This window comes from Ylistrum balloti, unplaced genomic scaffold (assembly GCF_031769215.1).
Source record: "Ylistrum balloti isolate Yb309-2 unplaced genomic scaffold, AGI_CSIRO_Ybal_v1 Utg370214, whole genome shotgun sequence".
NCBI classification, from domain to species: Eukaryota; Metazoa; Mollusca; class Bivalvia; order Pectinida; family Pectinidae; genus Ylistrum; species Ylistrum balloti.
In genome coordinates, this window is record NW_026782182.1 from 973042 (window position 1) to 1117220 (window position 144179).

At 33.9% G+C, this 144179-nt stretch overlaps 4 protein-coding genes across 6 annotated transcripts; 2 read left to right on the forward strand and 2 right to left on the reverse strand.

Annotated features, from left to right (window-relative positions):
* The first annotated feature begins 1165 nt into the window (after positions 1–1165).
* LOC132551765 (FAST kinase domain-containing protein 4-like) lies at positions 1166–15752 on the forward strand. 2 transcript variants are annotated; one of them, XM_060215902.1, is made up of 7 exons: positions 1166–1182; positions 3931–5330; positions 6812–6933; positions 7794–7896; positions 9138–9207; positions 10593–10707; positions 13633–15752. In XM_060215902.1, exons 2-7 carry the CDS (start codon positions 3953–3955, stop codon positions 13729–13731), a joined length of 1887 nt encoding a protein of 628 aa, XP_060071885.1. In that variant the 5' UTR covers positions 1166–1182; positions 3931–3952; the 3' UTR covers positions 13732–15752. The 2 variants fall into 2 exon arrangements, with proteins under 2 accessions (XP_060071885.1, XP_060071884.1); XM_060215901.1 differs by lacking the exon at positions 1166–1182 and adding an exon at positions 2675–2697.
* Positions 15753–40898: 25146 nt separating this feature from the next.
* Positions 40899–94499, forward strand: LOC132551782 (uncharacterized). The gene is made up of 53 exons (XM_060215926.1): positions 40899–40971; positions 42125–42280; positions 43901–44020; positions 44859–44978; positions 46081–46182; positions 46377–46499; positions 47023–47296; positions 48577–48682; positions 48938–49139; positions 49287–49446; positions 51074–51200; positions 51322–51619; positions 52310–52414; positions 53260–53348; positions 53969–54107; positions 55851–55995; positions 56414–56523; positions 57284–57454; positions 57971–58065; positions 58529–58640; positions 59866–60117; positions 60788–60933; positions 61502–61703; positions 65683–65835; positions 66085–66248; positions 70427–70564; positions 70921–71083; positions 71416–71559; positions 72007–72132; positions 73066–73238; positions 73650–73798; positions 74157–74323; positions 74485–74631; positions 77338–77466; positions 77944–78063; positions 78523–78752; positions 81381–81488; positions 82416–82580; positions 82897–83070; positions 83432–83615; positions 84384–84601; positions 85576–85750; positions 86112–86231; positions 87216–87338; positions 87847–87942; positions 88190–88251; positions 88912–89026; positions 89852–89968; positions 90660–90782; positions 91178–91342; positions 91902–92123; positions 92450–92643; positions 94329–94499. The coding sequence occupies exons 1-53, from the start codon at positions 40899–40901 to the stop codon at positions 94377–94379; spliced, it is 7842 nt and encodes a 2613-aa protein (XP_060071909.1). The 3' UTR covers positions 94380–94499.
* Positions 94500–98779: 4280 nt separating this feature from the next.
* On the reverse strand, positions 98780–102060 carry LOC132551774 (uncharacterized). Of its 2 annotated transcripts, XM_060215917.1 has the most exons (4): positions 101912–102060; positions 100965–101102; positions 100628–100728; positions 98780–99956 (listed from the first exon to the last, which is right to left on the reverse strand). In XM_060215917.1, coding segments are annotated over exons 2-4 (873 nt in total). In that variant the 5' UTR covers positions 100967–101102; positions 101912–102060; the 3' UTR covers positions 98780–99186. The 2 variants fall into 2 exon arrangements, with proteins under 2 accessions (XP_060071900.1, XP_060071899.1); XM_060215916.1 differs by lacking the exon at positions 100965–101102.
* Positions 102061–124346: 22286 nt separating this feature from the next.
* On the reverse strand, positions 124347–142406 carry LOC132551794 (low-density lipoprotein receptor-related protein 4-like). Its single transcript, XM_060215938.1, has 20 exons — positions 142373–142406; positions 140789–141218; positions 139561–139816; positions 134304–134457; positions 133890–134000; positions 133198–133452; positions 132804–132954; positions 132384–132527; positions 131995–132103; positions 130769–130919; positions 130463–130585; positions 130092–130325; positions 129244–129424; positions 128952–129091; positions 128687–128837; positions 127513–127625; positions 126807–126941; positions 126457–126633; positions 125583–125709; positions 124347–124683 (listed from the first exon to the last, which is right to left on the reverse strand). Exons 1-20 carry the CDS (start codon positions 142404–142406, stop codon positions 124347–124349), a joined length of 3513 nt encoding a protein of 1170 aa, XP_060071921.1.
* Positions 142407–144179: the final 1773 nt, after the last annotated feature.

Below are 144179 nucleotides of genomic sequence, written 5' to 3' on the forward strand. Positions count from 1 at the left end.
TGGTTCCCCCAGTTACGATTCTAGCCGCTTCTAGTTGAATACTTTCTATTACATTTGACTGGGTTGTCGTTATATTATCCCACACGATATTGGCGTATTCTAGAACTGGCCTTATGAAAGAAAAGTACATAGTCTAGTTTACTAGTCTGCGGACGAACTGTAACATGAGGCTAGTATTTTATTAGAGTTACTTCCCCTCGAAGGTTTCTCTAGCCCATCGGTAACGCTAAGAATTATTCCTATGTAATAATGTTGAGGTCAACATCCTCAAACAACTTGGTTCATGAATGTTTATTCCAAATGAGTGATCCATATAACAACACCTATATATAGTACAGAGATTCAGGGTTCCCTTAAATTACATTTTCTGGAGAAAGTCCCTGTCTCCTATATTTTCTCTTTATCAGTCATTTAATTATTTGTCTAAAATATGTTACTTCCCTCCAACATATTCCATTTCGCACGCTATCATTACTCTGCTGATATAGAGTCTAGCCCCTACACTGAAAACGTGCTTCATTTCCCCTCCATATGAAATCCAACTAATCAAAAACATACATGTCAGGTCTACTGGGCATGTCTGGTGTCCAAGTACAGTTCACTTATTGTTCTCCGTTGCCTGGCTTCGTGTTGTATGATTGTATGTGCATGACTTTTTTTTTACATATAGAAAGTTTATTATTTCAACTTATTAAAATCACATTTGTTGTATGTGACGTGTCTGATCGTGGGAGGAAACCCATATCCCTTCAAGGAATCGAACCTCAGAGGCTAGGTTAAAGACAAGTGTGTTACAACTGTGTCACCAAACCACCGCCAGATCATGATGATGCATTGGGTTTTTTTTTTGTTAAAGAAGAATATGATGATGATGATACATCGGTACATATTACGGTATGTGCCAATATTTTGTGAATTTTTTTTCGAAATATAAAGCAAATTTTAAACACACGTTTCAGTGCAGGCATGGAGCAGGCAGTTCAACATTTGAATTTTGTTGACCAACTTGCCCACGTTTCAAGGCAGTGCCTATTTCATATTACTTCACCTGAAGAAATACGAAACAAATAAATAAAATAAAGTTGACTAATGTATAAGTTTGCAGAATCGTTGAGCATGAGAACGACCGAGGTGTTCCGATTTGTCTGATTCATTCAAGCGCTTGATACTGATTGCAGTGTGGTAAGGTGAAGACTAACTATTAAGGTTTTGTCGATATCCACCAACGTGCCATTTAAATATCGCCATTTTCATATTTGTATTCATAAATATGCATTGTTTAAGAGTCTGGGTCAATATCTTTAAAATGAAATATGCTATGATTTGCTTTGGATGGATAAACGATCTCGTATTGAAAACAAAATGGCGGACACCGGTGAAAGGCCAGTCCAAACCACTGGGAACAACAGATCTTATTACCTATCATTAACATTCGATTCGACACCTTTGCTGAGTTTCTTATTCTATCGTCTTACTAAACGCCTGTGAAAAGAAAGTGTTTCATTACTGTGGCAATTAATTACACAACAAAAAACGGAACAAAGCAACCAAGGTTACAAACATAGGAACTAGTTAAGGATCATGTCAGTTTGTTTTTTGACATGAAAAAGGCAAATCCATATGACGAACTATGCCAAAACAATGTAGAACGAACATATAATAAGGTTATCTTGTAGACCTAGTATCAGTCGGGCAGCGCTTTGAAATAGCGAAGCTAATAACATGCCATAATGTCTTTCTAGTTTAAAAGTATCAAGAACACAAACCACCAATAACTGGTTAGTGTTTTAAGAAACGAAGAAAATTTTGTGCACTATAGTGCATAATCAATCATGCTTTGTCTGGCGACGTGCATTGTACATCCAACAACTTTAAGATTTTTGTACTTTTCTCAAAAACCCCTCCACCGATTTCAGTAAAGTTTTGCAGAAAACTTTCCTGGCCCAAGAAGAATAAAAAAAAATAATGAATTACACAGTCTCCAACCCATAGGGGCCTTGGAGTGGATTCAGAAGTGTTTCTCAAAACCCACTCCACTGATTTCAGTGAAGTTTTGCAGAAACCTTCTCTGGCCTAAGATAACCAAAAGTTATGAACTTTACAGTCTCCATCCCATAGGGAGCGGGTCCAAAAGTGTCAAATGGACTAAAATTTAAAATATCTACTCATAAACACCCATATAAGATATAATCAAACGCTCTACATAAATGGAAGCATCTAATGGTGCTTTAACAAAATTGTGAATTTCATGACACCACTGTCTCGCATTTCCCCATGAGGAGGGGGTAAAATTTGCTACATTTACAGGAAAAATAGAGTTTTGGAGCAATTGTTTGTTTAATTTCCATTGGAAATACATGTACATCATGTACAAACTTGGTTAGGATTATCGGCAAAAGATGACAGCTTGATGGTATACACATATAGATCCTGGCTGACCCCAGGGGCTGATGGGCAAGGCCAAACAGGGGGTCAAATTGACTCGGATTTCAAAACTCTGAGTCAGTTTGAAAAAACATGAGTCAATTTCTTGTAATGGCTATATGAATTGACATTTTAGCTAAAGTTAGTGTGTATATATTTACAGTGTCACCTTGGCTATGGGGCAATGTAAAAATTATGATGCCCTGATTTGTTGAAATACAATGTGCGTAAAAGAGCTCCTACACTACTAGTCACTGGATCTTCATACTTGAGGTATAAGTTCACCTTGGTGATGCAGTGTGTCTGTATTAAAAGTAGGTCACTCTGTCCTGCATTTTGATCTTTGTCATACATCAAAGTGAAGTTGTTTGCATTCAGTTTCACATTCAGTGGGGGACTGTACACTTTAGTTTGACAAACTGTGTTCTTTTTAAAATGCTTAAAGATTTTATTAGAACACCTTAGACAAATCAAATTAGATGGGATCGCCTTTTGTTTTGCATTGTGCATTTTAAACTTTGAACATAACTTTGAATATGGTTCCCTACCCCAGGGGGCCTTAGTGACAGGTCCAAAAAGGGTAAAATTGATTGAAAATTCAAAAGTCTTCGTCTCAATACCAAACTATGGTAGATTACAAGTACTCTTCATGGATGGAAATTTCATGACCCCAGGGTCTCGCATTTTCCCTTGTGGAGGAGGTAGAGTTTACCATACTTCATAAAGGAAAATAACATTTTTTAGTGTAATTTGTTTATTTTCTATTGGAAGTAGTTTAAACTTGGTAAGAATTGTTACTATAAGATGACAAATATACCCTGGCTGATTGATGGGGCTTATAAACCAATAAAGGTTATTATTGACTGAAATTTAAATTTTTCAATACCCTGATAAGGTAGAACAAAATATACTTCCTGGATGAAAGTGCCTTAAAATGCTTTACCAAAATTGAAAATTTCATGAGCCCAGGGTCTAGTATTTCCTGCTGGAGAGGGGGTAATGTTTACTTTAATAGGAAAATTACAATTTTGAGCATAATTTGTTTATTTTCTTTTGAAATAGCTCAAACTTGTGGTTAAAACAATTAGTATGACAGTTTGATTATATGCACATATTGATCCTGACTTGTCCAAGGGGGCTGATTGATGGGTTAAAAAGGGTAAAATTGTCTGAAATTTCAAAGATCGGCTCAATACTTGGATGTGATAGAACTATTCATGAATGGAAAGTTTAAATAGGAAAATAACATTTTTTGAGTGCAATTATAGATGGTTGGAAGCGTTAGCATAGGATAGCAGTTATGCACAGTTTACATGTGTATTACATGAACAATGTAGTTACAGTTATTTACTTTATTAAAAAGATCATTTCTATGACATGTTACAAGAAGAATCCTAGCATTGTAAGTGAGGTGACTGTAAATGCCATTGGGCCTCTTTACCTTGTTTGATTGATTAAGATCCTGATTTATTTTGTTTCATTTTTTTTTTTTTTTTTTTGCTGCAGATGTCTGAAGACTGAAGATTGCATGAAGATGCCTACTTTTCGGATTTTAAATAGTTCTTTCTGGACCCTGCGGCAAATTAACAATCTGTCTTTACATCGATGGAAAAGAATATACCCTTGTGTGCCAAATTTATATTACTGTCATTCTGCAGCTTCTGCACAGGTCAACTTGCAGGATAGGCAGGCTGTTATTGTTCATACACGACAGCGGTTGGAAGATAAACGTTTCACGATTAAAGATTCTGATCCAAACAGCAACAAGAAGAGAAACTTACGAGCAGTATTCTTATGTGAACAGTTCAATAAATTGCATTTGTCGTACACTGATGATAAATCTTCAACTAATAGTATTGATTTTGAACAAGTTTTTGAGATGTTCAAATGTATAGGTTCAGATCCTTCTCAACTGTCGTCGAAGGTTGTTGTGGATTGTGTTGCAGCATATGTTAGGCTTTCACTGACTGTTTGTACAAATGAAGCAGAGCAGAATAAATGCCTCACTATGGAGGAGTACTGTAAGTTTGAGACACATTTAAGCAGCATTCTGAATGACTTGTCTTTGGAAAAATTAGTGCAGCTTTATAACACTTTCTTTGAATGCCGCCAGCGGAAAGAGCAAGCTGTTATATTCCAAGCTTGTGAGAAATTACTTCAAGACAGGATGTCTAGTGTTCAAGATCCATCTGATGTTGTCACATTATGTAAAGTTGCTGATGACAATGAATACAGAGTGCTGTGGGACTCCGTTGAAAATTGTATACTTCTGTATGTTGACAAGATGTCTTTAACTGAAATCATGTCTTGTCTGCGATCTATAGTCAACAGAGCTTCTCTCAATGTTAACAATATCAATATGAAGCAACTCCTGTTGAAGCTTTGTTCCAAAACCCTTGAATTTGAAGTTCCGCCACTCTCTTTATACCACCTAACAGTGGTTACCTCAGTTATGAGGAAATTCTCTGTTGTGAATGAAATGTTGCTAAAACAACTTTGTGATAGAATTCTACAGATGAGACCAGGAAAAAATATTGAGGTATCTAAACCTCACACAAAGAAAGTCTGTAACATACTGAATCACATAAGCAGATTTCAATATATTGATGGAAAAGTATTTGACATGATCGTTAATCAGATATTAGATTGGAAAGATTTGACACCAGAAGATGTTCAAGTCAGTGCAAAAGTTTTAATTAATGCTGGTAATCTTAATATGTCTCTCCAAGGAGGTAAAAAACTTCTTCATAAACTTATGGATGCAGAGAAGAATATGCCAACATTGAATTTATATGATCAGGTCCAGTTATTATGGGCCTGCTGTGTTATGGGCCAGGAAAAAAATGAGGTTGTGGCTGAGAAAATTAAGACCTTGTTCCAATCTGAACTGCAGTCATCTTTTGGAGGTAATTATAAAAATAATATCGCATCTTGCTTTGTTGGTCAGATATTATTTAAAGTTTATTAGCTACCATCATCTGATGATGGGCTATTCAAATCACCCTATGTCTGTGGTCAGTCCAAAAAAAACTTCATTATTGCTAATAAAAATTACTGGATGGGTCTTTCTCAAATTTCATTTGTAGGTTTCCCTTGGTCCCTAGTTGTGCCTGTTTCATTTTGGATTGATCAGAAAAACAAAATGGCTGTCAGGTGGCCATGTTGGATTTTTACAATGAAGTTTGTTATTACCATTTCTTGAGAAGCACTTGGGAAAAGGCCTGTAAAGACCTGAGTTTGGGACGTAAAATAAGGGACTTGACAGAGTTACCTCCTTTCTGTAATGTGTTCGCTTGATTTTCCGAAGACTGGAAACAGTACTCCAGTGGAGTAATTATCTTGTGCAACCCAATCCTTGAAAGTGCCCGTAAATAACAGGCTATATTATGGTATACCCTGCGCTGTACATTAACCTTTCCTTGTTAGTGCTCTTTTCCGTTTATTTATAGACTGATTTTGATGAAACTTTATACAAACATTCATATTAAAGTAGTGTGTGCATGAACAACTCTCAGTTACTGAATTTAACAATTATTTTGGCTGAGTTATGCCCCTTGCATGTAATGCAAATATGAACATTGTGTTGAAAAGACAGGAAATTTTTAATTCTGGGGTCAATTTCTTTCAAACTTGATATTGTTGTTCAAGAAGAGAATGAATTTGACAAATATGATGTGCTTTACATGTGACCCTGTCAGAGTTATTTTCCTTTTATTTTTTTCATATTGTTAATCTTGTCCACAGATCTGATCTCTTGTTGCGTATATTTACTGAGTTAAATGTTAATCTTGTCCACAGATCTGATCTCTTGGTGCTTATATTTACTGAGTTAAATGTTAATCTTGTCCACAGATCTGATCTTTTGTTGGGTATATTTACCGAGTTAAATGGTAAACTTGATAAGCATAATTGCCCTGATTTCCTCCAGTGGTGCTCTGTCAATTTATTTTAAGCTTGATACACTGAGTTGCCAAAACATGAAGTTGTGTTTTCCTGAATAGCAGTTTGATTCAACTGAATTTGGAAGAGTTTGTTGTTTTCAAGATGTTTATCTTGTCCCAAGATCTTCTCTCTCGGGTTTCAAGTGATTTCTTTGTAAACTACCATTATATGAAATATTTCGTATAATTATCCTGAATGTCATTGTGATTTTATAATTGTAGGAAAAGTTGTTGTCCTTTGTTAACCTTTGCTATCTTGTCCAGATATTTACCGTCTCAGTTTTTAACCAATTTCTTTGAAACTGGTAGGCTTTAAAACCACAAGATGTGATAGTGTTTTTATAAATAGCATTTTGATTGGGCATATTTCATAAAGTTGCTGCCCTGTGTTATTTTCAGCAATTTGATCTTGTTCAGTGTACATTATACTGTATGTCATGTTGTAGATGATAAGCGTGCGGAAGACCTGATGTTGATGAGGAAACTTCGTGACATCGCCATGACCACTGATATTCCGTTGAACTCGCTTCCTTTTTTACCAAAGTTACAGAAAATGGAACAGCAAAGGGTATGTGCATTACAACAGGTGGCATCACATTGGAATTGTGACAACAAATGAAAATAACACCATACCCAGATTTTCTTTGAAACATCCTGCCTTTTTGACCTTCTTTCAATGGAACATTGTTACATGTGTTATTAAAACTTATTAAATTTACTGGCCTTATCATCTGTCTTACAGGTGTTTGTCATATTAACAATGTATCTTACATATGTAATGACACTTTTTTGACGTAAATAAATAACAATGTCTCAATAGTGAAATTAAGAAAGTTCTGATGTTTTTTGACATTCTTAGTTCACCCAAGTAGTACTAGTAGCTACACTTTATAGTAAATGATAATAGAATCTCAACATTATTCTGTCTATGAAATACATTAAGTTTAGATGATGAACTCAGAAGAAAATTTTAACATCTAGTTTGCCAGAGTCTTACGGAAATTAAAAAGCTCTCAGATTTGTTTAAAAAATTTTGTACATGCATTAAATGGCAATTTGCCAAAAATGATTAGAAAGGATAGATACAGGGCTGCAGTGGCAGAATGGTTAAGGTGTCTGTCCATGACCGTCTTTATCACTAGTTCTCAACCTCAGGGTTGCAGGTCAGTGGACAACAACATACATGGGCAGTCATATCAGGTACTGGCCACAAGTTGGTGGTGTTCTTCAGGAACTTTGGCTTTCCCTCCACCACCCAGAAAGCAATAATAAACATGTATAGATGGTAATGTACCTTGTAGGTACAATGTTGTTGTGTCTGCTTTGTTTTATACATGTTTGTATATATCGGAGACATCTTTACGAGTTTTATTATAACAGCATATAGATTCCTTGTGTAATTGTACCTGTATTTCTTTTTTTTTCTAGAAAATGAGCCAATTTGAGAATGCCATCTCTGACAGTATAGAAATAGGTTTACCCAAAGGTTCTTATAGCAAAGATGTTGTCTCACCAGCAGGGCACAAGATAGGTATGTCCAGTTTTTGATACATGTACTTTCCTTCTATGTTGTGTGTATTACCGCTCTTCCGCCATATGTATCAGCAACATGGCCTTTGCATGTTTGAAATTATTTAACTTTCTATATACCTGTCCTGACAGGACACTATGGTGTGGAGTAGTCTGTCTATTGTCAACTCTAATTTGTCCAGAGATCCTCTTCCACATTTTTAGATTGATCATTTTCAAACTTTATAGTCTTAATCACAATGATATGAAGTTTTCCTGAAAGGTAGTTTGACTTGACTTTTGGAAGAATTACTGCCCCTTGTTGTTTCTGTAATGTTAATCTTGTCAGAAGCTCTATCAATTTCCATCGCTGTCTTTTTAAATTTTGCAGACTTTATAACTATGTCATGACATTGTGTTTTCTTCAATAGCAGTTTGATGCCGTAATTTGTTAAGAGTAATTGCCCTTTCCCTCATCATTTTAATGTTTTAAGCCATTTCTCTTGATAGGCTTTATAGCCATTAATGAAATGGTGTTTTCCTATTTTCCCAATTATTTCAATCTTGTCTGAAAAATTCTTCCCTCTGGTTTGAACAAATGTCTTTGTAGGCTTTAATACTTTAGCAAGAGGTTGTGTTTTCTTAAACAGCATTTTGATTCAACATTACAAAGAGTTACATTCCTTTTTTTTTGTTCAGCATTTTTATTTATTGTTGAATTTTTTCATCTTAAAATTTGCTTTAAGTTATCACCAAAATATATTATGCACAGTATTCTCTCTCTGCATTTTGACTTGATATTATAGTTTCCATATTTGCATTCAATAGTCAGTAGTGAATATTTATGTGGCATGGCAACGGGGTTTGTTTCTCCGCTCTGAAGTATTGTTGCTTAATAAAGAAACATAGGAAGGAACTGATATTGAAAGGAAATCATATTTACTTAAAAAATCTTAATCCAAAATAATGATTTTTTTTTTCGTTATTTCTGAAATGCTTTTATGCACTTAAACTTTAGTTTGATCCTAAACAATTTGTGTTTTGGCCACAAAATAATTGTATGTGACTGCTTACATATTGGTTATAAACACAGCTGATCTTACCCGCACTAGTTCAGTATTACATAGCCCAAACATCTCTTGCAACCTTTGAATATTATTTTTGTCAAAGGAGAAAAAAAATTGAGACATGGAATAAATACATGCACTTCAATATGAACCTATTTTGGGTTGCACTAATTATGTAACTTTTGAACTCTTTCAGAAATTGAACTCTATGTGGATGACAGCGGCAAAGCAGTAGCTAAAGATGAAAAGAGAGAAGACCTACACCGGTAGAGTAACAATATTATGATGCTCTGTTAATTAATTTTTTGAAAGGGCTTATGCTGCGTAAGCCATGGCTCGTCTACAGAATTAATAAGATTTAGCCTCTGGTATTGATAGAAGAAGAGGCCCAAGGGAATTTTATGGTCATCAGAGCTATTCAAATCACCCTACGTCCATGGTTGTCGGTCAATAAACACTTTTTTGTGATCGCTATTTCTTCAGAGGTAATGGATGAATCTCTCTCAATTTTATATAAGGTTCCTCAATGTCCTTAGTTGTGCCTGTTTGATTTTGGAATTGATCAAAAAACCAAAATGGCCAACAACAGACGACGATATTGTATTTGGCAGTTAAAGATTATTATAGCTACTTCTTCAGAGGAATGTTCAAATTTCGTATAATTACTGGTAAAAACAGAGGAGAGAAGAGAAAAAAGAGAAAAGACACTAGTTTTAAAAAAATAATAAAAATCAAACAATGAAAGGCACCAATAATCCCTCTTTAGTTGTTAAATTTGTGTCATAGGAAGTCTCTAAGAACATAACTGCATTGAACATCTAATCTAATGCAATTGTAGCATTGGAATTGCCATCCAATCTTAATCATTCATTGAGAATCCAGATTTGAATAATTATTATAAGGAAATTGAGCAAATATGCCCCATCTTTGTTTTCTGGGGGCAAATGTGAAACCTTGGGGTCATAAAATTTTCAGTTTAGTTAAGCACCTTGAACCCTTCAATCCATGAAGCATTTGATTCTATTGTATATGGGTCTCCAAAATCCCTGAACCAATGTTGATGAAATTTTGCAGAAACCTTCCATGGTGAAAGGTGCACCAAACTGAATAAGAGAGTTCTGGTCCCCTGGGGGCCTGAGGGGTGGTGCCAAAAGTTGTAGAATAAACTTTAATTTGAAAAAAATTATCTCAAATTTGTTTTCATTTTTTCCTTATTTGGTCTGAAGCATTCTGTGTGACAGTTAATTATTTTTTTTGTAAATCGTGGGTTTCAGCCCCCTTGGGCCAGAAGGGACTGAGCCCAATAGGGAAAGTAATGCGAATTCTTTAAAATCCTACTCCTCCTGTAGGAATGATTTGATTTTGCCTAAATTTGGTATTAAGTGACGCAGTCCCTTTGGGCATCTTATTGACCAAAGTATGTTTGATTTCAATTGGAAATATTTAAACTTGCTTTGAATTATTACTATAGAATGGCAGTGCACACATTGACCCTTGCTGACTCCAAGGCGCTGATGAGCAGGGCCAAAGGGACCAATTTTACTAACATTTGAAAAATCTTCCTCTAATGCCCAGGTATTGTGGATTCAAATACTCCTTCATTTGTTGCATCCTGAGTATTTTTTATACTCTTTCCTTTTGTTTTATACAGGGTTGCTGTGAAAGGAAGGGGATACTTCACATACTCCAAGCCAGACAATCGTCCTTTAGGCTGGGTGGTAATGGAGAATCAAAACCTTGCCAAGGAAGGCTTCAAGGTGTTAGAGGTAGAGCTCATACATAGAAGACATGTTTTGTAAATTTTTATATGATAGGGTGGGGATAAAGTGTTACCCTTTGTTCCTAAAACATACTCCAGACATCTTTTTACCCAATACATGGTCCAGGCACCTTTATTCTCAATAGACAGTCAAGACACCTTTGTCCTCATAAGATGATCTAGACACCATTATACTCAATATATAATCCAGACACTGTTGTTCTCAATAGATTATCTAGTTACCTTTGTTTCCAATAGATAATCTAGTTCCCTTTGTTTCCAATAGATAATCTAGTTATCTTTGTTCTCAATAGGTAATCCAGACACCTTTATTCCAATAGATAATCTAGTTACCTTTGTTCTCAATAGATAATCTAGTTATCTTTGATCTCAATAGATAATCTAAGGTACCATTGTTTTCAATAAATAATCTAGTTACCTTTATTCCAATAGATAATCTGGTTACCTTTGTTCTCAATCGATAATCTGGTTACCTTTGTTCTCAATCGATAATCTGGTTACCTTTGTTCTCAATCGATAATCTGGTTACCTTTGTTCTCAATAGATAATCTAGTTATCTTTGTTCTCAATAGATAATCTAGTTATCTTTGTTCTCAATAGATAATCTAGTTATCTTTGTTCTCAATAGATAATCTAGTTACCTTTGTTCTCAATAGATAATCTGGTTACCTTTGTTCTCAATCGATAATCTAGTTATCTTTGTTCTCAATAGATAATCTAGTTATCTTTGTTTTCAATAAATAATCTAGTTACCTTTATTCCAATAGATAATCTGGTTACCTTTGTTCTCAATCGATAATCTGGTTACCTTTGTTCTCAATAGATAATCTAGTTACCTTTGTTTTCAATAAATAATCTAGTTACCTTTATTCCAATAGATAATCTAGTTACCTTTGTTTCCAATATATAATCTAGTTACCGTTGTTCTCAATAGATAATCTAGTTACCTTTGTTTTCAATAAATAATCTAGTTACCTTTGTTTTCAATAAATAATCTAGTTACCTTTATTCCAATAGATAATCTAGTTACCTTTGTTCTCATTAGATAATCTAGTTACCTTTATTCCAATATATAATCTAGTTACCTTTGTTTCCAATATATAATCTAGTTACCTTTGTTCTCAATAAATAATCTAGTTACCTTTATTCCAATAGATAATCTAGTTACCTTTGTTCTCATTAGATAATCTAGTTACCTTTGTTTTCAATAGATAATCTAGTTACCTTTGTTTCCAATATATAATCTAGTTACCGTTGTTCTCAATAGATAATCTAGTTACCTTTGTTTTCAATATATAATCTAGTTACCTTTATTCCAATAGATAATCTAGTTACCTTTGTTCTCAATAAATAATCTAGTTACCTTTGTTCTCAATAGATAATCTAGTTACCTTTGTTCTCAATATATAATCTAGTTACCTTTGTTTCCAATATATAATCTAGTTACCTTTGTTTCCAATATATAATCTAGTTACCGTTGTTCTCAATAGATAATCTAGTTACCTTTGTTTTCAATAAATAATCTAGTTACCTTTATTCCAATAGATAATCTAGTTACCTTTGTTCTCAATAAATAATCTAGTTACCTTTGTTCTCAATAGATAATCTAGTTACCTTTGTTCTCAATATATAATCTAGTTACCTTTGTTTCCAATATATAATCTAGTTACCTTTGTTTCCAATATATAATCTAGTTACCATTGTTTTCAATAGATAATCTAGTTACCATTGTTTCCAATAGATAATCTAGTTACCTTTGTTTCCAATAAATAATCTAGTTTCCTTTGTTTTCAATAGATAAATATAGTAACTTTGTTTTCAATAAATAATTCAAACATATCTGTTCTAAAAAGATGATCCGGTAGCTTGAATTAAAAATAAATCTACATATTGGTAATTTTGCTACTTTTGACCCTAACTTGGCAAGGAGAGTAGCTTTTATGAGGTCTGGATTACTTGGAAATTGTGAATAGGAAAAACCATTTCATTTAAGCAGGAATTGAAAAAATAATTCATGCTTTTTGAATAAATTTGTAGATTGACAATTTATTCTATTATTCAACTTTCTATAAAACACATTGATACTTTCTTTATTTATGCCCATACCAGTGTAATTTACAGTTGTAGTGTCATCTTTTGGATTAAAAAAAGAAACTTCTATGACAGCTGATTGATAAGTTGTGAGCGTTGTATTGAAGATGTTTAGAGATATCCTTCTCAGCTGTACTATTCCCAAACTATTTAAGGCTGTGTACCTGAAGACTGATGTCATTTGGTCTCTTTATGAGGTGGCACTCTAAAGTAAACAAGGTAAATGACTTTTGCAAAATGGGCAGAATTGCTGAAAGAGCAGTAATACATGCATAAGAAACGTCTAGCATCTAAGGATATCCATACTAATGCAGAAAAAAGGTGTGTTGTTCCACCAGGACAATGCTCCTGTTCACAAGTCTGTCTTTGGCATGGCTGCCATTAACTATTGTGGCTTTGAATTGATTGAGCATCTGCCTTATTCACCTGATCTGGCTCCATCAGACTTCCATCTATATCCAAACTTGAAAAAAGGCCATCTTCTGTCTCTGGTCAAATGATAACGTCATACATGCAGAAGAGGACTTTCTGAATGGTCAAGAATGGGACTTCTTTACAAATGGCACTGAGGCCCTTCAACATCGCTGGGAAAAATGTATAAATGCTGAAGGGGATTATTTTGAAAAAAAAAATGCAATAAGTCTGCCAGAAGTCAAACCCTTAAGTATGAGGCTCACAACTTATCAATCAGTCCTTATATGTAGAGATTGCACCTAAGAATATAGGCGTACACTTTGAGAGATATTGAACAATTTATGTCCTTTTTCTGGGAAGAAATTGATATTGTAGTTCTTTATTTCATTTTTATTATTTTTTTCAGATACCACATTACGATTGGATGAAAATTGGGAAGAAAACAGACAAATTAAGCTACCTCTTAGAAAAGATTAAGGATGTTATACCTTCTACGCAGCCTTAACTGAAAATGACACTTAATTGAAAGAGAATAAATAGTTTGAAATTCAGATTTGTTAAACCAATTTAGATTCATCAGCCAAACTTTTGGAAGCTTGCTGCAGAAAAAAAGACAACTTGAAACAACTTAATTGGAGCAGATAAATCTGCAACATTATGTTCAATTTTGAATCCAAAGGACTTAAAAAAGTTCTTAAAAGTAGATTTATTGAATATATGACTGGTCAACTTGGAAGTGTATGCATTAAAGACAAAAAAGATGCCTTTGAAACCAACACTTCCCATGTGTGTATAGTCATTGTTTAATTTGGCAAAAATTGAGATGATTTTAAAATTTTCCTGTATATATGTTTAACACTTAAACATTATATAAAAAAAGTTGAATTAGATATTTGTACTTTGCACAGATGGTGAAATTTGAATTTTTTAACAGTTTATATTAATGGTAAAAGTTGAAATGCAATAGAAGTTTTCTGGTATGTGGTATAGACTGCTTGATTAGATGTTAAAGGTGAAAATATTAAATTTGTGATAAAAATTAAATACATAAAGTAAGAATTCTGATCTTGAAATCCATCACAAGATCTCCAAAAATGTAGTCAAGAATATTCTGTAAATGACCATGTACAATTAAAGGGTCATTCTTACCTGTATTTGTACATAATGTTTTCCTTGTCCAGGGAGAATGTGACAGATGTATGATATGGACTCCTGCTAGTCATCATTATTTTTGTTGGAGATCAGTGTGTTGATAATTGGTGGCAATCTGCATTGAATGTTTGTTCTCACAAGTTACTGTTAGCAAATTAAAATACACTGTACATATATATACCCGAAAATGATACTTACAGGAAAAGGACTGAAAAAAATACCAGCAAAAAACCTGAAAACTAACCAGGTCTTATCCTGCAACCTGGAAGTGATGAGCCTTGAATACATTGTTAGTGAGATTGCCACCAGCAAGGAAGCTACATCTCAAAATGACCCTGGCTGTTTAGGGGCAATAAAAGCAGCAAACAAGCTCATCATTGGTCATAATATCTATGTAAAAAAAATGTGAATAAGGCGTAATATTTATTTATTGTGTTGTCAACTTTAAATGGGACTTCAATAGCTCAATGGGTAGAGCTTTGTGCCTATGTATTCTCCGATGTGAAGATCCCGAGATTCAACACTCTATACCCGTGGCAGTTCTCAGCAAAAGGAGCAGTCTGTACTGTGATTATGTAATTGGGAAAGGCAATGTGCCCTAATTGCTCTGGATAGCATGTGACGGGCCTTGTATATAATCTTCAGTAGCTCATGGCTATGTCTCAGAATGGCCTTGGCTGTTTACAAGGAAGTGAAACCAGCAAATAAAAAATTTTCATGGGTCATAATCATTTTCAAAAGTGTATGATTTAGATGTAATACCGATTTATTTCATGGTCAGCATTAGATGTCAGCTTTTAAAATTTTATCTGAATATTGTGACCAATTGTAGAAAAAAGGCATAAAATCTATTACTGTTATTTCAGGTGATGCTGATCAAGATGGTTCAAGATCTTTATAGAAACTTGCCTTTTAGATCTTACATCTGTATATATTGTTTAATGAAATGTGTTAAGATACTGAAAGAGGTATTTTTGATAGATTCAAAGTTTTCATTATTTTTTGAATGGATTAAAACTGAAAATAATGCAGCGAAAATGAAATTTAGAGGAAAGAATAATCTGGTTTGATAAGATTTACACCATATTTTCCTTCCTGCTTTTGGTAAAAACATGACATTCTGGACCTATCATTCTTAGGAGGTGCAAATTGTAAACACCAGTTATAAATTTGTCCTGAAAAATCTTGATATAGATTTTACCTGCAATGGAGTTGTTGATAAGTGTGTGTTCTGGGGAAAATGTTCTAAGATATTTTCTGAATGTTGAAGTGCTATGTTTGTAAAATAGTGGGTAATGTAATGAAATAGGAATGAAATATTATTGGAGGCAACAACTCTTGTGATATAAATTTGAATAAATAATGTACAATCTCGCTGTATTTGATATTTGATATTGTAAAAGTATTTGTGAATAATATATATATATACATCAAGCACCACTGTTAACCCAAACCCCATTCCCCCCAAAAAAACCAAGCAAACAGAAAAACTTTCATATGCAAGTCACTTGTCCTCCCAAAATGAGCACGATTTTTGACACGCCACAACAGCTGATTAAACCATGTCAATAATTCCGCACCGGATAACATGAATTATTACTTCACTGCTTAATCCCCAGCGGTGCTCAGACATTGACTAGGGGAATGCACAACTGTTAGGAAGGAGCGCCTCGACAGACTGCTTATCCTCAATTTTTATGTAACATTTTCCTCTCGTCCCAATATTTCATCGATCTAAAATGGCGACAAAGTCAACTAAATTTTCATTAATTATCCCTTGCAATTTGAGAGTGGATGTCATCTATCTGCTATTAAGTGATAAATATAAATGTCTACGTTTAGCTCAATTCAATATCAATATCAATCTTTACAAAGTGTCATCCTGGCTCTTCATTGTTGTTACCATAGCCGTGTAATCTATCCTGGCTCTTCACGTGTTGTTACCATAGCCGTGTAATCTATCCTGGCTCTTCACGTGTTGTTACCATAGCCATGTAATCTATCCTGGCTCTTCACGTGTAGTTTCCATAGCCGTGTAATCTATCCTGGCTCTTCACGTGTAGTTTCCATAGCCGTGTAATCTATCCTGGCTCTTCACGTGTAGAGTTCCATAGCCGTGTAATCTATCCTGGCCCTCAATTCACGTGTAGAGTTTCCATAGCCATGTAATCAATCCTGGCTCTTCACGTGTAGAGTGCCATAGCCGTGTAATCAATCCTGGCCCTCAATTCACGTGTAGAGTTCCATAGCCGTGTAATCAATCCTGGCCCTCAATTCACGTGTAGTTTCCATAGCTGTGTAATCAATCCTGGCCCTCAATTCACGTGTAGATTTCCATAGCCGTGTAATCAATCCTGGCTCTTCACGTGTAGTTTCCATAGCCGTGTAATCAATCCTGGCTTTTCACGTGTAGTTTCCATAGCCGTGTAATCTATCCTGGCTCTTCACGTGTAGTTTTAATAGCCGTGTAATCAATCCTGGCCCTCAATTCACGTGTAGAGTTCCATAGCCGTGTAATCAATCCTGGCCCTCAATTCACGTGTAGTTTCCATAGCCGTGTAATCAATCCTGGCCCTCAATTCACGTGTAGATTTCCATAGCCGTGTAATCAATCCTGGCTCTTCACGTGTAGTTTCCAGAGCCGTGTAATCAATCCTGGCTCTTCACGTGTAGTTTCCATAGCCGTGTAATCTATCCTGGCCCTCAATTCACGTGTAGAGTTCCATAGCCGTGTAATCAATCCTGGCTCTTCACGTGTAGAGTTCCATAGCCGTGTAATATATCCTGGCTATTCACGTGTAGTTTCCATAGCCGTGTAATCTATCCTGGCTCTTCACGTGTAGTTTCCATAGCCGTATAATCTATCCTGGCTCTTCACGTGTAGTTTCCATAGCCGTGTAATCTATCCTGGCCCTCAATTCACGTGTAGAGTTCCATAGCCGTGTAATATATCCTGGCTATTCACGTGTAGAGTTCCATAGCCGTGTAATCAATCCTGGCTCTTCACGTGTAGATTTCCATAGCCGTGTAATCAATCCTGGCTCTTCACGTGTAGTTTCCATAGCCGTGTAATCTATCCTAGCTCTTCACGTGTAGAGTTCCATAGCCGTATAATCTATCCTGGCTCTTAACATGTAGAGTTCCATAGCCGTGTAATCTATCCTGGCCGCCACTTCACGTGTAGTTTCCATAGCCGTGTAATCAATCCTGGTTCCTCACATGTAGAGTTCCATAGCCGTGTAATCTATCCTGGCCGCCAATTCACGTGTAGTTTCCATAGCCGTGTAATTAATCCTTGCCCTCAATTCACGTGTAGAGTTCCATAGCCGTATAGTCAATCCTGGCCCTCAATTCACGTGTAGAATTTCCATAGCTATGTAATTTATCTTAATTCCTATCTTACGTGTAGTTTACATAGTGTGCAATTTATCTTGATTCCAACGAGACAAGTTGTGACACCTGACAGGTCAGTACATGTTAATGCCTTCTCGGGTTTCTCTTGTAAAAAAGCTCTCTTTTTGTCTTATTGATTAATTTAACAGGTAGAGGTTCACACATTTATAATTTCGCTATTGAAAACACTGATTTTGGTTTCCAAAACGGTCCTTGTGGTCATATATATACTATATGTGTACTTCGCTGTAACGTGAATATTGATTCACTACATAACAGGAATTGTTTGAATTCAGACAACGACGAGTTGAGAAAAAAATTTATCAAACGTGGGCATCAACAACCATGATTATTTATAAATTGATTTGCTGTTCTGATGTTTCCCTTGAATCTGTTTCCTGATTAAAAGTGTCGTTTAAATTACGAGGATTGATGGCATAGCTATGGAAACTCGTCACGTGAGGATAGGAATTAGGATATATAACATAGCTATGGAAACTCTAAACGTGAGGATAGGAATTAGGATATATAACAGAGCTATGGAAATATAACATAGCTATGGAAACTCTAAACGTGAGGATAGGAATTAGGATATATAACATAGCTATGGAAACTCTAAACGTGAGGATAGGAATTAGGATATATAACATAACATAGCTATGGAAACTCGTCACGTGAGGATAGGAATTAGGATATATAACATAGCTATGGAAACTCTAAACGTGAGGATAGGAATCATGATATATAACATAGCTATGGAAACTCGTCACGTGAGGATAGGAATCATGATATGTAACATAGCTATGGAAACTCTTCACGTGAGGATAGGAATTAGGATATATAACATAGCTATGGAAACTCTAAACGTGAGGATAGGAATTAGGATATATAACATAGCTATGGAAACTCGTCACGTGAGGATAGGAATTAGGATATATAACATAGCTATGGAAACTCTAAACGTGAGGATAGGAATTAGGATATATAACATAGCTATGGAAACTACACGTGAGGATAGAAATTAGGATATATAACATAGCTATGGAAACTGTACACGTGAAGATAGGAATTAGGATATATAACATAGCTATGGAAACTCGTCACGTGAGGATAGGAATCATGATATATAACATAGCTATGGAAACTCTAAACGTGAGGATAGGAATTAGGATATATAACATAGCTATGGAAACTCTAAACGTGAGGATAGGAATCATGATATATAACATAGCTATGGAAACTCTAAACGTGAGGATAGGAATTAGGATATATAACATAGCTATGGAAACTCTAAACGTGAGGATGGAATCATGATATATAACATAGCGTGAGGATAGGAATTAGGATATATATGGAAACTCTAAACGTGAGGATAGGAATTAGGATATATAACATAGCTATGGAAACTCTAAACGTGAGGATAGGAATCATGATATATAACATAGCTATGGAAACTCTAAACGTGAGGATAGGAATTAGGATATATAAAATATCTATCGAAACTCTAAACGGGAGGATAGGAATTATGATATATAACATAGCTATGGAAACTCTAAACGTGAGGATAGGAATCATGATATATAACATAGCTATGGAAACTCTAAACGTGAGGATAGGAATTAGGATATATAACATAGCTATGGAAACTCTAAACGTGAGGATAGGAATTAGGATATATAACATAGCTATGGAAACTCTAAACGTGAGGATAGGAATTAGGATATATAACATAGCTATGGAAACTCTAAACGTGAGGATAGGAATTAGGATATATAACATAGCTATGGAAACTCTAAACGTGAGGATAGGAATTAGGATATATAACATAGCTATGGAAACTCTAAACGTGAGGATAGGAATTAGGATATATAACATAGCTATGGAAACTCTAAACGTGAGGATAGGAATTAGGATATATAACATAGCTATGGAAACTCTACACGTGAGGATAGGAATTAGGATATATAACATAGCTATGGAAACTCGTCACGTGAGGATAGGAATCATGATATATAACATAGCTATGGAAACTCGTCACGTGAGGATAGGAATTAGGATATATAACATAGCTATGGAAACTCTAAACGTGAGGATAGGAATTAGGATATATAACATAGCTATGGAAACTCTAAACGTGATATATAACATGGATAGGAATTAGGATATATAACATAGCTATGGAAACTCTAAACGTGAGGATAGGAATTAGGATATATAACATAGCTATGGAAACTCTAAACGTGTGATAGGATAGGAATCATAGGATATATAACATAGCTATGGAAACTCGTCACGTGAGGATAGGAATTAGGATATATAACATAGCTGAAGATAGGAATTAGGATATATAACATACTATGGAAACTCTAAACGTGAAGATAGGAATCATGATATATAACATAGCTATGGAAACTTATGATATATCACGTGAGGATAGGAATTAGGATATATAACATAGCTATGGAAACTCTTCACGTGAGGATAGGAATTAGGATATATAACATAGCTATGGAAACTCTAAACGTGAAGATAGGAATCATGATATATAACATAGCTATGGAAACTCGTCACGTGAGGATAGGAATTAGGATATATAACATAGCTATGGAAACTCTTCACGTGAAGATAGGAATTAGGATATATAACATAGCTATGGAAACTCTAAACGTGAAGATAGGAATCATGATATATAACATGGCTATGGAAACTCTTCACGTGAGGATAGGAATTAGGATATATAACATAGCTATGGAAACTCTACACGTGAAGATAGGAATCAATATATATATATATATATATATATATATATATATAACATAGCTTAGTTAGGCGTTTGTATAAAATTACATAGCTATGGAAACTCTACACGCGAAGGATTAACTTTCTAATTATGGATTAGTACACCTTCACAGTTTGACCTTTTTATACTCTCAATTTGTCTCAGTTGCCTCCTAGGTTTCAAAATTTTAAAACCTTGATCATTACTCATTATTCCTAGAATGAAGCTGTATTCTTAATATTTATATTAAAAAATGCTAATCTCTTGTGTGTCATTTAGGTTCTATTTAATGAAAGGCATGATAAGTGCATACTGTCTACAGATGAGAACCCATGCACAGACTTACTCTATTGACAGAAACAACCATGACCAGGCTGTTGCTGTACCAAAGCCATACGACAATGAAACCATATATGTACTGACGTTGAAGAAGATTAAAAAAAATGAAGGATTATTACCTAGTCTTTTATCAATATTTTATTTGATATGATTTTATACGAACTCATACATGAAATATAAAAATCGAATAAAGCAGTTTTTTTTATTCTATTAGTCACGATCTTTTTAAATTAATTATATCCGCTTTGGTGTCTTTATCTCTCATCTTAAAATTCGATGCATCATATATATTACACAGTTGATATCTATTATGATTTATATGAAAAAAGGAATTGACGGCGCTTTAACAACAGAATATTTATCAATTATCAAAGCCGCATTGTGTAGACTTTATTGTCCTGTTAGTATTGACAATGTGACTAAACATCTCCTAAATTTTGTATTACGTGTCGTTAACGATTAGGACGTGTAATATTCTGACCGGCTGAGTAAATAAAAACGAGATATTGATGAAACACCACATGGAACCTGCATCATGTTTCCTGTTTATAGGCGGAATTCACGTGTATCTTAACACAATAAAGTATCTCAATTTTTTTTACCGTCTGCTTTCACCTTTTTTATCTTACATTTCAAAAGTTTCAGCTTTATAATAATTCGTATGATCGTTTCATGAACTTAACCCATGTTGTGTGATGATTGAAATAAATCTTAAGAAACAGGATGGATTAAAGAAACAGACAAGATTTTGTTCAATTGATCGATTGGTTTAGCACATTGTCAGTACATCCGCTTACATGATTGTTTAATTGATAACACATACAAATAAAATCATACGTCAGCAACGATTGTTAATTAATGGAAAAATACATTTGTTCAAAGAATTCCTTTCAATCATAATTATTGATGTATTAAGCACTTTACTGATTACCAATTATCTAATTCGTTTATTGTTTGTACATTTCGTGTTGTGAAATATTGTTACCAATAAGTAATGAGCTCAATATATTGTTTTTAAAGAAATCTTTGCTGGAGTTACTTCTTGGTTTGCTGAAGGAAAAGAATTACTTAATGACTATATATCTTGTTTGTTAAAATTCTAAACAAAGAGGATAAATGATTAAAACCTGACAGGATGTCTACTGAGTACACACATTAGTTAACGAGCATTCTGTCTTTTCGTCAATATGAGACACGATAACAACCATTTCTGTTAATGCGAAAATAACTGTAATATTCTACATGCATTGCTCATACACAATCGTTTACAGTTTAATTAAAGTTTGTCTTTTAGTTTTTAAGAAAAGAAGCCAGAAGACATACGGCTCATCATAAAATTCCCCCAGTATTTGTTTGTGAAATAACAAAATAAAAAAATATATAGCAGAAGGCAGAAAATAAACAACCGAAATTATAAGTATTCGTACTGTAACATTTTAACAAAACTATTGTCTGTTGCATCTACGTTTAGGTCGTCGTTAAATGTACTCGTCAACCGTTGTAACATTTTGCTATGTGAAGGCCTTTTATACTTAACATGGTAGTCTGTTTTACATGCGGTATGTATGCATTTTACACTTGCCTAGGCGTAATGCAATATTGCTTCATCATGTAACAGCTGATTATTTTTACAAGATACTGTATCAAACATCAAAAGTACATGCTTGAGATGAAACCCAATATGAATGTATTGTATATCAATATATATTAATCTTTCCCAGTTTTTCTGAATTATTTTGATGTTAAGTACATTGCTACAAAAATCGCTAAGATCTTTCATAAGAAAAAGCTTATCATCAATAATTCTGCTATATTTATTCATATCAAAATGAAGCAAGGGCATGAAGAGAAATCAATCGCTTAAACTCGTTGACATTCGATGTGGGTCATGATTCTCTCCTTGTAGGTATAATAATACAATTATCGGCGAAGCACGCTATCCAAATCCAGGTAATTCTAAATAATTACACGTTCTCAAAAAGAGAACCGATTATTTATAGAAATTGAACTTTTACTATCATTTACCATAACAGGACAGACACAGTATTTTTGTTTCGTGATAAATAAATGTCCTTTGCTTGATAGCAACAGGTAAGAAGCCGTCCCAAGTGTAAGGAGTTTAAGAATATATTGGTACTCTCAATCAAAGAACTACTGATGTAGACATTTGTTAATTTGAAATATCAGTCTAAACCTAACAGCATCACTGATGTACAATCCGATTTGTAATATGTTTGTCAATATTGCAAGCTCCCTTATGCACTTAATGTTTTGTCGGACTGACAACTCCATACAACACCATGCATTTAACCGTTTATGTGTCTTCTTTTGTTTCCGTTAATCGTAAACAGCGATACAGATCTTTGACCAATGACTTTTTTTTAAAGAAAAAAACTTCTTAACAGTCTTTACAAAAGTATTTGGATATTGCATAAAACTGTAATGTGTGTTGTGTTCGGTGGCAGGCGAATAAATACTAGCAGAAGAACATCTCATTTGAGATAGAACTCACTTGACAGAGTGTTTCCCTCCTAAATCATTATCCAATATGTTTTGACGTTTAACTTTTTAGAGGTAAAACAACCCATCCCATCGACTACAGACTTTTCGTTAGCGGCTAACCTGCATATTAAGGCATGACGAATAAGGCAGTTAACCACCTACGTCTATAGCTAGGATGTCGAGTTCGGTGTTTACTGTGAATTTCCCTTTTCGTAAATGTAACCTGACTGATCCCTTAACAATAAATATTTACACGTCCCTGTCAATTCACTGCTCACGAGCTTCGATGTCGACGTCTGTGCATTTCATTACAAAGTAGGTAAGTTTTCAGGTGTTGACGAAGACGGTTTCTCGATCTAATTAGATGTTCTCTGCGGTTCTGTAGCTGACGAAGACGACTTCTCGATCTAATTAGATGTTCTCTGCGGTTCTGTAGCTGACGAAGACGACTTCTCGATCTAATTAGATGTTCTCTGCGGTTCTGTAGCTGACGAAGACGATTTCTCGATCTAATTAGATGTCCTCTGCGGTTCTGTAGCTGACGAAGACGATTTCTCGATCTAATTAGATGTTCTCTGCGGTTCTGTAGCTGCTACTCGTGACGAAAGAGACACCTGAATGACTTTATTTTCTCATGTTAATCGTTGAATTAATCGTATGGTTTTTGAACATTATCTCTCGATGACTTTATGGGAGTTACAGCTGGTGTTGAAATATATACCCCTTCAGAATACATGTCTTTTTCTTCAGGTTCTTGTTTTCCTTTGTCTTAGAGCTTTAAACATTTCACTGTATCAACTTTGAACTGCGATTTTACCTTCCCTTTTTGTGGTTGTAATAATACTATTCAACATTGGTTAAGATGAGATTTTTAGTTATACTGGCAGATATAACGCGGTTCAGAATCGAAACTGTCAACAAAATACGATTCATTAATCTTCGTCACATATTACATAATACTGTTTTTATCTCTTAAAAATACGACAAAACGAAGGAATGTGTTATGTAGAGAAGTTTGTAACGTGACACTGTTCATTATTCACGAGTTCATGATCCAACCTTTGGTAATGTTAGTGACTTTGTGTTTTGTGCGAAATGTATTGTATTCAGAAAAAAAGTCTTTATCGAATAAATTGTTAACAAAAGAATATATCTCCCTTTGACAAACTTCTGCGCAGTGTGAAGAGATTAAAACATCGAGCAACCGAAAGAATCCCTTCTAGTACACCTTATGAATTTGTAAGTAGAAACTGTAAAACCTTTTTCTATAATGGTACCTGTTGTGATATAATTTGATGTTGGTTTACATTTTAATCCTTTTATGTAACTGGTGTTAAGCGTAAAGGAGCTTACGTATTGTTAAAGCAACAACAACATGAATAGAAATATGCTGATATACGTTAAATTGATTTTGAAAATCTCCAACATTTTTCTTTTGAATTGGGCTTTTTTATATTCCCTGGACACGTTTCTTTGATTTTTATATACACATTATATTCTCTTAGAAGAGAAAGGAATCACCATGTGTTATACTGGAATGTTGTCGCCATATTGTTGTACGACTGAAGGGTTTTCGTCCCTTGTTTTGCATTCATAGTTATTTACCCATGAATAGAAATATGCCGTTATGTTCGTTAAGTTAATATTCGGACAAACTGTTTTAGACGTTTGTTCTGTTTTAAGGACACCTGAAGGACAGTACAGGAATTCCTGAAGCATCCCATCTGTGATTCAAGTCTTATTAAGAAGAATAGGAGAAGATTTCGCGTGACGTAGTGCCTTTGTCAGGCTCTTTTCGACGCCAGCTGTGCTTTACTTATGCTTCAATAAATTGATTAAAATAGGCCCACAATTTTTTTCTATGAAGAAAATTGTCAATTTGCCACTACTTGTGTAGGGGTTTATCAGTAAATACTGTCATATGAGAAGTTACTGACCAAGACGATAGTCCGAGTCCTGACGATTGTACAAGTAAGTGGAACGATTCAAATTAATCTTACATAGAAACGTAATCAATCAAAATATGTATGTCGTACTATAAGTCTACTATAATCTCTCACTGGATTTATTCAGTGCCACAATGCATCATGTAATCTTAGTAGTAAGTTAAAAACAAAAATCTATAAAATATGTCAGAAGCTAGGCTGGGCTTTAAACTCCATTGTTGACCATTTTTGCAATATATAACATTGTCATGTCTTTGTTATGATTTTAACAGTCCGTGCATTTAGCTTTTTTGCAATGCATACTCAACTTTGAATAATTAATTAATGATGTGATTTATTAGGGATTCTTTTATGCTTTTGTTGTAATACATGGTAACCCGAAACCAAATGCATTCAAAATAGGAAGAATATCAATAAGAATTGATATAACATTTATATTCTATTTCTTAAAATGTTCAGATATAAAAATAAATATACCCGGAAACACGCCATATGAAATAGTAATAATCGATAACAAAAGATAGAATATGAGAAGGATGTTCGAAGGACCAACAAGAATGCGAATTCAGAATTAGATACAGGAGAACTAAATGATACATTTGCATCAAATGGACATTAGGAATTGAAGTCTAGAAGGTAAATATTGAGAATCAAAAGTCTAGTACACATGAACTATATATTTACGGCAAACCTCCGGGCCACCAGTGTGAGTTAAACACTCACAGTCTGATAACCAGGACAGCTTTAGACATTTTCGGATGAAAATTTGATAAGTAAATAGATGCATGTAATTTTGGATCAGGTAAGATATCTGTTTTCCAAGCCTAGTGTCAACCACCAGTCTAAGCTGACCAAGATCGGCAGTGATCATCGGAAGCGATCGGTAAGTGAAGCAGAAAATTACAAGTTAAATGTATCTGGTATTATTAGTTTTACGTGTTAACGACCACGTATAGGAAACAGATGCACTTTTAATCGCAGAATCAATACATTTTCACGTAAGATGTGCAATCCTTCTATTGGTCCCATATGTCCTCAGGTTAAGACACCTTCTCCTTCGTATCCATCAATGTCACGACAAAAAATAAACCCGGAAGGTACGACCACTTCAGAATACACAAACATTATGGAAATGAACGTTATATTGTACTATCTATTATCATTCTCACTAACGACATGCAAACATATCTATGAATGGATGTTGAAGGAGAAGCATCACAAGGTAAATCCGTACAGTGTTGTGTAACGAATTTAAGAATGAAGGTGAATTGTGGCCGGAAAAAGCGATAAAGATATGAACTAGATAGAATAGTTTCAAATGTTTGCGAATGTTTGCGAATGTGAAGTGAAAAAGGCTGCTAAAATTTAACATTGCCAATCAAAATCGTGGATGTAATATACAAATCCTAGTCAATTTATCAGTCTCCTTTGTCAATCGATTATATTCTTTCCATATCTTTGAGAAAATGCAAGGAAAACAAGACAGGAGAACTTGCACATAGACCTCCGACAAAACGGGTAACAGGTGACAGGACAAAACGCGCTTCCACTGGTGACGTCACCAATACCCGGATGTAAATCAGGGTAATTTGATCGCTTGCTTGATTAACATCTCGAAGCAGGTGTGAATCGGCGCGTTTAGACGGATATATCTCGGAAACGGATGGTCGAATTTCGATGCGGTTTTCGGCATTTTTGTTCTTATACAACAACAAATCCATTGAAAATCGAACCTATCACCATTCAGGTTCCTCTTTAAATGCTTAATGTGATGTTTTGTCGGACTCTCACATCCTCGTCGAGCCTTTAAAAGAGAATTGAAGTATTTGTAGAAGAAAAAAAATCCAAGTCTTTAAAGAGCTTAGATATTTGTAGAAGAAAATAAATCAAGTCTTTAAAGAGCTTAGATATTTGTAGAAGAAAAACTTAAACTTTTTAATGACGAGTTCAGAGGTGAATACTTGAATTTATCCTGTAACTGGCATCGCCATTGTCGTAATACAGCTGCCTCATATATTTCTGCTGTATTCGGCAGTCATGTATGTAACATATGTATTCTAAACTCGCTGTCATTTTCTTTGATGTTTAGAACTACATTTCTACGCGGAGAAATTATTTTGGCGTACGGCATCAGGCAAAATTCAGAGTAACGTCAACGGCAGGTAAACAAAGATTGAAGATCAAAACTACTGAAGCTTTGATAATCTGACTTTCAATCAATTTTAAAATTATATGCCTTATTTTGTCTCGGGACAGAAAGACAAAATATATCTGATATTTTAAGGCACTGACCATGTATTCTCTAGTATATTATGTTCGGTTGCCGGAAAGCAAAGAAAGACAGAGGAACATTTCCTCAAATTCAAATTTGAATTGAAAAGGACCGGTAAAATTAAATATTATTGATGTAATATTTAAAAATACTTTACTTGGATTAACCAAAATTTACATATTGGGTGTCGTTAATAAAGCATAAGACACTTACTGTTCCGAAATACCTGGTCTTATTTTTCTTTGCATTTTTTCAGGAGTCTCGGTGTAAATTTACATATATATAATGATATGAATATATATTTGTCTTTAGATACTGCCCGGTTTTATTTAATTTAATGTTGGATTATGATCATGTTCACATATTTGATATTTTCTTTTTTCCATTTGTCGTGAATAATTTTTTTAGATATAGGAATGTATGGAAACGTAATTTAAAGGTGAAAGAAAACCACATAACATTGTAGAGGTATATTAAAAAGGTAAGGAGTGACGTGTATATTAGTGAAATGTCATGGTGGAACGACTGAATACAGACAGAAATACATGTAACCGATCGCTAAATGTAAATTTTAAACAGACTGGTGACGCTTCTGAAATTGTAAAACTTTAGTTAAAAATGATTTTATCTATCTTTTTTTTACTATTATTATTATTTTCATTACTCGAAACGAATGAGTAGTAAAATTCAGCTCCTGGTAGTCTTCGTATGAGTTTTCATGGGGTTGAAATATAATCTATTTCCCGTGTGACCTTATACGCCAGAACGGTGTTTTACGATAAATTATGTATGGAAATGCCTGTTTGAAAGCATTAAACAGTTGACAACAGGGGTTTTAACACTACTGCTGATGCTAGCCTGTGAATTGTATTTGTGGGTTTTTTTATGTAAGTACATGTAACTACATTGTTAAGCATGTAACGTAACGTTTCACGGAAAAAGATAATTCCAGGGCAACGATATGAGAAGTCACAGCTTGTAAATATTGAATATCTCTTACCTCCGCAACAGTTTCTTGTTTTCATTATTATATATATATATATATATATATATATATATATATATAGCTGCAATTCTTAAATATACATCTTTTTTAGATACTTTTACAAACCTATCATATGATTTCTGATCTGTAAGTGTAAAAAGTCATTACATGCAATGATTGTTTAATTCCTCCTGGCATTGATAATTATATTCATATACGTGTATAATAATTATATTTACATCGGTATGTTATAAGCATATTCATACCTTGTGTAATAATAATATTCATAGTCGTGCGTAATGATTATATTCACATCCGTGTATACTAATTATATTCATAACCGTGTGTAATGATTATATTCATATCCGTGTGTAATGATTATATTCATATCCGTGTGTAATAATTATATTCATATCCGTGTGTAATAATTATATTCATATCCGTGTGTAATGATTATATTCATATCCGTGTGTAATAATTATATTCATATCCGTGTGTAATAATTATATTCATATCCGTGTGTAATGATTATATTCATATCCGTGTGTAATAATAATATTCATAGTCGTGTGTAATGATTACATTCACATCCGTGTATACTAATTATATTCATAACCGTGTGTAATGATTATATTTATATCCGTGTGTAATAATTATATTCATATCCGTGTGTAATGATTATATTCATATCCGTGTGTAATAATTATATGCATATCCGTGTGTAATGATTATATTCATATCCGTGTGTAATAATTATATGCATATCCGTGTGTAATGATTATATTCATAGCCGTGTGTAATAATTATATTCATATCCGTGTGTAATAATAATATTCATAGTCGTGCGTAATGATTACATTCATATCCGTGTGTAATAATTATATATCCGTGTGTAATAATTATATTCATATCCGTGTGTAATGATTATATTCATAGCCGTGTGTAATAATTATATGCCTATCCGTGTGTAATAATTGTAATCACATTCGTTTGTAGTAATAACGTTAACACCTTTATGTAATAGTTATACTTACAACATTTTGTTATTATGATATATACACGCGTGTGTAATGAGACTATTCACACTCGTGTGTGATAATTTGTGATGATTATTAATATAACAAGTGATGCCTGCTTCTGCTTTGAAATAAAGCGTTTTTCGCATATTGAGATCATTCAAATCACAAATAAATTGTACCTACCTCTGGGGAAAAGGTCGTTGACATGTGAACGGCGAACAGCTAATTCTATTCTCTTGTGTTTGACACCGATCAATCGATATGTCTTTCAAATCACCATTCACTGTAGATCTGAAATACTGTCAATGTAAGCGTTTTTGATTAATTGTCTATGATAAAAGTCATGTAGGATCAAAACGGTAAATTTTCGACTGTTTATGATTGCAGCATCCATAGCCGTGAACTTAAACTAAACACGAAAACACAATCAGTCATGCAATAGAATAGAGCTGCTTCATGCTTCCTGTTATAAGTTTATGTTTTTGAATTCTGTAACTTGCTCAGTTTCTTTTCACATATGATGAGATAATATTGTTCAATATAAATTTAAGTAGGAAGTTTCAATTTTCAATTTTGGCTATTTTTTCTAACAAATATATTAAGATCCACGATAGAGCTAGGTCCTTCGGTCTCCGTACATGTGTAGAGTTTTTTTTTACAAAATGATATTGAGAAAGAAGTTCACTTTTGACTTAAGAAATAATGAGATGACAGATTGTTTCTCACATGTACGCTTTTAATGATTTCCCCCAAAATTATAAATATAAGTATATATCAATATAAACTTATATAAATAAATAGATAAATAAATACCTACAATTGGAATAAAATATAAATAAACGATATATTTACCTTACTGTCGAAATTAATTAATACATTGGGGTACTGTGTAATGCATATAATAAAAATATCATATTCACATTCTGCATGCCTGCATGGTATACAAATTGATTTTAGTAAGCGAATATTGTTCACCTTTACGGAATGCGCTGAAACTTGACAAGCCTGTTTGTAGTGTCATGGATACACTCATCAATATGTTTCTTTAGATTGAATGTTATTCGTATCTGCTTCATTGCATTTCTCGTATTTTTTAATACTTGGTGCACATGTACTTATTGCTTTATTAGGCTAATGAATACAAGACTTTTGAGAAACAAGTCATAACTTGTAGATAATTTTATGTCATAAATGTTTTTAATGATAAGAAACATATCCACCGAGTTTATTACTTTTTGAAATAAAATAATTGTTTTAACTCTAAACCTTAGGGTTGTTTTGTGTAAATATGCAATTAATCTAACAATGCACAACACAAACCTGTCCTTGATTTGCATTTCATGCATCACAGATGTATTCTTTCATATGAATTTAAAACGGAACACCAGGCCACGCTGTCTGGCAGTCTTCTTTCTAGTCGATATTAAAGAATTGTTTCAAAACCTCTTTTTTCGCAGTTTTTACATGAGTTCGATACTTCAATTGTTATCTTTGTTCGTCAGATTAGCTTTTGTGTGTAGTTACGTAAGATCTCATTATGGTTTGAGAGACATCGGCTTCTAATTGTTCATGTTCTTTTGATGTCAATGTACTGATAACTTTAAACGTTCAATAACTGTAACAGTTGACATTGGCGCCATAGGTATTAACATGGTATCAAGATAAATATCAAAAGTAATACACTTTAAAGTAATACATTACAAATATTGGGTGTCTTTATTGAATATATCATTCCATTCATGCCAATATCATTACAAGTTTATGCCTTTTTTCAACTATGCAACGGGCAATATGTCTGTGTTGTCCTTCTGTTCTAGTTAGACTTATGGAATGACCTTTGTAGCAATTTTTATTGAACATTGAAATTTCTGACTGTAGTAACATTGAAGATTGAAACATCTTTAGCGTCTAACGATATGTACTTTGACAATACTTGCTAAAAGCAGTAACTGCCTATTTAAAAAAATGGAGAAGAATTCTGTAAGATTTGCCTGCTGCCGATTTCCTTTTATACATAGATCTGTTCAACAAAATATTATGAAATAAAATTATGGAAATATGGATGATGGATGTCAGGATGAACACAGGTTATTTACATTTCAAAGTATTTTAAAAATGAATTTTGAGATGTACGTATCCAGGTGGCATCAAAAACTAAAAAAAAAAAATCCCAAACAACTTTCACCTCTAGTGAAATTATAAAGATATCTACAATGATCAATTTCTTTACCAGACAAGTAGAGAACTAAATGTCATAATTTATATGCATTGTAGTTATACCTATATTTCAGTTATGGTTTAAATTGCCAAAATATGTAAAAAGGGTGCTTGCTCACAAGTATTTCTGATGCAGAAAACTCTAAAAAAAATCCCACCCAAAAACTATTGTTTATCATTATTATTATATAATATTGTTGATAGTCCTTTCTGTTCATGTGGGTTTCCTTGTGAAAATGCCTATCACTTCTTCTTGGAATGTCCGCTCTATAGACACCAGAGACTTGTTATGTTTCAGGGTTTGAACCTAGATATTGAAGTCGATGTAGACTTATTATTGTCGGGTAATCCTGATTTACCATTGCAAAATAACATTGATATTTTCAGACGGGTACACAAATTTATAAAAACCAGCAATAGATTTCAATAGATTTATATGAAAGAGAATATTTCATTAATCTCTCTCTCTCTCTCTCTCTCTCTCTCTCTCTTAAATAATGTTGTAATAACTTGTGCCCGATCCTCTTGTCTATGTTATTTTGGCAATAAATATGTTTAAACTAAACTAAACTAAACTATTATTTTGAAAGCTGTTTCTATAGTTCTGGATAATGTGAGCTCATAGAATATAGAAAGTATCAATGGTATAATTTGAATGGTGCAGTTTCCATTTACATATTGTTTCGAAATGTATTATTATAGTTTTATAAATTTGTGTTATAGCAAACTCTTGAATGCGATGATTCATAAAAAAGAAATCTTTGTCAAGGATGACAATAAATCTCTTGTTCCATGTACATCTACTTGAGTAGTTCTTTTTTTACTTGATATGAAATAACTTACGTAGACTTTTAAGAAATTGAACACTCCAGTGTCTATATCGCGACATCTGTACAAACGTTCGGTTCGATATTGTGTATAGTGTTACTTCGTTATTATGCACTTACACGAACGTTGCAATCTAAACGATTCAGATTGTTTAAAGATATCACAAAATATGTTTAAGAACAAATATTGACAAATGGAGATGGTCCAGGTTTGTTGGGTTAGCGTGGGTTGTAAAACATTCTGCATACATCTAGATTTTTTATGAAAGCACCTATTAATTAGTAGACGCTAGAAATGATGCAAAAACGATAAAATTGTCAATGATTTTAACAAACTGCCATCAACTCATAACATATCTTACTTGATGTGTCTTATTTGATAAAAAAAAAAAAAAAAAAAATGGGATAATATAGGAAATACGGTTTTACATTTTAAGAACTACTTCTTAAGAATAGATAAATAAATTCATCCTCTTCTCATATCATCATTAGCCAAATGAATCGTTCATTTTGGTTGTATTTATTTGCTTGCTGGGTTTATCCCCCGTGAACAGTTAGACTCATTTTGATGCGGGGTGTTCATACAATACTTGGCGACTACCACATTGAACAACATGCGGAAAGCCCGACGTATGATGTGGGTAAAGTGCCTAGACCATGGACACTTTCAGGGTAGCACAAACCGGTCCATTTCTGAGGTTTTTGTGACACTGACTCACAAACCGGGAATGAAACACCAATCACTCGGATCTTCCCATGAAGGGAATTGTTAGGTTATAGTATCTAAAATGCAGATGAGGTTTTTACCTCTTCTTTTCATATGTCAACCTTTTCCCTTTGGTTGTGTGTAAAGTTATGTAATTAGTACCTATTTCCTGAGTTGGTGTCTTCAATTATAGTAATATGTTATAGCAGAATATCTGCATCATACTTCGACATTGTTTCCTGCTTTTCCTGAAAAGTTTAATCGGTCTTGTAAAAATCGAAGTATCATTTTACACTTTTTTGGCAGGCTGTGACGTTAGTACGCCTAGTATGAAAGTTGATGCGTTGTTGTGCTATCATATTTACCATCCCAGCCACGGGCAAGATTCATTAAATTGCGTAATGGTAGCCCGCTAGGGGATTTAAGGGCAAGCCCATCCGGAAAAAAAATATTATATCGCTTCTCTCTGTTGCAATTCCAAAATATTAACTACTTCATACAGAAGTTTTGTCCTTCTAAGATTTGTCAGTGATGTGAAGGCAATGATCTCTCTAATCTTTGAAACCTAGGAGGCGACTGAGGAATATTTAGTGTGATAAACAATTCAGAAGGGAGGATAGACTTCCCCGACAATTCAATAAATGTGTATTGGGATTTTGATATCGTTTGCTAAGGGCTATAATTAACAATTAAAGAAAAGCTTTTAATCTGTAATATCTTTATCTTCCCTCCGTCTCTCATGGCCATGGTGATTAACGTCACAGCGCCTTATTCGGAGAGTGACGTATGTCTACATTTTGCTGAATTCAACATACACGTGATCTTAAGTACATGTACACGAAACTTTATTGTATATCATATCTTGTCTACAGTTAAATCATTTCTCCAGCCTTGACACGACATCAATCGCGTTCGACCTTTGTATTTGTAGATGTACAAACATATTGATCAATTTCAGATTTGTATAGAAATATATAAATAGGTATAATTTTGTCATTGAATACGTGATGTTAAAGGATGGATTGATCCAATCAAGTCGTGCGAATATTTTCAAAAACCTATCTTTGTGCGAATATTGTCAGGAACCTATTGGTCAATCGGGTTTCCCGGCACAATGTGTGACCGCTGGTAGATAATATCAACAGTTTTATTGTGCAGGATATATGGAAGGCATTTGTCTATATATTGTTTCATACACAATAATAACGATATCTTTGGGGTATTTTAGGGTAACCGTTAACTTTAATGTTTATTATATGAGAGTGACATTGGTGATTTTTATTACATGTTGAAGATAAAATATCTTTTGCTTATCAGAATTAGCTGCTATGCTATATTATATATCCATCTAAAATTTCATATAAGTAAGTTGATGTCGTAGCATATTTTTCTTAAGAAGCTACTTATACAAAGTATCGCATTATTGACGCATTCGTACAAGGAGGCGATGTTCGTCATAAAGGGATTGCTATCGCATAGATATATCATATCCCTCGAGGATCCAATTCAAAGTGTGATTTAACCAAATTTAGCAATTCATCGCATGCAGTATTTGATATTGTTACAATGTGCGTCATGTAAAATTACAGAGAAAATTCACTATCAATTACCATATTGTTAATATTCTACGATGTTTACATATTACAGTTGATAGTTTTAAAAAATACCAGTTCATAAAGAAAAAGTCAAATTCCAATGGTCGCCACCGTGATCTTATTGTAAAACAGTCTTATTTCCTTGTTTGAAGTGAAATTAGTCGGGTTTGCTTGTCGTTAGTTTCATTGTTATTAACACGATCCTCATTATGAGAACGTGACATTACTTACTAGCAACAATTTATAAGATTCACATGGTAGATATCGTCATAAAAGAAAGGCTCTCGTTTTTCCAGAACACCTGGGTTTATTCTCCTGTTATTTTTTCAAGGTTATTCGTGTAAACAATAAATCACGAAAATGTGTTATTTCAGAGATACCGGGAAGATGAACCTTTGCTCGACGATGTGTTTGGCCGTAAAGTAATGTTAGATATAAATAATCAAATCATTTTGTTTTGTTAGTCTTTTAGAAAACAATACTGGCTATCTGTTACTCCTGGTAATTTGATGATCAAACAAAAATACCTTTAAACATAAAAATTATGACACGTCAAAATTAGCCATTAAGTATAACATGTGTAATTTATGATACATGATATATGTAGATAGAAAAAAAAAGATATGATAGGTTTAATTTATATTTCATTCCCCTTGTGATCTTTGTTAACACATACTATGGATCTCCGTTCACGTTAGTTTACTTGACGTACATTGTCTACCCGAGATCGATGCGTGTGATTGTTCATATTAATTGGAGGCCAGCTGTTACACATCTACCCCCTGGGCCAAATGCCGAGATAGATCATGTTCGGATAATAGGCAGGTATATTTCTATAGCAAGGACGTAGAGAAGAACTGTATTTCACTTTGTAACGTATCAATGTATGTGTTTAAACCCCTTTCAATCATACATGAAGATTCATCGCATGTGGTTGAACTGCTAATTGGGGTCATGTCTCCATGTTCCATCCTCCCATTTTTTTCGCTGTAGAATGCGTAAATAAACCCAGAAAAATAAATGGCTTTTCAATAAAACCAAAATTCTAACTCGAGAGCGATGAAACAGGGGCAAAGTATGAATGAAAGAAACTTCCTCGGACACATACGAGATATATACGAGCCGCAATGACTAGCATTTTCGGTATCTATATAAGATGTATATAACACCAAATTCCCCAGTTCATAAAACGAGAGCCGCTTTTTAAAAACACGTCGGTTGGCAATGGAAAATTACAATACAGATTAAAAAATCCCAGAATAAAAATAAATTAAAATAAATAATGGATTAAGTTTCAACCTGTTATACGGTCGTATTCGATTCAACCATCAAAAAATTAAACTGCTTTTGTATCGGTACGGATATCCGTGATGCACCTATACATAAAAAAAATGGTAATTGCAGTCGATTTTTCAAAATAAAAACTATTTCAAAGATTTAAGTTAACAATGGTTATGGGTTATGAATTCAACGACACCGCTGTGATGAAAGGAGATATCAAGATACAATAGCTGGTTGGCAGATCGTCCGCTCATAAAATTACATTGTATATGACAGAAGCAGGAACTAAGTCTTTTCAAATGATATATTTCTATGACGAGGTTTACCAGCTGTTGTTGTTAAGATAAACTTACGTTTTACTGGGAACAAATAGTGGGTAAGGGGTTAATTTTTCTGCGGTTAATCCATACAGAGCTCAATTGTTATCAGCTGAAGCAAACCTATCAGACACAATAACCGCTCTGTTTGATAGCAATGACAAAAATGCTTGATATACTTCTCTTATGTAGTTTTCTGGGAATAACGGAAGCATCTGTAATCTCTTTGTTATTCATAGGAATAGAGTTTGAACATATTGTAAATTTCTTATAACGATTCGGTGAAGTTATAATCATTAGATATGTATAGTGAATAAAGAAGGGCATATCGATTTTTGTACCTTCATGCGAAGATATATTAACGACAAATATAACCGAGTCATGTGACATATATATACACAGAGTTTATTACGACAATCAGATAAGAAACAAAATCTGATACTCTGATAATCTAAATAGGCCATGGAAATGACAAAAACGTACTTTGATACAAATAAAGATTACATTTTTCATACATTTCTAATTTAATTTTATTTAATTTTATAGCCATGCTATTTTGATTCGAAAAAATATTCGAGAGAGGAAAATTCTAGATTTGTATTTATTTGGAAATAAAATATTTTTACAACAAATTTAAAAGGCATACAGGAGGTACAATATTTGCGACTTTTACGAGCAAGACTTGAGAATATGATGACACTTTAATTGCATTTAAATTATTATTTGCGAATTAACGACGACATACAGGTATCTCGCCAAAGTGTGTTTTTGCTGGAAATAATTTAACACAATTTATAGTTTCAAAATGGATATACCAATTAATGGTAAGGGAATATTAGATGGATCGCTAAGACGACAATCGTAAGATTAACATTCACAAAACTAAATGAATCAATGGTAAACGATTGTGGGAAACATCACATGATTGCGACATCTCAACAGACAAAACCGCTACATCTTAAATTTATAAAAAAAATATTTGTAAAAAGTGAGGTTTGTTATGATTCGCATGCATACAACTTCAATGTTTGGAAATATTATAAAAAATTACAATATATTCAGTGGTAATAAACATATTATTTTGACAACGCATTTTCAATATACTTTTGTGTTTATTTACAGCCTTGTTGTTATTTCGTTAATATTTTAGAAGTTATCTTAATTGAGTGATTTTCGTGCTGAAAACTTTCCTCTATGTTTCTTTGGCAAGTATTGTGAACGCGCCAATTCATCATTCGGTTTCGCTCTAAAAATGAAGTGCGCCAAGATACGTAAGCTTACAATATATTATTCTGATTCCTTTCCACATACTAATTATAGTATTTTGTTGTATCATACATTCCTGGTTCCTTCCGCCCACTTTGCCGCCCCCTTTTTCTGTTTTCCTTTGTTCTGCGATTCAAATACCTTCATACCTTTTAGTGTTTTACATATCAAAACGTATCGGTTAACAAATTTACATGTCCTAGCAATTGTTTTGTTTTGTTTTCCTTTTTATACAATGTATAATTGATTTTACTTTGTCTTGTTGAAAATTGAATAAAGCAAAGGTTAAACTTAGGTCTAGAAATGGAAGTTTCATTAACAAATCTAACAAACTACAATATTACTTACCTCACAACTTACTGTATCCTAAAGTGATGAATAAGACCACTGTAAAGAAACCGTCCTGGATAAACATGTCTTGCTGACAGAATATTTATGTCTGTCAAAAATATACTTCTTTTGGTGAAATCATCCTAGTATCCTCACTGAGTGAAACAGAAATGATATCGAACATGCTGAAAGTGTCTGCATGTCTGCTCTGAACATTATGGACTCATGTATTAAGGAGCTTTGTAACGAACAAAACATGTATAAGTTCATGGATTTGATGCGACATATATACATGTTGATTAATAGGGGTCGCAGATGGTTTGTTTATACGTTTGTTCAATAGCAAACACAGAAAAAGTTAAGGGAATGTAGCGAATTTTTATTGTTATTTTATACTAATAAACAATGGACAAAAGAGGGAGTTGGAAAAGGACTAGAGTACCATTATGTCATAAACACCAAACCACTTGTACTATTTCAATATATAAGACATTTGATAACTTTTTCCTTATTACATTATTTTAATATAATTATGGTATAGATTTGTTTACAAGGCGGTAAATATTTTAATTCACATCAGCTCCATGATAATTTACCTCTTAGTTCTATCATTAAGATTATTCAGAACATTTCATTGACTATTATGAAAAATTTTAAAAGCTGCATATAAATATAAAACCGGATAAACATTTCATAAGAGATATACCCATGACTAATTACACATCAGGTAGGGTAAGCTTCCGGTAAGGTGACATTCAGGAAGGAATAAATTCACATAAGTAAACATTCATGTTAAGATTATTTTAAGGTATGTTGATTTTGTTGTAAGATAATAATTAGGTAAGCCAACCTTTTGGTAAGGTAAACTTTATATCAGATAGCCTTCAATCACAGGAATATCCAGGCTAGGCAACTGTCATAGAATATCCTGGTCAAGTAACCTTCATATTTAGTAACCTTCATGTTAAGGTACATTCGGGTGCACTAATTTGATCCCTTCTATACCGATGCAAAATGGAAAGTATCCATGGGAGGGCGTATACTTTGTTAGAATATCTTACCAATACACCCAATCGAATGTACTATATGTATTGTTAATCTTATACTATTTAATATAAACAGTAAGAATTTATTAAATTATCATGTAAGTGACCTGATCTTCTATGTTTTGAAAATTATACAAAGGACACAAACGTGAATATCACCTTTAAATTTAAAGGTAGACAGAGTAGATCAAAATGAATTAAATTGCAATGAAATATACAGCTGTTTCGTCCTTCTTGATCTCGTCAGTGATGGTAGGGGCAAACATTTCGAAGTCTGAGAGACGACTAACGAAAATCCAAAGTGATAGAAAGAAAATAACAATCTAGACGGGGAAGTGCATCAGTCCCAGAATGACTTTCACATTTTCATGCATCAGATAATTTCAGAATAGTGTCAAGTACATGTGTATATTCTGAACTGTCAGGATGGGGAGGTGCATCAGCCCATAATTAAATACATTTCGCAATTTTTCATTCATCAGATAATTCAGAACAGCGTCAATTGTAATTTCCTCAACAGTTTTTCTTCTCCTTTAATCCTTTTGGTCCACAACATCACTGAGGAGTAATACGTACATGCTGTTTATTTATTATTGGGCCTTACTGTGTCCTATATTTACACTAGAGAGTGTAATTCACCCGTATGTCTTTTATCAACCCGATGAGTCTTTCAAAAGATATATATTAATTTGGTAAGAAAATTACTTAAATTCATTCAGTCGAAATGAAATATGGCCGGTTGTTCACTCCTAAATTTTAATGATTTATGAATTGTATTAGATTGACTGACCACTGACTGAACAGATTTTACAGTACACAGAACGCTCTTTATAATCTCCTGTCAGTGGATGATGGTAACGTGTTGTCCAACATCTGTTCCTCAGATCCGGATGCTATTGTTACGTGTTATTGTAGTACTTATATACATCTACAACGCGATAACATGTGTGATTTATTTAACAGTTATTCATCCGATAAATAGACATTTTGTTAGTATTAAGATATATCTATTACATTATGGATGTCCTAGTTAACACAGCCGATACATGTCGTCAGAACCTGTTGCTGTTTAAAATAAGTATACGTTGCAAATCATGATGAAGCAAAGAGATAATAATCTCAAATCAATGTTACAAGAGTCCATTCAAATTTGGTAAGAATCAGTGAGATGACAAGGATATTTCTGTAAAAGTTTCGGAAATATTTCATCTGCATTAAGATTTTAATCAAATGGTATTATTTGTTGACATGATATTGATTATTTCGCTGATATAGGGATATTTACATGTATCTGTTTGTTCAAATTACTTCAAAGTAAAGTCAGATCATGATTACTGGTATAGATTTAACACTACCGTTTCTCATGCCATCAACATCAAATGCACTTGGGTGATGTCATTGTCATTTTGCAAGCAATGAACGATTTGATAATAAAGATGATTTTGGTACTTTAAAAAGAATCTTTCACTTAATACTTATCAGACTTTTTGAAAAAAGCTTGTAACATTCGTAAATCGGATATTTGAATCTACATGTCGATTTTCACCTTTTGGTTATTCGTTTTGTAACATCATAAACTTGCTATGATATGAAATCAAAAGACAAAAATAATGTACTTAATGATTGTATCATTTGGCAAATATTATTAGAATTATAACCCATTCCCTGTATTTTCAGCCTGTTGACCGGGTACCCAGACGATGGAGATCCGGACCTTCAGTGTTACCTACAGCTCCGCCCTGCTGCTGCTTCTGGTAGTAGCAGGAGTCACGAGTAAGTATCCCAGACCTCACTATCACTACAGGATTATACCTCATACTCTTTGATTTGAAAAAAATATAAAATTAGCCTTAAAATTTCAGAACACCACTGAAGAGTTGAATCATGAAATAAAGAAGGTTTTTGAATATTTTTTGCCTAGAGTTACGCCAATCTGAAATATCTTTGATTTTTCGATTAATTTTCATGATATGAACGACATAAGTAAAGCATATAAATTGTTTTCGTCCATTCGTCCGTGTGTTTATAGCAATAAGAAAAGCACCGGAGAAAACTGATTTTTGTTGGTTATATTTAGCACAACAGCCAACATGTAATGCAAATGCAAAATCATTTATGATATGGATTATTGACTTCTGAAATTTTGTTGTTGTTCGTTTTCGTGTTTCTGCAATTAACATGCGGATAAAACCTACTTCATATTCATGACGATTGACCTTCGAAATTGATTTTACATATAAGTGAAAAGTAACAAAATTAGTGGTATGAAGATAAGAAATGTGATTATGCAATGAAAACATATTTTAGATATTTGGCATTTTTTTTCGTGCTTCAAAGTCAATGGTGATCGAATTATAATTATACGTCATACTTACTTAATAATACTTGCAGCAATGATTAGCATAGCATTTCTCTGGATACTGTCAAATTTACTTCTTTATGTAATAATTTGTTTCATCTGAGTCCTCTTGTCATTTTTGCTATTTTTAAACGTGATTATTCTTATTAATTTAATGTAACATCAGTCTCATAAAAGTATATTTTTATGATTCGAATATTCCCGTAATAACCGGTTTTTTTTAATTCATTGAAAGTGTCTATTTTCGCAATTATTGGAAAGGAAAATATTAAAACAAGCGCATAGCAGAAAAAAAGCTCTTCTAGGGCAAGGTAGTCAACTCATCTTTTTCAGTTGGTTTATCTGATTTCCAGTTTTTAATTCAGCTGTCTCAATATTATCTTATTTTTCATTCCATTTAAACTAAAGTCGACATTTATGGAAACATTTTTTTAGTAACGAAACTAAATATTTCGTTTTTATCACATCAACATTTCCGAAATATCGTGCACACATGGAATGTTGATTTTATTGAGAAGATTGTGAACCATGAAATTTTTAACATATTTATCATTGTTGCATTTACAGACGCTGCAGAAAATAATACATGTTCTTTTCACGACTTTCACACTTGTGATGAAAACGCTGACTGTATAGAGAAGAATGGCGAATTTGATCATTGCGTTTGTAAACAAGGGTTCGAAGGGGACGGATATCGAGGGGAAAACCACACACACTGCATATGTACGTAAAAAGACTTAATATAAAATGTAATAAACGGAAAAAAATCTTACATAAAGAGAGAGAGAGAGAGAGAGAGAGAGAGAGAGAGAGAGAGAGAGAGAGAGAGAGAGAGAGAGAGAGAGAGAGAGAGAGAGAACTAAAGATAAATGACATATCAGTAAACAATTAAATCCATTATTTGTACCATTGATTGGCGTCAATGAATATATTTGCGCTTGTATCATCGACTTCGTGTTTTAACGATATGGCAATTCTCCATTCCATTGATTACTGTTTACACTTCGGATCATAATGGTATAGCTGGGTGTCATCAAAGAGTCAACGGAAAGGACTAGGCTGCACTCGATTGAATCATGTCATCCGAAAACATTCTGGAAAAGTCATGTTTGATGTACCTTAGACAGTGTAGTTCGGCATTGAGTATGTCATGTATGGACCATATAAAAGACGCTGTCAGTGTTTTCTGGGACAGTAACAGAGGCTAACTAAGAACGGGAAGATTACTAGTCACTCAATCTTCAATCTGTCTAGCAGGTTTACCCTCCTAGCTTAGATACTTCATCATCGCTCTATACTTAGTTTTATCAATAATCAATTCACAGGCAATATGTCTCCAACGTAGTTTTTTCAGTTAACTTCAGCAATATGTTCCTAGTTTGGTCAATTTTATCAAGTCACTTAAACAAACCAAGAACAGATTTATGACGATAATGTTATTTCTTTGCCACTTAAGATCTTTGACGTTTATAACAAATAAATCTTTCTTTAAACATAAGAAATTGTATAAAGTCCGCACCAGTCTGCTACGGAATACTTTTTCTTCTTTTTCAAAATCGAAATTTCAAGAAATAAAAATGAGGTTTTTCGTTTGAAAAAGTAGTACTAAGAGATATCAATATATCCAACATATACTCATGAATGATCTTTATTTAAGTGACCGCATCATTCCATAGTTAAGGAAGTGTACTTTGAGAAGAACGGTCAGCGACGGTACCACTATATGACTTTTCTAAAGTGTAGATGAAATGTATATAATTGTGTTCATAACACCGTAAACGCAATAAAACGTTGTTTACTGACTGTGAATGTGATGTATTTATTTTTTTAATGTTAGATTGTTTCTTTTACAAATATTTTGTCCTCTTTTCTACGATTTCAATTTTTAATTTCAATTATACGTTTGACATGCCTGTACTCACTTTCAGCAGTTGGTATTTTACGGGCTCAAGTAACAACATTCACGATTATGAGCAATTGGTAAAGCAAACATGAAAACTGAAATAAATGAATTAGAAGTTTCTTTATCATGGAGATATAAAATAAATGGATGAAGCAGAAAATTAAACATAGGTTGTTACGCGAACTTGCCCGTTTGAAATAGACATACACAATGACCAATATCTTGATGATATATATTTCATCATCGTCATTATTATGTTTTAACATTGATATATTTGTATGTTGTTTGAATATGAAACAACATTGTCATTATTTCTTTGTAATGATAAAAATCAACCTCAGGAATACAACTATGAAACAATCCATGAAAGAATTTGCTGCAAACGAATAAACGAATATTTATATTCTGTTAAATAAAAAAATTCTTATTTCAAATCACAGCTATGAATATATCATGTTCTGAGGATAATGACTGTCTGGAGTATAACGGGATTTGCGTTGACGAAATTTGTCAATGTAAAGCTGGATATGAGATGAATCCTGAGACGAAAGTGTGTCAAGGTATGTAAAAAAAAAATAAAAACATCAAAAACATAAGCTACGAGAAATCGGTTACCTACACTTTACATTAGGAAGGTGGATTTATTTTATCTAAAATAATTCAACAAAGTGATCATTTACAATGTAACGATCTACAGCAAAGCACATATATTAATTTTTGCAATGTTGCATGTTATTCGTGAATCATTATATCTCGACCTCAAACCCAAATGTGGTCTGTATCAAAACAATAGTTATATCGATTTGACTTTAACAGTGACAATGTCTGACAGATTGGAAGTTAATAAGATATATAAAAACATCGATTTAAAGTTTATATCAACTTAATGTAAAAGATTTATTTTGAATATTTCATTTTATGTTACATGTGTGTATTACTTATCTAAACTCATTTTTGAATATTGTTTATTTCAAATTTTCCCGATACTGCTATGAATCACTCAATTAAAAGTAGAAAATCAGTCACCAAAAAAAGTTTAATACGACATAATAGCTATTTCATTTCAAACAATCTTTACATATATAGTGCATTCAAAATAGGGAAAACTCCTCCAAAACATATATTAACGTGAATGTGAATTAACTGCTATTGCCAATTAAAGCGTTTATTTTTCAACAAACACATTTAGAAATAAAAATATGGTATTAATTGCATATCTTCACTTCGACACATATATTTAAATAAAAAAGCCGATTCATTTATAGATACTAAGGTATACATATAAATTTCATCTCATTCATTTTGCTAAGGTCTTTTTTAATATAACTTGTATATATACGTCATAACATTATCAAAAATCCATCTCAACAAGGTTAATATCATATCATTGTTATATAGACATCAACGAGTGTGTACCGCCGAATCGCTGCGACCCAAACGCTAACTGTACCAACATCCCCGGTTCCTTTGTTTGTACATGCGGGGCATTATTCGAGGGTGATGGATTCAGTTGCAAACGTAAGTACAAATCTTATCACAAAACGTATCATTAATCAACCAAATAACATCGATGATAACCAAGCAAAGTATGCTAAGCAACGTATTCATTTTGAACGAAACTAATGCAAAATATGGTAAACATTAAACATTAGACGGATACTCTTCAAAAAGTATTAGGAGAAAAAGACCAAGATAATCTTGACAAATACAAGTAAGAAGAGTCACGTTCACAAACGAGAACAAGGTAAACGCCAACGGAACAACCAGGTACACTTAAGCACAACAAACACGTCCAGCTTCATATCGTACAAAGAAATGGAGTTTTTTTTCACGATGAGATCATTACGAGGAAAGCGAAATTTTCTCATAATCTTCATCAACTTGCATCATCCGAAACCCTTTATTGTGAATGTGTCAGTTATGTTTTGGAATTGTCTGTCACTAGTGATACTGGGAACAAGTCCTAGAATATCGAATCAACTGCGACATATTAACACAATGGATGTGGGATGTTGCGTTCAAGAAATGGAAACTTCACCCTAGAAAGTTTAAATCGTCATGGTTATCATATATCTTGAAGGAAAACTGTTGTTTCCGCTGAAGTAAAAGATCAAAATAAGTGGCGGATGCAGAAGAACGTGTCTTGTACCTGATTTCAATTTTTCAGGGTGTATAAGATGAATATGGTCAATGAACCTCTTGTTATTTATTGAAAAGGCGTCACGATATATCTGGAAGTGAAATTTGGACTTCATATGGTCTTTGTGTCCTGATTTGATAACAAAAAATGTAAGCCAGAAGATGAACTAATTCCCATAGGACTGCCAATGACCTGTTCGAAGATCATGGCAATAAACTCGATGAAGATATTTTCAGCCATGAATTCGAACATTTTTATGATTTCGTCCTCTGTATATTTCTTCTGTATTTTCTCCCTTTCATCTTGAATTATTTTTCGCGAATTACGACAGGAGACGTGTTTTTCGAATGAGGGTGTTGAAGATTGGCCAAAAGCTTTAATTTCTTTGAAATCCACATGCCATAAATTCCATTTTTGAATTTGAGCAAATATATCAAAAATATTTTTAGAAAGTGTATTGTTTTGTTGTAATTATTGCAGAAATATGTCGAGTGGACTCAAACTGTCACAAACATGCAAAGTGTATCCTTAAGGAATGTGTATGTGATGACGGATACAGTGGAGATGGCATCAACTGTACAGGTAAAATTAATATCTTTAGTACAATATTATAATGATTGTTATTTTCAAAGATCTTCGACCAGGTTGTCGTGAACATTTTAATATGATTAACTTTTAACTCTCTCTACACGAAAAGAAGTTATTTTATGATTCATGATTATATTATTACAAACAATGTATATTACAACAAAATGTTGATTTCTCTCTTTTCCCAGACGTAAATGAGTGTGAAACAGGTGAAAACAACTGCCATTTGAATGCTGACTGTATAAACACCGATGGATCATTCGAATGTACATGTAAATCAGGTTATACAGGCAATGGGTTATCATGCGAAGGTAACTTTTCTAAATACTTATATTTCCCATAAAGAAAATTTGCTTAATCAATGTCAAAAGAAGGCCACTTTCCAGTAAATGCTTTTCATTGAAATAGTGTGTAACGAAGTGAATTTTAATTGAGAAGTTTACACTCATGATACATAAATAAATGCAACACTATTTAGACGATACAACACAAGCAAAAATAGAAACATATTTTAAAATATCATCATCGTTATTCTACAAAGTAGCATAAGAAATTTTATACAAATTTAAGTTATGACTTTTATTCAACATTTACTCATTTAGTATACAAAATTAATATTCGGAAATATTTATATTCTACTTAATGGAATGATGAGATGGCTATACCGATATTCAACAGCCTAGTTTTGAGTTCACTGGTCTTAAAATTGTCTTAAAAGGATAATTTTGTGTTGAAATATTGAAGTGGTGTATTTGATCCATATTTCAGATAATTTGTTATTTTTTAAGAAATATTTCTTTTATGTTTAATTTCCCCTAACTTTGTGTTTTTCAGTGGTGCCACTTTCGTGTCATGAAATTCTCCAGAACAAGCCCACTGCCACATCAAAGACGTACCTCATCGATCCAGACGGCACTGGGCCTATCCCTGCTCTTGAGGTCGATTGTGACATGCGTGGAGACAACATAGGTGTCACTATAGTGAAGACCAAAGTCAAAAGTAAACTTATAACGGCCACTGATCCAGATTTTGATTTACAATACGATGCAACTGTTGAGCAGATTAAAAAGATAGCTAACAATTCTGGATATTGTTATCAGGAAATGAAGTAAGTAGAACGAGAAACTTAACGAGGTTGTAGGGGTTTTGATGTTACAAAAGATGAACAAATATTCATAGTTCTTTTATTTTATCTTTTTAAGTTCTTATGTATTTATACCGTAAAACGGATTTTGTTTCAAATATCATATCCTATTTAACTATTTCAATTTCAATTTCTACTCAAGTGGACCCAGTGAAACTACCAAATTCAGCATGTTCATTTGTCCATTATTTTGGTCATATTAATATCGCTTTGGGCATATAGATGTATTCTTCACAGATTCTGTAAAGTGAGAGAACACTTCCATATGTTAATTAATAAAATCAAAAATTAAAAGAGTGATCAAATTTGTTTAAGATTTTCAGAATATGAATCGATAAAGAATATATATATAATTATTATTAGATACAAGGAAATATTACATTGAAGTTATCTTTAGGAGGACAAGTGTGTTTTCCATGTATTGTTGTCGTCTGCTACAAAATGACCAGCAATTCAGTTTTAAAATTTACTACCCAAAAATGAACATCTCGAACAAGATCAAGAGCGTTTACAAAGTGATTCTGACACAGAACTGAATATGGTTGTTGATGCGCTATTGATACACTGGAAGAGTCACAACAAACATCAAACTACTGTTGTGTCCTGTACGGATATTATGAATGGGGAGCATTCTTTGAGTTTTAGCCTAAGATGACATCGTTAAGCAATCGTCAGTGTTCAAAGAGCTTAAATAATAAATGAATGACCACATGCATTTGCCCATTATTACATGTCAGTGTACATGACCGCCTTACGTTAAAAGAGAGTATAGACGACGTATTTAAAGCCACAAAAGGAGTTTCGCAACATAAATGCTAAAAATTTCTCCTCTCCTCCGAAAGTTTGGGATTTTACCCTCTTCGCCTTACGCTAAAGCTGAAAGAAAGCTTCTAATTAATCAAATCCTAACTGAAACTGGAATGAGTACTTGGCATTCGTCGCTATCGACTCGGAATGGCTTCGTGTGGCATGTTTAAACAGTTCATCAAAGAAGAGAACTTTGTCAAATATAATAAAATAATATCACTGTGCGTCTTCTGATATTTTGGTTGTAGTGACTACTTCGTATTTCATGAATTTAAACACAGTTCACAAATTGTGTTATCAATTAAATCAATTCAATTTTCATCCTTTACCTTATCATTTCCTTGCTCAAGTTTGCTGGTGTTTCCCCTGTTATGAATAGGGAGGTGTAATTAATGTGTTCATGAATGCATGAATCTGCTTCATAATCTATTTTACAGAGCAATATGTCGACGGTACAGTGTGATGTTAGCTAATGGTACTCATTGGGTGGACGGAAATGGAGAAAAACATACGACATGGGCCGGTTCATCTGTAGACGGGATGGTAACAAAAAACCTCATAATATGTAGCTTCCCTTATGGAACAATAAAACCACAGTGTAATATCTCACAATATCGATCGGATTGCGAATTGAAAAAGCTCTTCTGAACATACCTATCAGAAATAACATTGCTGTTCATCCATCTGTCTGTTCTGCTCTTCTCTTTTTGTTTTCTTAAAAATCCTTATTAAATGATTTCTATTTTCATCATTTTCATCAACATCTAATTTCTATGTATTTGAATTTCTGTTGTGTAGTGTCCCTGTGGACAGCTTGATGGTTTCTGTCAAGTTCGGGGATCCCATTGTAACTGCGATGGTTCTGCCAATTTGGTAGAAGACAGTGGCAAACTGATTTCGCGGGAATTATTACCGATACAGTCGGTGCACATGCAACTAACGGGAGTGCAGAGATTCACAACAGAAATCGGTGCGGTGGTGTGTAGTCCACAGCCTTTCGGTAAGTAATTTAAGTAGTTTGAGAGTGTATACATAATTATAGGCTCTTGAATTAGAGATTTATGAAATGCATCTTAGGTGTTTTTGTAAACCATGGTTTTAACAGTTTAAACTTAGAGATAAATTTGAAATCTCATTGCTTTTTAAGATATTCCGAAGGATTGTGACGAAGCAAAGCATAAGCTAGGTCAGAAAAAGAACACGGCCTTAATCATAGATATAGACGGTCCATCTGGTGAGGGGGAACCTGTATTAGTGCACTGTGACATGGAGACATACCCACATGTGGGCGTCACAGTAGTACCGACGTAAGTAGTCTAATCACGTTTATAGTTATTAGCATAAATTAAATTTTCTATTTACGAAAATATGTAGTACCCACGTAAACATCTAATTACGTAAACAATTAGCATCAATGTAAGTATTGTAATGATATTTGTGTACGCAGATAGTACCCATGTAAGTATTCTATTTTAGTCAAAAGGATAGGAGAAGTTTTCCGCTTATACATATTTACACCTTCTGCTGACATTTGAATCATATTACATACATTCATAGTCATTATTGACACAACCACATGAAAAATTGACTTGGAAAACAACTGACCAAAGGTACTGCACGCTGTACTTCCAATGTTGTTAAAGTTTTCTATCGCACTTTTTTCTTCATTCATTGGTTTTTCTCCGAGGCGAACAGGCGCATTAGAATTCTGGACATCCATTTTGACTTAAACAAACCAATACATAGTATGAGTATTTAGAAAGATTTGTCATACGTGCATTTTGATTTAAAGTGTTTGGCGAAGAAAATCATGAAATCACGCAATGCATTTTTATCGACTTTGAGAGATTACCTTTCGAATTTTTTCAATATTACCAAAGTAACTTTATACTGGTAAACACTTTTGCGTGCACATTGCCTATACATTCGAATTTTCCTTTCTATCAAATACTTATTATTTGACACCAGAATATTTCTTTGTGCAAAATTACTATATCAATTACGCACAGTAAGCATAATGCCTATGTTTTCTGTAAACAAAATTTTTAGAAGACAATGAAGTATTTACACCAAAGCATCCCCTGTATATTTTATCTATTTGTTATTTAAAGTTTTTTGTATATCATCATAATGCCAAGTATCGTATTTGTTTTAATGCTGCTGCAAGCACAGACTACAACAAATTAGATAGATATTAATACACAATATAACCACATCAAACAATAAATTTCACTGCATCACACAGCTTTTGTTTCCTTCTAGTACATTTCAGTGACACCAATGACATAAAATTTTTGAACCTAGGCGACGACCGAAAAACAAAAATCCAAATTGGTCGAAAGGAAAGGAAGAAACCATATGGGATGCAACATTCCAATAATTCAATTCTTTTTATCATTTTCAGTATTGAATGATTATACATGCCAAGTGTATATCATGAAGAGTGCCAATATTCAAATAAATCAAATTATCACGATTTTTGTGAAATCGACAACTGACGGATAAAATCATAACACTTGGTTTCAAAAGATGCAAGTTATGGGGAAGCTTTACGGTCGTCATAGTGACTCATTGGTATACCTTGTTCTCATTTAAAAGCATGACATTTCTTACTTGGATTGACCAAGATTTACATGGCCGGTGTCATTGGTGAAGCAGAAGACACGTACACTTCTGGAACACCTGGTCTAATTTTTCTTGTATTTTTGTCAAGAATCTCCGTGTAAATCTTTCTTTGCTTACATTTTGCCCTAGTTTTATTGAATTTAAGTTTAAATTTCCTTATTGTTTATTGTACATCAGTTTAGTACTCGGCTTAAGCAATGATGCTAAGCACCAAACAACATACACAGCAGCAGAGAATAAGTTGTATAAATTAGGTAGAAATAGGAAGCTTTGTTTTATTATCACTATACGACCTGCTTTCTTCCGTAGAACCGTCATCAAACAACCGACAGGCCCAGGATTGGTCCCAATATCCTATCCCATAAACAATGATGTTGTAGCGAAGATAGTTGGTTTCTCGAAATTCTGCGTACAAGAGGCAGCATTTAATTGTATGGTATGTTTCACTGTGTTAACGTAATTTTCATTTCTTATATTGAAAATTAACTAATTAGCTTTAAATTTGATTAAAATATATTAAATGTATTCTGACATAATTGTACAATTTCTTTTTTCAGAACACCGATTTACAAGACTTCTATTTCACAAATATTAGAAATGAGAAAAGGCATTTCTTCCCTGGCAGTTTAAATCGGGACGGAGCGTGTCCATGTGGCTTGCTATCAACGTGTGCTGACCCCAATAAATTATGTAATTGTAACTTGAAAGATGGGGTAGAGAGGATGGACTTTGGCGCAGAGTTTGATAAAGATAATTTACCTATTACAGCAATGTATTTTGGAGACGTAGGAAGAGCAGCAAATCAGAATGCTTCATATACTATCTCTTCTCTCAAATGCAGCCAGCAGGCATTCTGTAAGTATATGATAGTGTGATATATGATTATGTGATTAGAAACCTCCAGGCCATACTATAGTGTTTTTATTTCTTACTACTTACTTACTATTTAACGGATTGAGATATTGAAAAACTCAATATTGGTGTGGAGGTGAATGCCAGAAGATAGAGTTATTTAGTAATGACCCTAAGGCAGTTTAAAGTAGTTACCAAACTCTACTCACTTTCGAAGAAGTTTGCCAACAATTTGTATTAAAAACAATATGCAATATGATTTCTTTTTCATTTTGGTCAACAAATGCGGAACATACCTGTCGCACCGGTATATCTAGGTTTTTGGTGTGACTAATTTTGTGATTTTGTCAAATCTAAAAATGTACATATTACTTCTTTTGAAAACGATATATAGAACAGTTTTTCCCGTTTCGCTTTTTATTTATTTATTTATGCTTTTCGATTTTAATAACTGATATTCTCTGAAATGAACTACTCGTTCACTCACAAAAGATAAAACAAATAAAAAAACGGGACTTCCCGTAAAACCCTACTTTTTATGGTTTCTTCATTGGTTCTTCATTTGGATACCATGGTAGTCCTGTATTCAAATAATTTTACTCTGTTTTTCTTCCTAAATGATTTTCATTTTACTTTTCTATGTACATTTATGTATTTTCCATGAAAACATTATTTATCATAACTATGACACAGCAATTGAAGCCAGTTGCGAGTCGTACCTGAGGGATAGAGGAAGAAATTATAGCTATGTCTATATGATAGACACCGATGGTCCAGAAGATAGACAAGGAGACCCAGGTAATTGATGATGTTTTAATTCGATACTTTCATCTATTTTCACATTTTATTATAACTTCTACCTCTTGTTTAGCCTTTAACTTAGCAACATTAACATTGTAATTAATTCGTATACGACTATTTCATTAGTCTTTAACGCTATCAAACCCCTTTCTAATTTTCTTTTACTATCCGTAAATGGCATGAAACAAATTGAATTGAATCACTTTAAACTGCACACTCACAATACGAAATATGATGTGTTTTAATTTCACAGATGACAAATAAGTTGATTCATTTTCGACACACACACACACACACACACACACACACACACACACACACACACACACACACACACACACACACACACACACACACACACACACACACACACACACACGTATATACAAACTTTCAGAAAACACCCTATGAAGGTCATTAAAAGAAATTGAAAAGAATAAACATTCTGTAGTGATTCGATTAACGACATGGCGTATGCTTGTATGAATTAAAGTATAGCTGAAGGATAACCAAACATCAGGGATCGCAAAAAATTATTCGCTATTATCATATTCAATTTTCAGTTATTCAATAGATTATAAGATAAAATGATTAAGTCACTGTTTACGTAAAACCTATTGTTGTTTCGCCCTCGTTCAAACGAATTGACTTCGCCTAGAGTTAAATTTTACCCTGAAATGATGATAAAACAACACGTTGTTAAGCTTCAACGCAATACTTCGGTTTTTACATAGATTATGAAAAAAGACTTTCACTATGGTAAACGTTTTCCATATACAGTATTCAGCAATATATGTAATTCGATATTAAAGAATATTTTATCTGATTTAAATACTCCACAGCTAATGTTCCACCTTTCCCTGTGGAATGTCAAATGTACACTAATCCACCACATGGAGTGACTGTTATTCACTACGAGTCAGAAGGATCGGTAGGTATAGTGCTTAGATAATAATAAAACCAAGGAACAATGCATGGTTTCTGTAAAACACCTTTACAATGAAGTGTTATGATGGAACAATTTAAGTGGATGTTTTGGTTTTTCCTTTAAAAATCCCTGTGAACAGATGAGGCTTTACCATTCTTGACCAAAATTAACAATGCTGGTGTTGTCGATGAAGTGGAACATATGGTCTCATATAAGCTATCTTGTAATTATTTCCGTGTAAATCTTTCTTTTGTACATATTTTTCAATAACTTTTACTAGCTGAGTTTAAATTTTGTTAAACAATTTGAGATTTTGTTAAAGTATGGGTATTTTCCTACTGCCATAATACATTGTTATTCCATGAATAACTTAAATAATCACAAAAATAACTAATTTCTTCATTTATATCAGAAGGATCAGACCCAACACTGTATCAGTCTTAATATCATTATCCCTTTTTATAACCTCAAAACAGCATTTTAAGTCACCTGAAGATGGTCCTTCTTCATCGTCAAAACACATATGCCACCTAGGAAAATAATCCATTAATACAAAACTACATAATAGTATAGAATTTACATTATCAAAGCCTCACATTTTTCATTTTTTCCCTAAAAAATAGAGACAAATTGAAGGTGTTATGGAATATGTGTATCGCATGGTTGACAACAAGCAACTGCAGAAATTGATGGTTCGTTCAATTTACTGTACTCAAGCTGTTTCATACACCTGCAATGTACCGGGAAAAGTTCACAATGCTAGTAAGTACGACAACATAATAATCACACATATTTTATTTGAACCTACTGTAATTGTTGTTTTCAATTGTTCACATTTTAGCGGTTTTTAAGTTCCTATCAGTAGTTTGACTGGTAGTCGAATCTAGATGCATCAAACTTTACATAGAAGAAATTTTGTATCTTGTTTATGTAATTTGAAAAAATATCAAAACAAAAATCAATAATTCATAATGGTAAATCAACTTTGGCAAAAAAGCGAAACATATCCATCATTAAGATTTACCGATAAAGATATTCCCCGAAAGCAGTAGTAATTGCGAGGAATAGTTCCTCTTTGTAACAGTCGTCTTTTAAACTACTCTACTCTCACCTGTAAATAAAATGAGGCTGTTGTGTGATAAAGTGGATTAGTTTACTCCCGTTAGTTTCAACTCTTATTATCTTTCGTATTCTGAATGCTCAAATTAATAAACGCGCGTGGTTTTGTAAAAACAAATTCACAGCAAAGTTTTACACGCAACGCATTCGTAACAGAATGGGAAAGAATACTTTAAATTGGAAAGCGATATTCATATCTTATTGTTCACGTGATCTTACCAATTATTCATATTAAATAAAAGACAGCGCTACATGAAGCACATTATCATTTTAATCAGTTACTACAAGGCAGTGTTGTTCACAGGCTATTACAGCCAGACCTGTCAAGTCTGCGAGTGGCTTTTGTTTTTATCTCGATTTCATATTATTGTAGTTACTATGAATAACATCTCATTGCCACCAGTGAATATCAAATAATCAAAACAAAACAAAGACATACTCGGGTATATTTCATTTTGCAAGTTGGCCTCCAGTGTTGATTCAGATATTATTCACCGAAGAGTAGATGCTGCCAGGATCACAGGACTATGAGTTGACATCATTTTGGGGCCACTATGATCGTCATTATGTCAACGCTTTGCACGTCGCCTCATTATAGAATGACGTTAATGATTTCTCTGAGTTTTTCAAGGATGTAAACATATAACGAAGAAAACAATTTTAAATTAGTAAAAAAGGATAATTTTCTAAATGATATCCGAAATATAAAAAAAAAATTGAGGGTGTTTTTTGCCTTTATTTAATCCTTAAACGTCTGTCAGATTGTATCCATTGTCATTATGAATGCGATCTGTGAGCAAGACAAATAATGATGGCGTCCTAACGTCATTCTATTGATCTCTCAACCATATTACATTCATATTGGCAGTAAATACAATTAAAAGACGTTCTATTAATAATTAGAGCAAATAACACCATTGGGTTCATTTCGTTACCCTGGAATTGACAGCAGGTATATGTAAACGGTTCTATCACCAGAAAAACTTGGATATCATGAAAACCTAGGAAGAACACTGTGTAGGTTGTTAATTTTGAGGTATTTCATCTTATCGTTTCTTTTCTATAACGTCATTTATCCTCCAACGTTTCAGTAAAATTGTAAAAAAATAAAATTAAGAAAAGGAGTCATTAAGAAATCTTTTACTTTTCCTTTTTATTAACAACTCGTGAAAAACAGTATGTGATTTAAAATGTGAACAGTGAAAACAGAAGAGCATGAATCTATCTCGAAACCACATAAACATGCAACAAATTTTATAGTAATTTCAACCGCATTTAAGTTAATCTCTTAAGTAATATAACTGAGCAAACGAACAACCGGATGATGAAGTCAATTTACATGTTCAAAAACTTATCTTTCAATATATAAATTAATTCATTATTCAGGTGGAGATTCGATAATATCCTGGATTGGGCTAGACGGTGCGACTCATGAATATTTGCATGGCCAAGATGGAAGCAGTTGCCAGTGCGCTTTGACCAACACTTGTGATGGATCTGGGGTGTGCAATTGTGATGGCAGCTCATCAACGTACGTACATGATATTGTGGATTAATTCAGTTTAACGTTCTACTTCTTAACTGCATATTTTTTCAATGATGGCGCATCCACAACAATTACGATCCATCATGTAAATCAAATTTGTTTACTTGTAGCGCAAAAGTATAATGCAAAATTTCAATCCATTTACCCCAAACTTAATAAATTTCATAATTGCATTTAAGTTGATAACCTGTCAAAGATGTAAATATAATGTTTGTTTTTGTTCGCTAAAAAGGGGTTATTCGAATATTGATTAATTGAAATGTGGAAAGCTGAAGACAATGGATTTTGTTGAGAGATATTCTTCAGATAAATCAAATATGGGGCACTTCTCCGAATTCGAACTTGGTGTAGGACTTATTCGTATATCTTAACATTGTATTGATTGAAATCAATCTTTTTGCAGGTCAGATTCTGGCAATTTATTCAACAAGGAACATTTACCTGTGATGAATTTCACCTTTGCACAACCTCAAAGCAGTAACAATCTTAACCTTGGACCGCTTATGTGTTTTGGTAGGTACATGTTGAACTACTGTCTGCAAACTCTCAATAATAATATTATTTGTATCCCTATAATAATATTATTTGTATCCCTATCTTAAGGTTATATGTCTTCCAAGACATGCGATATTTATTGATTTTGATTTTAAGAATAGAACAACAATCTAAACACGGAAAGCTTGGTTACCGAGGATGATAGCGATGTTTTTCATTAATCAACCATTTTCTAACAATAAATGAAATAGATTATTTTCTACAGTTGGAATTCTTCCCCACCCACCATACATGTGGATGTGTTATCTTTGCCTGCGTATTGTATTGGAAACAGAAAAAAAAATATATATGCAGATTCGATATGTCCTATTTACATTTCACTTCGGATGTTAGGAGTAAAATAGTGATGTAACAAATGCATTTCAGGATGAAAAATGTCAACCTTATCCCTGACTCTATTTCCACCGAAAACGTGCTTGAGACCTCTAATTCCTCTCAAAACGATATCCCGATAGGGGATACAGGAGGACAATTTCATTATACTGTACACCCTGTACTCATCATAATGAATAGATCGCAGAATAATAACGTTAATCTCAATGTCAGAGGTCAAGCTGATATCATTATAAGACAGGGCAAACGTGTTTATCAAACTGATATCCCCGATGCATTTCTGCGAGTATATTATGATTTTGCTGCTCAACTTTAAAAGTTGAAAAATTATATTTTATGTTGTTTCACTAGCTTGATATGTATCACAATATATTAAACGTTATAGAGATCCGCCCTACCTGTAAGAGTCTGCTGGATGGCAGACGACAAAAAATGGAAAGCGAAGTACCTATACCAACAAATACCCAATACACTGTTGATCCTGACGGGGCTGGTGGGGTGAAACCGTTTGTTGTCTTCTGCAAGTTCCCACAGACCATCGTATCTATATCTCCAGGTTTGAACAAAAACTCTTTGTATAGTAACTAAAAATGTAAAAGAGATTTAGTAGTGTTTTGAGTATCTGTGTATAGACTCTCTTTACAACAATGTCGGAATGAATCAAGAAAACAAAATTTTCTAAATACATAAATCATTATATTAATCATTCTAAGGGGCAATCTAGTTCCCTCTTGATACATCTTCGTTTAAATATTGTTCCTTATTCCTTTTGATATATGTAATTACTTCACTTTACTTAATTTCACTTGCAGTAATTGTAAGACATAGCTTTTACGCAATATTGACATTTTTTTAAATATTTACATTCATAATTTTGAAATTGTCATATTGCATTGTGAAACTCATCATGATAAAGATTCTGCGAAAAAAGATTAAGTTTAAGATTAAGTAAAAAAGAACGGAATTATCACCGTACCTAAATATCATTGAGGTAAACACAAGGAATCTGAAGACGATTTTATGGTAGCTATACTACTTACTACACTAACACTCATGCTGGTCTTCCTTGTAGACGCCGAAAACTCCACTGGAACTTCAGGAGGCGATGGCGTCAACAAATGTTTTAACATTACGTACAATAATGGTATTTCTCCCGAACAAATACAGGTAGGTCAATGTCATCAGCTAGCAGCGCGCACACAGGTCATCATTTTTGTTTTTGTAAATATTTAGCTATTTCTTACCTTTTCAATTTTATTATGATTATTATCTGAATTGCTATTTTATTAACTTTATAGATTGTTTTCAACAATGTAAACATTGCTATTCCAATGGTATCATTTTCACATTATGAACAGTATAGATTAATGCGCTTTTATTGAAACAAAAAATCATGTGTATTTTAGCAGCTTGTTGTGATGATTCCAGAAATCATGGTTTAATATCGATCGATATTTTGACTAAATAAGTCAGTTTAAACACCTTTATTTCGTTTATCTGTGGTCTAGTTACAGCTGTTTAGATGGCGGAATGTTTCTTTACAAAATTAAGCTGCATAATATTGTTTAGTTATAACTGTAGCTGTAAGTAAGCAAATAAGATCATCTCGATTGCATCATCTTTCTTGCAGGCACTGATAGACAGATCAGAGCATTGTACACAACATCTGAGTTACGAATGTCGTAATGCGCCAAGGACTGACAATGTCTTTTACAGGACTTGTAGTGGTGATAAGCAACCAGGTAAAATATATCATACTTCTTGTTTGCATACATGTAACTATTTATCTATGGAGTGATTTTATCGATTTACTTAATTACGTGGTATTTCAAGAACGAAAATATCGTTTTGGCAGTAAATCTCTAACTTAGACGATATTATATTCTCCAAATTCAGCATCTCAATAATACCTGTTTTGTATCTTAGTGAATAAACATTTATGCATTAGATAGTAATATTGTCAGTTATGTATTTGTCTCTAGTAGATCCTGGATTAAACTGCACATCTCTACATAACAGTTCATTTATTCCCTGAACCATGTATTGAAAGTTGATATTGACATCAATAAATTATTAGTCTCCCATCGGGAACAGGGACTATGGTCGTGCGTTGTGTCCGTATTTCCATGTATTATCCACCTACCTAGTCCGGTCTTAATCTCATTTTGACATTTGCCGTTCCTCGAAGAAAAAGTCTGGAACCATCTCCTTTTATGGGTGTATGGGTTTATGTTGTTGAGACTGTGTATTGGTGGGGGACTTATTCGTCGAATTGCCTTGTTTGTTTATGCAGTGACTGTTCAAGATTTTTGACTCGTTGTTTTTAAGGAACAGAAACACCGTTTTGGTTGAAAATCAAGTCAAATGCACGTTTAGATTTTGATGATATATTACCTCAACTTTGATTGATCGATTTATTGTCGGATTGTTAGCTGAATGTTGATAGGATTTGCCACTTTTGAGTGCTCATTTTTGTACTGTGGGTATACGCAAGTGAAGTGTGAAAATAATGCAGGTAGCAATACTTGAATCATTTGTTCAATTTTAGTCAGTAGTAAAATCCTCGACAAGAAGTTCTCGTAGCAAAAATGTACAGTCCATCGGAATATTGGTTAAAACAAAACGATACTCTTGCTAAGTTTATGGTAAGGTGTTTTGTTCTCCTTGCAATAAAATTCGTATCAATCTTTCTAAAAATGTTAGCGCATAACAGGGATGCTGATATTATGTTTGATGTCCCCTATATACTTATTATCGAAAGGAAATTCCGATGATGTACGTATTCACAACGCATCAGATACCCTCAGCAGATCAAGGTGTTTAGGTCATTCTTCTGCATGTTGATGGAGAGCGGCTATCATCTAAAGACACGGAATAAAACTAAGCTTGTTTGCATCAATTTCACTAGACAATAATGAAATCTTTGCATAAGTTTTCCAAAAATGTGTTAATGGTATTTTCATTTAGGCTGGGGTGGCTCAAATGGAGACGATTCTTGCGCATGTGGAGTGACAGGCACGTGCGTAGGAGGTACTGATGCCATGTGTAACTGTGACAGTGAGGATGACAATCTCTACACAGATGAGGGTTGGATACACAACAAAACGCGACTTCCGGTCTGTCAAGTGTGCATTTCACTGGACCCATTAAGTGATACGGTGGCATCTCGGTCCGGTTCCTATAAAGTGACAGATTTGATCTGTAACTCTGCTCCTATTGGTTTGTACTCAAAGCATTATATTCTTTCTTCATTTATTTCGAAATGTACTGGTCGCCAACCAATCCTCGCCAATGCATGATATATCGCAATATTCGTGCACACTGATTTTCAAGAATTAATATATAACAATTTGAAATTTCTTTGTGCTATTAAAACCATTCAGCATTTGTAGGGATTTTTACTCAATACAATGCAAAGATGTATTTCAAGATAGGATTTAAATTATGTATCATTAAACAAAATATGACATGAGCAATTAACCAGAATTAAAACAATTTAGTTGTTAAGTAACTGCATAATTTTGAAATCTACCTAAGTATTGGGTTTACAACGCAAAAAAACTAAATGGTAATCGATTATGAAAGATGACATTTTCTTCCTTGTCTTGATGAGGAGTAAAAGCCATAGTGTATTGACGTTTGGAATAATCAGGTACATTTTGCTTTATGCGGAACGTGGATTGAATTTATGCTTTATTTGAATAGTTGTATTGTCATTTTAAGGTATGTCAAGTCTTACTATTATTTTCCAAACAGAAACACGGGATCTAACATTCGCTTGCGCTAATATCATATCATTTATAAAACATACTGATAATTGAATATTTTGGACATTGTCGATGTGAATACGCATGTTTGAGAAACTTTAATTCAGATTTTGATTAATCAGGCATTGTGGGGTCGTGTCAGGACCGTATAAATGCTGGTATCCTGGAATCGGGTACAATCTACGTAGACCCAGATGGTCCAGATAAGGGCAATCCTTCCTATCCAATATATTGCCGTATAATTGCTAGACCTCCTATGGGCATTGCGGTAAGCATGATGAAAATACAGATGGAAATTATATAAAGATTATGAATATTTCAGTTAAAAACAGTATCCGGGTGTGAGATACATATGGACTAATTCGACAGTGTATCGAATGATAGAGATGTTATCTTAAAAGCTGTCTTTTTAAACTTTCAAAAGCAATGATGATTAACTTTCAAATGATAAGACTCGTGATAATTTTGGGGAAAACACTTCATTTCATCAATGAAGTGAACTCGCTTGATTTGCTTTCATTTTTCATCATAACAAAGATACGGAAATTGATAGACATTGTATTGGCAATCTACCCAATTTGGTTGTAACTTTAATACGATTGCGAAGTCAATTCAAAATAAAAAATGACTTGCACAATATTTTGACATCTGCGTAAAAATCAACTTCATTAGCGTGTATGAAATTCCTCTGAGATCCGTTTAAGCGACTCTTTGCTTCAAGATATACGACATTAGTGTAGACAGATATTGTCTCAAACTGGAAATAAGTCTGCTGAGTTGTAACGAGTTTTTGTTATAGACAAACATGGTCTTTCATTTTTTTTTTATCTTTAAAGGAAATCCGTCCGATCGAACCAGAACCTCCTGTATCTGAGAATGGAACTGTCGTTATCTACTACTTCGTCTTTGAGATATTTTATATTGCTGAGCTGGTTGAGAAATCCGTGTATTGTGAGCAGGCTATTTTTCTACTGTGTGGTGATGCGCAGATACCAGCAGATGGAAGGCATATGGACGACTGGATACAAGGACCAAACGGTACCATACGTCTTTAAAATACCATTCTGTTTTTTAATCTGCTTCTTTTATTAAGTTCTCTGAACGAAGTGGGGTACTATTGTTTTTACGCCGTTACTTATTATTATTGTTATAACAATAATGAGTATTTAAATACCAGTGTACTTATGATGTTAAAGAAATGGTAATTTTTGAAAGTGTCCTAATATTGGTCAAGGAGTCGGGTGGCACATGATACAGCGAACGTGGTGAAAACAAATAAAAATCAAAATATTAAACTTGATGAAATGATAAGTAAATAGAAATAAAAAAAAAAAAACCCAAAAAAAACAAGTTAATATTGTTTCAATTGAGCTTCAAAATGCAGTAATGCCCGTGTTCCAAGTTTAAACATAGCTACGATGACGTCATTTGGAGCAACTTCTGTGTTGTTTACAAGCTTTACAATACTGATCCATTAAAAATGCGCATATGATCTAGTAATATAGTGTATATTGTACCATTTGATACAATATGGCGCCTTGACAAACCTACGATATTGGATTTAACACCGTATGTACCCATATCAGTTGTTGTATAGTCGATATGGTCATTAACGCATTAATTATTTATCATGTAACTACTTTAATTAACAAGTCAGCCGCTGATAAGTATTTATCTATAACTATATCATTGGGGTTCTGTCACACATGATACACTGACCAGGATAAACTATTTTACATATACATGACACAAGTTGACCATCCATACATTTGTATCTGAATTGTGCACTCTTTATATAACCTTGTCATTGATGCACGTCTCATGGAAATCATTCATGAAGGATACATCAAGCCAGAAAAAGACGGAGATTTAACGTGATTTCTGAACTAAACGTCATTTCTACAATTTATTTATTCAAGACTTAGATTAAGTGAGCGCTAGTAACCAATCAACTTATTAAATTAGATTAAAAGGTTGTCTTTTGAGAGCATGACCGTGTAGATTATTTTCAGTACTGACTCTTCAAAACTTTAGAACGTTACAGACAACCAATTTTACGACGGAAGCAACCAGACGATTATTAAACTATACATGCACGTTTCGGCAAGTAACTTTGTACAACATCCCTGTTAGGTCATATAATCTACGTTAGTCACCATATTTACAGATCAGCTGTTGTTATTCGCTACCATCACGAATATAAAAATTCGGATTATTATGTATTGTGATATTTAACAACCTAAGCGGTAATAAGTATTTATAATATTTATTACTTTGTAGTCAGATCAGTTTTTGTATCGTGGCTATGGTCATTAACAAGAAATTTGGTTACATATAAAAACTTATTTTATAATCATTATTATCATTTATACGCCGCGCTTTGCACGAACGAACCTTTGCCTGTGCATAGATGGCTAGGCGGATTTTATGCTTTCAGCTATTCTTTTCTTCGATATAACATCGAATATGGCGGTCAGAGTCTCTAACTGGTTAAAATTTAACGGGAACTAACTCAAGTTTGGAATGTATTTTTTTCTAAAATCAAAGATGGCCGCCACAGAAACTGAAATTTTGATAAAAATTAAGAGATAAGTGTTGTCTAACGCAAGGAACACAACGGTGTTAATGGTGTATGTCAAGGCTCTTACATATGTTAATTTATGGGTGCATCAGCTATCTTTTGTCCAGCGTTGTCTGGTAGAGTCTCTTGACTGACCACGCATGACTGCCTCAATTATCTAGAGTCAGATGTCAGGTATTTTGCTTTATTGAAGATATTCTCAGCTGTTGAGTAGAATTATTTCCTACCATGGGTAGTTTGGGGGACTTGTGTAGTTGTCTCCGTTATATTTTGACTTGTTCAAATGTACAGTCGTTATGTCCGCGCAACGAAGTTAGAGGGTCTGTCTGTCTGTCTGTCTGTCTGTCTGTCTGTCTGTCAGTTTTTGCATAACCTTTTGAAACAATTAATATGAAACTGAATAGGAACTAAAGAAAACATGTATATGTTCCTTCATGTTTTCATTGACTTTAATGAAATTTGGTAAAATGGCGTACGTACTTAATCACAGTCTATAATTTGGCAAATCAGGCATTTCCAGAAAGGTTTCTATGAAAACAATGAAAGTTGTCTATAAGGGGGTTGAAGAGTTGCAATAACCATAGTTCTATTTTCCATTTTTTTCAAAACCTCCAAAGTTATTTGATCGCCATGATAACCAAATAAGACCTATGACTACAGAGATGTTGTCGGGAGTTCTAAACTTCGACCCAAATTGCGATAAAACTTTACAAATATGACATGGACCACACGGATTTTGTTTGTTTCCTTTGTTATTGTTCACCATACACATGTATGTCAAATAGCTCGTATATCTTTGGAACAATTTTATTCAAACTCATCAAAGCTTATGATTTGACACAAAAGATGTTTCCAGAATTGCTGCTCTAGAACAAATTATGGTGGTAACCGATTTTTTAAAAACTGAAGTGTTGCCGGAGTAAGTTTAAAATTATATATTGGATGGGAAATGCATTCGTTTGTGGTATTGTTTGCTTAAACGTTGGTTCTCCTTTGGTTACCATGGTTACCAAAAGAAAATATATGATAAGGCAAAATCTTTTCCAATCTGCTTTCTTTTAAAATCTAGGAATTCAACAGCAATTTGCGGGATTTGGATTAAATTGTACATTACAGCAAACGTGAGCACATGTATGAACGTATGACCATGGATGATACCACTTAAAATATCATTGGAAGATTAATTTTCAACATTTTAAACAAATTAAGTATTTTCAATCCAGTCAAGAGTAAGCTAATTGTATGGGGTGTTTTTTTCTCTTTTGCTCTCCTAAATTATGATTTATCAGTATTTCTTTCATTTTCTTTCTCTTCATCAACAAATATATTATGGCTAGTACACCTCCCCATCTAGATTTTGACATTTCTTTCGATTGATAATGGTTTTCTGCACTCGCTTCACTGATTTAACAATTTAAGTTCTTAGCATCAATGACTAGTCCTGGGACAAAACATTTGTATGATGCAGTTAATCTATGAAATATATTTTTCTATAATCAATCATTTTATTAACCAATAAAACGGCAACATTGTATAATCATGTATAATTTGTGTACTCTATTGTAAATCTAATCACTGTGTCGTGTTTATGTCATGTAGAATATTTACTTGTATGTTACAACCCTTGGGTTCTGAAAATTGGAATTTGACATGCTGATAAGATTTACTGTAAATATGGTTGTTTCGCGGTGTTATTTCGCGATTTCAATAGGCAAACTGTCCGCGCGCGGGGTTATTTTTGCGATAAATATATCTTTGCATAATCAGTGTATATTTTAGTATACATGTAATACGCGTATGTAAAATTTATGCGATATAATGACTTCCGCTAATTGAGTGTAAATTTCCAACTCGCGTAAATTTCTTTAGTTACAGTATACATAAGCACAAACCGGAAATCTAATTGGACAATGATGGAAACATTCCTTTGTTGATAATACTCTCACAGACAAACCTGGCTTTTTCTAACTTATTGTATTCTTGAAATCGATCAGAATTCACACAAAGAAATAAAAGTTTACGAAGAAGGTGTAACACGAAAGTAAATGAAAGATAAATATACATGTTGTATTACAGGCAGCATTTCAATTTCCCCATATGTACAGTTTAATCATTTGAATAATATACAGGCGCGTTTTGAAATAAATCAACTCAAGAATGTTTAGGTTTTTTCGGGGGAGGGGTTAAGTTTTTTTGAAATGATTAGTTTGCTGTAAATAATTCAAATACGCTTCGTCATACAATTGTTTTCGTCTGTTCCCCCCTGTTGTTCACTAACAAAAGTCATCAAAGAGGCCACCAACGACAATATCGGGGTTTAATTCTTGCTATTAACGAAATATGGTAGTACCCATCAAGTGCGTTCTGTCCCTAAGATAATGAAGTGTTACAATTCTATTAACAATATTTGTACATGATTTTTATTTAACAATTCAGGAACGATTTCCTGTAAGTCTGGTAAATGTGAGTGTAATGGAAACGAAGTTTACGGCGGATATGTAGTGGTGAAGGGCTCCATCCCAGTACAACTTATCCATCTCCCACAAGGAGTCCAGGGTACTGTCCACGTGAAGCCTATGGAATGTTACAGTACGTATTTCACATTAAACATAGATAAAATCAAATATTGTAAAAGTATGTGGTGTCAAATCTAACCTTAATCGTTGTCTTACCGGTACAAACATAGGTAAGCAGAAGGATATTAAGTCGCACATCAAGTTATATTGGTATATATTTATGAATCGATGCTAATTCTCAATCGGTAAACAAACTCGTCTAGATTGACCAAATTATATCAGTTATGCTGTGTATGCGTATGTCTTTCTGTGTTTCATATAGACGTATATAGAGACTGTCACGAGATTAAGACGAATAAAGCCATACTTCCTAAAAGGATCAACCCTGATAGCATATATGCTATAGACCCTGACGGAGCTGGCGGAGAGCCACCATTCCACGTGTACTGTGACTTTACCACAGATAAAAGAATAGGAATAACTCAGGTAAGTAACAGGTCACCTACAGTACAGTAAGTGGAATCATATAAAATGATAAATACAGAAATACAATTACGTCGGAAGAATATCAGAGTTCGAAAACTTGAAATTTAGGTCGCTTTACACAACACGAAGGCTGGTTGACCTATTTGGACCGGGATTCAAACGTCTTCCTGAATCATGCGTCGCATATATAACATATCCAGCTTCTGTGAAATGATTGCGAGTCTTTTTGATATGCGTTGTATACAGTACAGCATTATATATATATTTTTTTTTTCAAGAGTGGGATTGTGTTGCATCTTTACAATTGTGTTACTCAAAAATGAAAAAGAAAAAAAAGAAAAGAAAAAAAACTTACACGGGATTGAAACCCTTTGGAAGGTTTTGCGCATGCTTGCGTCTCAAATAAATCAGGTGGAAACGAATACATATCTGTTAAAAACACTGTTCTGTTGCATGTTTGCACAGCTGTTCAGAAATTAAACATAAGCTGTCACCCGGAGTGCAAGACCGACTTATATCTAACAGTAAAAGTTGACACATCACAGGAATGCAAAAAAAACCATGTTACAATCAATGTACAGAGGCCTTGCTATTCTTGTTACAATACAGTTTATCGAGTATTTTTTGTTTAGAAATCATATAATCGTATATGTTCGGTATGTAAAAACAACACTGGTACAGCACAGCAGGCCTAAAGTCTAGGAGGGAGTACATCCCGACAGTTTAAAAGAATATTGGAGAGATTTAAAGAGTCTGAAATAAACGAAATGCATAACTATTATCTGTAGTTTATAGAGAAAAGTATGAATTGATCGACAGTAATATTTCCGATGAAACGGAAGTAAACGTTTAAGTACCAGAATCAAAATTTTCCAGTAGAGTATGACTATTTTTAAATATTTGAATTATTCCTGTAACATTGCGTTCCTGTTTGATTTTTAGCTAATATACTCTTTGAATGTGTCATCAAGACATGATTTCTTATTTTACTCCAATTCCTGATACATTTGTTTGTCAATGTTGTCATACAAACATCAATATAAGCCCTTAAGGCTTCTGAAGGCGTGTCTTTGTATGTTGTAAGTTGTCGATCGTACTTTATACTTTACAAGCATGTCCTATATTTACAAAGTCCAAACATGTACTTGCACAAAATATGTCTTCCCATAGGAAAAGTGTTTCGAATTCGTATCTTTCCTGCCTTTGGAAAGTTATAAACTTTCTATAGATGCCATTTATGTGAAGAAATCAAAGTGTATGGAATTATCTTCTGAATGAACAACAAATGGAAGCAAGATGTAATCTTGTAAGCTGAAAACATACTGTTTAATATATAAAATACTATAATACTTCAGTTTTATTTGCATGTATTTTTCGTTGCGAACACGCAGGTACGTATCCGAATGAAAACATACAATGTATTATACTACCTATGTATACAGAACATACATATCATACTACTTAAAATCTGAAATTAGATAACTACAAGTGCATTCAAGTCTTGGGAAAGGTGTAATGAAAAGTTTCATATGTGCTAAGTTTAAAGAAAACTGCAAGCCACATTTTAATCTATTTAGATAGTGGAAAAGTTAAGAATATACACATGTAATTGACGTTTTTTTTTTTCTAGAATTAAATTATTATAAATTTTAGTGAATTATAGGTCAAGTGAAATTCACCATTCGCCAGTTAGGCTTCAAATTTTAGGCCTTTTGTATCACTAACGATTCCTGGAAGGACAAAAGAGCTGTATGATACAGTTTAATTCACTGATTGTTGGGTTCTACTGTATTTAAGTTGTATTTAAAGGTGTTATTTACTTGTGTGTCTTTTGTACAAACTTCGATCATGCAAACCTAATATTCAATTTGTAACGCAACGGATAGGAAGGTATTTATAATCAGTAATCTAGAAATTATGAAAAAAGAAATCTTCTGAAGTTTTTGAAGGACAGATCATGAGCGAACGACGAAAGGGACACCCGTCTGTTGCTACCACAAAACAAAAACTTCATTTCATTGCGTGAAAAAACATAAACCCGGGAAAGTGAAGAGGGGCCAAACGCAGAAAGGGTCATTTTTCAGTAAATATGCACATGACGTGTACAACACATTTCAAAGCAATGAAAAGCTTATCTTTATATGGAACCAGCAGTGTCTGCATCCGAAACATCTTGAATTCGAAGCGGAAGTACACCACCATTATAGATATATTGTACACATGCATTTATAAAATCGCAATGACCATGACATTGTGCCAATTTGTATAACACTATACATCTATAAGAAAACAAGATATTCCAGAGGGATTTTCATGCCTACAATCTGGTGATGTGGTGAAATTGATAGAGTTAGCCAATGCTGGGTAAAGACTAAAAGTCTGTACATTAAATATTAGATTATTTTTTCAAAATCATCTGTTCTGGTTTTCTAATGTGTACCACCTGCCTAATAATAGTTGACTTGTTTATTACGTCACGAAGATAAAAGCGATATTTCTGTAATGCTACACAACGAACGCTGCCAATGATACTCCGTTAACCACAGAAATAGTTCTCCTATAAGTACAGACACATATTAAAAGTACAGAGAAACACTGTATTCCTATACAGAATGACAATATATATACAGACATTGTACTATTTCAGGAATAAACATTCAACTCTATTACATAGATATTTTATCTTTCGTTATGGCACCAATAAGCCGATTGTCAAAAAACAAGTAAAAAAGTATATTTCAAGCAAAAGACATAACCATGGCTTTACCGTTAACAATTCCATACTCCGGGCGCTACAAACTTTGCTATGCCAATACAATACAAACGTTAAATGAATCAACAGGTCGAAGCCACCAAAAATAAATTATAAATATCTGACGATATCACTATCACAACTATCAATATCTATGTTCAATAATATAAAAAAAATATAACTGTTTTTGTGTAGATATTCATCAAATATGTGGTTGCAAGTGTGGAACGTGTTTTTCTTGATATATAAGGGATTTAGGATTAACATTCAAATATATGTAAAGTGTCCAAAGAATATATATTCATGTTTGATTGATCTAATAATATAGTGTTAAATCGGTCTTTAAAATGGCCTTTTTGTAAGGGCCAATGTTAGACAACAACAAATGAAGTCGCAGAATAACATGAATTTCCAAACTTGACCATACTTGAATATTAAATTGGTGACTTTTTATTAAGTTTTGAATCATGTGATATTGATCCTTACAGTATATCGTCCTTTCATAACATTGAAATATAACAAACCAATGCGTGAATCAACATTTATACATAAAATGGCTGATATAATCTTGTTCCCAGCACCAGAATAATTTTGCAATAACTTATCTTAAATGATCTTCATGTGGTTGGGATCACAATTTTTATTATTTGACTAGTTGCTGGTCCTCTGAAAGGAATTTTGCATTACTAAAATCTGACTGCAATAATCTTTACAAGATCTTGATAAAAATAGAAAACTAAATTAAATTGCTGAATCTCTGAATAAAGGATGAGTTCAGTTGTTCTATGAACAATGAGGTAAAAACAGGTCAGATATTTTGAAATCAGCATTCGACTTCTATTTTGAATACTATTTTGTTTAATTCACTTCATGAATGTGAAGTGTAACAGTGTCCATCCAATTTGTCTGCGCCATTGTCAAGTGTATAATCTTCTGTCACCATTTGAAATGCTTGTGTTTGAAACCGGGCTTCCAAAAGGAATCATAGAATAACCTTAAATTCAAAGTTGCCTTGTTATTGTCATAAGTTACAGTGTTAATTCAATGCTTTGGTGGATTCTGTAGGTTCTATAGAAATATATGTATAAATTTCAACTTCAGGCAAATACTTGCTTACAATTTCGAACTAATGCTATATATGACAATGGTTGTTCAAGGTGAACCAAACAAAGGAATGCGCATATGTAGTCATTTCAAGTATGTCTTACTTAAAGTCACTGAAAGATGATATAAAAACTAATAGTTTTTTTTTTTATCATATTGTAGGTAGATAATTCTATTGATGGCCAGATAGTTGCGACAGGTCCAGAGTACTACCTGCATATAAAATTATCATGTAGTACTATGTAGGTGAATAATTCTTTTGATGGCCAGAATGGTGTGACTTGGTACCAGACACCATCTTAATAAAATTATTTTGTTGTAGGTGGATCATTCTAACGAAGGCCATATTGTTGTCACTGGATCTCGTACCCCGTCTGAATACACGGTTCCTATTGAATACCCCGATGTAACATCACAACAAATACACGAACTTACAAATATCTCTAACTTTTGCTACCAAGTACGTAAAAGATTTTCTCTTAAAATATGAAATAGTAAGTACTGTTTATCGTGCGTTTTGCTTTATCAGTAATACTGCTTTATCCAATCTGTCCATGGAGATAGTTTTGACGTATGTACTATAGTACGTCTGATTTCTGTCATAGGAAGCTTTCTTGAAAATTAAAACTTTAATATCTGTATTAATACAAAGGATATTTTCTTAACATACACGTTAAATGGTCTTAATTAATAAAGTTATAAATCTGCACATGTATATTTGCATTGACTTTATGATTGATTACGTAAGAATGTAAGCAGTCATAAATGTTTTATATAAAAAAGAAATAACCATAGATATGTGTGTTTTGATGACAGGGAATTCAATATGAGTGTAGGAACATACCTAGTTTGCGCTTGACCATGTTTGAAGGGGAGCAGACTCAAAGCGTCGGAACTGGTTACGAAAGTACGGACGGTTGTCCCTGTACACTAACTGGCAATTGTCCTGCTAACCACATCTGTCGATGTGATGCTAAAGGTAGGGCGACCTACAACAGGAATCTAAAGATAGCATGATGATAGTATGCGTGACGCAAACGATAAAACATACTATCATACTGTAGAATCAGTATTCCTGTGCTGGATAGATTGTGTTGATATCTTTGGTACTCAACGTAAATCCATTATTTCTCCATCTGCAAACAAGAAATTTTGGCATTTTTATTGTTTTATCATTTTAAGCATCAACAATTATATGATTCTCAGTATCTTGTGCTAAAAATCAAGTCAGATTTGACACTTAAGGAAATACTGTTTGATTGGCGGCAAGAATCGATTTGTTATTGACATAATTATTTCTGTCTGAAATAGGGTCAATGGTAGCCGATGAGTACGGCTGGGTTCTTCAAAAGGACGTGTTGCCTATAGAGGAAGTAAATTTTGGTCCTCCACAATCAAACAACGAACAAGGCTCCGCCTCCATCAGCTCCGTACGATGTGGACCCACGACGTTTGGTAAGCTATCGTGTTGTGTTCACATTGAGTCTTATAATAATACAGCGAAATATATTCATAATAAATACATATTCATAGAGCTAGGAAAACAATAATTTGAGAGACTTGTCACTGTTTAAGTTCTTTTACCTCGTATACCCGTGGTCAGATTACGCTAGGAAACTAAGGCAAATAAGTAACGTTTCATTTCAGAACATGTTATCGTCGAGACCTTTTAGAAAACGGATCATTGACCGTGTTCATTTTTTTTCTTATACGATTCGATTCGACGTTTTCTCAAGTGATGTTGTGTTTGCTTGTCACATTTAAGACAGAATTAGACTGAAGATCGTTTCAGTATCCTGGAACTAGAATTTCTGATACGTTGTCTGATACTCTTACCAACTTACTCACAAATGTCTAGATTTGTGATAAAATGTATATGTTTTCAATGAACACATTGAACAGATATACCGAAAACCTGTGAAGAGGCTTACACCATGGGATTCAAGTCTGGAGATATCCTGATCCAACCTTTAGAATCTGTGACTCCTTTCTTTGTTGTCTGTGATATGGAAATACTTCCAGGACACGGTGAGTATACGCACCGACATATCGACATACCAAATGTTCAGTGACAACAGACAACACGAATGTTTAGTGACATCAGACCAAATGAATGTTTAATGAGAACAGACCACACGAAGGTTTAGTTACAGAGGACCAAATGAATGTTTAGTGACAACAGACAACACGAATGTTTAGTGACAGCAGACACACGAATGTTAAGTTACAAAGGACCAAATTAATGTTTAGTGACATCAGACCAAATGAATGTTTAGTGACAACAGACAACACGAATGTTTAGATACAGAGGACCAAATGAATGTTTAGTGACAACAGACACACGAATGTTAAGTTACAAAGGACCAAATTAATGTTTAATGACATCAGACCAAATGAATGTTTAGTGACAACAGACAACACGAATGTTTAGATACAGAGGACCAAATGAATGTTTAGTGACAACAGACACACGAATGTTAAGTTACAAAGGACCAAATTAATGTTTAGTGACAACAGACCAAATGAATGTTTAGTGACAACAGACCAAATGAATGTTTAGTGACAACAGACAACACGAATGTTTAGATACAAAGGACCAAATGAATGTTTAGTGACAACAGACCAAATGAATGTTTAGTGACAACAGACAACACGAAGGTTTAGTTACAGAGGACCAAATGAATGTTTAGTGACAACAGACCAAATGAATGTTTAGTGACAACAGACAACACGAATGTTTAGATACAGAGGACCAAATGAATGTTTAGTGACAACAGACAACACGAATGTTTAGATACAGAGGACCAAATGAATGTTTAGTGACAACAGACCAAATGAATGTTTAGTGAGAACAGACCACACGAATGTTTAGCATACTATAACGTCATTGTTACACACGAATTCCTCAAAGAACAAGGTTCAATTACTGATTATTGATTTTTGATTTGCATTCAATTGTAGGTGTCACTGTAGTTGGGAATGACAAAGACGATGCACCTATCGAGCTTGATCTCACAAACGATACGACCATTCATGTCACATATAATAATGTTACTACCACACAGGTCGAAGCGTTGACGGAGGTTTCCGCATATTGTATTCAACCAGTCAAATACGACTGTTTCGGAACACAGGTAATGACATCCTGATTAGTTAATAATGAAACATATTATGTCACTTAGAATAAATATTAGGAACAAATTAGAACTGATACTAAATCATATCAAGTTTGTCTTTGACACCAGATTGACCTGTCTAGTTGTACAATGTTTGTTCTGGATATTTCAAATTTTCAAATCCACATGTCCACCACAAGAAGAGATTTTTCAAGATATTTCATTTTTATTTCATATCCTTTGCTTATCACACAACCTCATAGTTAGTGTGAAGATTTGTTTAGATGAAAAGTGAAAATTATGAACTTAAACATGTAAACGGAATGTTTTACTTTCACTGGATTATACGGGGACACGACATAAATATTAATATTCTTGTTTTTGTTTGCGGCATTGTTATCCAATCACTGTATATATTATTTTCAATAGTTTCTGGGATATAACAAATTCTTCTGGAACGGACAAGATAACCAAGAATTCCGTTATTGGGCAAACAGTGATAATACAAATCAGGAGTGTTCATGTGGGACAGATAACAAATGTGGAGGTAACCGAACAGAAATCGAATTAATACCCAGGTATGTTCCTGTATCCTGCAAGATATATCAGTTCTCAACGTTCAGCAGGAACGTAAATTTCTTTGTAATTTTATCATTATACTACCTGAATTGTTTACATATGTAAGAAATTCAATTATTTAAATTATCTCTATGAAACAATTTATCAAATTGCAGAATTCCAATCAGATCAATATCGCATCGTTTAATCTAAGAAACGAAGCTGAACTTTGTAAATATTTAGTGGAAATAAGACGGGCTTCATATCAACTTAAACAGAAAAGTTGATTGTTGTGATTGTAAGTTTCAAATGAAATTTGAACGAGTTGAAAGAAATGTAATTTGATATGTATATCATTACGTATGTTGTACATTACAGAAAGTGCAGCTGTGATTCAATGGAAAGCGAATGGAGAAAAGACGGTGGAGTATTCTCAAGAAAAGATGATCTGCCAGTCAGATCTATGACATTCCTTAAAAACAATAATGCCGATGCTAAAGGAAAAGTTACATTTGGCAAATTATATTGTTCACAAGTACAGTACAGTAAGTATTTAATATTGCTATGTATGTACATGGAATTAGCCGATAGAATGTAACGCTGACGATCATCAGTTTGCATCATTTCACACTTATTCCTTGTAACTTTTATCATTTAAAAAGCAAATTATCAAATATTATAACTCAATTTCAATTTGATGTCCTAGATCCAAATGAATGTACAATGGATGTCCATGATTGTCATGACCTTGCTGAGTGTGAAGACACAACAAGGGGATTTGAATGTCACTGTCCGAAGGGAGTACAAGGCATCAAACGAGATCCTCTTGTAGCAAACGGTCGAAACTGCTATGGTAAGTTTAAGAATGATAATTAACACAAAAAATAGCAATCAATGTAAAAATAAGTTTACTATATTTATAAACAGATTTTGCAAATACTGGTGGCGGGCACAATGTCCGTTACCTCCCTTGGACCTAATATGATATCGCCTAGAGCTATTAACCCCATAGTGCCAAAGAGCAAGGTGCTGAAAACCTATGGCTAAAAACCCGAAGCTAACATAGGTTGGAAATATTGTTGATTGGAAGCTGATGGGTAACATTTCTTAATCATTCACGTGTCCAGCAATAAGCGAGGTTTAGAGTTATATCACTTAGGACTGAAATTCGACAAACTGTCTTACCATGGCCTGTACAGAGTTGATGTATGCAGTCCTACCCTATGTTCTGGATTTGGATTGACCAATTTGGAGCATATAGCAGCAGACTGGCACGCTAACCCTAGGTGATTGAGTTGCATGTACCGGTTTGGGGTGTATGACAGCTGGTATCATTAATTATCCATGATATAAGTTTTACATGGTGCCAGCCTACTGCCGTAGGCCCAAAAACGCAGCTGCAGTTGACCATGGGCCAACCAAGGGGAAACCGATAAAGAAACAGACATCCAATAAGATAATGGTGGTTTGAAGGCAGATGGCATGACTGTATGATCATGTGACCAAGCTCAGACTTCGGATTGGATTCTTGGCTGTCTTACCTTGCAAGCAAGAATATGTAATTTAGGTGACAGGAGGGGGACCTCTTTTCATTAAATAGATCGTAACCTTGTGTCAGACCGGTCAGAGAGATAAGGGTAATTAGAATTGTGTGCAATTAACAAACAGGTGCTCTAATAAACGGGAGCATAAATCTCCCGACAATTCAACTCTGCACGTGTTTGTAAGTAACTGAGTTGAGAAGACAGGCAGGCCCTTAAATGCTGTGTAAATCTGCCTTATATTTCTTATTAGACTATTTTGATAAGATTAGATTACTTTGTAAATGTACACTAGGTTCAAACATACACACTTATCATATATTGGACTTTTGTCAGCTGTATTTAGGAAAACAAAATAATGACAAATCAACAGGGTATATAGGAATATAGGAAACTAAACAGTCGATAGGAAAGCACATTTGCAGAGCCGGAAGTTCGGTATCATCAAACGGACGAGCTCGAAAAGGCATTCCAAAAGTATAAGAAAAAGTTCAGAAATCACTGTCTCTTATGAATAGATAAGTTATCAAATCTCAAAATGCATGCTACTTGATCAAGTAAATAAAGTAATCAACAAGTTTTGCTGGGTATCAAAATGTCAAAATGTCTTATACCATTGACCAGGAATGCCCCTATTGTTCGGTATTTTAAATCCAATGTATTTAGTTTTTTCCCGAGAGATTCCGAAAAAGTTAAAATGGGTTCATATCCGATGACTTCACTCGCCAAGGGAACGTTTCCATCTCGTCTTGTCCAGTAGGCAGGCGCTGTGTGGTTTGACATTATCATCCATTTAGATAGGCCGATCAGCCAATGTGTGGGCTTCGAAATGCGTATAACTTAAGGTCAAAGGATTCGATCATGGTACTTCTGTCGATCACTGACATGCAAGCGAAGCTCATAGTGTGGAGCAAAGCATTTCCAAACAGTAACACCACCACCACCAATGCCAACACCATCATCATCACCACCATCACCACCACCCCCGCCGCCAAAACATTATGTTGTGCACAGAATGTGATTCTAATGGTGTCTTATTTCTTGGACTTCAAATACGGAAACAGTAGTCTGTCTCAAGTAAAAAACGGCTGTTATCAGACCAGTTGACTCATCGTCCAGACCTATCTTTCATTTCCAGTGATCCTGTGCCCAATTTCAAATCTTGCTTGTTTGTGCCTTCCATTGCACAGAAGACGTTTTACTGGTCAGCGAGTTCGAAGTCGCCCATTGATCAAGAATTTATTGACGCCGTTCAATAGGATATACTACTTCAAAGCAATTAATAGTGAATGCTACATATACTGCATCCCAGAATTTATTCACCTAATAACAGTAAATGTGTATAAACAAACAAACAGATATGTACACAAAGTGTTCAGCAAATTTCAAGTTATTACTGCATGCTATTTTATTAAGATATAATTTAAACATTGTGATTAATTTGGTTTTACAATTTTTGCAGATTTGCCTTTCTGTTACATTTGTCATCTCCACAGAGATAATTAATACACATACATCTTTTCTTTTTAAAACGCATGTTAATAGAATTAAAATAAACTTTTCTTATAATTTTGTAAAATTACTGTTCCGTTGAGTTACGGCAAATCATTCATATTTTGGATGGAATTTATTTTGGCTAGGAGACACAATTGCAAATGAAAATCCTTTGCGATTATTGGAACAAATATAACTCTTGATGACATCCAATGTGAATACAGATATCAAATTCTTAAAGAGTCCATGTCTCTAATACTTTATCATTTTTTTCTAGTTCAGCGTTCACAAAATTATTTATTCGTGAATTTGTCTGATGAGGCAAGCTTACGAAATGAATTGCTCTTGTAATGGAACTGGTTTATGTAGTACATGTTGTCGGGGAACTTGAGGTCATTGCACACCATGTCAATAGGACTTTAATATTGAAATGCATTTTGGTATTATATATGATCAGAATATTGAATGGAAGTTTCTGTAATTCTTTAATCATCCTCGCTTGCATATCGCTATTTGTGAACCAGACGATGACGAATGTGGCCTTGGAGTTTGCCAGCCTGATCGTGCAGATTGTACAAACACTTTCGGGTCATTCAACTGCACTTGTCACGAAGGATACGTTATGGCTGAAGGGTCAAGAACGATCTGTGAAGGTAAGGATTACTGTACTGAGTTAGAGTTACATAGATGTTCTAAATTCCTCGTCTTTTGTAGATGCCTTTTTATTTGGAAACGTTACTCTTGCCCATCCCCATCAACCCTTGCCCTGTCCCGTCGCGCCGAATGTACCGTTTCGGTAAAGAACGTTCTACATCTGACCAGACGCTGGATTGCATAAGAGCGGGCAATGCATGTCTTACCGACATTTTTCTGAATATCTGAATGAATCATTATTTTAAATACGTCGGTACTATTATACAAAACATAATCACATTATTATTATTACATTCTTAACGGCCCGTCAACACATAAAAGGTCAACATAATAGATCAACCTATTACATCGTTTGGAGTTTTGCGTTATTATCTTACAGTGTTTGTGGTCCAATCTCATTCTTATGATAAAAGCTATCGAAATCCAAATTTATGTATCTGATAAAAACATGAAGTACTCTCTTTTCGACTATACAGACATCAATGAGTGTGACAACCCCGATGCTTGCTCACCTTATGCTGAATGCTTTAACAGACCCGGGGACTTTGTATGTCGATGCAAGCGTGGATTCAGAGGAGACGGATTTAACTGTACCTGTAAGTTGTAGTTTCAATAAGTCAATTGATTCAATATGATAGAAAAGAATATCAATAAGAAAGGCCCACACAAAATCGGATAATTCACTGTTAATAATACCGCGACAGGTAACTATAATTTAAGCATAAGTGCCGCAGTTGCTGTAATTTTAATATTCTTTTCGATACTTCTGAAATAAAACAATATCTCTATGTAAATTAAAATATATACAAAATTGTGGAAGCAAATGAATAAATAAAAAATAACAATAATAATCACTGATATTTATTCTAAATACTTCATTAAAGATACACTGTCTTTATTTCTTCGTCCTTTAAAGAAGTTTATTTCAATACATTCTGCTATTTTTTTGTTGGTTATTTTTCATATTGTAAGTTCAACTGAAAAACAGATTCAATCATTTTTTCTAGACAAACGATGTTATACATTCCGTGATTTTTATGTGTGTATTTCCACAGCTATAGGAATATGCACGTGTTTCGGAGATCCGCATTGTCAGTCATTTGACGGGAAATGGCTCCATTTCCAAGGTGATTGCCAGTATACTATGGCAACTGATGGATGTCAAGGAAAACCACCAACATTTGAAATTAGATCAAAACACTGGAATCAGAACATTCCCGGATTAAAAGGCGCCACTTGGGTGGAAGAAATTGAACTCCTACTCCATCTAGGAGGGGAAAATACGGTGATTTATTCATTAAAATTGTCTTTAAACCAACATAAATGTAAAAACATTTATCTTCTTATTGATTATGCGTATCGTAAACAAGTTACGTTTCTGTGCTATCTCGATATAAATAATCGATTTTCAAAGTCCATCTTGACCACTTATTTTTCTTGCTTACGTTGTAACTTGTTTCTACCGCGACTTACTCAAGCAGGGATGTATTTGGTTTACAACTGATGTGTGTTTTATGTGAACGTTCATAAAAGACGCAAAATATTACATGTCCAGTTGGTTAAACAAATGCGTAAGGTTTCCGTTTATAATCATAGACTGAAATATTTAAGGATATAGAAAAGATGTTCATATAACACCACCATTAAAAGATTTGAATGTGACGTTTCTATGAATATAGACGATCACTTTCATCAGACAAATGATCAGTGTGGAGCGCTCTTACACTGACGCACGTAGTGTACGAGATAATGATGAATCGACTACCTGTTTCGACTGGACCATAATTCCACATACCTCAAGGTCGAAAATAGTGTGATGTGATGGTAAATAGCTTATAGAAAAAATACCCAATATGGTAACAATGCACTGCAATCAATTGGGATACGTCTTGTTTTATACTTGGTCATTGATGTGTGAGAGTCGTCCCTGTTTAGTACTGGCTTGGTGCAGCGTATGCAGATGACTTCCTTGACCAGCTGACTGAGAAGGTTGTTTTTCATGTCGACTGTTTCGGAATTTTCCTAATCCATGATATGGCTTTGCTATGTGAATGTGCCGATTTATTGATCTGTGACTGAGAATGTTTTCGCTCTGATCAAATTATTTTTTTCTTGGAATTCTGTGTCTTTCTGATGTTCATTAAGTCGGACTTCGAATCTCCTACCATTTTCTCCGATATATTAAGCGTTGCAGTTCTTGCATTCGATTTTGAAGATATTTTCTTTGTGGTTATCTTTCTGAGAGTCTTGTGAGGATTCATGACTGTGGCAATACCATTATCACGGTCATCCTCTGATTGTTTCCTGACAGGATTTCGATATTAGGGATGATTACTTCATTTTTCTTTCCTGTTTTCGTCTTGTAGTCTTTATGCTTTCATCAAATTCGTTAACTTTCTAGATTGTATGTACATAATTCAACGAAAATAAACTGACATTATTCATAAAGTTATACACGTGATACATCTGTGCAACATTTGGACGTGATGTCACTTAACACCAACTCAGTAATCTATTTAGTGTATCATGTATACCATTATGAGAACGAAATTCCCTAGGCCTAGATGTGAATATATTTCTCAATTAGCTGGAATTTATGAACCAAACCTGCACATTATCAATCGGATGAGTTAACGGGTGAAGTATCGCACTAGACAAAAAGGTACAAATTCTGTATACCTTTTTAGATTTTAGTAATCATTGATTACACTCCAGACTACAATGAAACTCTTTACCAGTCTGTTGTGGGTTCAGGTAGTTCGTTGTATATACTAAACAAAAAAAGAAAGGTAACACTACTTTATTCGGTAATTAATTAATTAACCCCTTCATAAATCCTTACCAATCATATACGAATAAAGTAATTGATCAATTCTGATAAAACTGCAGTCATGGTTCATTATAAAACTTTGCGTTCAGTTGATTTCATTCGACTGTAAAGGACGTTGGGGTCAATTTCAAAGGTAACAACATTAGTAACGGGTATGGCCACCGTTTGCGAATTAAACAGCATTGCACTTCCGCCAAAGCGGTCCCGTTCTGCGACGCAGCAGTTCGCAAAACGCTCCCCTCGTCGCCTCCACACTCTGCGCTTTCCGTCACCGTGTTGCAGGCAAAACCTGGACTCGTCTGAAAACAGAACAATGTTCCATTGTCGTAAGGCCCAACGACGGTGAACACGGGTCCAGTTACGCCGATTATTACGGTGATGTCGCAACAAATTGGGTCCAGTGTAGGGACGCCGCGCTTTCAAATGGTAGGCCCTGAACCTGTTGCGGACTGTTTGGGGAGACACACGACGCCCAAACAATGTCCTTGTAGTCTCTACTACGGTTACAAATCGATTGCGCAAGTGTATCAATCGTATACGACGGTCATCCCTGGCGGTCGTTTTACGGGGTCGGCCGTTTCGGGGACGATCGGATGTTGACCCAGTTTGGTTTAAACGACTTATCAACTGGCAAATTGTCTTAACACTGCAACCAAAATGCCGTGCAACTCGACGGCGAGATTCCTCAACATGGATCATGCCTACAGCCCTTTCTCTCGGTACTTGTGACAGCCGGGGCATAAGGATAAAGTTGATAGATAGCAAGATTCGGTGATTTCTAAGTCCTAAGGATCTAAGGAACAGTTGCCATTTTGAATGTTTATGAAATTCAAGCGAAGATACAAGTTAGTCGCAGAAAACCTCGTGCAGCTCATTTGCTAATACAGACTTTCACGCTTGAATGATTTGGTAACCCCCTTGGATTTTGTAATGTAAAACATTACCATTTTCTAATATTGCACAAACGTCATTTTGTTTTCACTCATTTACAGGTATTCGCCAAGGAAACATGTTAACCTTTCTTTTTTTGTTGAGTGTATATCAATATTCTTTTCTTCACTTTTTGTATCATTACATTTTCAGACGGTAACTCTAAAGCAGGGCGGCAAAGTCTGGTATAATGGACAATTATTTTCAATACCAAGTAGACCAGACGAACACACCGACATCCGTCGGTTTGGTAACTGGATTGTAAGTATCTATATGCATAAAACAATGCTCATTTCACAATTATGTCAGCGTATCATCCTATCAATCGTTATGTTTAAATTAATGAGATAAAGTTATCTGTAGCAGTGTGATATCTCTAAATATAGATATTCAGATAGAAAAATAAACAAGATTACGATAATTTTGTTTGGAATAATTATAAAGACTGCCGTTATATTTCTTGAGTGCGGTTATTTGAACAACTTAACACTTTACTTTAAAATGTGTAGAAGCAAGAGCACTTTATGAACCGATCGAAAACAGGAACTACAATCGATGGCTGGTTTTGTTTGTCTGTTTTTTCATCGGAAATATGTTAGTTTACAAATAACTATATTCTTGAGTGCGTACACGGTCGCAAATGTAAGGAATCGAGTTATATAGAAGCTCTCTCTAGCCGAGCGGTATATTGCTGCTTGCATTAACACACACACATATATATATCTAAAGATGTTATAATCGACAATTTTGGTAGCTGGTCATCTTCTTGAGCTATCAACTAATAACAAATGTTTAAAAGTAATGATGCCTCATTGTAAAAAAAATATTGTCCTGTCGGTTTTAACGAGACAAATGTGATACCTTACTTATGGTGTTAATGACCCAGATTTTATAGCGTAAATGTCAGAGGTAACTTGGGTTTCCTATCTCTATATTCGAATGTTATAATCAATACCCAAATTATCAATACCCGGTTTTGCTTAATCACTGTCAAAATTGATGTAAGTAGAGCCATATCCTTAATTTTAAAAAACCAAAATCCGAAAAGTTTGGTTAAAATTATTAAAAAAAAAAAAAAAAAAAAAAAATCAGTGTTGTAGAATACCTCTCATGGCTGACTTTAAGATTAATATGTTAATGTTATATATCGGGTATATGAATGCGTTTGCTTCCTTCATATACTTTTAGCAAGTCTATACCAGTATCGGTGTCCGTGTAAACTGGGACGGATCTAAGGCGGTGGAAGTAATGGTTCCTCAAAGTTACCTTGGCAGCACTTGTGGTCTTTGTGGCAACTACAACATGAACCCACATGACGACTGGAAGACTGGTGATAGATGTACAGGAGACATAGTAAGTGCTTTAATACTCACGCCTAGAGAACACTTGATACTGTTTTCTGAATGCTTCTAAATGCATGATATTGTATATGGCATTTTAAAAGCATTTTCTATAACAAAGTGATGTCTGTTAAGATAAAACATATTTAGAGGTTGAGGAGACTACACACGTTTTTAAACTACTTCAAAGTGATTTGTGACCAATATGTTTCGAGTGTTAACACTTAGATGAATATCATATTTGACATATGAACGTACGCTAAAATTCGACGATGTGTACTTCTCTGTTATTATGGTGTAAGTTGTAATCATTTTGTAATATTCTACAGACAAACAATCCTAATATCTTTGGAAATTCTTACGTGGTACCCGAATACAAAGATAAGAACCCACATTGTGATGCTGACTGCAATGCGCCAGAGCCACCGGAAGAGTGTACAGATATGGAGAGAAAGGAAGCTGCCGACTATTGTAACAAAATTTTCCTTAGTGAGCAATTCAAGGTAATATTGTTTATACTCGTGACATACTGCAAGCATAATAGGTTACACATTGTAACCGGAATCTATTTTTGATATACGAATTCTAAAAAGCTACTATTTGTAACACATTTTTTTTTTATGTTTTTCTAGTCCCTCTTCAGTTTAATTTACATTTAAAAACGAAATAATGATCTTTCTGTTACGTACTTTGGGACAGGTAATATTTTACTTCTGTTTGTTTATACCAATATTTAAATAACACAAAATTGCTACTGAAAGTATGGACTACTTCAGTGTTGCCTTATTTTATTTTTCCAACGTTAATGATATGTTTACTAAAATGTTTTTGGTTTCCATACTTTAAATATTTACCACTTGACAGGTGTGTGTGCAAGCGATACCTAAAACTACACTAGACGGTTTTATAGAAGCCTGTGTTTCTGACTTGTGTCTAGTGAAACAAGATTTCGATGTGATTGTGTGCAGTCATGCTACCAGTATGGTTAAAGAATGTTCCGATAATTATGGCTATGTTGTCACCGACTGGCGATCAGTCGATTTCTGTGGTGAGTACTCGTGTATTATATATATTTCTATCACAATAAATCGATGCTACTTAACTCCAAATGTGTCTATTTCTCATTACAAACTTTCCTTGAAGCAATAGCCCTGTGTATTACTTGTTATGATTTCTAATTATAATATTTCCAATGTTTCTGATATGGTACGTTTTGCATACTTATCGCAGTTCAAATAATTACGTCCTAACACATTTAGTTAACAAAACGCACTAGGTTGCTTCATCGTCTGAACAACTAGTTTAATATTGTGGTAGAAATAGTCCACATATACTGATGGTTGTGTTGTGACTGTAGGTGTCGAGCCGACATCCTCGGCTAATGTAAACTCATTCCGAAGGTGGTAAGCGACAGCCCGGCACAACAGTTAGCATAGTGTACATTGGGCAAGCTATAGAAACGGATGTGTTTTTACTCTGTTATAGTCTGACCATATATTACACCTGCCGTTCATAGCTTATAACAGACAGATATATATACATAAATATCAAATATCAGTAGTTGTTGCATACATTATTCTTCCAATCTCGTTAGTAACTTTTTCAAGTCATATTTGTAACTTAGAAATATGCAAACTCTAGTGAAAGAAAACAATATGTACAACACTCGTTGTGTGGCCTCTATTCGTGTCATTTCAGGACATTATCGCAAGACTTACGGATGTATTCAACAACAAACATCAAATGTTATAATGTCGTATAGTAAGCGAATAAATATATGTGTTATATTTTCTGATTTTCTTGTGTATTTTCTCAGATATACAATGCGGTGTGAATATGCAATATTTATACTGTGGATACCCAGTAATAGAGGGAACCTGCTATGACGTAGAAAGTCCTAACCCTCTTCCTGTTGTGAATGACACATGTCGTGAAGGTTGTTTCTGTATGGATGGCTACTTCATGGATGCTTCCGGTACAGAATGCGTTCTGCAAGAAGACTGTGGTTGCTTTTACAAAGGACACTATTACCAGGTGACTATAACATTTAAGCCAAGTCGAGTGCGTCAGTTAAAATATCAACGCCAAATCTGGTTAAATACTTTATTTGCTAAGACATTACAATGTACGAGTTCATGCAGTTGTTATTTTTCCATTAAATTCAGGATGACATGGGATCTTTAAACATTTTATGAACATTTTGACATTTTCAAAACATTGTTTGAAGATAGTGGAACTTTCTAAATTTGCCTATTGAGAGTAGAAATGCTATCACCTTAATGATATCTATGTTATGCTGATAGTCAAAGACTTGTTCGTTGATATGGAATCTACGGTGGTTAAAAGCTCTCATTTTTGGTCGGATAGGTATTTGTAAATTTGTTGATTTAGAATAGCGCTGCAACTTTGTCCTCACAGTAATCAAAGAAATATTCTTGTGATTTGTCAAACGGAAAGTTTTAAAAAAACGCTCGTTTGACATTTCCAACAATCGTTGAGTATATATTGTATTACAAAACCCTCCGATTTCAACAAATAAATGAATAAATACAAATTTAAATGCATTATAATCGACAGGAAAATTAGATATTCTGAAAATGCAACGAGAAGAGTATAACGGCATCATGTAATTACGTCCTGTAAAAATAAGGAATTTCAAAACAAATTGCCATTCAAAATATATCAATCTGACCTGTCTCAATAAATCTACATCTCTGAAGTGATAAAGAACGTTTCCAATATTGTTTAATCTACAATTAAATATTAATTAATTTTAAACATTTTTTAACAACTTGGGCCCGAATGTTATACATAATAAGTAATTACCAATCTTAAGATAATATACAACAAAACTCACTCGTCTTTTGTATTTCGTTCTGATTCGATATTCCAATCAAATTAAGTTTATTTTAACCTTTTTGCTGAGGAGACTAAGAAGCATTTGATATTAATATGTGAATATGTATTTGATATTTAGATAAAAACAGACTGTAAAACTCTTTTGACAGGTTGGAGAACAACTTGTTACCGACGGCTGTAAAGAGACGTGGACATGCCAAGAGACACACGACTTTTCCAAGGAAAAGTTAAAATGTCCGGACTTGTCTGAGTGTAAGCTATACAAAGGAATATACGGATGTCATTGTGATATTGGCTATATAATGGTGAACGGCGAGTGCATTTGTAAGTATTGATTTTTACTTTTCTTTTGACCAATTTATACAGATGAACATAAGAACTGGTTCCGAAAGACTTTAATGCATCTAAATTAATTGTGTAGACCTCTATCTTTCACCGAAATTTGTTTTAAAATGTGTTTAAGTCGGGTTAAGTGTCTTATCAAGTAATTTTGTTCCTAATTTAGTCACTAAGACTCTGTATTTAACAGTGGACTTTACAAATGTTATCAAAAATTAGAAAAAAAATAATCTGAAGAAACACCGGCAAATTGGAGTGGAGAAAAGACCTTATCTGAAGTAAATTCTTCTTGTATAGCATAATTGACAGTTTAATTTTCAACTCTGCTATTTCTAATCATACAAAGTTGATCCCTGTGGTTCGGAGCCATGTAAAGATTTCCCTGATGCCGAGTGTAAGATGGTTGGAGAGAGTTACGTATGTCAGTGTAAGATGGGCTTCACGGGAGATTGCAGAAACTGTGAAGGTAAGTCTTTTCAAGATAATGCAGACTATTCTTATATTAATGCTTTAATACAATAACGTTGTATAATTGAAATATAATTCACGTTAATAAAACGTATCGTATACTACACAATTTAATATATAAACTAGACGTAGACGGGCTCAGACGAGATCCCAAGGAACAATTTTACTTATTTTGTTACCGTCTGTGGTATTAATTGCATGCAATGGCATATTAAAATGCCACTGTTTTTTCAACTTGATTAAATTAATTTTCTTCGCCACCACCAAACTAGTATTGAATTCTAGAGGTTACAAAAAACTTTTAAAAAAACCCTTTATACCTGATATTGCTTACATGAAAATTGCCCACGTGCGATAATTCAAAAAGCAGGTTTTCACAATATAACATCATCGGTGGGTGAATATTTATAATTATGTTTTGTAAAAATGCATAATCAGATGCATTATAAGCAAATGGAAAGACTTGATATTACAACAATAAGAAATTGATTCCTCGACTTTCCTCTTGCTGATTTGCAAAATGAAATCATTAAAAATATGTGCTACTTGAGTAATACCGAATTGTCTTTCTGCATATTTACCGGACATTTTGGAGATGAGATGATAATTGATGTGGTTTTTATTGTTTTCCTTTTTGTTTGTTTGTTTTTTGTTTTGTTTTTGGTTATCATTAACTTTTTACAAACTATGTATGAATATATGAGATGAGGAAAACAACGTATTTACTTTCACGTGTTTAAGGTTCACTTCTTTATCGAGAGCTTCCATACTTAATCTAAATCCATTCATAGAAAAGTACTGATGATCGAGACAGCATTAAGTCAGTGTGGAATATATACCACTATCGAATGCTTTTTCAGTTTATCAGTGATATCGGACGCTATTTTTTTAATCTAGCACCAGGTAGCACATAAAATGTTCTTGTTTCATCCCTCTCATGTGTGAAAGTATTTTATGTGTCCTTGTTATTTGGTGATTTTAGATATTGATGAATGCAAGACAAGGACACACAATTGCACCAGGTATGCTGTCTGTACAAACACTCCTGGTTCTTATACTTGCACATGTCGTCCAGGGTACAAAAAGAATGGCGATAAATGTGACGGTAGGTATAAATATTAGTGTATATATGAACATTATAAAATAATAGAGGTAGATTCAATTTGCACAAGTTTTTTCTTTTTTGAATTGCGATTTTTCAGTCAAAGCAATCGTTTTATTGCAAGCACATTCATAAATAAGGGCTTTTGTTCGACAGCAAACCAGGAATTTATATATTCTGAGCCAGAGCCAATTAATGATGTCAATCTTGATGACAAAAAAAAGGAACGGGATATTGCAAATACATCCTGAATTAATCAGGACTTTTAAATTATTCCACAACACATTTATTTTTACTGAATTCAGTGAATGCGTTTCGAGCTCGTTAGTGTGTTTTGTGTTTTCTTTGATATTAACTCTGTTCCTCTGATACAATAATCAGATAAAAAAACGTATACGAATTACACGGGAATGTCGCAAAAACAACAGAAACAAGCTCACCTATTTCAAACACCTGGTCATATCCTTTTTCTGTGTAGTTTGTTTTCATACTGATATTTTCTTGTCTTTAGATATCAATGAATGTCACATTGATGCACTTCATGATTGCCCTCCTGGGACGAAATGTTACAACACCATCGGAGGATACATGTGCCAGACATGCAATGGTTAGTCAAACTGATAATTTCATTAATAAATTAATAACAGGAGGTTGATAAAATTATGTACTTGAATTCTATACAAAATCTTCTACATTAGCAAAATACATGTAAGTTATGCTTTGAATGTTTGCTGAGTTTATTCCTTTTCGTGTGTTGAAATTCATCGAAGAGTTAAACAAAAATATAAATTATTATAATAATATATGAGATAGGGATATTTACACTATACAAATGATGATATGTAATATTTCAGATAATACTCCTGGCAAAAAATGCTGCCATTGTACCGGTTCACGTTGTAGGGAGAACGGTGAGGTAAGTTATGTTTTTTCATATTGCAGTCATCGAAATGTCACACATTTCACAATAGATATAGTTGTTTGAAAAATTAATATAGTTTGAAGAATAAACAATATGAACGACCCCTTTCATAGGTTTTAAATCCCTTCATAATCCATATGTTTTCTGTAAGTAAATAAATAAACAAATAAATAAATGATAAAAGCAGTTTTACATTGAAACAATATGTATTGCTAAACTTGAAACTTGCGATGCGATATAGAGTTAAGTCAAGTATTAAACAAAACACTCAGGATTCTCCTTATTACAAATTAAGGGGTTTAACAGTGTCACATGATGTGCGATACTCCAGCGGAGATTTGTATGCTTTACAAAAGCGAGATACTTATAAATCGTACAGGCTTCGACAAACGTTTCTAAGCAATTTAATTGTATGCTAAATATTCCTTACCATTTTCCGCAACGACTTTATTTTTCAGCATTTTTAGCAATGGCCGTCAGTACAGAATCTCTTTACACTTTTTTATTTTGTAAACATGTCTTTGTCGTGGATGCCGTATTGGGCACACTGAAAAGTGAAAATGAGTGGAAATACTTCATATCATATAAATATTTGAAACTACTTTGGAGAAAAGAGCAAACACACACTGTTACATTTGTATCGTTCCTCTATAGGTGTGCGGGACTGATGGTACAACATATCCCTCGGAAAAGGCTCTTCTAATTAGTAGATGTGAAAAGAACCTCAAATGGCACGAACTGCAAGTCGATTACTTTGGACACTGCAAAGGTAGGTTTTCGTATCTATAAACTCCATTTAATGTTAATATTAAATCCAAATCAATGCAGCGTTTCTTATCAAACCGAACACGCAAAAACAAAATCAAAATCCAATATCATTCTCTGAAACAAAACAAGAGCATTATATATGGACATGTGTAAAATCTTATTAAAACTTGAAAGTTCATGTTGGACTGTATTTAAGGGCTTATGTTGGATTTCGTTGTAGAATTCTTGTTGGTCTGTATTCTAGAATTCATGTTGGACTGTATTATAAAAAAATGTTGGGACGTATATTTAGAATTTACATTGGACTGTACTATATGATTCATGTTGGACTTTATTAGAGAATTCACATTGGACTGTACTATATGTTTCATGTTGGACTTTATTAGAGAATTCACAGTGGACTGTACTATATGATTCATGTTGGACTTTATTATAGAATTCACATTGGACTGTACTATATGATTCATGTTGGACTTTTTTAGAGAATTCACAGTGGACTGTACTATATGATTCATGTTGGACTTTTTTAGAGAATTCACAGTGGACTGTACTATATGATTCATGTTGGACTTTATTAGAGAATTCACATTGGACTGTATTATATGATTCATGTTGGACTTTATTAGAGAATTCACAGTGGACTGTATTATAGAATTTTTGTCAGGTCATTTTCTGCCTTTTTTTACATGCTTACTATTAAGATGTCTTTTATAAGACAATGATGTCAAAGTAGACTTGAACTAAAATGACGTTGATTAATTAACTATGATGTTGTAATATATTGAGAGCAGATTAGAGTTGCACTATATAATCTTTTTTACCTCAGATTCCTGTAACAATACTGAGTGTCCTCCAAGGCAGTCGTGTATGATAGACACTCTTACACAAAAACCGGAATGTGTCTGTGACCCATGTGACAAAACTAATCCTGAAAATATTGAACGTAAGTAGTGTTATCTCATTTTCAACACTTACCGAGCAACAATAAACAGTGATTTTGTAGAGCAAGCTATTTTCTCCGGGATGCTATTTTCGATATTTACCGGTGCAATAACGTGGCCGAGAAAATCTAATGCGTTGAATAAAAGACGCACGTATTAGATCCAAATTGCAAACTTTTAATTCGTTCAAATATAATTCTATCGTCTCGAGTGAAAATTGCAAGTTTTACGATAGATTTATTTTAATGTTTTTTTCAATGGACTTCCTTTTTGTGAACGCTTAATTTCGTGGATAAATAGTACTCATTGATTCTAATTTCAATTTAATTGACTTGACATATTCAAACTTATCAGATACTGATGAAAATGAATTCCTCGGGGAAATGAATGGTTTTATAGTATTTTTAATTTAATGTCATTCTGACATGTACTGTCCATATATGGATGAATGTGCTTAATAGATTATTTGATACAATATATTTTGTTTCAAAATCTTAATTGAAAGTTGTCCTTTTAAGCCCGGTTACATTGAAAAATACATGTGTTGAATGGCTGTCTAATAATAGCGGCGAGATATTAAGAATTATCTTTTCTACATTTGCAGATAAAAAATACCTTTGAAATAACTATGAAACCCTGTATAAGTTTATAAATGTAAAGATACGAGTGTACGTTTCTTGTGTATTACCACAGGCCCCGTGTGTACGGATGAATTCCGAATGTACCCCAATATGTGCGAGTTCATAGAGTCAATGTGTAACGGTGATACTGACTCTGTACCGAGTTTTGATACTGGGCCGTGTGAGGAGAAGAGAGGTGAGCAATTAAATACCACATACATTTATACCATTTATACCAATTTCAACTGTTTCGAAAAGAAGAAAATAGTTTTGTTTTGCTAGGATTTACATGTTATTTCATCGATTGTATCCCTTGAATATTTGACTATTGTCTAAATGACAATTTCTAATTAGAGAGTGTCGGATCTAAAATATGCATACATATTTACAATAATATGTAAAAATGTATTATCCTATAATGTATTATTGCCATTATAATTGTTTCCGAAATTAAATTCTTGCAATGAAATGATTTGTAAACACATGTAATATGTACACGGTACATTATTTACGTTGTAAAACTAAAAACATACGAATCTGTAGCAGTGTTGTGATAGCAACGAAACATGATCATAAACTTTATAAACGTAGATTTCATACCGCTCTCGAACTGGAGTCCATGGAGTCCATGTTCCGTCACTTGCGGTGTTGGGGAGAAAACTCGCTCGAGAGAAAGACTTGATGGTCAATTCTACCAGTCCTTCAACTTCAGCCTAGAAGCGGTCGCTAAATGTTATAATGACCCGTGTATTGACTGTAAGTATTAAAAAACAGGCTAAACAGTGACATAGTGATTCTTATTACAGTTTGAATTTGGCAATCAGAGTTCTTGGTAAGTTACAACAATAGAGCTGTTTTCTTAAAATACGGCAATCTACCAATCACCCAACAAACAATCTGACTTATGATACATGTAGGTGCGAAACGTTCGAAAATGGGATAATGCATATGATATTTACGTTTATATCTACTTGTTTTCACCCATAGTTCGGGAGAAGTCACTTATAAGGTTGAAAACTAATTTGATATCTTATATGCCAATAAAATATGTATAAACTAATTTGAATGTGACAGATGCTCAATCCCATACTTTGCATCGTCACGAATGCTACATCATATTTTTTTCATTTTATTTGTGAAATATGAAATAATTTCACTGTTTTGAAGCAAAACGTCATTTAGTGATGTGTTGAGGGTCTCCTTGCATTCCGACGTTGATTTAGCAAGTAATGCATAGCTAGATTAATCAAGATTGTTAATATGTAGCCCATCACATCTGACAGCATCTAGTAAATGCATGTGTTTCGTTTTACAGCTCCATGCTCTAACTCTACATGTAACGACACCGAAATATGCCTCATAGATGCTCTTGGCGAACCCGTCTGTGAATGTCCCGAATGTATATACCATGGAAGCGAACCAGTATGCAGCATGATTGACGGACATAACCATAATTTCCGTAACCCATGTGAGGCACAAAAAGAGGCTTGTGAGATTGGAGAACCAGTTACCGTTCTATATGGTGCCAAATGTGGCAGTAAGTGTCATGCTCCCCCCTCCCCTCCTACTTAAAATCCTAAACAAGACGTATCGTTGTGATAAGTATATGGTGAGAACAAAGTGGCATTTAGAATGTCTACATATACATATGGATAGCAAGTGCTCTTATCAATTAAACATATTGCGAATTTAAACATCAACACCTGATTCCGGCACAGGAACTATTCAAATAAGACATTCCGCTAAGGAGGGTTGTCAAGTGTCGAAGAAGTTTACTTAAAAGTATTACCAAATGCATTCAATTTAATTTATTGATACCAATTTTAAGCATTATACATGTAAATTACCATCATTGTATTACAGCTGCTCCTGTGAATTGCACTTTGATGCCTGACTTCAAGGTTCTTAGAAGTCCTGGATGTAAAAACCTTAGGATAAACAAGAGTAAATGTACCGGCGGTTGTGGTCCTTTCTCCAACTACTGCTGCAACAAGGCCAGCACCCACACGAAGACGTTTGTACTTGATTGTGGAGAGAACGCGCCAGTAACACATACAGTAAGGAATACATCATTTTATTGTGATCACCCTATGTATTCATTCTAATGAATTCTTGAATAGTTTGTTTTACGTTAATCTTGTGGGGCTAAAATTTTGCTCGATTTTTCTAGAATAAATACAGGATTAAACGTGTTAAAAATACTTGCTGGGGTTCAGCCAAGAGAATGTAAACTCCCTCTGTTTCTGTTTTTTTAATATGTCAATCATACCAACATCAATTAAATACAATATATAAACACTATAATAGCTATGATATCTTTGGATGTTATGAATAAAAGTATCTAAAAATGTAACTGGTAAACAGTTTGAAAAACGCTTACATTTTGTCGTAAGCATAACTCGTCTGAGGAACACCTTCGCAACACTTCAGAATTCGAATAGGAATATAGAATACTGTTTCTTTCATTATATGAAATTCTTCATGTTGATTAAATTATACCAATTTGGTGAGGCAATTTGTGTACATTAGCATCAACGTTCAATGACAAAATGTCTACAGTGTTGCCAGATAACTTAAGACATCGACAACATGTTACAAAACAGCAATTAAGTTTTTCTTTGGAAGTGACAAGGGAGCAAAAAGGAAGAATCTGTAAATAGTAGAACGCGACTATCGGGCCAACAACAAACCTCTTCTGCATGACACTGACGGTGGTGATTTATGTTGATATCATCTGTTATGAAATTATGCTCACGTCAATGATGAAAAATCTAATTTGGGGTTGAAAGTTATTTATCTTTTGTAAAGGACGACTAAGGGTCTTAACCTTAATGAAAGTTCACAAATAGATTTTTTACTCCTATACTCGTTACAAATACTTTTTATATGTAAAAATGTTTGTTAAAGTATATATTTTCAATTAAGATGATGGATACGCGAATCCTGGATAGACATTTCATTTACAATACATATTGCCAATTCATTTGACAAAATAAATTTTACTTTTAATTTTAATATTACTTAAAGCTCGTGTAAAGAAACCAAGACATTGATTTATAGTTTCTAGATTATTTTATTGAGTAATTTGTAATTGACATACGCATTATTTTTTTCTCTCCGATAAAATGACACCATTAAATTGACAATATTTCATTTATCTATTGTCATACATATCATCACAGCATATAATTGACCTTCACTTTTTCTTTTACGTTTAAATATTTTAATCACATTTATATCTAATACCCCAAATAATCAATTACTCGTCGTGCCGAATTGCAGAACTATCGGTTTAATAATAATAAACAACATTTTTTCAGAAAGTATTCAAGGCATCGATTGTACTTTCAACTACATACACTGTTATTGAAGCTTATAATGTATTTCAGTTATTTACGTTGTTTGAAATTTAAAGATTTATTTCAATCTGCTGAAGAGAAAAGAATACACATTTAATGATTGAAAAAGAAGTCAACTAAGCTAGGAGATATGCGTATAGAACGCCAACGTATGAGATAGTATACGTATATTAGTAACAACAAAGATCAGCTATTTATTTATTTTTTATTACTTTATTGAATTTGAGTTCGAGTTTGGATTACGATTCTGTTGATATCGTTCTTTATTTCTGGAATGTTTCAACGTGAACATCATAAGAAGGAATGTATTCACTGCCAGATTCTAAGTTCTTAATAATATTTTTGTACGTGTATTTAAATATTGTTGTTGTCTTTTTTTCCAGGAGGAGATAACCGATTCCTGTGAATGTGATCGATTAAATAACGAAGAATAGTACACACCTACTTACTGAAGTTCAATTGTTACTGGTTATATAATATACATTTCAACTCTCCAACATTTGTTCAGCGTTAAGCGACATCCAGTACTATATTATTAAAGAAAACAACAAAATATATAATGTAGTATGTTATTATCATTGTTATATATAAGTGGTACAACGATATGTAAAACCAAGATAAGAATATAGGTTGATGTAGATTATCAATGTCTTATTGTTACGTTCTTCTGTTCTGATATTACTAATTTATCCTCTAGTTCAGCGTTCATTACCATGTACACCATTTCCCTTTTTCAACGCCTAACAATTCACATGTAACATTGAACGTCGAATTCCCCGTATCGCATTGTTCAACTCAGTCAGATTTACATGTAACATTGAACGTCGAATCCCCCGTATCGCATTGTTCAACTCAGTCAGATTTGCATGTAACATTGAACGTCGAATCCCCCGTATCGCATTGTTCAACTCAGTCAGATTTACACTTGTCCGTAGTTTACATCACCCATTCATTTATGTTCCTCACAAAATTTGGTCGAAGGGCCTTTACCTTAATGGAGGAAGAATTGGATAAAGTTGTAACCTGTGCTTCCTCTTGATAGTCTCCAAACTTCAAACCAAATTGGTCAACATCCCCTCAGCCGTTCTGGATAAGTCACCAATGAAAAGGGAAAAGTTCACTGTCGACAAGCTGCGTAATGACATGAAGTCGAAAACCTACAGACGATGAATCCAAATTATGACGAAGAAAACACAACACCATATTAAGATAGAGTTTACTGTATTAAAAGCCTTAGTAGAATTAAAGTCAAATAATCGATAGCATTTTCCACAACTATAAAATAACAGTTTAATACTTTAAGTTCAGATATTGTATCCTTGACATAAAAAAACAGCCAGGTTTTTACAAATATGAGCCTCTAGACGTACACCTAACCCTGTGATTGTAATATAATGGGTTGCACGCCTGTAATACGATATGTTTAACGCTGCGCTCCATAAAGGGATTATATCGACATATAATTCATTCTGTAACGATTATACATATCAAACAAATAAATGCATGCTCTAAGAACAAGGTGAAATTCGTTAAGTTCAATTAATCTTTGATCTAAAAAATATGTTTAACGTTGATTATCTACAATCGTCAACAGTGATGAACAAACCAACTTATCGTCTGCTACGACAATCCAGGACAATGTCCCAACAATACCTCCGATCGGTAACAAGCAAATGATTGGTGAGGAAACGTACAGTCAGTCGGTCGTAATAATTCTATTTCGGAAACCCAGTAATTCCAGCATGCAAGTCCTCACAATGAAAAACAAAATTCTGTAAAATTAAATCCACTATCCTGGAATAGAAGTTCCGTCTGTACAGTGCAACAACACTGTTACACAAACAACTACTCATTTAAATTCGATATTTTTTTATTTAAAAAAATTAATGAAAATAAAACTGAAACGAAGCCTATCTAAAAGTGTTGTCCAATGGAGTATTTTCGGACAATCGCTCTACGTTAATCACAGTTTCTGTCCAGGAAAACCAATTGGATACGCCGCAGCAGGCTAGTACTAAACAAGAGAGGAACCACAGACTCTCACATAGCTACGACCATATACCAGACAAAGCTTGCTGAATCGACAGAATGTTGTTGTCATTTTGTGTATATTTTTCTATTATCAGTTTACCATCTCGTCACACTATTTTCGACCTTAGCATGTATATAGCATTATAGTGACAGCCGCAAACGTTGGTCGATTCCTTACCATATCGGACACTACATACGTCAGTGTTTGTACGCTTCACACTGGACATCAAAACATCTCATGCAGATCTACGTATGTTTTATAATAACTATAAGAATTATATATTAGTTTAACTAACCCGAAGAAACTGAATCAAAATACAGTAAATGATATGTCTATTCTCCATGTTCATATAAGCTCAGTTAGAAATAAATTGAACCTGAATTTGATATTCTCGATATGCGTCACCTACTAGTACTGGTTACTAGTACAACACTGACCATATTGTTGACTAATGAATAAATTAGAACTCTAACCTTATTATAACTGGTGACCAGGACAAGGTTGAATAGTCGGCCTTATCTTGTATTGATTTGAATAATTTGAATAAAGTTGAAAGTACCGAAATGTTCAGTTATTATTAATTGATGTTTTAAAGATTAGTTAAAAGAAGTAATATAGGATCAAATATATGAAAACAAACCAACAGTACAGTGTGAAACAGAATCGGACAATGTTAATGATGGCGTTAATCATCTAATTATTGATAAAACAAAGGATTTGAATAATATCCATACTCCGTCCAGAACAAGTACAATCTGCCCTTATGATAAGCCATGGAAAGCCAGCATAATCAGGTCAAATCCAAAGATTACGTGAAATATCTAAAAATACTGGTAAGGATCCTGGTGGACATAAATTCAGAAATTCATGTAATGAAATTATCGATCCTGTCAGGAAAGCTGAACACGAATACAGGAGACTTTATTAGACATGGCAATTTCTCCAGGTATACGTGGTGGTGTATAGACCAGTGCGAATGTTTTCCAGTAATGTGTCCCATCCCCGACGAGTTGGTAACAATGTAATGATTCATACTCTGGACTTATCTAACTTTGTGAATTATTTCAATACCGTTAAATTCAATCATCCTTTTAGTCAGCTCGGCTTTAATCATTTCGTTATTACAGAAGATGACATTAGAGATCAAATTCAAATTGTTAAAGACGATAAACTAACTGAACCTGATTATCTATCTCACCTAGGATAGAAAAAATGAACTTTACCATTAAAGGTGATAAAGTCTTTTCTCTAACCTACACCGTTTTGAAATAACCTCATGTTAATGCTATTTATAAAGGACAGGAAGAAATGGATTATCCTGGTACCAATTGTTATCGCCTAGTTTTATTACACTAATTTTTAAACACATATTTTTGAAAGAAAAAAAAGATAAATGAAGGAAAAAGATATCAGATTTGTATTTTGTTACCCAAGTAAGGCATTTCTTTGCAAAATCTATCAAAAAGTATTATTATAAAAAATGGAAAAATACCAGGAATTAAATTATTATTAGATTTGGTTGTATTAGTATGATAGGGCAGTCTGGCAGAGGCTTTCATATAGCTGGTCGGCTCGTCTCCTAGTAGTCAGTTATGTAGTGTCTTCTGTGAATTACTTCCCTTTGGAGGGCCACTGGGTGGTCATATTTTTCAGAGAATAGTGAGAGTCGTTGGAGCCAGATGACGTACTTGAGACGTGTGTGGTTATCGTTGTAAAAATGTCCATGTATAATATAGAAGTCGTGTCTCTCATTATTGTACATTATGAATGTGTTGCACTTTAGAAAAGTTTTGTCTGTCATTGACCTGTAGTCAGTATCTTAGGCGAGACGGAACAACAATGCTGACAAACAAGGAAATCAAAATAACATATTTATTTTCCAGGATGGCTATCGATCATCACTATCACCAATATATTCTTCGTCGCCATTTTCACAAGCATTGTTATTCATCACCATTTTCACAATCATCAATTTATTCTTCGTCACTATTATCAATATCACCATTCCTTATCGCCTGTATCACAATCATCTTTCACCATTGGCATTTTTTAAACAGACACTAACAGCTAAACGCCAGAGTTAAAAATGTCTTCTATTTGTCAAAAAGTGCGGGTCTCATACTTTGGTAGTGAAAGTACGATGAACAGGAACCTTTGTTAGGTAGTCAAAATGAATATCAAAAATTCAAAAAAGTAATATAACCATAGGCCCACCTCAGCCTCTTGATAATCCTCTCTCTTGTCAGTCAGTGTATGGTACAACGTGGCGAACAGCATCTAATTCACTGATACGTTAAGGTACTGTTAGAACCGGAGATCGTCTTTAAAATCTAAACTTATTCAATATCCTGAGACCTGTACAGACAGTTTCACCTCATAAGTGGGGGATAAAGATCACCCCATCCAGTTTCCAGAACAGTGATGTTCCTGGTGAAGCAACGTCAAGCGAAAAAAAGTGGAGACGGAAAACCTGTTACCAACCAGTCATCCATGCGATGGAATTATGAATATTTATATGAATATGTTGGTAGAGCTATTAGATTCAGCTCGTTCATGTTGGACTGAAGCTATTGTTGCATACTGATCCGCCAGAGTTACTGCCCTTCGTTTCAGTCTATTAGTAAAATGATAAGCTTGATCTGCTGACAAAATGAAGATCAACCAGGTCACATTTTGAGAAATTGTTTGGATGCTAATTAATATTTATTAAGACATGTACATCCTTAAACGAGTTGAGAAAATGCACATCTTAATCACAAAATAATCCCGTGGTGTGACAGGAACGAACCTCGAGAGTTCTGGTTCTATTTTATTGTTTTATTGCTGTCGATCAATACATATTGTACGGGTATTTTAGGATATCTGTTTAACAAATAGTTATTTTAAATCTAAGTTCGTACAAAAGACACAAACGTGAATAGCACCTTTCACTTCAATTTAAGAGTTTATAAAACTCTGCTACCAGCATAGAAATAATCAATAAAGTTATGTCAGATGATATCTTTCAACATCTCCTTGAACTCTTCAGTTGTGTGAGAGAATTTGTCATCTATACCCTTTAGGTATCCGTTTTTACCTACCTACCATCATTACCGTAATTAACAAAGTTAACATCACAAATATGGACTGATTGGTATTCACTCCTCCCGCAGTAGTTTAAAATATATTATTGTTTAATTTTCTTATCTACTTACAATTTCACAAATATTTCAGGTAGTTGAACAGAAGATATCTTGGAAAAAGCTCATAGACATTTGCGCGCATGCGTGGCTGTCTTTCAAAATCCGGAAGTTTAGTCCATCGTTGGTTTCCCAGGACACTATATTTAATTTATCACCGACATTTGATTCCCTTAGGAGGGATATCTCGAGTTCCTTTATCCCATGTTCCAACGTTTTCTCTGTGATGTTTTTAAATTTCTTATGAAGTACACCAAAACTAACTGTATCTGAACAGTACCGGACGTAATTTGACCAATTAGTGTGAAAGTAAGAGTCACATTCACGTGGGTACACAATGACGTCATGCTGATAACACTGATCGATTTTCGCTTCGAGTAAATCTTTCATTTTCAACGCAGTTCCGCTTAAACAAGTGTTGTGAAGGTATTTACGGCGCCACCAATCAGGAAATGGAGTTGGCTTTCGCGTCGTGGAGTTAACCAAAACTGATTGTACTTTACACACGGCGTACGGTTCCGTATCCATGTGCGCAAGAGAACTAGTTAACAGGAAGGACGAACGCCCTACGAAGTCCAGGTGAATAGTGACAGACAAAGGAAACTTCGGTGTAAATTCGTCATATAACTGTCGTTCAATGGAAAGATTTGCCGTTGCTATGAAAAAGAAGTTATCCATCAGCAGCTGATTAAAATCGGCAAAGGAACCCTCTGGTCGCTCGGCAGCAGGCATTGGCCAAAAACTGAAGGCACGCGTCGACTCGAACAGATGAAGAAGGCTCCATGGGGTGACCTTTGAACCTGTTGTAAAAATCATCAGCCATGCAGTCATTATAAAGAGAATGTTTATGCAATTTACAAATTATCCAAAGAAGACGCAGACAAGACACCAGGACAATAGGATTAATAAGACGCAGTCAAGACACCAGGACAATAGGATTAATAAGACGCAGACAAGACACCAGGACAATAGGATTAATAAGACGCAGACAAGACACCAGGACAATAGGATTAATAAGACGCAGACAAGACACCAGGACAATAGGATTAATAAGACGCAGTCAAGACACCAGGACAATAGGATTAATAAGACGCAGACAAGACACCAGGACAATAGGATTAATAAGACGCAGTCAAGACACCAGGACAATAGGATTAATAAGACGCAGACAAGTCGTTTTAAATGAAAGCTCTGAAGCGCTCATGTTTTATACATTATACAATATACCACGTCTTTTTTTAAATCTTCAATTATAGATATGCAAGATGATAAAAGTAGCATGTCATATCGGCATCATTCGGCACCTCCCCGTGTAAGAGACGGAAAGATACGAAGGTTTCGGAGTCTCAAACTGGAAATAATGTGACCAGAAATTCATATTTCAAACGCAAATGAAGTCCGCAATAGTTCATCTATAAACCAGTAGTTTTTCTTTTTTGAAATATAAGCCCATCGATGCCAAAAAAATTACCTCTCGCCTCAAAAGCCTCGTAGGGCAGACCTCCGGGGATGGTGACTCGGATGGAGGTGGGTGACAAAAACTCGCGCTGGTAGCTCAGCTGACGCGCAATCCTGTTAAAAGACACATATAAAGTTTAAACGACATACATTCCGTCACCATTGTTATGTGCCTGATTTCAGACTTAAGATTAATTGATTAGATAAATCAAAATGTTTCATCTTATAAATATAGCTGAATGAAAGAAATTAAAAGATTTTAATTATGAAAGATTATGATAAGATGTTGGTGTATCTGTGGTTTAAAGCTAATGATATTAACATGATATTAATGGTAACAAACTACGTACATACAGAACTTATAAGTTTGAGCCAGCCGCCAATTATATCATGTGTGTTCACACTAAATATAAGCAAAAAAATCCATTCTGGATGTGTTTTTTTGCCTCTTGATGTAGAACAAGGCTGGCATGCCCGACCAGTGATTCCTGTTAACAACAGATTATGTAAATTACGTAATGCTGATGTAGAAAATGAGTGTTTTAATGGATTGTGTATATTATGAAGATCTCCGATCTGTAAATTTATCTAAATCAAGTAAACTGTGTGAATATTTTGATTACATGGACAAGTTTGAACAATTCAGATATATATCAGCGGAGCAACATATACAGAAAACTTTAGCAAAGCAACTAAGACTTATGTGGAGGAGAAAAAATATGTTCATTAAATAGTAGTTCTTGAGTGGTGTACGTTCAGTCTTGGATTATTACAATTATTGTTGGTACTTATTGAAGGTATAGGCGTTATGTATGTCATATTTTACTATGTAACAAAGTGTTTAGTAAGCCATTTTGACCGGACATTTTTTATGATGCATTCTGACCCACATTTGCTTTGTCATCAAAGTTTTACGATAATGCAAATGGATACGTGTTTAACATCTAAATAAGGCATTTTTGACTTGTGTGTTTGTGTGTGTGTGTGTGGGTGTGTGTGTGTGTGTGTGTGTGTGTGAGGGTAGGTGTGCGTGTGTTTTTTCTATATAAAAATGTTAACTAATCACTCCAAGTCGTATGAAGATATTGCCATTTGATGTTCATGCGAAAGAAATAAAAGAAAACAATAACAATAATTTTTAAAGATCAAGAATACAAAGACTTGCCGCTCCGTTGATCTCTATTCCGCATCTAAATATTCTCACCGGAAATACTTCCCAGACGTGACCTCACTACAGTTAGTATCACCCGGCACTCATGCATTGTGAGGTAATTTTATATATCCACAATATAAATACCTGGGAAACCCGCGCCTTAATGCTGATGCTGTACGGGAACCCATCATCGATCTCCCTCCAATTAAGCTTTCTAGTCCTGTAGTCCGCCCAGTTTGGAGCTAGCTGGTATCTTCATACTGATTACTTTAGATAACAGGAAGACTGGTGCATGGGAGATAACTCGTACGACTGTAACAAAGGTGTGTTCGATACCGCTATAAATAGTACTTCACTATCATTGAACGGAATCACTTGAACTTATTATTCACGAATAAATTTTTTTTACAAAAGTATGAAGCAAATCGGTTAAAAAAGTGTCCCCATTTTAAGGATGCTTCTTTGGCTCCAAACATTTATTTTTTCATGTACATATATCAATTGGTAAGTCCATGTACATCATTATTTGAAGATTGAAATTCGCTAATCACAGACCAACTCGCCCGTCGTTTTTTACGATGAATAAGATAATTTCTGTTTCGTGTTTCGTCTTCTTTCAGTTTTTCGTCAAAGGAAACGAACGCGTGAGCTGTGTTTTATTACATTCTCAGTATTTAGGTCATCTGAGACAACATTCTTTTGTCCAGGTTCATGCGTCCGTAAACTTTTTAAACATTTTGGATTTTTTCTCGAAAACCCTTGAATCAATTTCAGTAAAATTTTGCAGAAACCTTCCCTGGCCAAAGATGAAAAGAAAATGAAAATGACTTATGCCTTTTTCCATCCCCACTGGGGACTAAGGGACGGAGCCTAAAGCGGTCACTGAATTGACTCAAATTTTAAAAATATTCTTAAAACTCAAATACGGTATAATTAAATTCTCTTCATGAACGGATACTTTACCGAAATTGTAAATTTCATGGCGTCAAGGTCTCACATTTCTCCCTGTGTAGGCGGTAAATTTTATGTCAGTTTATAGAAGAGCAATATGTCTAAGCCTAATTTATTCAATCTCAATTGGAAATATTTCAAACTGGGTAAATATGAGCGAAGGATGACAGCTTGATGGTCTGTACTCATTGATCCTGGCCGACCCCCAAGGGCTGATGGACGGGGCCAAAAGGGGTCAAATTGACTTGAATTTCAAAAAGCCTCTGAACACCCAGATAAAGTAGAATAAACTGCTATTCATGGATGGGAGGTGCTTTACCAAAATTGTGAATTCCATGTCCCTCCACGACGCTCCCTTTGCATGCTTTTGTTGGCGTGAGTTTTCAGTATCTTTCTCACTGATGTAGCTACCAGCTGCTACATGTACATGCATGATACAAATTTTTTGGATGCAAAGCCACAGTCCACAAAGCCTGTAAGGCAACGGGAGGCATTTTTCATTTGTCCCTACTGCAGTGACACTGGATTACGTTCTAAGATGCAATTTGCACTTTAGAAGATTGCGTTTGGGAATACATGTCGTCTGTGTCAGTGATCAAGTATCCACAGCTCTACACGAAACGCCGTGAGCAGTAGATTCTTAATACCGTATAGAAGTCATCTTTGGCCAACCCTTAACACGACTCCCCATCCATACCCCCGGCTGTTACTCCCGTTGTAAAGCTTCGAATCTCATATGGAAACTTTAATAACAAGAGACTTCACGTTTAGATATTGATGTGCATTTACTGGCGATCTATCACTGTCGCCATTGTTACATGCAATTGTACAGAATACACATGACATTGGATACATTGAACACCACTGGGCATTGCGTTACTCGTAAAACTAGATGTCACCAATTTATCAGTAGGTGACGGTTGACCGCGTGGGATGCCATTGATGAGACTCATCAATCAAGTTTTTTTCCTTAAGTTATACAAGTTATCGGTAACATATAATAACACACATGATAATATATACAATACATAGTACAAACACGGGAACAACATCATACACACTATTTAGACACAAACAGTCAGTTATATATTCATTGTTACAATAATTTACTTTAATACTGATGATGAGACGTACCGACAACCCAACTACATCTATCATTATATCATGATGATGATGATCATCATCCAACTTCATCCTCCTCCTCCTCCTCCTCCTCCTCATCATCATCATCATCATCCTCATCATCACCATCATCATCATCATCCTCCTCCTCCTCCTCCTCCTCATCATCATCATTATCACCATAATATCATCATATACATCATCATAGTATCATCATCATCATCATCATCATCATCATCATCAACAACAACAACAACAAAAATCATAAGAAAACAGAAATGTCAATGTATTGTAATTAATAATCAGATACTTCTACGTTTGTTGACTTCAATAATGTATTTGCCCAGTAAATTTAAATCTTCCAAATTATGTGTGTTCAATAATTCTATAACTTTGAAAACAGATGGCTGATACCAGTAGTATTGTTTAATGTATTTTCTCCTAAGATCGGAATATATGGGACAGGTAAAAAGAAAATGGAATTCATCTTCTACTTCTAATAGGTCAAAATTATTACAAAGTCTATTATACCTATCAGTATTTCTATTTCTACCAGTTTCTGTAGCTAGGTTATGAGTTGATAAATGAAGTTTAGAGATAACAATTCTGCGCTCTTTTGGTAAATATCTGGTTAAATAAAACTGAAATGACAAATCATCTACCATGAACAGGTAGAGATCACATTTACTAGACATATTAAGAGAATTAAATAGATTTTGTTTAGCCTGATCGTCTATGCGTTGCTTAATTGATGATAATAGGATGATATCGGAAGGAGTTTGCCTGATCCAGATGTAGCCTAAACCAAGTTCGAATAATTTCTGCTTTACAAACAACAACCATGTTTGCTTTGGGTTATCTGTTCCGTTTCTTTCAGCATAAACTGATATACTTCATTCGATATACAATTATCACAATTCAACAGCTTAAACCAATATTTAAATATTCTGATAAATGTTGGTTAACAAGAGGTAATCGACCCAGCTCAAAATAAACCATTGCATTACATGTTGATTTTTTAACGCATAAAATACTTTAACAAAATTCCAAATGAATTTGTTCGACTTCGATAGCCTTGCAAACAGCCCATGTTTCACAAGCATAATGTAGTACACTACCAACGTACGTGTCGAATAGATGGTACATAGTTTTAATGTTCAGGTTAAAATTATTGTACTTAGAGCTCAGTGCAAAAAGTGCTTTACGACCTTGGTCAGCTAAATGTTTTAACATACTACCATGTTTGTTATTAAATCTTAGCAAAAATCCTAAGTAACAAAACTGATTAACTACCGAAATGAGGTTACCATCATTCTTACAGTATTCTGATTCCTTAATACGCCCACCATTTCTGAAAACAACAATTTGTGTTTAATCTGTATTAACTGATAATTTCCATTTTTTTGAGTAAGTGCATAAATTGTCCAAAAGACTTTGCAAACCTTCGACTGTTTCCGAGAATAAAACCAAGTCATCTGCATATAATAATAAGAATAATCTCAATTCCCCAAAATCATAACATGTTGCACTATTTTCAATAAAGTCGTTTTCAAAATCATTAATGAACAATGAAAAAAGTAAAGGGTATAAAATTTCCCCTTGCATCAATCCGGCATTATTAGTGAAAAAACTGAACGTTTCCCATTAACTAAAACACATGACTTAACTAATGAATAAAGGGATTTAATGGTCGTCAAAAATTTACCTCTGTCACCAAGCTTGGTTAGCTTAAACCATAAGTTTACTTTATCAGTAAAATCAAATGCTTTGCGAAAATCGACAAAGCAGCAATGAAGTCTCTTTTTTCAGACAACGTTTTTGAAATGATGGATTGCAATGCGAATGTAGCAACAACTGTACATAAACCAGGTTGGAAACCAAACTGTGCATCTGTAAGAATATCATGCTCAGTACAAACATGTAAGAGTCGTTTATAAAAGTAAACAATTTGCACAAACAGCTGACAAGACAACATGACTCTAAAATATTATTAAACAATATTTGTAAAGATGGAGTCAATAAATTTTTACCCCCAGTAAAACATTCATTTAGCAAACCGTCTGTTCCATGCGATTTTCCACGCTTAAGATTAGATATAGCAAAAGTTATTTCTTCAAATGAGATTGGAGTATCCAGCTGATCAAAAATGATATCATTACAATTACCAATATCACTAATAGAATTATTACTTATTTCACTCCCAGAATTTGTTAATTTTTAAAATGTTCAAAAAGCTGACTCATTGGCACTTGAGGGGGCTTTGATTTCTTCCTCTCAAAATGTTTATAAAAATATTTAGGGTTGTGCTTTCTTAAATATTCCATCATGTCACCCTCTTCACTCAAATATTGACGTTTAAATTTCATTGCCATAATTTTATACTGTTTTTTCTTTGATGTCAATGTAACATGTGTTGTGGGGTTTTTATTACTACTTAAAGCATGTAAAGCAGTTAAAAATTGCTTGTATAAATTTCCTAATGCATTGTTAAACCAAGGTTTGTCCTCTTTAGACTGAATATTAGGATATACAACTTCATTAACCCGAGTTTCCTTGTGGGTATTATCCTACCTCTTTAACTTAAAAAATGATTCCATTAAACTTTGTAATTTCTTAGTAAAGCTGTTAACACTATCATCAACAGATTCCTGATTCAATAAACCCCTGATTTGGACATACTGGTGTAATCTATCTATATTTACAATAAAAGATTCCATAAATTGATGTCTATATTGCTCATTCCAAACATATTTGGGACATTCAAAACCAAGAAAATCACCAAAGACCGGATCAGATGCAGCCTTGAATTTAGCAAATAACTGTACATGTAACGGGGAATGATCAGAGAATTCTGTGAAATTACCTACAATATACTTTTTCACTAGTGGAATCAAGGAAAAAGGCAAAATCAAATAATCTATCACACTCATACCGTTGGATCCACAGAAAGTAAAATTGACATAACTTGTTGCGAAGTCCAATTGTTGACCCGAACACATTTAAACCAAATAAAAGTTTATATAAATCATTGTTTTTGCGAGTTCGACAATGAAAATCTCTTACCAAAATAACATTTTTATGTTCTGAGTATTCAAATAATATATTTTCTAATTCTTGGAAAATATCACAATTATAATGTAAATAGAATTGTGGAGAAGTGGGAGGAACATACGTAAATACAATAGTAATATCTTTATCATGGTCAACTAATCTACTGTCGATTTGTGTATAATGCTATCAAAAAGGGAATTACCAACAGAAATCCGCAATATTTTCTCTTATCAATAATATATTCCCACCACCTTGCGTGCACCGTGTTAATTTTCTAGGTACAACAATAGATTTGAAATGTTCGACTCATGATATTGTAGTTACAAATATACGAAATACGTGCTCCTAATGCTATTTCGGTGGAAGATCGTTTGTAATAGTAAACCTAGAGGAGACTGCTGATGGACTTTTAGCCTTCGAGGTTGGCAGTAACTTGTATGTCACGTTCTTATTCGTTCGGATAGTGTCAAGGTTAAGCATATATATATGTTCTCGTGTTCTTTTGAAATTATCACATGTGTGAAAATTCATTATTTTTTGGCTAGTACACCACCCAATTTGAAAGGTTAATAATTTGGTGTAAATCTTCTGCCCAACAAAAGCATCCATATATGTATACCATATGTTCCAGAGGTAGGGTTTGAGTATAAACTGGGATGGACATATACAGTGCTGTGTTTTTTCTTTACTTTCATTGCCGTTTTTCCTTTTAATCTATTTTCTAATAGAGAAACAAATATCGATGATGATGATGATGATGATGATGATGATGAAGACGAGAGTAGTGTATATCTATCATCAGTGTTCGTTAGAGTCATAATACACCCACGTGTCTTGATTATCATTAATTATGATTTTTGTTTACACTTTTGAACTTGAAAGACGAAAAATCTTTTTTTCTAAAAAGAAACAAATACAGACGATTTAATTTCGTTCTGCATTGCAGTGTTTTGTGACTGTTGCATTGGGTTGTCTCTGAACGTCCTATGGAATGCATCATAAGGTTTCGGATATATCTGGTTCTTGTTTTAAATCGTCAACTAAATATCAAAATATCCTATCTCTCTTTGTCAAGAGAAGATGAAACAGCTGTTCGAGATAATTTTTTATCATTTCCATCAAATAATCTAGGAAATCATGATTCTTTTCTCTTTTGAGATGTGATGTTCAGTTGTGTATCTATTCCGCAATCATAACCTCGATATGCTCATATGGATGTGGTACACTGAATACTGGATAGTGGATGGTTGACTGCCTATGTAATGTTTACATAGATATCATTTCAATTAAAAAAAAGAAAGTTTGCACGTAATATCTCTATGGCTGCTTATATATGTATATATATATATATATATGTGTTTGTCGTACACAACGTGATAGGACACGTGATGGTCGTTAGACGTGTAGGCTATCCGATGTTTGTCGTACACAACGTGATAGGACACGTGATGGTCGTTAGACGTGTAGGCTATCCGATGTTTGTCGTACACAACGTGATAGGACACGTGATGGTCGTTAGACGTGTAGGCTATCCGATGTTTGTCGTACACAACGTGATAGGACACGTGATGGTCGTTAGACGTGTAGGTAATCCGAGTAATTCTAACTCTCGACAAAATTTGTTGCGTTAGAATTCTTCTAGATATACAAACTTAGCCAGATTAGTCAGAAAATAGAAAAATTACAGTTAAATGCACATTTTATTTTGAAGTCTGGTGTAAAAGAACCCGAGAAGATAGACATCTCTGAGCTCCTTAACGATACATTTTTTAACAGGAAGAGTGTGGCAGGTGTGCTGATTTTCTTGGTAGAATGTAAGTGGAACGACACCATTCAGTTTTGTTACCATGTATATGTATGTAAGCTGAAGTCACGTGGAACAATGATCTTAACAGGATGCATGTGATCATTTAAAAAGTCGTGACATGAATTTATCAAAAGCGAGTCATGCATAACAGTATTTTTCTAACACAAATCTACACAGCAGATATTTGCACCAGAAAAAAATCCCTTTGCAAGATGGTATACGTCTTTCTTACGAGGCCTGTACAGGTTAGAGGTGTTGACATTACACTGGACGATATAGCGGTTTGTCTTATATTTTGAAACAAAATTACACATTTGATGTTGTTTGTGAAAGGAAGCCATGACATACTTTTCTATACTGTTTACGTTTTTATGACCAAATCATTTCATAGTTGTCGTAGGAGCAACACCGGAATGAAGGAATTTTGTTTTCAGATTGACGATAATGTAAAGATTCTGGTGTACCCATTGCTTCCAGATGATGTTTTGTGTACAACCTGTATGCCCCGATTACACATCGCCACTTATTTTCAGGATTTTCAAACTGTTTCCGATTTATTTTTATTATATTTATTTTTTCATGAAACTCTAGGTATTCTGGTTTTCGTCTTGTTTTATCTACTTCATGATTTATAAACTGTAAAAACTTAAAAAACTTTTAAAAAAGTAAGCCAGTACAATACATTGATATCTAACATTTCCAATAAAAAGTAGTTCCGGTTAGTAGGTACATACAACATTCGATACCTCAATAAAAAAACGTTGTATTTCATGGTTTGAAAATTTCTTGTATTACTATAACAAGATTAAACAGATTAAACGCTTCTAGATATTAACCTGTTACAAGTTATAGAAACTTGTATGAAAGTGATATAAAATTTATAATTATTTCGACGAGGGAGTCAGAGAAGCTTATTTTCCAATCCTCTTTCATATTCCAGATATGTACTAGAACATTTAATAGATAAATTTGGAAATGAACTATAACCGATTTCAATGTTATATAATTAATTGACCACAGCAGTTGAAACGATCAATGTCACTCATCAATATGAGAAGTCGACGGATTTGGATTACGACTTACATTTCCTGAGGATACACATGGGTCGGTTTCGTCAACTCATCAAACGAATTTTCATTACCCATAAAATAAAGTCAAAATGAATGCTAGCTCCTTTCCGCTAAAGCAATATTTCAATCCTTCTCTAAATTACTGATAACAAAATTGGTGCGTAGAATAGCATTTCCGTACACCATCGGTATAGCTTTCAGATTAAGTTTAGAAATGAATATTGAGGTGCTGTCGGTTGTGTCCTGTCGAAGGGGTTTAAGAGTGCATACCCTCGGGTCGCATGACTACGTTAAGTGCAACAAGAAGGATTGACAATAACTGTGACAGGTCTACTGAATGTTTTGACAATTATTAAAACAAATATGCCAAGAACGATGTAAAAACAAATTCCTCTTTTTTCAAGCTTCAAGTAAGTTTATTCTAAAATAGACGCATGTATAAATGCCATGTTTAGTCACAATCAGGTGAACAGCTACTATATCTACGACCTGCGTGTTCTCCTTGCATTCCTGCGACACCCATGCCGATGTTAACAGCACAGACCATTAACATGTTAGTGACCATGTGCAAAGCTGAAATAGAAGACACAATATTACAGTTATACTGTAAATATTATGTATTACCAGATAATACGTAATTCTTTTTTTTAAAAAAGCGATATGTGATAAACTTAGAAATAACTCACATACATGGTAACCAGGTGACTAGGTATGTTTTATTTCACAAACACGGTGCCTAGTTACTAGGACTGAATGTACAACTCACACCATAAATAGTGATCGGATATGACGCTTATCGTACACACCATTGCAATTGAATAAGACTGACATTGATCAAAACCATCATGGCTTCAGAGGATGGATGACCTTTCTCACAAACATGGTAGATGGTAACGACTAGGCCTGACAACACACACGCCATGGCTAAACACTATGGTTGAACCATATCGTACACATTATGACAAGTCACTATTTCAGACACGTATCACATGATCCTTGATTAGTGACTAAGGCAGACACGATTTACACACACCATGACTAGTGACTAGGGCTGACTAACGCTGACCTGTTTCACTCACAAACTTACCAGTTTTCTAGGGATGACACGTGTCACACACACCGTATCTAGATAATAAGTTTGACATGTACAACACAAACCATGACTATTGAGTAACGTTGACATAAGACATTCCATGACGAGTACGTAAGAATGCTATGTAACAAACATTCAACGACAGGTTCAACAAACATACAATGACTGCTGACTAAGACTGACACGTGTCAAACACACCATCACAAGTAACTAAGGATGATTCTGACGGCTGGTGACTAAGACTGATACAAACCACAAACACCACGACTGGTTACTAAGGCTGATACATACCACAAACACCACGACTGATGACTAAGGCTGATAATACCACAAACACCACGACTGGTGACTAAGGCTGATACATACCACAAACACCACGACTGGTGACAAAGGCTGACAACTATGTTATGATAAAACTTACCTTGACCTTGGATAACACAGGCCAGGATCACCAGATACATAATTGCTAACTGAATCGTCTTGATCATCGTGCACTCTGTATACATTAAGAACAAAAAAAATCAATTTGATAAAGAGTTTTTAGTTAAATAGGTCCTTTATACTTAAACCACTCGTGATGTTATATATTCATTTACCGATGTTTCTTGTTCATCTTTTTTTTAATCATGGAATATATCGACAAACAAACTTTCCGTAACATCGTCACTTTAAAGCATAAGATCTTTTGCGAAGAGTAGTTTCTACTTACTTTTTAGTATTGATAAATCCGTCTAGAGTATATTGTCTCAGTTCCTGTCAGAAAGTGCACCCTTACCAACTTCAGTGTTGTCTTTTTTGTTATGGTGCTTTTAACCTAAGGATACATACTATCATGTGCATTTGACTGTGATAGGTGTTTCCTTTGGCCAATCATGTTAAGTATTACAAACACCTTGACTATTGAGTAAGGCTGATACTTAACTCACACACCGTGTCTAGTGACTAGAGCTGACGTCAATCATAACCATTTTGACTAGTGACTGAGGCGTGCAAGTATCAAACGTAGCACAACTAAATATTTAGGCTGACACGTATCACATGTCAGAGGTTCGTATATGTTTAGAAGAATTTTGCGCCACAGATTAATTGATGATTAATTGTGCTGTGCACAATGCGATTGGCTATTTGATGCTGACCAATCATGTTCTTATTAGTTTATAAGAGTGCTCGAATAATAGGCAATTGAAGCGATATCAGAACTGGAAATAAATGAAAAACTCTAAACGAGTATGGTCATGTTGTGAATAATATGAAAATCAGAATCCATTTTTGTGATTTGAAAGTATATCACGCATTACATGTGAAGTCATAATTAACAATCAATGTATATATTAAATGGAAGAAAACATATCTTTACGTTGTGCTTAATTGATATTTCCTCATACGATACCGTATCAGTTATGTACAGGTATGGTCATTACTCCGTTCAGATCAACATTTTGTCATGGTTGATGATGACAAAAATTATCAACCTTTCTGTTCAGTTACCTTTATTCGAAGTTCAATTACGTTTGGATCAATTCCAAATGTAAAATCAGCAATAACAGGTATCACTGTGTAGCGTCGAGCATGGAACTTGAAGACCGGCAGATACTTTGAGGAGAGATGTTCCATTCCTCGTTCATGAAATAACAAGAAAATATTAATATATCAACATAATCATAATCCAATCTCAATAACACTAGGACAAAATATGAACAAAAGAATGATTTATTCGGAGCTGAAAAAGTACAAGGATAACAAGACCAGGTGTTCTAGAAGAGTAATCGCATCCTCTTCTAATTCATCGACGACACCTGCCATGTAAATCTAGGTTTATCCAAGTAAGTAATGTCACGTTCTCAAATGAGAACAAAATATAGATAACCGAACCAACTTGCAAACTAACGAGCATCAAACACGTCCAGCTCCATAAAGCACGAATAGATGGAAAATTTCTCAGATCACTATGGCGACCGTTTAACATCCCAGCAATTCGTGTCTTAAGGATCTACAAAATTTAACCTTGCTTTCAGATACTTATACCTTAAGGATCTGAAATTGGCGAAGAGCCAAATGCCCTGCTGATTTAATAATTATCTTTGATATGACGTCACAATTTTTTCGATCAATTAATTTAAAGTGATAACGAAACGTTTCTGATCTTTCCATTAAAATTTTTGAAACTTAAGTATTTTCATTCCAGCTGGCAACAGGAATGCTGAAATTTGTGTTATTCAGATACTGCATCACCATTGTTTTACTTACATATAATGTATTCTAAATGTGCATCGTTACATTTACAAACAATTTATATTTGCCGTCAAGAGCTCACCATGTCAGTTTTCGTTTACATCGATTTGGTTCAGATATAAGTAAAATGAATTATGATAGGTGTAATCTCATGCAAGATCTGTAAATATAATCAGGATGACTGGCGCCGATATCACGAATTTAATCATTTAGAACAATAGAGACGCACTGGGTTTTCCGCTGATGTTGATATAAATAGCAGATTCGAAAAAAATCGCAAGAAATAAAATCTGATCTTGTCAAAAGATTTATACTGTATCTAATTATAACTTGTACTGAAAAGTGCTAGTTCACCTAATCATTAACATCAAATACTTTCCCGACATTCGTTGGCAAACAATTCTGATAAGTCTTTTTACCTTAGCTTAGTTACTAGAGAAATAACAACATTTTGATAACAACGTGTAAGAGAAATATTTCATTAGCAGAAACTGCTGCATTGATGATGAGGAAAATCGGTGGAATTTCGTTAGTGGATTTCAAACTTAATATGCGAATTTTATACAGCATTTGTACCAGTTGGTGATGCAGTTATAAAAACAGCTTACATCTTGTTTGTTTTACGCTCGTTGTTTTTAGTTTAGGTTTTAGCATAATTTGATTTGAATTAAACATATTTTATTGTAAATTATTTACAAAAGGGTCGGGCATTGGTCATTTCAACTTATAGTTGTCCTTTCCTCTTTACATTACAAAACAAAAACATATCAAGTCATCAATAATTTACATAAATATTGACTAATATATTTTTAAAGAGAATGGAGGAAGAGAGAGAGAGGTGGGGTGGGGGAGGGGGAGGGGGTGGTAGAAGGGATCACGTTATTGAAAGTAAAATTATAACAGAGTTTCATAGTTAAAACCTGTTGCTACTTCTTATAAAATGTTGATCTCGTAAAAATATTTCAGAGTTTGTTTCAAGGGAAAGTTGATCATTTCCATTAAGGAGCTGATCTAAGTCACCGTTAACTTAAAAATTCATATCCTTTAAACGTTGGAAAAGGATATTTCTGTGAACATTATAACGCTGGCGTTCAAAGAAAAAGTGAGCGAGACTGATGCCCTGATAGAGCTATCAGGTGTATTCCAACTCCGAAGAGTAGATGGCAAGAAAGAAAACATGGTAGTTTGTACACCTGTTCTTCTTAAACCCATTCCTATACCGCCGTCATCATTAGTGTTTTAACTGTATAAATTTAAGTTAATGGCGCCAATTGGAATGATTTATGGAACAGCTGTAAATGTATATCTAAACTTGATCAGGAGGAATTAGATACGTCTCGTTGGCAGCTATACATTATATATATATTTCTTTTATTATATCTTTGATTTGATACTGATAATCAAATTTTATTCACATACTACATAAAATAGAAACCGCTGGATGGTCGGATGGCGCAGTGATAACGCATTAACATATATCAACGTCATGGCAGTTATACATTATGTATATATTTCTTTTATTATATCTTTAATTTGATACTGATAATTAAATTTTATACACATACTACGTAAAATAGAAACAGCCAGATGGTCGGAACGGACGTAAAAAGTTATAACGGTCACCTGACCAACCACGTGGATTTTCTCCGGATACTCCGGTTTCCTCCCACAGAAAGAGCCCTGGCGCGCGTCCACAAAGACCAACAACAGTGATTAGCATAAGCGTAAAGCTTGTTTCGCAATTGTTGTACAATAAACAGAGTTTATATAGTAACAGCTCCAGTTGTAGATCATTGTACGCAATATGCTCTTCTCGATACTTTCAGGTGAACTTTCTGAGAACCCTAGACATCATCACCGTTTATTACCTCCTAAGTACCCATAATTGTGTGTGTTAGTGCAATCTTGAAAAAACTAACCTGTAATAAACAAAAACGAAAAAACAAAATACAAAATTGTCAGATTCCAAATAAAAAAGTTATAAACTTCTTTATTCAACACGTGTTTCTTATTTTTAATGTTCACTTTCAGTAATATTCTGTTTATTGAAATGCTCTTAAATCCATACTTATATATTTTTTTAAACTCAAAACAACATATCTAAACAGGCCTCAGACCAAACTTATGTCCAGGTCGTTGTACGCGAATATAGTACTGGTACACGAAGACATGTCTGGTCATTTATCAAATATTTTACTATAAGTGTTCCAGTGATACAAAGTTTTCATGCTTATATATTTGGAAAGACACACTGTGTATTAGCTTATTTTGCAGATTTCATGAAACTGTCCCACACTTTCTATTCTGATACATTGATAAGAAAGAAGACAGATAAAGGTTTAATGTTATCAATCTGAAACTGACAAAACTTCGCTGTTTAGTGCGAATCGTTACAGCCCAGTTGTTAAAATTGTTAAAAAATGTGCACAGAATATACTAAGCAAGTGACAGGGTTCATCATCATCACACGCTAGGAAGCCGAAAGACAGATGAAATGTTGAGACGAGGGTTATTTTTAACTGACATTTCATTCCAACCAGTCAAAGCCCAATGTTTAAACAATGTTTTTGTCTTTCACATATATAAAAAGTTGAAGGACATCCTTTTCCCATCAGCGATCTTGCATTAAACATACATAAAACAGTTATGCTACCCTCCACTAATATGTGTAGACAGTATTATTTCTGTTTGCTACCCACTTTGCGCACAGGGAAAAAAAGTGACCTTCTATAGGATCAGACATAGAATCCGTCTTCTCTCGTCTTACATTCTTTATTACATACAATGTATAACCACAATGAGTCTATACCGGCCATGAAAATAACACTATTCAAATTGTTTAAGAATGACCCATATAAAATACTATTATACAAATGCACGATAATTATACCCACATATGTCTGTAAACATTGTGAATCGTTAGAATATATTAAAGGATGATTGTAAGTCACAAAATTTCAATGAATTGAAGTTAATGACAATGGTTAGATCTGATTCATTATTGTACATTTTGTTGTATGTTACAAAAACTGAAAATAATCAACACCTTATATCAGCATGATTATGAGTTCATGACACAGGAGACAGCGGTACACTAGACACATTTAAATGTTCTACACAAGCACAGTGTCATAGTGTTTACCGGCATCAATATATTACACATGTATAAAATATTACAAATTCTAATACTAAGACAATGCTCTCTAACATCCGACGTACTGTTAAACAAGAAATTTTCGAGGAAATCTAATTTCGTGGTTTTCCAAAATTATACATTTTCGTTGGCACTTGATTTCTTGGTAAAATCTCGAAATCCGCTAAAATCCATGACAACGTCCTTGGAGGAGGTTGGTATTGAAAAAACATTTTCATACCCGAATCATGCGTTGGAAAATGTAATTTACAAAACTTACTCCTTGAATCATTTTACGGTAACTAACAACTACTTATCTTACATCGTTTAGAGCTACTGACGTACATATAGATCTGAGTGTGTTTTGAATTTACTTTCAGTACCTACATGTACATGACAGGAACTACATATACGTGAGTTAACTTGAAAAAGACCCGATATTAACGCCAATATCTCCTAACGTTGTCTTTACCAGTTTATGCCTTTTTTACATTGCATATTGTAAATCAAGGGGTACTCACTATTAATGTCTTAAAACTGTTACCTTAGTGTTGTCATATAACTGTTAACACTCAAAACTTCGTCCGAAACGTAACTTTTACTATAAGCATATAAGAATGAAAAATGTATATGCAGCAATTCAAGTTATACTGTAAAAAAAGTAGTTCCATTCCCGTTTTACGACACGTGTTACGAACCAATGTTTACGAAATACATAGGCTCGCCTCAATTTATTATAAACGATTATCCAAAATCTATTTTTTTATGTGTAGTATCCAATAGTTATTTTGTGTATGTTCAAGTATATACACACGTTAAAGTTTATAAAATCGTTAAAGCTTTCCTTATGTTCATGTGTTAAATTATATTATTTGATATGTAATTATTACGACTGGCTCTACCACCCAATGGAAGTTTTTGTACTCTGTTTTTAGACATAGTCTTAATCATCTAAATGTTTGTTCATAAAGATAATTTGTAGTAAGTATGGAAGAACCAAGAACCTAAATAGGTAAGAATAGATCTGTTGGACGGAAGTGAAGGCATGCGGTGTGAGATATTAGGGAATTGTGGTAATATGTGTTTGTATTGTATATCATCTGTATTTTTAAGTATGTTGTCTTCGTTGTCTTCTTTGTCCCTGTTTGTATCTGTATTTTCAAATGTTGTTAGTTCCAACAACCAGCATTTCTACTCATCCTACATTTTTACACACATGTGCCCGGTTTACTTTCGATTTCACGTCTGTGTTGCTCTTGGTCCCGGCTAAACCTATTTTTTTTCGATATTGAGGGCACATTAGTATTACTGTAAAGCACTTATCCATTATCTGTCTATATGTAAAGTCATGTATTTAATATATTTTTTACTGTTATTATACAATGGTATTGAAACTAATCCAGGACCTGTTTGTAACCTGTCTATTAAACATCTTAATGTAAGGTCTTTAAGAAACAAACTTGAAATTTTAGATACTGAATTGTCTCAAATAGATATTTTGAGTGAAACGGAAACCGATCTTTCACCTAATATATCTGATACTGATATGACACTTTCATACCCTTACAATTTTCATAGACATAGGCGTGATCGAAGGAGTGGTCCTGGAGGATGTGTTATTATTTACTGTGAAAATTTAGTTTTTTTTTTCTAAAAGATGTACTGATATTGAATATGAAAACATTGAAATGATTTAGATTGAAATTAAAATTGATCATCGAAAGTTTTTATTAGGTTGTTTATATAGGAGCGGAGTCATCAGTTACCTACTGGTCTTAACTTGATAATATGCTAGAAGCTGTCATTGAAACTAATATGGACGTTATAATTACTGGTGACATAATTGTTGATATGCTGTGCATTGATCAAAATCCTCATCTGAATCATCCATTAATGAAGTATTATCTGATAAATTTGATTACTGAACCTACACATGTAACTCATTCTATTTCCACCCTATTATATATTGTCCTCACAAATAATGTTAATATAGTTCGAAATGCTTCAGTAAGTCAGCCCATTTGTAGAGATCATTCATTGATATCATTTGAAATTGAATACTCAATGTTTAAACATAATGCTTACAATATAGAAAAGTATATCTTTGATAGAGCTGATTTTGATAGCAGGAAGAATGAATTGGCAATATTAGACTGGGATGAAATATCTAATATTATGACTGCTGAAAAGCATATTATTATGAAAACCTTGCGAAAGTTTTAGTAACAAGTGTCTCCCTCCCAGTAAATGGTGGAAAATTGCCAATTCAGTGTTCAAAACCAACAATAAATCTTTCTCTTTACCACCATTGTGTGACAACGGATACTTAATAAGTCATCCCTTTGCTAAAGCTGTTTGTCTTAATAACTAGTTCACTTCTTCTGCTGACCTGGAACCTCTCCCCTCTTGTTTCTGTACCTCTTTATTTAAAGTTGTCAATGATAATTCAGTTGAAGTAGCTGAGTCGCTTTGGAAAAGATTTAAATTCTATGAAAGATTGGGCTAAACAATGGGATATTCAGTTTAATCCACCTAAACTGAATCAGTAATATTTACAAGGAAAACCATACCAAACCATCCTGATATTTATTTCAACAATCAACTAGACAACCTCTTCCGACCACAAGCATATTGGTTTAGTATTCAGTAGTGATATCAAATGGAATAAGCAAATAAAGAATGAATATTCTGAGAAAATACATTAGACAGAAAGTCACTTTCAACACTATCGCACCTCGGACTAGAATGTCCTTAAATCATTGGTCGAAAGACGTCACATGGTGACCCACTATAATTCTATTGTGGGTCACTTTGTCCCGGCAGATGGCGCCACGGGTTTTATAGGGGGTCACTTTGATTTAATGGCACCGACCACGTCAACCGCTTCGGAAAATGAACTGTGTTTTATTTTACAAAATCGCCTCTTCGGTCATGATGTTGAATACAGTTGCTTCCTTTGTCTTTCGGAAAAAACATGACAATAATAAGAGTTATTCCCTATATATCGTAGAAATTTTAAGTGCAGTTTTGAGTTATTTTTGAATTGAGTTAAAAGCTTCTCGGCCACTCGGAATGTTTACAAAATAGACCGCTTTGAGTAGACGACACCGGCAGATATAGTGTTACATTTATTCAAAATCTTACAATTAACAAATGAAAAATAGTTTGAGCCATATTGAGATCTATTTCAAAAGAAGGAATTTATTTTGAAGTTACTGTTTGGAACTGATATGTTAACTGATTTGTTAAATTTTATAGTTGTTAAATTTTGATTGCTTTGTTATACATACAATAAATGAAATAACATGATGATACTGGGGTTGTTAATGTATGAAAAAGGTCTTCAATACGATAAATTGCTCCGCCCTCGCCTCCTATCAATTTTACTGACCCTCTATGGCTCTACAGAGTGTAAGTAAGTGACTATCTAACTTATAATATATCCCATATTAGGGCAATTTAAGAGCATGCTGATGTTGTCTGGGATAACTGTCAAGTCTATGCTAAAACTCTATTAGAATACATAAATCTTGAGGCTGCCATGTTAATAACTGAGTTACGCAGAGTTACCTCACACGAAAACCTGGATAGGATGTCCTTAGATTACAGAAGGTAAAAACACAATGTACAAAATCTTAACTAAAGAAACACCTGAATACTTATATCAACTTCGAAACAACAGAATCTTCAATGAATCTGTTTGTCGAACTGTAAGCTATATGGATAGTTTCTTTCCAAACACGATATCTGAATTTAATAAAATAAGTAATCTCATAACAAATATTCACTCTGTAAGGTACTTTGAAAAACTCTGTCTAGGACAAATCCTCCAGCTTGTAAGAATAACATCGTTTTTAGAGAAGGAGGACCAAGCAAATTAAATATCATTCTCTGTCAGCTAAGGAATTCAGCCAGCACTCTAAATAATGATCTACATAAAGACCATCTTTATGATGACCCATCTTGTGCATGTGGTACCCCAACTGAAACAGCTCAACATTTCGTTTTTGGCTGCCCTATATATATTAACCCTAGACAAAGTCTATTACAAACCCTTAAAAAAACCACAATCATAAGCAGTATGAACTAAACTATGTTTTGCATGGCTGCCTTATCTGTACCACCCACATCAATAAATTGTTGTTTGTTGCTGTAATTAAGTATATTGATTATGTGATGTGCACCCGTATGGTAGCGTGCGTTCACGCCGGGCTCTCAATTTATACGGAGCTACCTGCTCCAGAGGCGATCGGGATACCTCAGCTACCTGGCCGAACAGTTGAACAAAATAACACAAACAATATATCAATCTACACTACAATAGGATAGACAGTACCCCTGTCCTCCCTACACCGTCGCCTGGACGTAAATCACACCACAAGGCTACAACACACCGTAACACTCAACAGCTTGCCAGCACCACGACACGGTCACTACTACACCGTACAGCTCGGACGTCGCCTACCGGTGTCCTGCTGTTACAAAGTACTAAGTAAGGTGTCAGTTTTTGTATCAGCAGTCAGGCGTACCAGAGCAGTCTTTGCAGGCGACTCCTTATCCAGGAGCTTCTGGCGTACCTGACCCGTCAACTTACTGGCACGAACCACACGTACACTAACTGTTACCCGAGTAGCCTTATTCAGGAAACCCCTTATGCAGGAGCTTCTGGTAACAGTATGCAGCCAATGCTTGCCTTTATTGTTTACGCTGTTCACTCTGTGGTCTTCTGTGTGTCAGAACTTCCAGTCCACAGTACTGGTTTCAATTAGCCTTTACATAAAATTTGGTGTAACATTCCGGGTGTCATTATTTTGCAGATTAAAAAAGCACCAAAAACTCATAACCCAAAATACGTAAGACGTATATATTTATTCACTTATAAAGTATGATTACATATATAGAAAAACCAGTTTCCTTTACAAATCAGTCAATCATTGTTAATTACATTAATTAGGTAGGTTACATGAAGGGAGATAACTCAAACTGAATAAAATCATCACATTTATACAGATAGGCTTTAATGCCTAATGTTTAATATCTACTGACACGAATTGAAATTATAGAACAAATCAAAAACGAAGACAAAATATAATTGGAAAAAATTTATATTCTTCCATATTCTAATTAATTCAACTTTTATTAATCATGAGATGAATGCTGGTTGATAGTTATTTACTTTCCCCCCTTTTTCCCATTACTATTAGTTCTTTCTGATTTATTCCCAGTATTTCAGTTATCATCTTAGTATAAGGAAACAACTCTGAACTCTTTATCTTGGTCTCAATATCCTTTTTATTTAGAAAAATAAGATGTAAGAAAAATATGCTTTATATGTAATTGCTCTTTCACTGAAGTGGAAGAGGGCTAACTTTTATAACATGGACATTCTGTCCCTAACTCCTTTTATATGGGAGAGGAAGTACATGTACTGCACATTTAATATCATTGATATCATAAGACAAAGTAAACTGAAAAGCTGGTGGAATGTTAATTATCTTCTTATTATCATAAGATTAAAGTTGTGTCGCATAATTTAAAATCGATTAAACAGTCAACATTAAATTTATGATCGAATGTATGTAATGTAAGGTTTGCACGTGTGTAATGTATGTATGTACGTGTGTAATGTATGTATGTACGTGTGTAATGTATGTATATACGTGTGTAATGTATGTATGTTTGTATCTATGTATGTATGATTATGGTGTATTGTGTATTATGTTTAAGTCTGACCACCATGTTGTCTTGGGAGAAGACTTATATAGGCTCTTGCCTGCTGTCTAATCTTACTGATTATTTCTATCAATAAGATATTCTGAAAATGAAATAAGCATTCAAAACAAAATATGATTAATATTTAATATAATTAATACATAACTAATATGAAATGCAAAAAACATTATATCATCATGTATAAAGCATACTCCTGTACGTCGTGTTTAGGTAGTATAAATACTCATCATCAAGATAGACAACACGGAAGATGGACAGCTCTTGTGTAGTTATTTTATGTAAGTGTACATTGATTTTATATAGGTTACATAGGCTAGAATAGAACCATAAAGTGCAGTGACAACAATTACTATCAACATTATCAAATAAAGGCTCGAATTGGGCTTACATCTGTATAGAGTGGTGTAGTCAGGGGATTAACGGCAATGATATAAACAATGTTGTACACAAACGAATACAGCATGTAATGCTAATCAAAATGAAAATACAATAACTTAAAGTTATAAAGCGGACAGATCCGACATAACCTATTTTTCCTTGTGATATTACGATAACGACCTCCTTCTATACATAATTGATGAGATAAATGTCGTAATTTCGATGTAAGTCTAAGAAGTGCATCTAAGATAGACTTTGTAAAATAAAGTTGCAATGTAAAACTACCTTACAGGAATTTTTACAAATAGCATTTTGACGACAAAATCATGTCTTATTTGAATAAAATTATCTACCAAACGCTACTTGAAACAACGTAAAATACCTATTCCTCATCAACATAATAAGTTAACCAGACGTTATCAAAACCAGAGGGCACAACTAGCTTCTTAACTTGACAACACCAGTAATAGTTTTGTGGTTGTATTCTTCCATTTCTTCATACATTAAGACTTAAAGACACAATTATTACATTATTTGATTAATTTCAACAAATATTTCATTATTCGACATTTCCCAATGATATCCATAGGCAGGCGTTCTAATTCCGAATATACCATAAAAGATGACGTACTGTTTTTCACATTTAGGATTCTTTGCCTATTATGTCTGTAGCATTAAAGTCCAATGTTTCGCAACCATAATTGAGAACAGGTGATACATCCATATCGAAATCATCGAGTTTTGATTCTATACGGAGTTACAAGTTCTTAATACATTATACAGGCATTTTGGACCATGTTAACCAATTGCGAATTGATGTTTTGTAAACGTACCATTAAAATTAAGCAACATACCTAGAATTAGATCTATCTACAATTTGTATTTCACAACCATTAAAATAGAATTTTTCATCAGCTCGTAATCTTCTACCATTTCGAAATACAACAATGTTTCCTCTGTATCAACTGTTAGATCCCAATTATCATTATATTATTTTAAATAGTCTAACATTTTCTGCAGATTCTGAGAAGAAGACAGTGTCATCTACATAAACAAGGTGAAACAAAAAATATCTCTGGTAAATAACGTATCTATATGTTCATTTCAAGGTTATTTAAATACATGGATTAACGAAAGGGTGATAACCCCTCCCCTTTCATCAAGCCTCGTGAGCAAGAACTTTTACGGTATTTGCTCTGGATAGAATATGACGGCATCCCCCTTATGTAGTTCAATGTGACAGCTCCCAGCGAGTACAAGAAGACTCCCCTCAAAATGTCAATGGGTATTTATGGAACGATAAACCTAGCTTCATTTTTATAGGTAATGGAATTCTGACTCCTAACTCCAAAAAAAATATCTTTAGAATATCTTTAGAAATGATTCTCTCTCTTTCGTGTTCAAATTTACCCCATTCTTGGTTTACGTAAATAAAACTGTAGCAAGAATATCTAACGGGTAAGTTATATACTGTTGCCAGTAGTGGTATTATCTTTGAAAGCTTGAAAAGGTTTCATTCCATTATGGAATAAAGGTAAATTCAAATTCGAGCAAAACAAGAACTATTTTCTGTGACAGGAATAATTTCGAACCAGTGTTGTTTCGAACATTTTTATACCATGAGAGAGAGAGAGAGAGAGAGAGAGAGAGAGAGAGAGAGAGAGAGAGAGAGAGAGAGAGAGAGAGAGAGAGAGAGAGAGAGAGAGATCCTCAGGATGTCTTGGTTTTAGTACATGGAACACATTCCTCTTCTAAGAATATTGAAAACTGTCTCTTTCACGGAGTGTTACCCTTTGGATATCTTATGTCATGCGACAGTGTTATCAAACCATATGAAGTACATCGGTCAAAATTAAAAGTTTGCTTTAGACTCGAACAACTGTATCAATGATTCACATATTTTGCTGCGAAATCAGTACCAATATCAGATGTTTTCTGCAAGTTGATTTATCTTAGAAATGTGCAACTCATAACTAAATTCACCATTTAGTTATCTATATAGAGAATGTTTATATGTTATTGCCCTGTCGAATAAGAGTCAAATAGTCGGAATTTTCACTTTGTACAGAGACAACTGATGTCTGAGATCTTAGTGACGGATGGTGGCTGATATTGGGCTCCTCGTAGGGGGGAGCCGGAGCGATAGTGTCGTATACGGGATCTGGTCTAACAGAGTATGGTGGAGTCGGAATATCCGCAGGAAAACCAGTTCCTGGTTTTGCAGGGAACAAACCTTCTTCTTGGTACATGCCTGAGGCTATGATACAGGGATTTTGCTGGGGATTCTGCTGATGTGAGTAATAGACATTCGGTTCACTCCTTGGAGATGGACGTGGTGAGCTTTGCCTGGGAATCAGAAAGGACAACAAAATTGTACTATATTTTAAAATAATAATGTAATTAATATTTTTATATATTTAGTACGTAGAAATCTTGACATTTTGAAACCCGAACAGATGATGTTCCATTAATTGATGGAATATGGTATTCACGTTGTCAGCATAATCTGTTAAGGCAGTTTTTGCATTGTGTATATTATTATTTCTCAAGCAATATACTTTAACAAGATCATAAGAATGATACTGAATACGAACATTACAGTATAGTCACTAGTGTCCATATTCATTAAGGATTATAATCTTGTGTCGAATATAGAATGCGGTCATATATGATAAACTCATTATATATAAAGAGTACTCCAGTGCAAAAAATATCGCATGAGACATTTTGAACATATTAAACGCTGACAGTGAAAATACATAGAATAATTCTTCCATCGCAGTAACAGAAAGCAATTTAGTATTATTTCTAAGGACATATTTGTGTTCCTGACTTGTTTTCCCTTCGGCCGCCTTGTCGCTGATCGAAGCCATGCCTACTACAGCATAACGTTCTGACATAATATGGCTACTTGCTCCGTTTTTGTACACATTTTTGAACGTGACATTACTTATTATTACTTATTGACCTAGGTTTACATGGCGGATGCTGTCAATAAAGCAGAGGATGCTACTTGTCCGGAACACCTAGTCTTAATCTCTGTGTACTTTCTTTTGTTCATGTTTACCCTTGTTTTATGGAATTTGAATTGGGTTATGATTGTGTTGACATGGTGGTATTTTCTTGATGTTTATTGAAAACATTGAAATATTTGGGTGATTTCAGAATCGTCAGGTGATGCTACATGTGTCATAACGAAGAGTTATATATTATCTATGATAGAAACAAAATTTGAAAGTACTTACCGTCTTCTCGAAACAATACAAACTATCGCTACAACAGCTATGACAATAATGACTAATGCAGCAAGTCCGGCGGATATGTATGTCACTGTTAGCTGCTGCGTTGGAGTATCTGTCGATGGAACGTCATCTGATAATGTAAACACATGCTTTTATACTTTTACTTAAAACATGGTAAATAATAAAGCAAACTGGATGAACTGTATGATTGTACGAGATGGTAATTGCTTGACTATTTCCTTGATCCAAGTACAGGTAAACCATAGTGAAAGTATTAGTTAAATACAGGAATCTCACACTATCTTTGCTCCTTACGATCAAGATATGGTAAATGCCACCTAATTTTCTCAAATAAACTGTATAGGTTTATGTTTTATTGAAGACAATTTATTTTCTGTCAGGGTTTGTTTGTCCTCGGATTGGTGATATCAATAGAATAGAGGTTTTTATTACACAGACAGTAGGTTGAAGTATGATATCTCGAAGACTGTCAAATCCATCAGACAAATCGCCAGTGTACAGCGATTTAGCAATGACCAACTTTTCGGCCGTTTTCTTATTCTATGCACTATGCACGGAAGGTAGAAAAATGTGTGTCGCGATGTAAAAAATTGTAGAATAAAGTACTGTTGTCGATTCGGCTACACTTTGTTTATTAATTAGTCGTAAATGTGCGAGAATCTGTTACACCAAACCCCGCCCCTCCCCCCTCCCTGTCTCTGTTTACTACTGCCCGCTTAGGTGTATCGAGATGGCCTCTTTCACCAGCCGCCTGAAAATGAATTAATTGTCAATAAGCTTTGTAATGCATTGCAAAAATATATTATGATACCATTTGGTCGAAACAAACGTTACTCTGTTGAAAGTTTGCACTTACGTTGACAGGCCAACCCCAAATTTGCGTCCCATTGTCCATTCTGTCCACATCTTATATTGTTAGACACCAATGAATTGGCATAACCCGAGTTGCACTGAAGCGTACACACTTCAGCGGCGTTGCGTGTGCAAGCGTCATTGAGCTTTCCATTAGTTACTCCTGATGGACAACGTGTCACTGTAAATGTTTAAATATCAAAATTTATTTCATATGAATGTCGTTTACGTTTCCATCACAAAATACATAGTTTTACACTCTTGGCAAGCAGAAATTTCAAATTGTGAATGCCAGAATATAAAATGCAAAAGTCGATTTATAAATGGTATGCGTTCTATAAAATTCGTCCTTACCTCCTTGGCAAGTGAAAGGATCATCCGGTTTGAGATATGTACCATCCTGACATGCGCAGTTTGAGGTTGATGTTAATGCTATTGGCAGGCAGAATGTACTGCATCCGCCATTATTCACCGCACACACGGAGTTCACTAATAATTCAAATTATCGACATGACAACTTAAATATTGATCAAATGTTATATATTGCGAAAACATTGATACAATATGACCTAATGTGAAATTTCTCCATAGTTTTGATTTCTATTTTTTTTCTTTTCCTCTCATTGAAAATCGTTTATAGCTATACAGAGATAAATCTTGTTTCATGTCTTTAATGAATAAGTTTGAAAGTTGGCATTGTTTTAGCGTTTATTTCCTATCTTTAAAATGGTATCAGTAACTGTGGAATTTTTACATGGAATTATACCTACTGAAGTGCTGTGTATACAACGAGTGAGAATGAGTGATGTATTGGTGGAATGGGATATTAACAAAATCGTTTATAAGAATGATTCTGGTATCATAATTCAGTAAGTTCAACTTTATACTATGGAAAGTGATCTCATTTTTATTATCTCATTCCTTTTCAGACTCGCCGTATACCGGGACTTCAATAAGAGTTGGCGGTCCATTAATATACTTAATCAGGATAAGTGATATTCATATCAATGTGGTTATTTTTATTTGATATATTGTTAGAAGCAAACATCAAGTGGTAAACCTGGTTGAACTTGTCCTGGAAAGACAAATATGTTGTGTAAGAGGCCTAGTTCAGCTTTGTCCGTCATAAAACGGACTTCCTCCCCTGTCTGAAGATTCATCTTGATAACTTTGCTGAAAAATAATTAAAGAGATCGAATTATTTACGTTCATGTAATTCATAATCAAGCTTTAACATACCTAATATGGTAGAAACAACACATTCATTAACTTATCATCATGACTAACTCTATATATCAAAATTTCGAACATAAATAGAAAATACAACAATATGTATGCCAAATGCATCTACATTAAAATGCGTCCGTCGATTGGTTTAGAATATTCCGGCGTTATTCAGAATATCCAATATAAAATAAAACATTTTGAATAAAGATATTTCATACTGAATATTTCATCATAAAACAGATTAATCCTTGCAATATCACGTTTCGTGTTTGGTCGCGTATACCACGAAGCAATACACCCAACTCAACGATAATCCAGATTAAATTTGGTTACCCGGTACTCTATCAAAGTACGAGTTTACTTTGCCACCTAAAGTAGCCTTTGCATTTGTATTACTGGGAAAATCATATACGTGCTCAAACTGCATTTAAATTGGCAGATCGAAAATTAACAGATTCTGGAAAATTGCTATCTTATGTCAGTCATTCTCTTATTTCTCTGTTAATTTAGCATGAGGCAAGATCCATTCACCATGGTCAACAGGATCTATTCTGTACACTCTGCACGTAAATCGTGGCCAAGTAAGTAATGTCACGTTCTCAAACGAGAACAAGGCATACAACAACGGAATCAATAAGCAAACTAGTTAGTATACAATCTTTTAACTTCACATCATACAAAACAATTAGTCTCCACAATTTTCCTCAAGTTGCATCTGTGATATGAGTTTGTCCGTCAGTCATATATTTTACGACAGGGAAATTGAAATAATTACCCATACAGCTTACCTTGGGAGTGTCTTTTTGAGCACGTCTTTTTTATATTGCGTTCGGTTATGTAAATGTCTTTTCTCATCGACTGTGTATAGTTTCGTTATATACCGAAAACATTCATTTGTATCTTGGTGATTGAGCATTGAATATTTTTCTTAAATACAACGAAAGAAATTAAGCCAGATTCTATTACATTGGTGATCCCTGACTTATGGCAAGTATGGCGGTACTCACTCCCGTCTATCAGATGTAAAATACAAGAAACCACCTGCTATAGCAATAGATCGTATTCGTGAAGTATAAGTTGTTAATTCTTCTCGTTTGGAGCCAGACAAACTGCTTGATTGAATACCATCGCCCATAGATGACCAGTATAAACGGTCAGCTGAAACAATAATGAATGACGACTATTAACACCGCAATAGATTCAGTATATTCATGTAAATTGGTTTGAATTTAGCATCAGTGCCATGTTATAGAAAAAAGAATTTCAGCTTACTTGTGTAATCAATAGCAATATTAGTGATAAAGTCGTCTGGTTCCAGATCAGCGATGACATTTGGAGATGAACCGTCCATAGAAACTCGAATGATGCTTGAGAATGTATTATTGTCATCAGCATTTGTATAGAACATCAACCTGTGAGTAGAAGACAACAAACACTTTCTTGATTTAGTTTGCTGAAATCCACTTACTTAATTGTTGTATTTTCTCGAAGTAAACCTTCCGCTGAAGACACATTTACGTTAAAAGATTAGTTGCATAAATATGTTTCTGTTTCATCTACTCACCCCTTCGATGGATACAGCACAATACCGTTTACGTAACCTAAGCCTCCCACCAGTGTTCTAAACAATCCCTGAGAAGGTTTGAGTACACCAATGCTACCTTGTGATGCATCGCTTGATACACTATAGTACAAGTTACCGTTGGAGTGGTCCATGGCCAAGGCAGTCGGATACTTGCCATCACCTAAATATAATTTTTTTATGTTATAGCTTTTTAAAACGTTTATTATTTCCCGATAATGGCTAGAAATGGGTTTTATATGGCAATTTCCTCTCAAATGGAAACTAAAACAAATATGTTTCATTATGTAAATGACTATTTGTGTGTCTATGTTCCTAACCTTGGATATTCAGCTTGGAGACCACTTGTATTGGGGAAGGGGGACAAGTTTCAAGTTTAAAGCGCTTTTATATCCATGTAACATTAAGGCAAATGCATTATTATTGCGTTATTTTACACAGTTCATTTTAAACATGTTGTTTATCAAAATAAGGTTTAATTTAAAATGGAATTGTCTCCCCTATACCAAATTTGTCTTTATATGAAATGACAAGTAATATATTGACTGCATCCTAAATGTATACTGTATGATTGTTTCTGTCTATATATATAAATATATTTGAGTGTTATGCATCCTCTTCACTAGCCCTTAAAAATGGATATAGGCTTTCAGCCTGTTGTCTAATTCCCTGGATATTTTATCAATAAAGTGACTGAAAAAATGAAATGCATGTGAAAAATATGTGAAACTTTTTATGCAAAACCTATTTGTTTTTGTAAAATACTATCTAAAATAAAGATTCCATGCTATGAAAGCATTGTTTTAATATACAAACAATTCAATTACTACCTGCTGTTGTGTGAACTGTTCCCGAATTGGTTCCGTTTAGTGCAGATGTCATAATGCTATCTTCACCTACATTGGACCAAAATACAAAAGAAGATATCGGGTCATACAGCGCGTCAAGTGCTCTTCCAACGGTATTAATGTCCAAGACCGTTATTTGTGCATCGATTGTGGATATTTGAACCAATCTATTGTGACTTACATCAGTCAGCAGTAAAAAATTGGTGGTCTGTGGAACTGAAATAAACAATGGTACATACATAATTAAACAGTCGTTTAAATTCATAGTAATTTACCTTGTTCGATTTTTTTCCTTCGCGCAATATTTTGCTTCCGATTAAGACAATAATACCACATTGAAAAAAAAAAATTACCGCTGCCACAGCTTTTCCCGTCACTTTGAAGAGTCAATCCATATGAACAATCACATACAGCACTTCCGCTAATACCAGTCAAGCAAATTTGCTCACATCCACCATTAAAATGAAAGCATGGACCTAATGGAAATTGTACAGAACAATTAGAATCGTTGTGCGTCTTAAGCGACATCTTGAAATCATGAAAAAAATTTAGAGTAAATTTAATTTCAGGTTTTAAAATTTGTTACAGATAACTAACTGGGGTTATCACACAACAGGAAATCGTATCATGGATAACATACGATAATTATACGAATGTACCTCTTGTGGGTCTTTGAATTGCTTCATCATACACTGCTAGTCCAGTGATTTTACCCAAGCCGCTAGTTAAATAGGTACGTTGTGGGGAAAGTTGTTGAAGAGCGGTGGAAAACAATACTGCACTAGTACTTGTAGACCAGAATGCATATCTCTGTAAACAAACGATATCTTCTTATTGTAACTGGTACAATGCAACAAAACGTGCTCTGTGAATTGTTTCTGTATTCGTTTCAGATTTAATCTGAGGATATCAAAATAATTAAAACAATCAAAATAGTAATAAAATGTGTGAAAGAACAGGGAAGTACACATTCCTGTCCCAACCAGGAACCTAAAGTGTCGGCATCTTACTAATAATATCTTACCGCAGACATATATATTTAGCTAAGTATCTTTATACGTCTTCATGATACCTCCTCAGTTTTCACTAATGATATAAAATTATTACAACGCCCTTTATTTAAAAGCACACTTTTTAAGCCAGATCGACAACTTCAAAACATCTACAAAAATTGTTCTTCAGATGATGTAACTTGAATGATATCACATAATCGTGGTTTTAGTATATATTTATAAATATGATGCAATAATATATGTATTGGTAGTTATGGGCATCTACAAGTTATCTAGTGGTCAATGTTTGAACGTTACAATACTCCGCGTATCACGTACTGTATGAAGCGTTACAACTGTTCAAATACATATCAGTATAGTTTTATGCTTGTAATTTGCTACGGTCAATAAGACCTTATCTCGAACTTATTTTAACAATTTAAAAACAAATTGTGATTCTTAAGGTACACAACCGATTGCCCAAGCGTGGTCACACGACAAAGGTTTGTTCCAGAACAAATAATAGATTAAATCAAGGGCAGAAGAGGCGTGTTTTCTCCTGAAACACATTTTGCGTATTTCTCAATTTCTTTCCTGTAATTTGAATGATACATGACAACCTACATACATTGTATAAACACGAACCCTTTTCTATATACTAAACTTATTTTACCAAACATTGTTTAATCGGGTACATATGCTTTTCAATTCTGAATCGTAAGTTCTTCACGTAACTCCGGTCATATTGTTAACCAATATGTAAAAGGTTTTTAGTTCATATCCATGTTTCCTTTCACAGGATGGACGCACTTACCAAAGTATTTTAACTACTTTTCTTTTAGAACAACAAGAGACATAAATGAATTAAAGAGAGAGTACAATGGCATTTGTACCTTGTATACTATCATTTTTTCCACAGATTGCAGACCCTTGTAGAGATGTTCAATATCACTTCCGTTTCGTGCTACGTTGGAAAGTCTGTCAGACTGAATAAAGTACAACCTGAAAAGAAAAATTGTAGAAGTAATTGAAATTCATTCATTGATGTCAAATTCTATGTTTTGTATGTTGCTATCATACGTGATAAAACAAAAAACTAGAAAAATGAATAATGAAAAGGATAATAACGCGCATGGCTTTCGGAAGAATATTGTTTCTTGAAGTTACTTCTTAATCACATGAATTTATGAAAGCGTTGCGTTTCTGATCGAACTGAAATTAAAAATGATTTATGCAAATATGCAATAGAGAAGTAAAAGTAAAACGTGTTTAACGTAGGTACCTGTCACTCGAAACATCAAAGAATATGTCCTTTATATACGCTGGTAATGGCTGTGTCAGAATAACGGACTTTTCTTTGGTAACAATGGGCATGGCTACAATACTCATTTCAAAACCACTCGTTCCTTCCACCCAGAATAGCGTCCTTGGAAAGAGTTAAAACATCAGTAAACGATACAATTTTATTGAAAACAGAACTGTAACCAGCAGATATATTGCGTTGAATATGAGGGCAAATGGAAATGAGCATGGATTTTTAAAGGAATAATGAAAACGATGGATTTTTCTTAGTGGTAATGATATAATTGTTTTCATGAATTTGACGGAATTTATTCATTATCCAAAATTTATTGAAAAGGATTGCCTTTCCACAGCAAGCACAGAAAATAAAGCCTTTTTAATGACTAATCTAATATCACACCTAGTAAGCGGATCCATGGTTAGGTGTGAAGGAGGTGAATCGGTGTCAACAAGGTCTCTGGCTGCAGTTCTCGCTATGGTAACATATTTCACCTTCCCTCTGGCCGATTCTAACCAATACAAATTACCATCTGTCCAGTCAAATGCTATTCCTGTAATCATACACATTGAATTAATAGTAGAGCTCGCGAATGAAATTGTTCTATAATATCATCAAATTTTCCCACTATTTTCCGTCACTCTTTATGTTTCATTTCTTCATTTCTTTTACAGAATTGAGAATCATTTGGGATCCTATTTAGGTTTGGTTGTTAAGTGGTCTTACAACATTGTGATCTTGAATTAAACTGACCTTTGATGACTTGTTCATTATCACAAATATAAACTCCGTTTACCTGACACTGTTTCCGCGGGTGTTATCTGACGGATCTTGTCTGTAATCAGATTATACTCTTTGATAAAGTTGGACGTAGTGTCAACGTAGAAGATAAGCTTGTTACTGGCATCAACCGTCAGAAACTGACCGCCTTGTACAAGGTTACTAACACAACGAAGTGGATCACTGTGGTTTGTGGCTGTACGGAAGCTCAGCATACAGATTTTAGTGGTGCTAGAAACCACTATCGCCTTGTGGTAAAGTGGATGATTTTCTGGAGCAAAGATAGTTTATCAAAATTTTAATTAAGTGAGTTACTTCTATCCTTGGTTGATATATAAAGGTTTGTATCCAATGAGATTTTGAATATAAGAAATGTCCTCAATTGCATAATTTTCAAATTCGAATCATATCAAACGGACATAGAAACACAGCATATAGGTCACCTTGGGAACTGCAGTTTACTAGTAGTGTCTTCCAATGAAAATTTTGTTTCTACAATCATGTTAATATATTAACACATATGACCGGAATAAGTTATCTCAATTGCATCTCATAGATAGCTTTCTTAAAGAATCTTTATTGCAAAGACGCCGTTTTGTCTGGTGAAATATACAAGTAAGCAATTGAAATCTAATGTAGACTATTTCAACATTTCATATCATATCATACATCATAAACGAAAGTCAAAGTGATTGTAAAACGTGTTACCTGTGCAGTGTATCCCATCAGTATTAAGGGTGTATCCCTCCTTGCACAAACATTTACCGATAGATTGAAGGTTTACACAGAAATGTTCACATCCCAATGTCAAGCAACCGTCTGGAAAAAAACAAAAAACAATGTCCATGCTTTCATTGGCATCAGAATGTTAGTATCTTCTTCTTACTCCATTTTTGTTTGAATTCAAAGAGGAAACAAAACACATCCATGCACTGGAAAGGATAACGTGGATGTTAATAGAAAGTCTCCGATATCATGAACCTACAAACTTGTTATATCTCAAAAAATCATTCTAAAACGATCTAATAATTAGTTTGGCTTTCTTAATTTTTTGTTGGCAATGGTGTAATTAAAGTATTGTTATGCAGTAAAAGATATGCAGCACTATTATACGAAACTTACTGGTTAAACTCGGTCTTAGTTCCGCTTTTGATATGGCGATAGCGACCGGCTGCGTAAATAGAAATTCGCTTTTACGAATTAAAGAAATGGCTCCTGTTGATTTAACGATACACGTCCATAGTGGTGTTTCGTGTACGGTGGTGCACACATGATCCTGAAAAAATATGTCGCAATTCAATTTTTTTTCTTTTGTTTTTGAATATTTTTTTTACCAATTACAAACATATATGGACACATCCTTACATACTCACTCAGGCAAAGATACATATTTGCATGAATATATAGATACAAACACACATATATGCACGCAAATACATGTACATGCAAACTCACATGCATATTTACACACATAAATACCCACATTCACTTATTCATACATGTACACAAACATTCATACACATGTATACACTTAAATATAGAACACATATCTGCTTTATATTGAGAATATACAAAGTATACAAAGAAACATAGATACAAACATACAAACAAAATGTATACATACGCACAACATATGCACACGTGCACGCATATATATATATATATTTATATATATAACAGACAGGAACATACCTTCATAACACATTACCTGATTTATCGAGAGTACGTGCTGATAAGTTTAAACTCTTCGCATCTTACATATAGGATACACATAAACATATACATATTTTTAAGTTGGTAAAAACATAAGTAGAATACATTTTTCTTTTGCACATAAATGTAGTGATACCTTGTTCCACTTCCACTGCCGATGTTTTGTCTAGAATTTTGTTTATCTTTTGTCTCATATGAAAAATAAAAGATTGACAGTCACTGTTTTCAGCTATGGTTTCATCTTAACTCATAGAGGATATACTGTAATATTATTGGCTTTATACTTTCTTATATTTATTTAAATGATAACAATACCTAACCATAGTGCCCATATCTACTCAAACTTCACAGTTTCATTTTTCCCTTTATTAGATAAATATGAATATGAATGAAAAAGGCCACCCTTACAGAGAGGGTGACTTTGTATTTATTTATGAAATTAAAAACATATCTTACAGTTACATAAACCATAAAATGAACAAAGGATTATTTTTAAGTAATTATAATAAAAGCCAATGTGGGGTTAACAAGAAACCGCCACAAAGACATGACAAAATGTCTTGCGCTTGTAAGCGAATTTTAACATCAGCACTCACAACAGCATATCATGTACTCGCTTTCATGTAGCGTCAGTATTGGTGATTTCGGTTACCTACATTGCTAATATAACCATACAAACAATTCAAGACAATAAATTATAATATCTACAGATTGGAAATATTGTAAATAGAAATTCGCTTTTACGAATTAAAGAAATGGCTCCTGTTGATTTAACGATACACGTCCATAGTGGTGTTTCGTGTACGGTGGTGCACACATGATCCTGAAAAAATATGTCGCAATTCAATTTTTTTTCTTTTGTTTTTGAATATTTTTTTTACCAATTACAAACATATATGGACACATCCTTACATACTCACTCAGGCAAAGATACATATTTGCATGAATATATAGATACAAACACACATATATGCACGCAAATACATGTACATGCAAACTCACATGCATATTTACACACATAAATACCCACATTCACTTATTCATACATGTACACAAACATTCATACACATGTATACACTTAAATATAGAACACATATCTGCTTTATATTGAGAATATACAAAGTATACAAAGAAACATAGATACAAACATACATACAAAATGTATACATACGCACAACATATGCACACGTGCACGCATATATATATATATATATTTATATATATAACAGACAGGAACATACCTTCATAACACATTACCTGATTTATCGAGAGTACGTGCTGATAAGTTTAAACTCTTCGCATCTTACATATAGGATACACATAAACATATACATATTTTTAAGTTGGTAAAAACATAAGTAGAATACATTTTTCTTTTGCACATAAATGTAGTGATACCTTGTTCCACTTCCACTGCCGATGTTTTGTCTAGAATTTTGTTTATCTTTTGTCTCATATGAAAAATAAAAGATTGACAGTCACTGTTTTCAGCTATGGTTTCATCTTAACTCATAGAGGATATACTGTAATATTATTGGCTTTATACTTTCTTATATTTATTTAAATGATAACAATACCTAACCATAGTGCCCATATCTACTCAAACTTCACAGTTTCATTTTTCCCTTTATTAGATAAATATGAATATGAATGAAAAAGGCCACCCTTACAGAGAGGGTGACTTTGTATTTATTTATGAAATTAAAAACATATCTTACAGTTACATAAACCATAAAATGAACAAAGGATTATTTTTAAGTAATTATAATAAAAGCCAATGTGGGGTTAACAAGAAACCGCCACAAAGACATGACAAAATGTCTTGCGCTTGTAAGCGAATTTTAACATCAGCACTCACAACAGCATATCATGTACTCGCTTTCATGTAGCGTCAGTATTGGTGATTTCGGTTACCTACATTGCTAATATAACCATACAAACAATTCAAGACAATAAATTATAATATCTACAGATTGGAAATATTGTAAATAGAAATTCGCTTTTACGAATTAAAGAAATGGCTCCTGTTGATTTAACGATACACGTCCATAGTGGTGTTTCGTGTACGGTGGTGCACACATGATCCTGAAAAAATATGTCGCAATTCAATTTTTTTTCTTTTGTTTTTGAATATTTTTTTTACCAATTACAAACATATATGGACACATCCTTACATACTCACTCAGGCAAAGATACATATTTGCATGAATATATAGATACAAACACACATATATGCACGCAAATACATGTACATGCAAACTCACATGCATATTTACACACATAAATACCCACATTCACTTATTCATACATGTACACAAACATTCATACACATGTATACACTTAAATATAGAACACATATCTGCTTTATATTGAGAATATACAAAGTATACAAAGAAACATAGATACAAACATACAAACAAAATGTATACATACGCACAACATATGCACACGTGCACGCATATATATATATATATATATATATATAACAGACAGGAACATACCTTCATAACACATTACCTGATTTATCGAGAGTACGTGCTGATAAGTTTAAACTCTTCGCATCTTACATATAGGATACACATAAACATATACATATTTTTAAGTTGGTAAAAACATAAGTAGAATACATTTTTCTTTTGCACATAAATGTAGTGATACCTTGTTCCACTTCCACTGCCGATGTTTTGTCTAGAATTTTGTTTATCTTTTGTCTCATATGAAAAATAAAAGATTGACAGTCACTGTTTTCAGCTATGGTTTCATCTTAACTCATAGAGGATATACTGTAATATTATTGGCTTTATACTTTCTTATATTTATTTAAATGATAACAATACCTAACCATAGTGCCCATATCTACTCAAACTTCACAGTTTCATTTTTCCCTTTATTAGATAAATATGAATATGAATGAAAAAGGCCACCCTTACAGAGAGGGTGACTTTGTATTTATTTATGAAATTAAAAACATGTCTTACAGTTACATAAACCATAAAATGAACAAAGGATTATTTTTAAGTAATTATAATAAAAGCCAATGTGGGGTTAACAAGAAACCGCCACAAAGACATGACAAAATGTCTTGCGCTTGTAAGCGAATTTTAACATCAGCACTCACAACAGCATATCGTGTACTCGCTTTCATGTAGCGTCAGTATTGGTGATTTCGGTTACCTACATTGCTAATATAACCATACAAACAATTCAAGACAATAAATTATAATATCTACAGATTGGAAATGCAAATTATTTATGTGAGATATAGAGTTCAGTATTACGGATGATATTTTCAATGTTTACCGACAATTGTGCACATTTTGACTGTAGTAATGAACTTAACAATGATGTGGTGTACGTTTTTCGTACATCTAAAAAAAGATAATGGTACTCCAGTCCGCGAGCAGATCACATGTCGACACGAAAAAAGAGACACTCGAACACTAAAGCAATACTACAACATCATTATATACTTAACGTAACACGTTTATGGCCGTCATGTCGAGAATCATTCACTTGTGGCAGAATTTGGAAAATAATTTCCACGACGAAGAACGTTGTAAAAACGTCGAAGAGGAGGGGTTATTGGAATTGCATATTTTTTTATGAAATGTATAATAGATAATTGTTTATGAAACATAGGTGTTTTGACAGTTATATACCATGATGAATTCTATCATCAAATGAATCTTCATTGATTTTGAAAGCATTCAGGTGTGTTGTTATTTTTCGTATACATCTGGTTACATTGTTAGGAAACATTCATTGCAATACGTTGATATTATAACAGCTTAAGTATATGTATATATATAAACTGTGTTCAAAATATTTATAATATACAAGTCAATTCTACAACGAGAAATACTAAAGTTCGCCTGTACAACCTAATAGATGCTAACAAATCACCGCTGATATTATATCCCCAATTAAAAAACCTATGCACTATCAACGTGTTACGCAATATACAACGTAGTTATTAATATCTTCATGTTATCAGTTATATTCTGAATGAATATTAACTGATGGGCCTAGTGCACTGATAGGTTAAAGCAGAAAGGATGAGAGATGTACATTTCAATTAACTGATCTTTCTATGCTATCTATGAGCACATTTTTCACATTGGAGTTTATATCATACGGTTTTTAACGATCACGGAGTTTAGTGTTCTCTACTACCTTTAGAACTTTGCATCTACGCTTGTTATAAATGACAAAGATTGCTGAAACAAACTAATTTTTTTTATTTGTTCTTTAAATTTTGGGGTTAATACCTCATTCCATTATGGAAAGTTATATGTGGATATATGTTGAATGACAATGAACATACATGTATAATTTATTACTAGGGTTATGAGATGAAGTGTTTTTGTCAAGAAATGTCGAATAGATATTTACATTTTGGCCTTTTTCGCAGTTCGACATAAAAAAATCCTCACAGTACATAGTCATTTCGCAATTTGTATGCATATATGTATTGTACCTGCAATAAAGGTTCGTCAATATGAGGCGATGGGGTAAAATATCAAAACAGTGAATTAAGATAAAAACGATGGTGACAAGTGAACAAATATATTCAATAACATTTGTTCTCGGAAAAAATTACGTTAAATTGAAACAGAAATAAGACAAACGTTATCTTAATTTCAATATATGTATAAACTAAAGTTACCGTATCTACTGCAATGGACCGGAATTGGATACCAAGTTCTTTGTAAATAATTCTCCGATCGGTTCCGTCATAGAGTGATGACTCTATTGCATTTCTCCCCACTTCAGTCCAATACAGCCTGCGTTCACTTGTGTCTATTTCAATATCCCACACCCTTATTAGGTTTTTTACAATGATGGGGATACGGCTCGTTCCATCAAGCATTGCTCGTTCTATCCGGTAGCCAGATGTGGAGATATCAAACCAAAACATGTATCTAAAATATGAAAAACAAATTTCTGTATAACAAGATATGAATATCTATAAGCAAATACATATTACAAAAAAATGTGATCTGCCATGTACGTTATAACAAACATTTAAAACGGGAGTTTACGCACCGAATGGTTGCCGTATACGGTATTCCTCCATGCACTCGAGCTTGTTATAATTTGCAAAAGTTAAAAGGGCTTAAGCGAGTGTTGTTGGAAAATAACTATACAAATATAAAAAAAAAATGTGTTTGTGTCTAGTTTTTCCACAGTAAAAAACATTGATGAGTTGATTTGTTCTGTACCAACGTGTTTTGTTATAGGCGAATTAGTATGACATGTAGTAAATTGCCGCTAATCAGCATGAAAATCCACATTCGTGGACATATTATAAAATAATTACCAATCATTTGCAAATGAGTGACAGATTTAAAATGTTCAAAGCAAAACAAGTTGATAGAAAGTCATAGGAATTCAAATTATTACAAAAACAGTCGCGTTTTCGCGAGTGCGCGAAGTGTCTTTAATATCTTACCAAATCAAAAGAATAGACAACGCGAGGTATAAGACCATCAGCACGACAGAGAATAACACAAAATATTCTGGTAGATAGTATATTTTCATTATTTTACATCATATAGTATCAATATCAAACATCATATAAAATCAACATTAAATATCACATAATATCAATACTAAACAGCATATAATATCAATATTTAACAGCATGTAATATCAATATTTAACAGCATGTAATATCAATACTAAACATCATATAATATCAATATTTAACGGCATGTAATATCAATATTTAACCACATATAATATCAATATTAAATATCTTTAACATCATAGATAATATAATATCATATAATATCGTAAGATATCATAATATCAAAATGTGGAATATTCATATCTAAAGTAACTAATCCACTAGTTCGAGAAACCTTCATGACGAACCACAAGACGACTCTTACCCTGCTTTAGAATCCACCGCCAATGCAGATGGCTTCTCTATATCATTCTGGATTAGGACTCGATACATACTCCTGTCCATTGTATTAACAGGCTGAACCGCTATCCAGTTAAAAAAGCCATCCGTCCAGTACATGTTTCTGCTGACCCAATCATATGCAATAGAGGTGTAATATGAACTGGAAATACCAGAGTGGACAGTTTCCACCTTTTCGGAATGTAACCGGTATATACATCGAGAGGTGAGGTCAAAAAAATAAATGGATCCGTCAGCTACATTAACATCCATGCTTGTTATTTGGATGTCACTTAATTCCACCCTGGTGAAATTGTGAGGCGAGTTTTCCGTGAAGCTGTTCCCATCATCGGTGTAGGTGAAAATGCCACCGTGAGTTAAAAGACCTTCGTCAACAGAAACGTAGATGACGGAAGCTAAAAAAAGACAAAAAGCAAACTCATAATTATTGTCTTAAAAATATTAAAATATACAGAGAGAGGACATTTATTACACTTTTAGCACGCGAAATACGAGGACATATGAATTTGATTAAAACTCCAATCAAGTAAAATTTCTTGTGATGGTATCTAATATCCGGTAGATCCTGTAACAACTAGGTGGGATTTTAAAATCCATGTCTTAATATGGTTTGGAAGTGACTGCAAGCAGAGAACAATATAAACCAAAGTATTTCATCCTTTAGAGACAAATGTGTATCTTGAACACACACACACACACACACACACACACACACACACACACACACACACACACACACACACACACACACACACACACACACACAAAATAAATAAACCAATAAATCATATATTTCAATAAAGATTTAGAAGTGGAATTCTACGCTTTCGTCTTCAGAAATGCTGATGGCCTAAATCCAAAATTCAAAATGATATGAAATTGAGTAAAATTTAGACGGGAAGGGCGTCATCCCTATAATGCAATACATATTGTACTTTTAATATATTTGATATTCTCAAGTACATACATATATTGTGCATCGTGTGTGCCTTAGCACGCAAGCTATGATACTCGTCAATAGATAAAATTTTAGAATAGTAATATTGAAGTAAGATGTTCTTAAAGAACGTTCTTCTTCATTATCTCTAACCAATGTATATAAATGAAATTCAAGAAGATGACACAACATGTAGTTTATTTACAAAAAAATAACACCATCTAACCGTGGATTCAAACGAAGCTAAAATGATGTATTGTTTTCATAAATCAATATTCTATTACAAATAAAGATTAGATTTAACACATAAGCTATGGCCTATCATCAAAGATTTACTGGATAATTGCTTTCCACAATTAAACCCTATCCCATATTGATTTAAGCATTTTATATTACAACAACCTCCATCAATAGGCATAGGAGTTAGGTATTACAAAACAATATAAGCTCTTTCACGGAAGTCATGCATTCATACAAATACTGCAAATCGATTTTTGACTTATTTCGAGTTTACCCAATACACTGACAAAACAGGTTTTACCAATTACGGAAACTCGCCTATAAAATCAGATAAAAATGTAGCAGTAATATATTTTCCACACACTGGCAAACCTCCCTTGGGAACATCATACAAATATCGCCTCATCGAGGCATCACTATGATTTAATAAATTCACGTCATAGCACAAACAGCAGTAGCTGGTGCATCCATAGGCATTCGTTATCTAGTATAACTATGCTTTACTAGATAGAAAAGTAAAAATAGTCTGGTATATGATTTTTGTTTCATGATGTTCCTTTCAAGGACCGACAATTTAACCAATAAAAATGAAGAAGTGTTAATAATATATCACAGTCTATTCACATCCATAGCTTAATTCCATATTTTCATATATTTCACAATGACAAACATTCACTGTGTTACAACTCTAACATGACGTACAAATAACTGGCACAGCTTGATAAAATCAAGCTTAAATACACTAAAAAGATTTACACCTACAAAATTGCCTTCATTATCGCATGAATGATAATGTACCTAGTGCTTGCGGAACCAATAAAAGGACATATATTTACACACATGTTAAACAAAATACACAGGGACATGAAGCCTAGAGAAACCGAGTATTAATGTTATCGAAGGAAAACACTGAATGCGTAAACCTGATTCAGCGGAGTGTAACGCCTGCTCTCTACCTATGTAATAAAATACACACGTAAACATAATAAAAATATATCATTTTTATAACTTATGTAAAGATACATAAATTACTCAGGGGATACCCAATATCATAAACAAAACTTGACTACATCAACAGAGTCGAGTTGCTGGGCTCCTGGATAGAAAAAAAATATACCTAAAATGTTGTGATGAGGAAAATCAAAGACATACCACACGTGTGCTTTTATGCGAAATTATTGTACAATGTTGACCTTGTATGTCATTCCATAATGACGAATATAATATTTGAGATATGATTATGTGACTCTGATCAACCCATTCATCAACATTGCCCCGTCGATGCACGTGCAGCAATGCGGTTGGAGGAACGACCGAGAGAGCAAAGCCCTGTCATGTTCAGCCCATTTGGTGACAAGAAAAGAATTACACCTCCAACGATGCTAAAGATATAGCATGAGGACAGAGACATATAGCTAGTGGGCAAATGAAAAGATTTTGATAACACACGCTTTTCTCAAGTGGACAATAATTAATTTTCAATAGATCCCACCTTTATCACTTGATGTATGGAGATGTCTCCCCGTCCCTTCTACACACAGTGTACACTGAACTGTTATATTTAGTTTTAGTTTTTTGTTTCTAACATTTAGTCTAAATGACAATTTAACCCTTTAACACCTCTAGGTCTTTCAGTTTATGAGAAATGTCATTTAAAGGTTTTAACAAATCTGACCACTGTGAGCTTGAATATAGGTGAAATTCATTTCTTTTGTAGGGCTTCGTTCTAAGAATATACCAGCAAATACGATGACCACTGTGACCTTGAATATAGGTGAAGTTCATTTCTTTTGTAGGGCTTCGTTCTAGGAACATACCAGCAAATACGATGCTTCTTTGCCTTTTATGTTTGTTCATTGGATGTTTTAACGCGTTTGACCACTGTTACCTTGAATGTACCAGCAAATACGATGACCACTGTGACCTTGAATATAGGTGAAGTTCATTTCTTTTGTAGGGCTTCGTTCTAGGAATATACCAGCAAATACGATGACCACTGTGACCTTGAATATAGGTGAAGTTCATTTCTTTTGTAGGGCTTCGTTCTAGGAACATACCAGCAAATACGATGCTTCTTTGCCTTTTATGTTTGTTCATTGGATGTTTTAACGCGTTTGACCACTGTTACCTTGAATGTACGTCAAGGTAATTAATTTTCCCTAACTTTTCCAAGCTTCAT

Coding starts and splice junctions, on each gene's coding strand:
- LOC132551774 (XM_060215916.1), bottom strand. CDS start 101,958: ATGATGGGTTCCCGTACAGCATCAGCATTAAGGCGCGGGTTTCCCAG. Junction 100,729..101,911: donor TTAAGGCGCGGGTTTCCCAG/GTATTTATATTG, acceptor GTCTTTTAACAG/GATTGCGCGTCAGCTGAGCT. Junction 99,957..100,627: donor CGAGGCTTTTGAGGCGAGAG/GTAATTTTTTTG, acceptor TTTTTACAACAG/GTTCAAAGGTCACCCCATGG.
- LOC132551765 (XM_060215902.1), top strand. CDS start 3,953: ATGAAGATGCCTACTTTTCGGATTTTAAATAGTTCTTTCTGGACCCTG. Junction 6,934..7,793: donor AGAAAATGGAACAGCAAAGG/GTATGTGCATTA, acceptor TTTTTTTTCTAG/AAAATGAGCCAATTTGAGAA. Junction 10,708..13,632: donor AAGGCTTCAAGGTGTTAGAG/GTAGAGCTCATA, acceptor TATTTTTTTCAG/ATACCACATTACGATTGGAT.
- LOC132551794 (XM_060215938.1), bottom strand. CDS start 142,406: ATGAGGCGATATTTGTATGATGTTCCCAAGGGAG. Junction 130,920..131,994: donor AAAAAATGATAGTATACAAG/GTACAAATGCCA, acceptor GTTTGTTTACAG/AGATATGCATTCTGGTCTAC. Junction 129,092..129,243: donor GTGCTGTATCCATCGAAGGG/GTGAGTAGATGA, acceptor TTCTACTCACAG/GTTGATGTTCTATACAAATG.
- LOC132551782 (XM_060215926.1), top strand. CDS start 40,899: ATGGAGATCCGGACCTTCAGTGTTACCTACAGCTCCGCCCTGCTGCTG. Junction 57,455..57,970: donor CATCGTATCTATATCTCCAG/GTTTGAACAAAA, acceptor TCTTCCTTGTAG/ACGCCGAAAACTCCACTGGA. Junction 66,249..70,426: donor AAAGAATAGGAATAACTCAG/GTAAGTAACAGG, acceptor ATTTTGTTGTAG/GTGGATCATTCTAACGAAGG.